Source organism: Microcaecilia unicolor, chromosome 13 (genome assembly GCF_901765095.1).
Source record: "Microcaecilia unicolor chromosome 13, aMicUni1.1, whole genome shotgun sequence".
NCBI classification, from domain to species: Eukaryota; Metazoa; Chordata; class Amphibia; order Gymnophiona; family Siphonopidae; genus Microcaecilia; species Microcaecilia unicolor.
Window position 1 is genome coordinate 66,883,032 of NC_044043.1, and position 108,772 is coordinate 66,991,803.

General features: G+C 44.8%; 2 protein-coding genes across 3 annotated transcripts; one reads left to right on the forward strand and one right to left on the reverse strand.

Annotated features, from left to right (window-relative positions):
* Window positions 1-6,489: 6,489 nt before the first annotated feature.
* Window positions 6,490-51,269, forward strand: SLC2A5 (solute carrier family 2 member 5). Its single transcript, XM_030186287.1, has 13 exons — window positions 6,490-6,576; window positions 7,343-7,441; window positions 8,772-8,932; window positions 14,679-14,803; window positions 15,190-15,342; window positions 24,838-24,963; window positions 25,478-25,665; window positions 25,844-25,954; window positions 29,201-29,302; window positions 32,674-32,749; window positions 34,649-34,776; window positions 36,699-37,706; window positions 51,260-51,269. The coding sequence occupies exons 1-12, from the start codon at window positions 6,541-6,543 to the stop codon at window positions 36,930-36,932; spliced, it is 1,539 nt and encodes a 512-aa protein (XP_030042147.1). The 5' UTR covers window positions 6,490-6,540; the 3' UTR covers window positions 36,933-37,706; window positions 51,260-51,269.
* CA6 (carbonic anhydrase 6) lies at window positions 50,011-82,454 on the reverse strand. 2 transcript variants are annotated; one of them, XM_030186285.1, is made up of 9 exons: window positions 82,326-82,454; window positions 80,199-80,381; window positions 78,273-78,421; window positions 76,113-76,208; window positions 68,824-68,890; window positions 68,239-68,396; window positions 56,313-56,436; window positions 53,227-53,337; window positions 50,011-51,006 (listed from the first exon to the last, which is right to left on the reverse strand). In XM_030186285.1, exons 1-9 carry the CDS (start codon window positions 82,420-82,422, stop codon window positions 50,399-50,401), a joined length of 1,593 nt encoding a protein of 530 aa, XP_030042145.1. In that variant the 5' UTR covers window positions 82,423-82,454; the 3' UTR covers window positions 50,011-50,398. The 2 variants fall into 2 exon arrangements, with proteins under 2 accessions (XP_030042145.1, XP_030042146.1); XM_030186286.1 differs by lacking the exons at window positions 78,273-78,421; window positions 80,199-80,381 and having other exon boundaries at window positions 76,113-76,261.
* Between the last annotated feature and the right edge of the window lie 26,318 nt (window positions 82,455-108,772).

Sequence of the window (108,772 nt, forward strand, 5' to 3'; positions counted from 1 at the left end):
ATGGCCTTTTTGGACGTCCTTCACTCAGCTGAGAGACCTGGAAGTCTCTGAGCCAATCACAGCGCGTTTAGCTCAGCTAAATGTGTTATGATTGGCTCAGAGACTTCCAGGTCGAAGGACGTCCAAAAAGGCTGTTTTTATTATTGCGGGGGGGGGGGGGGAGGACGTCCAGAAAGGGCGTCTTTTTGGACGGATGTCCTCAACTGCACTCTCCTGCTAGGATCGAGCCACATCGGAGCCTTCCTGCAGCAGGCCTTGGAGGGGGTGAGCGGCGTGGCGTCTTCCTTTCCCGGGCGGCACAGGGAGGCTCAGGGACAGCCACAGGCATAGCGAAGGTGCCATAACTTTAAAAAAAAAATTTTTTAAGTCCCTCACGAGGACTTGGGACACGCACCTTGTTCTTTTTTTTTTTTTTTTTTACATGGGTGTTAGGCACTTTTTGGACGTATTTGGCATGCGCAGAGCAGCCAGCAAAATGCTTGGCTGCTTTACACATGCTTGACCGGCTGACTGGTTACCGATGGAATAGAGAATGTAAGTGAGCTACAACTAGCAGCTCATTTGCATTCCTTTTCCTTGATACATGCCCATTCCTTACGAATTCGCTAAGGGAATCGGTAAGGGAAGGGCTTTAACGATTATTTAGTGCATCTTGGCCTGAGTCTGAGCCCACGCTACCTACTCTGCTAGTGCATATCTGTGATGGGGTATATATCCCTCCACTGTGAATCAGACCTTCCAAAAAAGTATTTTTAAGCCCTGATTATAGACTACTTAAGTGTGCTGCTGACTATGGAAAAAAGGTTGATCAGGGTCTTGCTTGAAAAAGAGAACAGAAAATGTCGGCCCTGCTGGTTCCTTGCTCCCTCTGCTGTTACTTCCTGTTCTGGGCAGAGGGAGGACGGAACCAGTGGAGCCAACGCTGCGCGGTTACTCCCTGCACCCCAGCAGGTAAGAAGAATGCACCCGAGGGAGGCAGGCTTGGAGGTAATGCACCGGGGGGAGGGGGACACTGCACCCGAGGGGGTGTCGTGCTGCACCTAGGGGGGAACAGATGACGATGCACCTGGGGGGTGCGCAGTAGCGATCCGCCCCAGGTGGCAGGCAACCAAGGAATGCCACTGGCACTCCCACTCTCACTCTTCCTACCTAGGGTGTCTTTAGCCCTCCTTGTTGTTCCCAAGTAAGGAACACTCCACAGACACTCCCTGCTCTGTAGCAGGGGCTTCAATCACCACACACTGCAAACTCCTCCTGCCTTGGTTCCCAGGACTTCCCCCTTGGTGCTCAGGGTCTCGGCTGGGGTGGGTGACCAAAGACCAGAATTTTCTCCATGCAATGCCTTTTATTACTTCTTGGCTGGCCCTTCACAAAACTACCCACCAGGCTGACAGTCCTAGCCCCTGACCTTCCTGAAAATCATCCCAACTTCTGCCTGCAGCAGAAGCAATTTTCAGGGGAGGGGGGGGGGGTCACATGTGTATCTGGATTTTCAAAAGGCATTTGACAAAATACCTTATGAACGACTCCTGAGGACATTAGAAAGTCATGAGATAGGAGGTATTGTCCTATTGTGGATTAAGAACTGGTTAAAAGATAGAAAACAGAGAGTAGGGTTATCCCCAGGGATCTGTGCTGGGACCGCTGTTTTTTAAAACATATTTATAAATAAGTTGGGAAATAATTAGTGAGGTAATTAAATTTGCTAATGATATAAAGTTATTCAAAGTTGTTAAATCGCAAGAGGATCGTGAAAAATTGCAGGAGGACCTTTCAAGACTGGGCATCCAAATGGCAGCTGACATTTAGTGTGAGCAAGTGGAAAGTGATGCATGTGGGAAAGAGGAATCCAAACTATAGCTGTGACATTCAAGGTTCCACTTTAGGAGTCTCCGCCCAGGAAAAGGATCTAGATGTAATCATTCATGATACATTGAAACCCTCTGCTCAGCGTGCAGTGACGGCTAAGGAATAAAATAGAGTGTTAGGAATTATTAGGAAAAGAATGGAAAACAAAATAACTGGTTATGGTTTAGGCACCAACCGGGCATATTTAGCTGTACATCCACAGTGAGCCCCGAACAAGCGATTTAAATGGTCAGGGTCCATTTCTGGCTGTTTAAATCGCTTTGAATATTGACCCCCATGGCTTATCACCCAGCTGGAGAAGGTGTAAGCTAGGAGAGGTCCACATATACATATGCTGGGGTTGTAGAGGCTACTCAAGAGTTCAAAATCTAAAGTGAAATAAGAACTCGCATTACTCACCTCAGGGGGCAGAGTTTTTTTATTTATTTATTTTAAGTTTTACAAATAACTTCAAGATAATACTTGAAATCAGCAAAGATGATTTACAAAAGAAAACAACTCAAATATTTTACATCCTATATTGGTTATCAATAAATCTATACTTTAACAACAAAAAAGGTCAAAAAATATATGTTCAATTTTACAATATAGAATATAAGTATTTCTAAATTAATACATCTATAGTCCACAACAGTGAAGGCATATCTCAACCCTTTTATTTATATTTGAAAACCTTTAGTTTAGGATTTTTAGGGACAGGGAAGGAAGTTCCAGGAATTCCTAATATTTACGGAGTAGATGTTACTATTTGTCTTGGCTGACTTGAGGGTAGCAAGGCTATTTTAGAGTCCAAAAAAGAATTCAGTTGTTTAGGATCAAGGAAAACATGTCTAATGGAATTCAATTTAACAACACATTTACATGGGAAGTTTAACCAATAAAGTGCCCCATGTTGGAAGGCCTTAGATTGTAACTTGAGAAATTCTTTACGCCTTCTCTGGGTTGCCTTAGAGACGTCCGGAACAGGGGGCAGAGTTTTATGAAAATGACCCATATGGAAGCATGGGAAAAGGACTTGAATCAGGATGTTTCGGAGGCAGAATGGAGGAGGGTATGCTTGGAAGTCAAGAAAGCCTCGGTGTGTGTGCTTATTAAAGAAAATGCGTATAAAGTGCTGAGCAGATGGTATTATACACCTGATAGAATTAAAAGAATGTTCCCTGAGGCTTCTGATAGCTGTTGGAGATGTAGAAGGGAGACGGGAACATTTTTTCCTATTTGGTGGGGGTGCAGTTTGATTCAACCTTATTGGAAAGATATAACGGATAGGTTGTCTAAAGTTCTAGAAGGTACTTTTCCATGCGATCCTAAATGGTGCCTCCTGGGGTGGGGGAACCAGAGGGGAAAAAGATGGCAACAGAGATTCAAGAGAATGGGGGTAGCCGCCGCAAAAACCACTATTGCAATGCATTGGAAAAAGTCCGCTGGGCCAACTGTAGGTAATTGGGCTGAGAAATTTAAAACCATTATAGAGTTGGAAAAATTGACTGATAAGCGTAAGGGGCGATATAATCCAGAGGCACCTGAATGGATTCATCTAACAGATATTGAGGGGGTTTAGGGGGGTTTGGGCTGTTGGGGGAATCAGTTGTTGAGGGGGAGGGTGGGGGGGAGGGTGGGGGGGAATAGGGGGGATAAAAGGGTTATAAGCATAATGTTCAAATAAAAATTAAATTGTTGCATTGTCATGTGCTGGAGCCAATGGCTCGTTGTTATGTTTGAGATGTTATTTCAATAAAAATTCAAAGTTAAAAAAAAAAAAAAGAAACTCGCATTACTATTACTGCAGAAGTGACTTGCCACTCACTTCCTTTCTATGTTTGTTTGAATTTTGGAGTTGTGGCAATATGAAATGCGTTAGCTAGGCTGCTTTCTGTGAGGTTCACTGACTTACTGAATATTGAAAGCAGTGGTTTCTAGATCTGGCTTGCTCTGAGAACTTAATATAGTGGAGAGAGAGAAAGTATGAAGCTGCTTCATTTCTATTCCACAGTTAAAGGCCACTAGGGAATTACAGAAACCGATTGGAACCGGCAACCAGCAGAGCAGCTGGACATGGAGTGTGATATCTCTCAAAGAACCACAGTAACTTGTTAATAATTTGAATATTTCATAGTAACATAGTAGATGACGGCAGAAAAAGACCTGCATGGTCCATCTAGTCTGCCCAACAAGATAAACTCATATGTGTATACCTTACCTTGATTTGTACCTGCCTTTTTCAGGGCACAGACCGTACAAGTCTGCCCAGCAGTATTTCCCGCCTCCCAACCACCAGTCCCGCCTCCCATCACCGGCTCTGGCACAGACCGTATAAGTCTGCCCTCCACTATCCTCGCCTCCCAACCACCAACCTCTCTTCCCCCACCTGCTCCGCCACCCAATTTTGGCTAAGCTTCTGAGGATCCATTCCTACTGCATAGGATTCCTTTATGCATATCCCAAGCATGTTTGAATTCCGTTACCGTTTTCATCTCCACCACCTCCCGCGGGAGGGCATTCCAAGCATCCACCACCCTCTCCGTGAAAAAATACTTCCTGACATCTTTTTTGAGTCTGCCCCCCCTTCAATCTCATTTCATGTCCTCTCGTTCTACCGCCTTCCCATCTCCGGAAAAGATTTGTTTGCAGATTAATACCTTTCAAGTATTTGAACGTCTGTATCATATCACCCCTGTTCCTCCTTTCCTCCAGGGTATACATGTTCAGGTCAGCAAGTCTCTGCTCATACGTCTTGGAACGCAAATCCCATACCATCCTCGTAGCTTTTCTTTGCACCGCTTCCATTTTTTTAACATCCTTCGCAAGGTACGGCCTCCAAAACTGAACACAATACTCCAGGTGGGGCCTCACCAACGACTTGTATGTTAAGTGTTACCCATTTTGTAATGATTCATATCTGTTTATTTCTATGACTTGCCATTTTCTGTTCTGTTATGCTTCGGTGAGAGCCTCTAACTTTGGCTATTCTCATCTTGAAGTTCACCATTTTCTCTGTACTTCATCTCAGCTAGAAGTTCAGGCAGTGGTGAGGATGTGGAGCACCTGCAGGACAGTGAAAACAAGTTCTTCATTCAGGTTCCCACCACATCACTCCGCCACTGCTGGTCATCCGGCTACTCACGATCGGGGCCTGTGGCTCCATATTGCCAGGAGGAAAGAGGGGGAGCAGACAGCCCAGGAGTATCTCAAAAGGTTCAGGATATTTGTTTAATAAGGAACTGCTTCATTAAGAAGTTACTACCTTTTATTTCAAAAGAAAAGGAGAGCTTGGTATAGCCGGGGGTAGGCCTGGCTGGGCAGGGGCACATCTACTATGGCTTAGGTCCACCTTGCAGTGGACCCACCCTTGCAGTAGCTGGTGAGGATCCCCAAGCCCCACCAGCTGAAGGCCTCATCTGAAGACAGCCAGAACTCCCTGCTGCCAAGCAGAAGCACATCTGGGTTTTGACATCAGGGGGAGCAGATCTTTGTAGAATAGACACCGGTGCAAGGCTGAAGGGCTGAGCTGCATAGGTGCTGTTTCATTCAACATCTGTTTGGGGGAGCAACTGCTCCCCTTGCACCCCACCCAGGGGTGGACTGACCATTCGGGCAACTGGACAGTGGCCGAGGGCAGAGAGGCTCTGCCCGGTTGCCCTTGCCCACTGCTGCCACACTACAGCTGCCCTGGCAAAGTGACGTTTCTCCCCACTGCTGCCTGTGTTCTGTGCCAACTCCACAGTTTAAAATGGTAGCCGCGAACTCTTACAAGACTACCATGAGAGGTCTCAGATGCCATTTTAAACTGTGGAGCTGCCGTGGACAGCAGCAGCGGTGGCACTATCAGCAGCAACATGGAAGAAGATGGTAAAGGCGAGTCAGAGGGACATGCTTGGGCATGAGGAGGGTAGAAGGGGAGATCGGAGGACATGCTGGACATGGAGGAAGGTAAGGGCTGCGGTGGTAGCATGTGGGGGAGGCAGGGGTGACGGCAGTGGTGGAGGGGGGCCCAGATTACTCTCAGTCCACCCCTCACCCCACCTAGCTATGACTCTGCTACCAAGCCATCAATGCTAACACCCTGTGCACGCTCAGTTTTCACCAAGGAGTTCTGGGGATCCCCACCTGCTCAAATACTTATATTTTAAGATGAGTTAGGGGGCACAGGGTAGAGGGTGGGCAGAGAGCTGGAGGAAGGGGCAGAAAGGACATTTTGTGCCCATCCATTTTTCCCATAGACTCACCCAAAATTTGCTGTCTGGCTATGCCTCTGCCTTCAAATTAGACCCAAAGGGAATGAAACTGAGCAAAGCTACAGCAAAGTTGGTATTTTGAAGCATGAGACAGATTTCCAGTTAATTTAACAAGATGCACTTGGGGTTTTGCTTCTCTTGCTATCCTCACATTGGCAGGTTTAGTGTGCAGGTGAGTGTGCAGGTTATCCAGAAAATGCCCAGCCATTTGCCAGCAGGTTTACTGAGGGTTCATGGTATAATTATTTCTTTAGAGATTAAAAAAATCCAGACTCCGAGTAAATTAAAGTGAATGTTTACCTGTGAGAACAGAGTCTGATATCTAATGTTTCTAATGTGACGATAATACGTCCAAAGTGCAGTTCAAAGGTTCTGTCTTTCCTCCAGGTCTTTTCTGCTCTGGATGGAGTGAGTGTGTGGGATAAGCTCTGAGAATATGGAAAAGGTATCAGAATCCGTGGAACAGAAAGGGGTAAGTATGGGAGAGGAGAATTCAGAAATCAGCAAGGACATCGCAAGCACAGCCGGAAAGGATGGGGCTGGAGCTTCTGAACCCCTCGCCAGAATTAGTATGGCATGATGACTGCAGAACATGAGATTGAAAGTGGATTACATGCAATGTATGTCATGTGTCAGTGACAACCCACTGCATGGACCTGTCAGAAGTGGGAGGAGCACATAGCAAAGGGGGACATGTGAAGGAAGAGAGAAGGGGTGTCGTTGAGGCAGTTTACGTTTCAAATAGTGGGAAACTGGATGTGGTACAGAAGGGGAGCAAGTGTGAGACTCAGAGAGAATATGTAGGTTAGTGGGAGAGCAGGAATGAAACTTGGGGAGCAGTCAGTGTTGGATAGAGGGGTAACAGGTGTTAGATTCTGGAAGCAGTAAATGTGGGATAGTGAGAGGGTACATTTGAGACTCTTGGAAGGCAGAGGTGAGACTTTGGGACCATTAAGTATGGGACAGGTGGGGTGCAGATGTGTAACTCAGAAAGCAGTAGATGTGGGACAGCTGAGGAGGAGGAGCAGGTACAAAACACACATCACAGAAAAATATCTGGCATTGTGGTGGCTTTTAGATGTTTCTATCAATGTCCTCCTGAGGTGACCGATGAGACCTGTGCTGCTGCCTCATTCACCCAGCAGCTACATCACCAAGGGCTTCACCTCTTCTCAGCGGTCCATACTTTTTCACTGCACTGCTCACACTTCCTTGTGGTGGCTCTCTCTGTCTTGTAGAAGCTCACGCTAGTGCTGGTCCTGGTGACTCTGATATCCACTTTTGGATCCTCTTTCCAGTATGGCTACAATGTGGCATCTATCAATTCTCCCACACCAGTAAGTACCACTGTAGGAACGCAAGTGAAATTTAGGGGTTGGGGGAGGACCATAAGTACCAGCACTGTAATACTGTTAGGAACTGCTTCATAGGGAAGAGCTTTTCAGGAATATGATGCAGGGCACACTCAGTGACTTATTCGGGTGAGAGATACAGCACATGTAAGAGAGTCTGTGGGATCATGCATTTGCCGTCAGAAGAAGGAGCTATCCTCCATCTGCTATCGCTGCCTCTTTCTTCAATGAGAAGTCGCTAAAGCCTTGCTCTTCACTCCCAGTCCATGAGGGCCACCAACAGATCAGGTTTTCAGGACCTCTAATGAATATGCATACTATTCCACTGGGTAAACTTTTATTTCAGTATAGTCACTGCTATTAATATTCCCTCATAGATAGTTACTATAATAATCAAATAATAACATTTTTATTCAATCTTCATTTAAATATTCGCAATAAAATCCATTCATAGTTTCACACTCATACTGGCATGCACATAACTATATAAAATGTACGAAACCAAACCCTTCCGTTTTCAATACTCCAACAATGTTCTCTTATGACGGAACCATAATGTTGTCCAAGTTTCACATTTTTATATAACAATTCCACTAGATCCAATGAGTCCTGCAACAAAATCACTATTCATCAATGTTCAGACTGGAGTTCTCCAATAGGTTCTCCCCAAAACCTTTTGAGGCCCTTGAGTATTCTTGACTGAAACCAGATCAATGTTGAAATTAGTAAGCGGTTTATCTCCGTTCCTCAATAACCTCTGGTTATTCAGCCATATACTGACATAGTGGAAGAGTTTTAGTTCGCTCTCAAATTTCATGAATCAGGGGGGCTGCCCTTTCAGCCTTGAGTATACATTGCAACATTAGTTTGCATCATCAGGGGCCAACATAATCCATTTAACTTCAAGTATTGGACACTAAACTAAACGGGCCACTCAGACAGAACCTGCCACTCCAAAATGGCACCAGAAGTATTGAAAACGGAAGGGTTTGGTTTTGTACATCTCATATAGTTATGTGCAGGCCAGTATGAGTGTGAAACTATGAATGGATTTTATAGTGACTATTTAAATGAAGATTTAATAAAACATTATTATTATTTGATTATTATATTTTAGTGACTATTTATGAGGGAAAAATGAATATGCATGAGAGAGATCTGTATACAAATCTCTCTCATGCATATTTATTAGAGATGTCCTGAAAATCTGACCGTAGTAGCCCTCAAGGACTAGGTGTGAAGGCATTGACTCTAAAGGATGATGAAAGTGTTGAATGCTTTGGAGTGTAATACCATTGTTTCTCTGCCTTTCTAGTTCATGAAAGAGTTTTACAACCAAACCTACTCCAGCCGGACAGGGCAGTACACCAGCGAAAGCATCCTTATCATGCTGTGGTCACTCACGGTTTCTGTCTATCCCCTTGGAGGCTTTGTTGGGTCTCTCTTGGTTGCCCCGCTGGTGAATAGCATTGGCAGGTAACTGCAAGTTGGGTTTTGAGAGCTACTGACAGGAAGAAATCAATGTTCAAGCTTCTGGCTCTTTGTGTACAAACTTTCAGTTCCCTAAGAGTTAGGGGCTGGTAGTTAAGACTAGCATAAAGAGCTGATATAAACATCTAAGCTTAGAGCTGAACTGGGTTTGGGTTACCTACTGAAAGTTAGGGGTGATGCCATGAGACAATGCCCCCTGTGGGTAGGTGAGAAACAGTCTTTTCACCAGTAGGTGCATTTAAAAGTGCACACCTTTATTCTAGTAACAAATTAGTACAAAATAGACCCATTTTCCCTGCAGAGAGGGGATGGCAGTCAAGAATTTTCTGGGGATTAATCCTTTTTCACAGTCTACACGTGTTTTTTTAACAACCTTGAATAGTTTTGTGCATTTGCAAATTTAATCACTTCACTCATTCAATTTCCAGATCATTTATAAATATGTTAAATAACACCAGTCCCAGTACAGATCCCTGCAGCACTCCAATCTTTAATCTCCTCCACCGAGAGAAATGGCTATTTAACCTTACCCTCTGTTTTCTGACCAATAACCAATTCTTAATCCACAACAGAATGTTGCCTCCTATCCTATGACTTTTTAATTTTCTCTGGAGTCTCTCATGAGAAACTTTGTCAAAACTTTCTGAAAATCTAGATACACTATAGGGCTCATATTCGAAAGAGAAGGACACCCATCTTTCTACATAAATTGGAAGATGGACGTCCTTCTCCCAGGGTCATCCAAATCGGTATAATCGAAAGCCGATTTTGGACGTCCCCAACTGCTTTCCGTCGCAAGGACGGCCAAAGTTCAAGGGGGCGTGTTGGAGGCGTAGCAAAGGTGGGACTTGGGCGTGCCTAAAACATGGACGTCCTTGACCCATAATCTAAAGAAACAAGGACGTCCCTGACAAACACTTGGATGACTTTACCTGGTTGTGCTTTTCTTACGACCAAGGCACATAAAGGTACCCGAAATGACTAGATGACCACTGGAGAGAATTGGGGATGACCTCCCCTTACTCCCCCAGTGGTCACTAACCCCCTCCCACCCTCAAAAAATATCTTTCAAAATATTGATTGCCAGCCACTATGCTAGCCTCAGATGTCATACTCAGGTCCATGACAGCAGTATGCAGGTCCCTGGAGCAGCTTTAGTGGGTGCAGTGCACTTCAGGCAGGCGGACCCAGGCCCATACCCCCCCTACTTGTTACATTTGTGGAGGAAACAGCGAGCCCTCCAAAACCCACCACAAACCCACTGTACCCACATCTAGGTGCCCCCTTCACCCGTAAGGGCTATGGTAGTGGTGTACAGTTGTGGGTAGTGGGTTTGGGGGCTCAGCACACAAGGTAAGGGAGCTATGTACCTGGGAGCAATTTATGAAGTCCACTGCAGTGCCCCCTAGGGTGCCCGGTTGGTGTCCTGGCACATCAGGGGGACCAGGGCACTACAAATGCTGGCTCCTCCCATGACCAAATGGCTTGCATTTGTTAGTTTCTGAGATGGATGTCCTTGGTTTCGATTATCGCCGAAAATCAGAAACGACCAAGTCTATGGACGACCAAATTTAAGGAATTGAACATCCCTGACAGTATTTTTGAAACGAATGATGGACATCCATCTTGTTTCAACAGTACGGGCTTAGCCCCTGGATAGGGACATTTTGCGAGGACGTCCATATCAAAACATGGACATCTCTTTCGAAAATGCCCCTCTATATCAACCAGCTCACCTTTATCCACGTGTTTATTCACGCCTTCAAAGAAATTAAGCAATTTGGTGAGGCAAGGCTTCCCTTGGCTGAACCCATGCATTGCTGACTCTGTTCCATTAAACTATGTTTATCTATGTGTTCCATAATTTTATTCTTTGTAATAGTTTCCACTATTTTGCCTGGCTTACTGGTCTGTAATTTCCTGGATCACCCTTGAAACCCTTTTTAAAAATCAGCGTTACAGTGGCCACTCTCCAATCTTCAGGTACTACAGATGATTTTAATGACAGGTTACAGATTACTAACAGCAGATCACCAATTTCATGTTTGAGTTCTTTCAGTACCCTTGGATGCATGCCATCCGGTCCAGGTGATTTACTACTCTTTAATTTGTCAATTTGGCTCAGTACATCTTCCAGGTTCACTGAGATTTCTTTCAGTTTTTCCACATCATCACTCTTGAAAATCATTTCTGGTACAGGTAGATTTCATACATCTTCTTCCTTAAAGACCAAAGCAAAGAATTCATTCACTCTCTCCACTATGGCCTTGTCCTCCCTGAGTGCCTCTTTTGCTCTTTCATGATCTAATGGTCCCATGGATTCTCTTGCAGGCTTTCTGATTCTGTTGTACCTGAAAAAGTTATTACTGTGAGTTTTTGCCTCTGTGGCAAGTTTCTCGCATCTAAGTTGCTACTGCTTATGTTGCTCCATATTTTCTACATTTGGGTCCTTTTCCATTCTTTGAAGGTTGGTCTTTTGGCTTTAATAGCCTATTTCACTTCACCTTTTAACCATGCTGGCTGTCGTTTTCTCTTCTTTCCACCGTTGTAAATGAATGGATTGCATCTGGTCTGGGCTTCCAAGATGGTATTTTTAAACAATGTCCATGCCTGATTTAATGCCCTAAACTGTGCGGCCAATCCTTTTAGCTTCTTTTTAGCCATTTTCCTCATTTTATCATAGTTGTTCCTTTGAAAATTAAATGCTACTCCAGAAGATTTTTCCCATTCGAATGTTAAGAACATATTGAACACGGCTGGACTTTCTAAGCATTTACATATTGAGATAAGTACTCTTGCCAAGCTTTAATGTATATGAAAACAGTGTCTCTTATGCATCTGCTTGTTGGGACTTGAAATTTATGAGAAATTGAGTGGAGTTTTTTTTGAGACCCATGATTGATAAGGCCTCCTCATTATACAAAAGGCTTGTCCTTTAAGAACGAGGAATAGCCGAATGACCTGAGGTCTTTTTTTCTCCACTTTTTTGTATTTTTATCAGAAGCGTCCCTTAAACACGTTGCATAACTGGTAGGATAGTGATAACATTATTGAAAATAAATCCTACTTATTCCGAATTACTACAGTGTTAATGGAAATCACCCATTATTATACTGTTGCCCAAGTTGACAGCTTTATCAATTTCTGTAAATGTTCTGCTATCTGTTTCATGTAGAATGTTTATTTTGTTTGCTCAATTCTCTCATTAACATATAGCGCAACCCTACCCCCCCCCCAATTTGATCCCCTCTATTATTATGATATAATTTGTACCCTGTTAACACAGAGTCACATTGATTGTCCTCCTTCCATCAAGTTTCTAAGATGCCTCTTATATCTACCTCATCATTTAGTGCTATATACTCTAACTTTCCCATCTTATCTTTTAGGCTTCTAGCATTTGTATACAGGCACTTCAAATTGTGTTTTTTTCCTTGGATAAGGTCAGCACAAGGGAAAGAACTTAGGACAAAGCATTAGCTGGCTTAACTTTAGGAGCCAAAAGGCTGAGCACCCTAATTCTTGGTGGCTAATTTTAGTTGCTTAGATTTAAGGTGATTTTTCAACTGGAATGGTCTGAGACACTGATTGCTTCATTCCCTGAATGTGTTTAGCTGCTAACAAGGAATTCCTTATTCTTATTTCATTGTATGACAACAACAACTTGTATCTTCTTAGAAGAGTGAGTGAATATAAGAACATAAGAGTAGCCATATAGGGTCAGACCAATGGTCCATCTAGCCCAGTATCCTGTTTTCCAAACAGTGGCCAAGCCAGGTCACAAGTACCTGGCAGAAACCCAAATCATGGCAACACTCCATACTATAAATCCCAGGGCAAGCAATTGCTTCCCATATCTGTCAAAATAGCATAATATGGACTTTTCCACCAGGAATTTGTCCAAATCTTTTTTAAATCCAGATACGCTAACCGCTGTTCCCAGCTCCTCCGGCAAAGAGTTTCAGAGCTTAACTATTCGTTGAGTGAAAAAATATTTCCTCCTATTTGTTTTAAAAGTATTTCTATGTAACTTCCTCGGGTGTCCCCTAGTCTTTGTACTTTTGGAACAAGTTAAAAAATCGATTTACTTCTACTCATTCTACACCACTCAGGATTTTGTAGACCTCAATAATATCCCCTCTTATCCGTCTCTTTTCCAAGCTGAAGAGCCCTAACCTTTTTAGCCTTTCTTCATACGAGAGGAGTTTCATCCCCTTTATACTTTTAGTCACTCTTCTTTGAAGAGGTAGGTACAGGATTAGACTTGATTGTTGATTGCTGCTCCTCACAGACTTGTTAGTCTGTGAGGAACAGCAACCCTGTGGTTCTCAGACCATGCTCTGCAGCTGCATCTTCCAGGGCACCAGATTACCATCTTGAACAGTACTGGCCTTTGTCCAGTGTTAGGCAGCGGGTCACCTGTCTGCTTTGATGTGTCTGTTCTCTTCTCAAGTAAAATCAATACATAAGAGGAGTCCATTGACCCTTTGGACTCTAGTTTCGGTACTTGGATTTCTGACAAGCCACGTTTAAAAGAAGGACATTGTAAAGTCCACATTCAAAACCCCACGAAGTGCATAATGTTAGGACAGCTGATTGACTGAGCAGAGTTATCTGGGTAACTTTGAATATCAGTGTGACTGGCTATAGGTGAACTATTTCTGGGGAACAGCTACAGTTCCATCTTTTTTTTTTCTGAATACATTTTATGCAGTCATTGGTTTGCCTAGGCAAAATTTAACTATTTAGTTTGAGGGGAGGGGAGATTTTAAAATTCAAGGTTTATACAGGTAAATCCCAAAGTTAGCTAGACTGACCTTTAAAATACCAATCTCTGAGCATCCGACACACAGCCAGAGATGACCCTATAACAAGTGGTCCATCAGCACTGCCCTGAGGCTCCAGACAGCCCTTTGTATTACAAGAAGGTGATTTACATATTGCAAAGTGTACTGATTGTAGCTATGAAATAACACATTTCTAACATTTGTGCATTTATAATTCATGTATTAAATGCTTCAGGTGGCCACAAAACGTCTTTTGCATTTGAGCCACCATCAGATGTTAAGGGTAATGGGATCTGATATACCCAGTGGTGTACCAAGGGGGGGGGGCAGTGAGGGCGGTCTGCCCTGGGTGCACGCCGCTGGGGGGGTGCCGCGCGCCTGTCGGCTCTTCGTTTTCATGCTCCCTTTGCCCCTGAACAGGTTACTTCCTGTTCCGGGGCCGAGGGAGCCTGAAAATGAAGAGCCGGCAGGCACGTGGCACCCCCCCCCCCCAACAGCATGCACCTGTGGGGGGTTCTTTCACCGGGGGGGGCGTCGTGCTGTTCCGGGGGGCGCTGCACCCGTGGGGCGGGGTGCATCGGCGATCCGTCCCGGGTGTCAGCCCTCCTAGGAACGCCACTGGATATACCACCTTTCTGCAGTATAATCAGAGTGGTTTCTATTTATTATATGCAGTTACTTTATCCCTAATGGGCTCACAATCTAAGTATTGTACCTGGGACAATGGAGGGTTTAAGTGACTTGCCCTGAGTCACACAGAGCTGCAGTTGGAATTAAACCCAGTTCCCCAGGTCTTCTCAGCTGTAACCACTAGGCTATCCCTTGGTTAGGGAATTAGGATGCTTCTCATATCTTCCTTCTCTTCTTCATGAAGCTCCCCATGAACCAGCCTCCTTCCCCTTTTGATGTGTAAGTTAAGTGTCCTCTCTCTGTCCGTCTAACAGGAAAGGGACCCTTCTCTTCAACAACATCTTCTCCATTATCCCAGCTATCATGATGGGGTTCAGTGAGCTGGCAGGTTCCTTTGAGATCATCATTGTAGCTCGATTCCTCATTGGGATATGTGCAGGTGACAGTGAGATGAGAGAATCCCTGTTAGCAAACCTTAGTATGCGACTTGCTTAACTTCACCTCTCCTCCTGTCCTTCTCTCCTTTCCTTGTTCTTCTCTTGCCTTAATCTTTCCTCTCTTATTTATCTCACATCTCCTTGTTTCTCTTCTCCTCTCCTTCCCTTGTTCGTCTTCTGCCTTCATCTTTCCTGCCTTCTTAACTGTGCCTCTCCTTTGTCTCCATGCTCGCCCTCACCTTGTTTCTGCTTTCCTTGCTGTTCTTACCTCACCTTCCTCTCTTTTTCTAGATCTTCTCCTTTCCCCTCTTTCTTTTCTCATGGTGCTTATGTATACTATTACTAATCTTACCTCAGAGTTAACCTTACCTCTTCCCTCCTTTCCTAGGCTTGTCTTCCAATGTGGTGCCCATGTATCTGGGAGAAATGTCACCTAAGAATTTGCGAGGGGCAATTGGAGTGGTGCCACAACTCTTTATCACTATTGGCATCCTGATGGCTCAGATTTTTGGAATCAGGAACATTCTGGGAAACTACAAAGGTAAGGAGAGGATGTCTGGGTAATGCTTCACTGCTCTGACAAGGAGAGGAAACTGTATATATATTACTACTACTACTTATAACTTCTATAGCGCTACAAGGCATATGCAGCGCTGTACACCATACATGAAAAGACAGTCCCTGCTCAAAGAGCTCACAATCTAAATAGGACAAACAGACAGAACAACTAAGAGGTAAGGGAATTAAAGAGGTGGGGATAAAAGGGTACAGGGCAAGTGAGTAGTGGTTAGGAGCAGGGGCGTATCTGGACTCCGGCGGTAGGGGGGGCCAGAGCCAGAGGGAGGGGGCACATTTTAGCCCCCCCCCCCGCCGCCGCCGCCCCCACCCCCACCGCCGAGCCCCCACCGCCACCAATGACTCTCTCCACCCCCCTCCCGCCGCCAACCCTCCCCCGCTGCCGTTCTTACTTTTGCTGGCAGGGGACCCCAACCCCCGCCAGCCGAGGTCTGCTTCCACCTGCCGCTGCCGTAAAAACATCTTCTTCAGCCGGCGGGGGACCCCAAACCCCCGCCAGCCGCCCCGCGGTGTTTAAAATTCATCTTCGGCCTCCGTGGCCGTGCTGCTGTGATAGGCGCTGTTGAAATCCACTTCGGAGTCTGACGTCGCAGCACGTACAACGTACAACGACGTCAGACTCCGAAGTGGATTTCAACAGCGCCTATCACAGCAGCACGGCCACGGAGGCCGAAGATGAATTTTAAACACCGCGGGGCGGCTGGCGGGGGTTTGGGGTCCCCCGCCGGCTGAAGAAGAAGTTTTTACGGCAGCGGCAGGTGGAAGCAGACCTCGGCTGGCGGGGGTTGGGGTCCCCCGCCAGCAAAAGTAAGAACGGCAGCGGGGGAGAGTTGATGGCGGTAGGGGGGTCCAGGGCAAAATCTGCGGGGGCCCAGGCCCCTGAGGCCCCACGCAGATACGCCCCTGGTTAGGAGTCAAAAGCAGTGTTAAAGAGGTGGGGATAAAAGGGTACAGGGCAAGTGAGTAGTGGTTAGGAGTCAAAAGCAGTGTTAAAGAGGTGGGGATAAAAGGGTACAGGGCAAGTGAGTAGTGGTTAGGAGTCAAAAGCAGCGTTAAAGAGGTGGGCTTTTAGCCTGGATGTGAAAACGGCCAAAGACAGGGCTAGACGTACAGGCTTGGGAAGTCTATTCCAGGCGTGAGGTGCAGCGAGATAAAAGGAACGGAGTCTGGAATTAGCAGTAGAGGAGCCTTGAAAGCCATGGGATGATATCAGAGAGCCAAGGAAAGAAGTGTAGATGGAGAACAGGAGAGGACCGAGAACAGAACCCTGAGGTACACCGATTGGTAGTGGGACAGAAGTGGAAGAGGATCCACCAGAGTGTACGTTAACTTGACTTCTTCTTTTTTTTTTTTTCCTCAAAGGCTTTTATTTGAAAACAATGAAACTACAAAACATCAAAATGTCAATTCCAGACCGCAAATATAAAAGTCAGCATTCATATCAGACAGTAAAGGGCCTTTTTTCTAAGCCTCAGCAAAAAGTGGAGTGCGTTAGTGTAGGAGCATGTTTTGGGCGCTCGCCAGGCTAGTTTTTACTGTGTCTGCAAAAAAGTTTTTTTAAAAATTGGGATGGGGAAAAGGCATGTGGTAAAACTGAAACTGGCATGCCTAAAACCAGTCTGAGCCCTTAATGCCACCCATTGATTTAGCGGTAAGGGCTCACCCGCTACATGCATGGTGACTGGTCAGCATATTCCAACTGCCGATTACTGCCGGAAAGGCCGTAATAAATAATTCATCCAGGCATTAGGATATAAACCCTTAATTGTCTATACCAGTGGTTCCTAAACCTGGTCCTGGAGGCACCCCAGCCAGTCAGATTTTCAGGATATCCACAATGAATATTCATGAGAGAGAGTTGCACACCAAGGAGGCAGTGCATGCAAATCTTTCATGAATATTCATTGTGGATATCCTGAAAACCTGACTGGCTGGGCTGCCTCCAGGATCAGGTTTGGGAACCACTGGTCAATACTGAAAATCCTGCTGGGCATGAAGCCCGTATTCAATATCAGTATCAATTTATTGTTTATATACCGCTGTCTTCCCAAAAGGGTTCACCACTGTTTACAAAAAAATGCAATAAAATAATAAGCATTGAATATCAATTACAGTACAAATAAAGCACAAGAGTTTAGTGAGATAAAAGCATAAACAAAATATTAATTATCAAATAAAAAAGTTTTCAACGTTTTCCTAAAGGTGAGGAATGAAGTTTCTAATCTAACTGTGGAAGCTAATAAATTCCATAAAGGAACTACACCAGAGGAAAGCCAAGAATGTAAAATTCTTAAAAAAAAAAGAGGACACTTTTTGAACTTGGTGAACGAAACAACAAAGATAATTGTAATCATACTGAATGGTTAAATTTAAAAAATCTTTAAAAAAACATCAATCAATAACTCTGAAGTAAATCCATATATAACCTGAAATAACAAACAGGTTGATTTAAATATTATCCACATATGTACTAGAAGCCAATGCAATGCCGATAAGCATGAAAATCAATTGATCTGTGGTGTTTTGGATCAATTGGAGTTTATCCATTAACTGAGATGAAAAGGGCAATATCTCTCCCTCCTCCCACACCTGGTCCAAGGTACAGTCCCTGTCTCTCCCAGAGTCAGTAAACTGGATCAGTCTTTCCTGGGAGAAAGCCCGGGGCATGGAGTAAAATAGCACTTGCTGAACCAGGTCTGTAGAAGATAACCAATCCCAGGTGGGACCATTTTAATCAATAGATCCCTCTTAGAGATCCAGGCCACCACCCAAATCGGCATCGGGCACACCCAGCCTTGCTCCTGTCGAACCCACACCTTAGGTGATCGAGAAACCCATTCTGCTAAAATACGAAGTTAGGCAACTTGAAAATAAAGCTTAAAAGTAGGAACCCCCTTGCCTGCCCTCACCTTAACCTGATATAAAATGGACCTCCAGACCCTTGGAAGAGGGTACCTCCTCCATATGTAAGCAAAAGCTTTCTTACACAGTTTAGTAAAAAAAATACATCAGGTACAGACAAAGAAAGTGTAACATCATGAGAATTTTAACAGCTGATGGGGAAGCGGTTTTTAAATGTTTTCAAACAAATAATACATGAAGAATTAAGTGTACTCGATTTAAAAGCCTGGTAGTAAGATAGTGGAGGGAGGGGCTGAGTACTGGCTGAAGCAGGGGAACTCCTACGCTCATTTACTTGGAATAGTAGGGAACCAAAGTGCCAAAGTGGACTAGGACTTGGGTAAGGAGTGATACCAACTTCTACAGCTGGCAGGTGGGATATATCCTGAATAATCTGGCAAGCTGGATGGGTCAATTGGTCATTATCTGCAGTCATCTCCTATGTTACTATGGGGCCCTTTTACTAAGCTGTGCAAGCGTCTCTGCGCGCCAAAATGGAGTTCCCACCTGACTACCTCGTGGCTCTTGCGGTAATTTCATTTTTGGCACGCATCTGATACGCACATCTGAAAAATATTTTTTATAGTTTTTCCTACCGCCCAGGAACTCCCGAAGCACGGCCCGCTCGTACCTTACTCTCCATTACCCTGCTCCCCGTGGCCTCAATTATAAGGCCATCTATGGCTCCTCTTTTCCTTATCTCGGCACTCAACTGTGGAACGGGCTGCCTCGTGAGATCAAATTCACTTCAGATCACCCGACCTTTAAGAAGCGTCTCAAGACCTTCCTTTTTGGCAGGAACCGCAGCCTTTTAGCCCACAGCTCACTCCGTGATACCCTATCACACACCCTCTCTTCCTTTCCCTCATCAGTCATCTCTTTCTCCCTCCTGTGGCCCTTGTCTACTGTACTTTATGTTATTGTATTATGGTTTGTTTATTAACTATTGTACGCCACATTGAGCCTGCCCATGGGAGGGAATATTGTGGGATATAAATGTTATAAATAAATAAATAAATTTTTGGTCACGTGTAACAGACATGCGCCAAGTGGCATTTGATGCGTGTAGGTCATTACCGCCCGGATTCTTTACCACTAGGTCAATGGCTGGCAGTAAGGTCTCAGACCCAAAATGGACGCCCGGCAATTTTGATTTTGCCGCACATCCATTTTCAGCAAAAAAAAAAGGCGCGCTAAAAAATGGATTGGCGCACACCTAAAACCCACGCCTACACTACCGCAAGCCATTTTTCAGTGCACCTTAGTGAAATGACCTCTATGTTAGGCTAACAATCAAACAAGTGGTTACCTAATGTGAAAAATACTTTTTAGATCACAGTGGGTATCATGATATGGAACTTCGGTAAGTAAAATCAGTGACTTAGCATTTACAACATTCCTAATAATAATCATGTATCCTTAGGGTATTTTGTTATTTTTATAATATGTTATCAAGCACCTTTTTTTTTTTGCTTATCTTTCTATATAAAAATAATGGTTGCTTCCCATTAGCTGAAACATTAGTTAAACACAGTGTAGAAGTTCTGACAGCTCATTAGGGGAAGTGGCAGGGCTTCTTTTCTGGTGGACCAGCCTGGAACGCAGTTCTGTCACTTCCTTTCTGACTCCACAGCTGCAGGGATGTTGTGCTCCAGGCCTTCCAGTTCCTGCAGTTCCTAACCCAGCTCCTCTTCTGTTATCATTTATCGTTTATTCATTTACTAGCCCGTCACTTGTTACAGAAGTAAATCAAAACGGTTTACAATATGATATAACATTAAACTATAACATTAAAAAACAGTAAATCAACATACTCTGAAATCCATTTGTGATAGGAAAGCAAAACAAAAACAGACATCCTTCATACAAATTTCATAAGCTTTGATCGTAATCTCTTTCTTCTCTTGTCTTTATATTAAATATTATTTTCAAATGAATCTCGAAAAAAATGTGTTTTTAAAATTTTGCGAAAGTGAGTATAGGAATCTTCAAGCCTAAGCTCTTTAGGAAGACAATTTATTTATTTATTTATTTGTTTGTTTGTTTGTTGCATTTGTATCCCACATTTTCCCACCTCTTTGCAGGCTCAATGTGGCTTACAATACATCATGAGTAGTGGATACAAGAAGAGAATAAACATTTGGTATCAGGGCCGTGCCAAGGGTCTGTGGTGCCCCCCTGCAGAAGATCAGTTGGCGCCGCCAGCGCCCCCCCCGCAGACGAACAGTTGGCATGCGCGCACCCCCTCCCCCCGTGAAAATAATCGCTGCCCTCTCATCCACGCTCCTCTCTCCCCTGCCCTCCCGCTCCCATGTCCCAACTGCCCGCCCTCTTCTTTCCCCACAAGATCCCTGTTAAATTTACCTCCGTCCGGCAGCGAAGGCGCAGCGTCAGTGGAGGCGGCGCTCCCGACATCTCTACTAGTCTTCCCTTCGCTCAATGTCCCGCCTTCTTCTGATGTCATTTCCTTGACATCAGAAGAAGGCGGAACACTGAGCGAAGGGAAGACTAGTAGAGACATCGGGAGCGCCGCCTCCTTCACTGACACTGTGCCTTCGCTGCCGGACGGAGGTAAATTTAAAAGGGATCTTGTTGGGGGGAAAAGAAGGCGGGCAGTTGGGACATGGGAGCGGGAGGGCGAGGTAAGCATGGTGCGGCGGGGCGCCCCCCAGAGGACGGCGCCCTCCTGCTGTGCTTACCTCGCTTACTGTGTTGGCACGGCCCTGTTTGGTATTACAGAGGATTTTGGGTTACATGTTAATGATAAAGCGTAATCATGATACAACCATAAAAATATTTTTAGGCAGTTTTGGATACATGTGAGGAATTTCACATGTGTTGATCTTTGTGATATATCTTGTTGAAGAGATGGGTCTTCAGTAGTTTGCGGAAGCTGGTTAGTTCGTAGATCATTTTTAGGTTGCGCGGCAATGCGTTCCAGAACTGTGTGCTCGTATAGGAAAAGGTTGATGCGTGCATACGTTTGTACTTTAGACCTTTACAGTTGGGGAAATGAAGATTGAGGAATGTGCGAGATGATTTTTTAGGGTTCCTGGGTGGTAAGTCTATCAGGGCTGACATGTAGTGTTAATATAAGGGCTCCTAGCCTAATGCTGGACAGTAGGCTGGGGCATTGCCCAGGATGATTTTATGAACTAGGGTAAAAATGCAGATGTTCGCGTTGATTCCCATCTAACTTTAGATGGAGATGGAATTACTCCTGCCCATGCCCCCCCCCCCCCCCCCACCTCTTTCCAGGCTCCATAGCTCCACTTCCTTTTTGTCTTCAAATTAAACCCTGGGAAGCTTCTAAATGAAACAACTGTGAATGTAACCATAACCTCAAATAATAATTTTGTTATAGAATGTGTCCCAACTTACTTTTAGAAGAGATACTTTCTTGAATTAAGTTCATTGTTGTGCACCAGAAGGTATGATGAACTCCAAACAAGATGGGAGGTCACAAGATTCAAAAATAATGATGAAGAGGCCAGTCACAGCCTGGAAAAATCTTGAAGCCAAATTGACAGACCGAACATGACATTTCCGAAACAAGGGGGTCTTTTATTAAAGTGAGCTAAAAATCAGCTGGTGCTACACGCTGAGACGTTCATAGGAATATAATGGGTGTCTCAGCATTTAGGACCAGCTGATTTTTAGCTTGAGCTAAAAACGCTACACACCTTAGTAAAAGACCCCCCCCCAAAAAAAAAAAATTGTCAGCCAATCTGGTTCAAAAGACGTTTAAACCTAAAATAGTATTAATTGCAAAAATTCACAAAAAGTCCAAAGAGAATTCAGAGCATTGGGTTCTGTCATCTTTAAATGATGTACATCTGTTGTTGCTCTTTCTGTAAGAAAGCTGACAACCTGCCCCTTTCCAGGCAATGTTTTTCCAAACTTGTATATCTCAAATGATCAGAGGAACATGTTTTGTAAGAAACATTCTACCACAGGAGCTTCTGTCATTTGACTGTTCAAACAACTTTGTGTTCTCTTGTGCAGTGGCGTACCAAGGGGGGGGCGGTGGGGGCGGTCCGCCCCGGGTGTCAGTGGGTGGGGGGTGCTCCGTTGCTGACTGCAGTCAGCCCTCGACTCCTCTCCATCCTGTGCCTTTAAAAAAAATCTGAAAAGGAGCATGGCAGGCAGCGCTTCGTGTCTGCCCTGCCTGCTTGTAAAAGAAAGCACCGGCAAACCTCCTTGTTGACATCACGATGTCGCGTCGGGTCTTCCCTCACTTGGTCCCGCCCTCACGGGGGGCGGGACCCAGTGAAGGAATACCCGACGCGAGGAGATTTGCCGCTTTCTTTTACAAGCAGGCAGGGCAGACACGAAGTGCTGCCTGCCATGCTGCTTTTCAGATTTTTGTTTTAAAGCCCTGGATGGAGGCAGGAGACGAGGGCTGTCGTCGAAGGTGGTAGGTGGGTCGAGTTGGGGGGGGGGCTTAGATGGGCGAGGAGGACTGGGGAGGAGGGTTTCAGATGGGAGAAGGGGACTGGAGAGGGGGGTCTCAGATGGGAGAAGAGGGGGGAAGGGGACTGGGCTGGGTAGAAGGGAGGTGGGGGTCTCAGATGGGAGAAGGGATGTGGGGAGGGGGGTCTCAGATGGGAGAAGAGGGGAGAAGGGGACTGAGCTGGGGAGAAGGGGGGTGGGGGTCTCAGATGGGAGAAGGGGACGTGGGGAGGGGGGTCTCAGATGGGAGAAGAGGGGAGAAGGGGACTGGGCTGGGTAGAAGGGGGGTGGGGTCTCAGGTGGGAGAAGGGGACGTGGGGAAGGGGGTCTCAGATGGGAGAAGGGGACGTGGGGAGGGGGGAGGGGGGTCTCGATGGGAGAAGGGGACTGGGGTGGGGAGGGGGTCTCAGATGGGAGAAGGGGACTGGGGTGGGGAGGGGAGGGGTATCTCAGATGGGAGAAGAGGGGAGAAGGGGACGGGTGGGGAGAAGGGGGGTGGGGAAGGGGCCATGCGAGAAAATGGGAGCCATGCCTGGGGCTGGTGGGAAAATGGGTCTGGGGCTGAAAAGGGGTCCCTAATGCAAGGCATGTGGATGAAGGGGGCTGGAACTGAGGGCTGAAAAGGAGGGTAGGTGGGATAAGGGGGCTAGTACTGGAACTGGGGGCCGAAAAGGGGCAGGGGCTGAAGCTGGGGAGACTGGGGGCTGAAAAGGGGACAGGGAGAAGTGGCTGGGGCTGAAGCTCGGGACTGGTGAGAGAAAAGGGCTGGGGCTGAAACTGCGGACTGGTGGGATAGTGGGGCTGAAAAGGGGGAGCAAGTGGGAGATGTGGGCTGGGGCTAGAACTAGGGGCAGGTGGGATAAGAGGGCTGGAACTGGGGACTGAAAAAAGGGGCAGAGAGAGAGAGAGAGAGAGAGGGGACAGACGATGGATGGATGGATGGATGGGGGGGAGAGGGAGGGCAGACCCTTAATGGATGGGGTGGTGAGGGAGGGCAGACCTTGGATGGATGGGGGGGGAGAGAGGGAGGGCAGAAAGTGAATGGAAGGGGGAGAGAGAGGGCAGACAGTGAATGGAAGGGGCAGGGAGAGAAGGCAGACATTGGATGGAGGGGACAGCAGAGAGGGCAGACACTGGATGGCAGAGAAAGAACGAAGACAGATGCTGGATGGAAGGAAGACAGTGAAAAGAAGATGAGGAAAGCAGAAACCAGAGACAACAAACTGTAAATAAAATATATATATATATATTTTTTTGCTTTAGGATAAAGTAGTATTGTAGCTGTGTTAATAAATGTTTATAATAGAACATGTAAATAAGGTAATCTTTTTATTGGACTAATTTTAATACATTTTGACTAACTTTCGGAGAACAAAACCCCCCTCCTCAGGTCAGGTTAGGACACTGTAACACACTATACTGTATTGACCTGAGGAAGAAGGTTTTGGCCTCTGACAATTAAATGTATTAGTCCAATAAAATGGTATTTTATTTTCTATATTTGTTTTATTTCTATTTGTTAATTTGTAAAGTGGTGATTGGTATTTGTTAGTTTTTTTCAAATTTACATCTGCTGTCTTTATATTTCTGTGGTGTTGCATTGTATGCAGAGTCTGGCATCGGGGGTTCAGTTTAATTTTTGTCTAAATAGAAAGTTTATGATTACTTATTCTATAGTGGATTAGGGTGTATCTGTGTTTGTGAAAAAGACATGACTTTCAGTTGGCATTGACTGTGCAGGATTGACGATCTGTACTATCTGTCTGGTTTCGTTTTACAATAGGTGAATTGATGTTCTAGTGCTCACTGTAGTGTTTAAGATTTCTTTTTCCATGTGTGACTCATAGAAATGACTGCTTATGGTATGGTAGAATTGTTCTATAGGTCCTGAGTGTTTTGTATTCTCGGTATGCCTAGTACTGGATTTTGGAGGGGGGTGTTAAAAAATGACCGGCCCCAGGTGTCAACTACCCTAGGTACGCCACTGCTCTTGTGCCCATACCTACAGTCTTTGCTTTTTCCTGATATACATGAGGGGACTAGATATCTGTCTCACAGATGATGTGTCACAATGAAGGACATGCGGTAAAATGTGATTCTTGTTTAGGTTGGCCTGTGTTGCTGGCGGTGACAGGAATTCCTGCTGTGTTGGAGCTCATCTTCCTGCCCTTCTTCCCTGAGAGCCCCAGATACTGCCTGATACAGAAAGGAGATGAAGAGAAAGCCAGAAAAGGTTAAGAACCTCTTTCCAAACCTCATCTTCCTCTCCACCATCTGGTGTCACACCCCTCTCCATCTCCTCTTACCTTTCTCTCCTCATCCATCCCCTGCTCTGCTCTCACACCCCTCTCCTCCTTCCCTCCTAATCCGTCCCCTGCTCTGCTCTCACACCCCTCTCCTCCTTCTCTCCTAATCCGTCCCCTGCTCTGCTCTCACACCCCTCTCCTCCTTCTCTCCTAATCCGTCCCCTGCTCTGCTCTCACACCCCTCTCCTCCTTCTCTCCTAATCCGTCCCCTGTTTTGCTCTCACACCCCTCTCCTCCTTCTCTCCTAATCCGTCCCCTGCTCTGCTCTCACACCCCTCTCCTCCTTCTCTCCTAATCCGTCCCCTGCTCTGCTCTCACACCCCTCTCCTCCTTCTCTCCTAATCCGTCCCCTGTTTTGCTCTCACACCCCTCTCCTCCTTCTCTCCTAATCCGTCCCCTGCTCTGTTCTCACACCCCTTTCCTCCTCCTCTCCTCTTGCAGGTTTGAAGCGTCTGAGAGGATGTGAGAATGTGGATGTGGAGATTGAAGAAATGCAGTTGGAGGACCACTCAGAAAAGGCAGAAGGTCGACTGACAGTGCTAAATCTTTGCTCCTTCCGACCTCTGCGCTGGCAGCTTCTCTCAATCATTGCAATGAACATGGGACAACAGTTGTCTGGCATTAATGCGGTAAGAGGGACCAGTTCTGTGTAAAGAGCTTTGAGGTCACGGTGTTGCATAAAGTCCTACACCTTGCAGGCCCCCCTCACCATAGCTCCATGCACAAAAGCCCCTCACACCATAGATCTAGGCATCTAAAGCTTCCCTCACTCCACTTCCTGAGTAACAAGAGTTTCTATGATTACAGGTTTATTATTATGCAGACAGTATTTACTCTTCGGCGGGTGTGGAGGACTCCTTGGTGCAGTATATCACTGTGGGAACAGGTTCAGTCAATGTTGTGATGACCTTGCTCGCGGTATGTCTCTTTCTTCACTGTACTGTGTAACAGATGTTCTGGGCAGGATTGGCAGCTCATAAAATTATTTTTTACTGAGGGTTTTCCAAATGTTTTCTGACACCTTTTCACAGGCATATGCTTTATCATTGCCATTTTGTACACACTGGACTAAACCCCTCCATGCTCTGAGACAGTGTTCCCAATTCCTACTACTAATCATATCTATAGCACTACTAGACATACACAGTGCTGTACACATTTTATGCAGGTACTTTCTCTGTCCCTAGCGGGCTCACAATCTAAGTTTTTGTACCTGGGGCAATGTAGGGTTAAGTGACTTGCCCAAGGTCACAAGGAGCTGCAGTGGGAATCAAACCCAGGTTTGCAGGATCAAAGCCCGCTGCACTAACCATTAGGCTACTCCTCCACTCCCACCTACTGCAGCCTGCAGAGTCTCTGAACCCCTAGCACCAGAGATACAGACCTGTCACTCAGGACATTTTCACTGACATGAAATTATTCTTCTAAACAGGCTATTATTTATTCCATTTTACTGACCATGAGTCCAGTTACTGACAGGTGGCAACTCTGCTCATACTGAATGCAAATTAGAGATTCCTGCCTGAGCAGTGTACTCGCACCAGGCAAACTACAGCTGCCAGGGCCAGTGCTAGGGTCTCTGGCGCCCCCCCCTGCAAGCTATCAGTTGGTGCCGTCCCCCCGTTCCAGCATCTCCTTTCTCTCTTCTCCCTCCCCCTTCTCCCACCCTACCCCCTTTTTCAGACCAGTGCCTTAAAAGGTGAAGAACAACAATTTTTTTTTTTACTCATCAGCTTTTTAATTTATTTGAAAGCTTCCCATATGTAGATATTTATATCATGAAATAAAATTGAATACCACTAAAACTACTTAAAAATTATTCTAGCTGGTGGAAACAGCACTAATAAAGGCTCTATTTTGTGCTCCTTTTTCTACACTGTTCTATACAATACAGTAATAGATGGTCAAATTTCAGTGAGGATATCCCGTTTTCTAATGGGTTCATCTTAACTGTTGTTGTAATTGGGAAGTCTGGTGTTACAAAGATTAGAAATAAAATTAAACTCTCCTTTCATTGGAGCACATGGAATCACATCTTCACCTCATCTCTTTTGTACAAATGGATTCTTCTGTTTTGAGCATGTTTCAGGGACAAGTGTTTTTCAGAAGTCAAAATAATAAAAATAAATATTTTCTTTCATGCAGCGCTCTCCTTTGCTTAAACATAACTAAATGGGCTATAAGCCGTAATGCAGTCCATTGGTTTTCTTATATTTTGTCCTTGTGATGACTTATACTGTGCCAAAACCTGCCGCAGTAATGCCACCATCCCCCTCCCACCTACTGCAGCTGCCATCCCCCCCCCACTACAACCCTCCCAAGAAGACCTACCTTGATCCTTGAAGGCCGCCCTGATGGTGTAGTGGCCTCTGCGGCTGCAGGGACAAGAAAGAATCCTACTCTTTCCTGCCCTCTCTGCCGCTCGTCTGTCTCCCTTTACTCTTCTGTGCCACAGGCGGCGCCGCAGTAATTAGAATTTATGCGCGCATCTTGTAGGCATATTCTAAAAATGTGCACATAAATTCTAGTGTGTGGATCTAAAAAGAGAGCATGGCCATGGAAGGAGACTGGGCGGATCAGGGGAGTAAATTTTGCATTTTGTTATAGAATTATGTGTGGGGAAAAGGGGAAGTGGGTTAGTCAAGTAAGGAAAAGGACTCTTGCTGATTTCATTTTGGAAATCACTGCCTGTACTTTTCAACCAGCAGTGTGTGCACCAGCGCATTTTCAAAGGGAAGTGCACATAGGTTGCAGGTGTATGGGTTCCTCAGGACCAAAGTCCACCACCCTAACCACTAGGCCACTCCTCCACTGTTGCTACTATTTGAGATTCTACATGGAATGTTGCTATTCCACTAGCAACATTCCATGTAGAGGTCGGCCCTTGCAGATCACCAATGTGGCCTCGCAGGCTTCTGCTTCTGTGAGTCTGACGTCCTGCAGGACGTCAGACTCACAGAAACAGAAGCCTGCGCAGCCTTCTACATGGAATGTTGCTAGTGGAATAGCAACATTCCATGTAGAATCTCCAATAGTATCTATTTTATTTTTGTTACATTTGTACTCTGCACTTTCCCACTTATGGCAGGCTCAATGCGGCTTACATGGGGCAATGGAGGGTTAAGTGACTTGCCCAGAGTCACAAGGAGCTGCCTGTGCCTGAAGTGGGTATTGAACTCAGTTCCTCAGGACCAAAGTCCACCACCCTAACCACTAGGCCACTCCTCCACTGTCGCTACTATTTGAGATTCTACACGGAATGTTGCTATTCCACCAATGTGGCCGCGCAGGCTTCTGCTTCTGTGAGTCTGACGTCCTGCACGTATGTGCAGGACGTCAGACTCACAGAAACAGAAGCCTGCGCAGTCTTCTACATGGAATGTTGCTAGTGGAATAGCAACATTCCATGTAGAATCTCCAATCGTATCTATTTTATTTTTGTTACATTTGTACCCTGCGCTTTCCCACTCATGGCAGGCTCAATGCGGCTTACGTGGGGCAATGGAGGGTTAAGTGACTTGCCCAGAGTCACAAGGAGCTGCCTGTGCTTGCAGTGGGAATCAAACTCATTTCCCCAGGACCAAAGTCCACCACCCTAACCACTAGGCCACTCCTCCACTTACTCACTTACTTGACTTACTTACTCACCGCTTTTTCAAAGAAATTCACCCAAGACAATGTCCCTGTGTAACTAGTTAGTCAGTTGCTTCTTCCATTAAAGGCTTGTGAGAAGAGCCAGGCTTTCACCTGCTTCCTGAAGTGGAGATAGTCTTGCATTAAGCAAAGCCTTTTGGAAAGTGCGTACCAGAGTGTTGGCCACTTGTTAGCACGTGTCACATTGCATGATTTCCTCTGGAGAGAGTATAATTAGGGATATTCCTTGGAAGGACTTTAGCGACCTCAGAGGTGCATAGAGGGAGATCATGCTCTCCTTACCTTTAAAGGCCCTGAAGATTAAACATGAAGAGGCCGATATTCAGACTGCGGGAAATAAACCGGCTAACTCCCACAGTTGGTGGGAAGTCCAGATATTCAATGCTGGCCGGCATTGAATATCTGGTTTATTTTTGGCTGGTTTAAAAGATAACCGGCTAAGCCAGACGTAGCTAGTGCTGTGTTTGTAGGTACCGTGCCTAACTCTTACTCTGGTTCTATGCTCCTCAGGCTCTCATTGTGGATGCTTTGGGTCGAAGAATCCTTCTCTTGACTGGATTTGGCATCTGCTTTATTTCCTGTGCTGTGCTCACTGTGGCCCTCAAGCTTCAAGTCTGTATATTGTACTCTTTGATTCTTCTGGAATGAGGAAGGGGGAAAGGAAAACACTCCATGTGTGGTGGAGGTCCTGGAAAGTGCAAATATTGACCCCCAGGTCCTGGACACCCTTGGTACACCATTGAACAACATACATACTTTTGGAAATGTCAAGTGCTGCTGCCTTTCTAGTCTCAACCCTGCCTCTGAGTGCCCCCTCCCTCCACCTGTAGATAAAATCAAGGTGTTTTATTTTTTGTCAGGAGGTACTGGGTTCCATTGCTTGCTAAAACTGACACATGATCCCTAAGAATTAATAAAAGGGCCCAAGTTCTGCACACCCAGTGCTGCCTTTTCATAGATTCTGTGACAGGTTGCAGAGGGCCTGGCTATTGTGGGATGGGTCCCTCAGTGGTCACCATTGAGTACCGGCATCTTTCTTGCTAGAAAAAATACACTGGTAAAAGTAAGCATATTGTTGATGCCAGACAAAGGGTGAGAAGTTCCCAGACAGCCTGTTTACCATGGGAAATGACTTTGCAGACACATTTCAAACGTCCCACATTACTGTAAAGTCTGCAGGTTATCTTCCAGGTTTGCTCCAGTTTTCTAACAATGTATGAGCACACTTTCACTTTGGACATTTCTGAAGGAGAAACTACCCATGGAGATTTACAGCTGCTTTTCAGGTGGATACTTTTTCTGACAAAAGCTATGCACGTACTCCCTCGTTCTGTAACCTGGCGCCAGGTGCGCATGTGATTTACAGAACTCTGACACTTACGCATATCAGAGGCACTGATATTTGACATTTACATGCCTAAGTGCTAGGCACTATTCTACAAAGAATGCACCAACTTTGACGGGGCATACACGTGGGTGGAGGATAGACGTGTCACTTAGCCCAAAAAGTATAGAACACTACCAGTTGCAGGCATTGTATGGCGCACTCAGGAGTGCCACCTTACCCTAACCATTGAGCTGTTGTAAGTGGGTGTGCCTAAATTTGGGCTTGCCAATGCGGGAATTTGCGCTTGGTAGTTGTGAGACTCCGAGTGGGGGTTGGGCGTGGCCAGAGGAAACAATACAGCCAGACAAAAAGGTAGAATGCAAAGATAAGTATTTTTTTACAAGAACAGAAATTCCCAGGCCTGTTTCTTCACAGAGCCCGAGGCACAGAATGGGAAAACCCGTCCTCAGCTGCAGGGTTGCCCCTCCTCAAATACAGCCTTTCAGTTATATTTTACGTGTGAGGTCTGGTTCCGGCCAGACCTCCAGCAAACTTGCAAAGTTCAAAAGCAGTAAGGGCTTACCTCAGCCCAATCACAGCATTGGAATGTCTTCAGTCAAGGCTTACGCTGGGTCCTCTCCTCTTTCTCCTCTGGGCTACTTTTACCTCTTTCGGGCCCTTCCCTTTTAAACTCCCGGGTCTCAACTCTGCCCTGCCCAGCTCACTTCCTCCCATGTCAGGACCTGTGCTCTTAAGTTGACCCTGGTTAGTTGTAGAGGGATCTTTCTTAAGAGTGAGGGATAGTAACATAGTAAATGACGGCAGATAAAGACCTGTACGGTCCATCCAGTCTGCCCAACAAGATAAACTCATTTTACATGGTATGCAATACTTTATATGTATACCCAAGTTTGATTTGTCCTTGCCATTCTCAGGGCACAGACTGTAGAAGTCTGCCCAACACTGTTCTGGTACTAAAAGTTCTGAAGATTCTGGAATCCTAAAGAGTTACAAGATTCCGGAATCCCAATTAGTAGCAACATTCCATGTAGAACCCCAAAGAGTAACATAGTAACATAGTAAATGACGGCAGATAAAGACCTGTATGGTCCATCCAGTCTGCCCAACAAGATAAACTCATTTTACATGGCATGCGATACTTTATATGTATACCCGAGTTTGATTTGTCCTTGCCTTTCTCAAGGCACAGGCCGTAGAAGTCTGCCCAGTACTGTTCTTGTGCGGCATGGAACTCCCCCCTCCCATCTATAAAGTGGGGTTAGTGTTCTATAAATCCCATCACAGTAGTCTAGAATGGCTTATGCAAGCCTCAGTGCCCATATAGAATTAGCATTCAGCACATGCTATAGTGCCACCTACATCTTGGATCTAAGTTATAGACTTGCCCCCATAGATTTTTCCCATAACTCAAGCTCTGGAATGTGTCTACCTGTACCCTATGTATGGTAGGCAGTTACCAGGCAGGCCATTCAGTTGGAGAAAACCCTTTTTAACTATGGAATTCCCCTTGAGAACTGCCCACTAGGAGCTACTTGTCGTTTTCCATGGCTTGGTGGGGGGTTTTGGCTGCAACATCAAACTGATGCAAGAATCCAGCAGCTCATACCCTGCTCCAACTGCTTCACTGAATCCAAGAGCCTTGAATTAATCAACCAAAACTCAGCACTCGGATCTTCGGGCATGCGGTGGGCTATATTCCTCAGACAAAAGCACCATGGCCTATAATTACACCTGAAATGGCAGGCACTGGTGAGCAGTCAGGCTCAGGGCATTAGGGGTAAATTCTATAAATGGCACCTAAATTTAGACACCGGGATGGACGCACGCTGAGCACAAATTCTATAATGGCAGGTCCGTGCAGAACTGCCATTCTAAAATAGTAGCATAAGTTCATGAGCCCTTACACCATGAAAGGCTGCTATAAGTGCTTGCACCTAGCAAAACCCCTACAATTCTATAACATGCATGTGTTTTTTGGATTTGGATTTTTGCTCACACCTTTTTCAGTAGCAGCTCAAGTTGAGTTACATTCAGGTACACTGGGTATTTCCCTGTCCCTGGAGGGCTCACAATCTAAGTTTGTGCCTGAGGCAATGGGAGGGTTAAGTGACTTATCCAAGATCACAAGGAGCAGCAGTGGGATTTGAACTGGCCACCTCTGGATGTCAAAATGGGAACTCTAAACACTAGGCAACACCTCTACTCTAGGCATGCCCTTGCCCATACATGCCCTTCCCACAGCTATGCCCCCTAGAAGTTGCACATGACAGAAAATGAGTGCACAGCTTCTAGAATAATGACTAAGGTCAGCTACGTATGCAACTGCAGATTGAGCCAATTAACACCAATTTAAGGCAATAATTGACCATTAATTCCAATTAACAGCCAATTATTAATTTAAGTTCCATGCACAACTGACCTTATTCTATAAATTGTGGCCCAACTTGCATGTTAAGCGTAAAGTTGGTGCCCAGGTTTATAGAATTAGGGGGATTCTATCTGCTGGAACATGGCTGCCGCCCATCAGAGCTTGGACATTCATTTGTTTGTTGTATAACGCTTTGATGTTTCGCTGAGAAAAATACTGCACTAATACGAATTCTGTAAAGTGTAACCTCTGATTTGAATTGCACAGGAATCCATCTCCTGGATGTCATACATCAGCATTGCCTGTGTCGTCATGTTTGTCATTGGACATGCGATTGGCCCCAGTAAGTACACAAATGCTCATGGACGTATCCAGCAGATTTTAGGTTGGTGGGATGAGCCATGGGAAAAAGGATTCAGAAGTGAGGGTAATTTTATAACAGGTTGAGAGGGCAAGAAAGCACCTATTTGCAGTTTATTTTAGAAAGGCAAAATGCCAGCACAAATCCTGCAGAAACAGCACCTAATGTGAAGCCATGGACATTTGTGTAAAGTGTGAATGCACACACCACCCAAATCCCACCCCTAAACACACTTATGCCCAGGTTATGTAAAAGTACTTGCATTCTAGTCATGTACTTTCATGTGTGGGGCTTTTCAGGCTCATATACTGTCATATACGTGTGAAAATGTTTTCATATAATTATCCTCCATGTGCCCATGGCTGCACTTGTGCAAACTGTTGAGGAGTGCCCTCCAGTGGTGAGTATCAGGTATATGCAGAATCAGTTTTAGCAGTGAATACTTCCGTTTCCTGGCTATATTTATTTTCTGGTTTTCATGATGTACAACTCAGAGCATTACCAAAGAATCTAGTTGGTGGCTCAGATATAATTGTGAATAGGTAGAACTAATCACAGTATATTGAATTCTTAAGAGAATGCTTGGAGTTTTGCCATTGCTTTGCCTGGGAGGGACAGCAGGCATTGAGTCCTGGCTTTTGTAGCTGGTTTCTCTTCTCCTACTTGTGTCTTGTAGGTGGATCTTTCCTTTTCACTCCTGTATCCTCTCTGGGCTCTGATCAGTCTTTAGCATTTGTCATCCTTCCACCCAGTCAGGGGTTCTCACATGAGAGGGTCAGGGACATGTTTAAAGTGCTCCCCCTATTTCCAGACATTCTGGTTGCTCAACAAAGACCCCTGCACGTCTATCTCAACAGACATTGACTGTAGGGGGGCCTAACTTTTTGGAAACAGAATAGCACATTTATAAACAGAACTATTTACAGTATAGTACTGTATTTGGAACAGTCCAACATTATATTTAAGTGACATTGCACATGAACTTTTGGGGTTCAGGGGTTTCCTGAAAATATGACCACCTGGCTGACGAATATTCTTTAGTCTGGAAGCAGTAAAGCGCAGCCAGGACATCAGACACTCCCATTTGGTCACAAGTAATGCACTGGCCCTGGAGTGGAGGAGTAGCCTAGTGGTTAGTGCAGAAACAGAAGCCTGCGCGGTCTCATTGGTGATCTGCAAGGGCAGGCTTCTACATGGAATGTTGCTAGTGGAGTAGTAGCCTAGTGGTTAGTGCAGTGGGCTTTGATCCTGGGGAACTGAGTTCAATTCCCACTGCAGCTCCTTGTGACTCTGGGCAAGTCACTTAACCCTCCATTGCCCCTGGTACAAAATAAGTACCTGAATATATGTAAACCGCTTTGAATGTAGTTGCAGAAACCTCAGAAAGGTGATATATCAAGTCCCGTTTTCCTTTCCCTATTTGAGATTCTACATGGAATGTTGCTATTCCACTAGCAACATTCCAAGTAGAAGCCTACCCTTGCAGATCAGCAACGCAGCCGCGCAGGCTTCTGTTTCTATGAGTCTGACGTCCTGCACGTATGTGCAGGACGTCAGACTCACAGAAACAGAAGCCTGCGCGGCCTCATTGGTGATCTGCAAGGGCAGGCTTCTACGTGGAATGTTGCTAGTGGAGGAGTAGCCTAGTGGTTAGTGCAGTGGGCTTTGATCCTGGGGAACTGAGTTCAATTCCCACTGCAGCTCCTTGTAACTCTGAGTAAGTCACTTAACCCTCCATTGCCCCTGGTATAAAATAAGTACCTGAATATATGTAAACCACTTTGGATGTAGTTGCAAAACACCTCAGAAAGGCAGTATATCAAGTCCCATTTCCCTTCGCTGACACAACTGTAAAGAATCTTCTCCTTCTCCCTCTCCTAGGTCCCATTCCATACGTGGTGACCACAGAAATGTTTCGACAGTCCTCACGACCTGCAGCATTCATGGTGGCAGGGTCTGTGCACTGGCTGTCCAACTTCACGGTGGGACTCATCTTTCCTTACCTGGAGGTGAGTGTGATGGGTCCTGTACAGCTCCCCGTCCTCTGTCTGCACCACTCTTTCTTGCTCTTTACTCCTCCGTGCTGAATATTGACTACTCACTTATCTCCAGTATCCTATAGAAATAGAATAAAACATAGAAAAGAAAATAAGATGATACCTTTTTATTGGACTAATACATTTAGTCCAATAAAAAAGGTATCATCTTATTTTCTTTTCTCTGTTTTATTTTATTCTATTTCTATTGATTACCTTTGGAAGTGGACTAACATGGCTACCACATCTCTCTACTCCAGTATTTTAGTTAGAGAGTGCAGTGCTCTCTGTTGTAGCTTTCAGGAAAGACCCTCTCTCCCATTTTGCACACCAGCCCAGTGGTTCACAGTCCTCTCCTGGAGGCATACTTAGGCCCTCATGATCAAAAGCAAACTCTGGCGCTAGAGGCTGTTTACGCCATACTAGCGCCAGAGTTTTCAGCAGACCCATGATCAGAGCGCTCGAGCGCCTGAAACAGCGCACTCGAGGGCTCTCAGCGCAAGTAGCATGCAAATTCATGCTAAACAGGGCTTCTAGCGCAATTAGCTTGCAAATGTATGCTAATTGGCGCTTAACGCATTCATCCCCAATGATCAGCGACCAGCGCGCCAAAGATTGGGTCGCTGGCCGCAGCAAAATCAATGCCAGCTCCGAGCTGGCGTTAGATTTTGCGGATCATTGGGGAGGAATAGTGAGCCCTGTCCAGCATGCAGTTGCATGCTGGCAGGCCCCCCTTCCCCCCCAAGACAAACGCGAACGGGGGGCTGGAGGTCCGGTGGACCTCCGGTCCCCCCGACGATCCCCCTCCATGTTCACGGAGGGCTGGAGATCCGGTGGGTCTCCAGCCCCCGACACCCCCTGAAATCGTTGATTGGCCGCCTCTGGCCAAAGGATCTTTTCCAACTGTGATCCATCGATGGGGGGGGGGGGGGGGCTGGAGGTCCGGTGGACCTCCAGCCCACCCCAAATCCTCCCCTCAGCGTTGTCCTTAGATTCCCTGGTGGTCCGTGGTGTGCTGTGGTGTCGTGCCGGCCCCCCTTCTGGCCCCTCTACCTTTTGTTGGAGGAGGGACGCAGCCTGCCTGCCTCCCTCCTCTTCCAGTCAGTCGATGCCCAAAATGGCAGCGCCCAGCACCGCCCACTGCATCCTGGGATGCACTGGGCGGGGCTACAGACCATGTAAGGGACCATGTAAGCCAGGGAATCTAAGGACAACGCTGGGGGAGGATTTGGGGGTTTTGGGGGGCTGGAGACCCACCGATCCTCCAGCCCCCCCCCCCCCCCCGTCGGCGGCCATGACGTTTTCTGGGGGTTTGGGGGGGGGGGGCCTCGTTGTTCGGGCCTCGGGGCAGGCTGTTTGACAGGTTTGGGCTTTTGACAGCCCAGACCTGTCAAACAAGTGCGGGAGGATTGTGCTGAGCGCATGCTCGGCACAATTCTCCCGCACTTTAAACATGATGATCAAAGATAATAGCGCTGCTTGGATTTGCATGCATTATCTTTGATCATCGATGCAGAAAAACCCTGCGCTGTCCCGGCGCTATTTTTAGGGCGCTGTTTGGAACAGCGCAGGGCTTTTGATCATCTGCCCACTAGACAGTCAGGCTTTCAAGATTACTGCAATGAATATGCAAGAGCTGGATTTCTATTTGATGGGTCTTCAATATATGCAAATCTAGATTATGCCTATTTTGACTGGCTAGGTGTGCCTCCAGGAGAGGGTTGAGAAGCACTGCACTAACCCTGACATCCAGAACTTTGATTCTACCACTAAGTACTGTCTTTGACAGGGCAGTCTGTTGTATGTCTTAGTGGCACACCCATCACCCTCAACATTTCCACCCAGCTCTCTGGATGTAGTGACCGCTGTGTTTCCCTGTTACTCTCCTTTTGCAGAAAGGCCTCGGACCGTACAGTTTCATCATTTTTGGAGCTGTCTGTCTGCTGACGTTAATCTACATCTACTTCATAGTTCCTGAGACAAAGAACAAAACGTTTCTGGAGGTCAGTCAGATAATGGCCAAGAGAAATGGGCTGGAAGCCTGCACGGACTCCAAGGAAATTCACAGTCTAAACCTTGGTCTCCCTGTGGTGGCAGAGAAGGAGACTGTTAATATCACCACATTTTAACCCAGGCAGCAAAAGGACCACAGCGTGCAGAGACAGGGAAAGGGGAAAAAGAGGATAGGCACACCCCCCTCCCCCTGTGACTTCGACTCACAACTTTATCTTTTTTTTGTATTTAAAACTTGTTTTGCAATTAATAAATATTATTTTTTAACTCACAATGGGAGTGGCGTATCTGGATTGCTCATTCTGTCCCTGACAGCTGTAGCATCTCTCCAGTGCAGTTACTGCTTCTGGCAATGTAAGAAATGTCAGGGAAAGTCAATATGGGACAATCATTTGGGGACAGAAAGCCATGGCAGCTACCAAGCAAGAGAGGACACTTGTTTTCCATGACCTTTGTGACAGACAATACAGTTAGAAAAGTTAACAATGTACTTGAGCATACATAGAGAGGTATCACTAGTAGAAAGAGGAAATTAACATTATGTCTCTGGAGAGGCCCCGCCTTGAAAATTGTTTTCATTCTAGAGACACTTAGAAGGGAGAAGTATTTTAAAGAAGGGCTATCAAACCAGTGCATGGATTACACTATAAGTCACAGCCAAAATCTGAAGGAGCAATAGAAGAGTAGCCTAATGGTTAGTGCAGTGGGTTTGGTCCTGGTGACCTAGGTTCAATTGCCACTGCAGCTCCTTGTGATCTTGGGCAAGTCATTTAACCCTCCATTGCCTCAGGTACAAAAACTTAGATTGTGAGCCCTCTAAGGACAGAGGAAGCACCTGTATATCATGTGTACAGCCCTGTGTACATCTAGTAGCACTATAGAAATGATTAGTAGTAGTAGTAGCCAGAGCCGTAGCGAGGGGAGCTGACACCCGGGGTGGGGTCGCTGCTGTGCACCCCCCCCCCCCCCGGGTGCAGCATGGCGCACCCTCCTCCCGCTGGAGCGCACCCCCCCAGAGCGCATACCTCCCCCCCCCCCCGGAGTGCATACCTGCGGCGAGGGACGGGCGGGAGGGCTGATCCCCCCCGACTGCACGTTGCTGGGGTGTGTCGGCTCCGTGCTGATTCACTGTTCCGGGGCAGAGAGGGCAGTGCACCAGCGCGGAGCCAACACCCCCCAGCGGCGTGCACCCGGGGCGGACCGCCCCCCCCCCCTTCCTACGCCACTGGTAGTAGCTAAAGATGTACTTCCTAAAGGAAAGTGTCTCTCCAATTTCTTTTGAGGCTTGCACTGTTAGGTTGTGTAACTGTGTATCTGAGGCAACATTTTTATGTCCTGATGAGTGGCAGATGTGGATAAAATTCCTCACACCAAGTCATAACATTAAAGAGAGGTGAAGAGAAGGGGTAAAAGATAGATAGAAAACACAGGGCCATAAGCCAGTACACCAACAGCATACTTTTGGTTTCCTTAGTGCAGAGGATCAACGTTCAATGCATTTGATAAAAGGTCGATTTGGTGGGTGGAAATATTCCATGTGCGTGCATTTCTAGAATGCACCCAGTGCTGGAGCAAGAAGGGAGATGGTCAGACATGCATAAAAGACATGAGTGTGAAAGGACTAGGAGAATAAGGATAGCTGTTCAGAACCGGACAAAAGTGGCATCAATCTGCCGAACAGATGGCAGTGCAAGCAGGATTCTGTGCTGATACTGTGGGTCCTTCTGTAATGTGTTCCTCTCTAAGTAGACAATCTCCAGAGTCTATTAATATCTATCAGGCTTCAATAAGGCCTGGAAGCAGTGGCGTAGGAAGGGGTGCACGCGCTCAGGGGGGGGGGGTGTCGGCCCCGCTGGTTCCCTGCTCCCTCTGCCCCGGAACAGGTTACTTCCTGTTTCGGGGCAGAGAGAGCAGGGAACCAGCGGGGCTGATGCAGCTCCGAGTGACGTGCACTCGGGGCGGATCGGCCCTCCCGCAGGTAATAATGTGGTCTAGGGGGGGTGCGCCGCAGAGGGGGGGTCACGCCATGCTGCACCTGGGGGGGTGCGCAGCGGCGACCCGCCCCGGGTGCCATTAGCCCTCGCTACGGCACTGCCTGGAAGGACAAGATTTTCATTGAATGAAAAGTTCAAAGACAAGGGGTCATCATATGAATATGAGAAAATGCTTTTTCACTGATATGAATGTGGCTACCTGGAATAGACTTCCAGTGGAGGGGAATTCATACATAGTAACATAGTAGATGACAGCAGATAAAGACCTGTACAGTCCATCCAGTCTGCCCAAGATAAATTCATAGAATAAGGTATGATGTGATACTACATATGTATACTTGATTTTGATTTGTCCTTGCCATTTTCAGGGCACAGACTGTAAAAGTCTGCCCAGCACTGATCTTATTCACCAAATACTGAAGCTGAATCTGTCCAGCCATGATCAGGGCACAAACCGTAAAAGGCTGCCTGAAACTGGCTTTATTTCCCAATTACTGGAGTTGCCATCTAAGCACCACTAAGTTGTTCGGTTCCATTCTCTTTCCATACAGGATTCCTTTGTGTTATGCCATGCATTTTTGAATTTCGGTACCATTTTCATTTCCACCACTTCCCACGGGAGGGCATTCCAGGTATCTACCACCCTCTCTGTGAAAAAGTACTTCCTGACATTATTCCTGAGTGGGTCCCCCTGCAACCTCAGTTCACGTATGCATGAAATAAACAGAAAGAGGCAGATAGTCATCCGGTGGTGAGCATTTTTTTTTTGTCCTCCTTCAGCATTATCCCTGGATATTCAATGCCAGGCCATTTTATACGTTTTCATGTATTTTATACACTTACGTATTTATTTTTGTTTAGACACTTGTAACAAAATGGGACCCTGAGGAAGGCATATTGCCGAAACATGGACTGTGTTGGGTCCAACTGATATATGTGACTCTGAGAATTAAACTTTTTTGGAAGATTGCTTACCTCTGTTCGTCTTTTGGAACATTCCCTGTGTGAGGACTCTGAAAGGAGTCCAGTTCCAGTCATGCTAAGACCGGGCCGGGGAAGAGGTTTTCCTTTGAAATGTAATGATTCTTCTTCACTAATCCCTTCTGGACAAAAGGTTCGCCCTCTAGTGGTCAAAGCCCCAGTGAAAACACTAGTTAGAGAGAGAAACTACCAATCCCAGAAACCACTGGGGCATCAGCAGGACTCTCAGGAACTGGAGGGAGGGGTGAATGATTGGGAAATGAGTTCTGATCCAGGGAATGAGCAGCAGCTGGGAGAACCCAGGGTGGAGGAGGAGATGGAATGGGATATTGTCGCGTACTCGAGGACCTTGGCAGACGGTCAGGCTTCTTCCCCGGGAGCACTGAGTTTGTGAGTCCGTGGGCCACTACCGTGGAGCGGCAGTGGCAGGCAAGATCACCTTCAAGGTAGAGATGAGACAAAACTGGATCGGAACCCCGGACTGGAGTTCTACACAGGAATACACAGAACTGGAACGCACCGGACGGGTGTGCACTGGCGTGGAGCCCGCTGGACTGGAACACACTGGAGTGGCCCCACTGGACTGGAACATACAGGCGTGAAACCCGCTGGACTGGAACACACTGAAGCTGAACCCACGGGACCGGAACCCATGGGACTGGAACACACTGGACCTAGGCTTCACCTACGCTTAACCACCTTTCCCCGAGGGTTGAGCCCTCAGGTTCGGGCGGCCGGCAGGGCTTACAGGAAAAACCGGAACTGGAACTTGCAAGCAGGAACAGCAGGAATGAGGATCCAGGAGTGCCCCCTGGCACCTAGGCGAAGGCAAGGCATGTCCGGGTTCCGGCAGTAGGCAGGTTTAAACACAATGACTAGTAAACTGTACCCAAGCTAATAAGAAAGCTATGCCCAGGCAAACCAGTCATACACAAGAAACATACACTAAGCAACTCAGGAGACTTAGTAAGCTATACACAAGCTAACAACCAAAGCTGTGCCCAAGCTAACAAGTCATACACTGGAAACATACACAAAGCAAACTCAGGAGACTTAGTAAAGCTATACACCAGCTAACAACCAAAGCTGTGCCCAAGCTAACAAGTCATACACGGGAAACATACACAGAGAACTAGCAAAGCTATACACAGGCTAACAAGCCAAGCAGTGCCCAAGCTAGCTAGTCAAACACTAGGAGCAAACACAGAGAACTAGCAAAGCTATACACAGGCTAACAAGCCAAGCGGTGCCCAAGCTAGCTAGTCAAACACTAAGAACAAACACAGAGAACTAGCAAGGCTATACACAGGCTAACAAGCCAAGCGGTGCCCAAGCTAGCTAGTCAAACACTAAGAACAAACACAGAGAACTAGCAAGGCTATACACAGGCTAACAAGCCAAGCGGTGCCCAAGCTAGCTAGTCAAACACTAGGGACAAACACAGAGAACTAGCAAAGCTATACACAGGCTAACAAGCCAAGCGGTGCCCAAGCTAGCTAGTCAAACACTAGGAACAAACACAGAGAACTAGCGAAGCTATACACAGGCTAACAAGCCAAGCGGTGCCCAAGCTAGCTAGTCAAACACTAGGAACAAACACAGAGAACTAGCGAAGCTATACACAGGCTAACAAGCCAAGCGGTGCCCAAGCTAGCTAGTCAAACACTAGGAACAAACACAGAGAACTAGCGAAGCTATACACAGGCTAACAAGCCAAGCGGTGCCCAAGCTAGCTAGTCAAACATAGAAACTCACACAGAGCAAACAATGTAGCAGTGTACAGAGCACTCTACACACCAGGGCCCTTAGACGAAATGCAAAGGCCCAGGGCTGTAGTCTCTAAGTGATTAATAAAGCCCTTCCACACCAGAGGCACAGCTGCAGCAATCACCTTGCATCCAAACAGAGGCTTGGCACACAGAGAAGTCAGCCCAGCGGGAGCCATCTTGGATACTGGCGTAGAGGAGTCGGCGGCAGCCATCTTGGAAGAGGCATAGCCCACACAGGTGAGGTTCAGAAGGGCAATCAGCACACAGAGCCAGAGAGAAACTAAGACAGAGACAGACACAGAGACAAGCAGAAGCCGGCACAGCCACTGACTCCCAGAAACAGGGTAAGTCTGAGGGTGGTCACGGCCACAGACGTGACAGATATAGAGGAAGGAGGAGAAGAGAAAGAGGAGGAGTGCGTGGAGGTTGGAGGGCTTGCTCAAACTTCCTCAGGAAAGGTAAAGGCTCTGGTGGCGGGAGTGTGGCCCAAGCTGTGTATACTTGGAGAGGAGAAAATAATCCAATGAGGAAGCCATTGGTGGAAGAAGTTAACCCATAAACTATCTAAGGGTAGAAGATAGTGCTGATGAGGGGAGGCTACAATTGGGAGCAAGATAAAAATTTGCTGTTTGTGATATTCTGAGTTAAGATTGGACTGTGTTAATAAACTTAATCTGGAAAACTGAACTGACTCTTGCATTGTTGATGAGGAAACTGCTTGAAGATTAAGACTGTATTAAAAGGTGCTGAGAAAATAAAGACCTGTGGTTTTCAAGAACTATAAGACTGTTGAAGTTTTGTGTGTCCCGGTCCTGAGCTGATCCTGGGCGCAGGTCAGCTGGGAAGCGGTTAAACCAGAACAAGCAGTGCAGCGAGGAGGTGGTTTGGAGCCTATACCAGGGAAACAGTCAGCCAAGCTAAGCAGGATTACAGTGGTGTTCCTAGGGGGGGGGGGGGCGGTGGGTGCCGCGCGTGCCTGTCCTCCGTTGTTCCATGTTTCTTCTCTGCCCCGGAACAGGTTACTTCCTGCTCCGGGGCAGAGAAGAAGCATGGAACAACGGAGGACAGGCGCGCGTGGCACCCCCTCGGCGGGGGGGTTCCTTCGCAGGGGTGTCCTTTCGCCGGGGGGAGGGCGCTGCACCCGGAGGGGGGGCGGGGTGATCCGCCCCTGGTGCCAGCCCCCCTAGGAACGCCACTGCAGGATTAGCTCTGGCCACCACGTGGAAGGGAAACCCAGCTCACACCTGTTAGCTGTCTGTTTGACTTCTGTGGAAGGACTCTCCTACCTTTTGTTCTTTGCTCATGTCCAGGTACCAGCATTGAATATTTGAGTTTATGCAGTTATCTTTTATGCACTTAAATGCCTAAGTAACACCAAATCCAGATAGGACTTTATGTGGCCTGATTTGGCTGCGTAATTTAGACGGTTAAGCTCTTTTATAATGAGAAAGCTAAGATGTGTCTGGAGTTATTTTAAAGTGGAGCAGTTCCAGCTCCTAGTACAAGCACTCCTGCTTTCCCAATTGGACTATTGTAATCTCATATATTTGGGTAGAAACAAAAATCTTCTTAGAAAGATTCAGACCATTGAAAACATTGCAGTGCGCCTGAGTATTGGCCTCACTAATGGACCCTTTTACAAAGGTGCGTAGGTGCCTACGTGCATCCAATGCGCATCAAATTGGCAGTACCGCCCAGCTACCATGTGCCCTGGGCAGTAATTCCATTTTTGATGCGCGCACAAAACACGCAGTAGAAAATATTTTCTATTTTCTACCGTGTGGTGCTTACCCAGCGGTAATCAGCGGTTGACGTGTGCTGGCCGCTTACCGCCCGGTTAGCACGTGAGACCTTACCGCTAAGTCAATGGGTGGCAGTAAGGTCTCAGTCCGAAAATGGATGTGCGCTGGTTTTAATTTTGCCGCATGTTCATTTTCAGGCACAAAAAAAGCGCCTTTTTTCCAGGTGCGCTGAGGAAATGGACCCGCATGCGTCTAAAACACGGGCCTACACCATCGCAGGCCAATTTTAGGCATACCTTAGTAAAAGGGCCTCTCAGTTTGATCATATTTCGTCAAGTTTTGTAAAATTACATTGGCTTCCAGTTGAGGCCAGAATTCAGTTCAAGTTGGCCTGATTTTTATTTAAGATTACGTATGGTCTGGCTGGCATCCAAATATTTATATGATCACTTTCGGTTTCCCACGGTACATAATGTAAGACAGAATGGAGAAACGTTTTTTTTTTTTCTTTCCATTGTTTAGGAGAAAAAGAAGATTGTATCTATCAGAATTTTTTTGCTGCCTGAAATGCCAGTTTTTAAAGGGTTTACTTAATTCTGCTTCATCTTATCTTGATTTTAGAAAAAAAAAGTTGAAAACTTTATTATTCCAAAAGTATGTTTTGGTTTCCAACTCCTAACCGTTCTAATGTCTCTCTATAGTTATTCCCAGAGGGTTGTCTCTGACTCTTTATGATTTTGTTACCTGCTTTGAACTGTTAAGGTGGGATATAAGTCCAGTTTTACCTTTACCTTTAAGAGCTGAACATTGACACTTAACCACATAAGTGCCGACTCCACCACCAGCCAGCTTTCAGTTTAGTGGTCTGTGGTGATATTCAGCAGCACTAACCAGTTAAGTGCTGCTAATTATCAGTGAGTAACCCTGCACGAGCCTCTCCTGGCCATTTAAATCACTTTGAATATCGGCCCAAAAGAAGATAATTGTAAAAGCTAGTTTTATGCATAAAACACAGTTTTACAGTGTAAATGAGCTCTTATGAAATTAAGTCACACCTAAGAGTACACATAGTGCAAGCCTTTGTGTTTTTTTGCACTAGGTGTGTCCAGAGACAAGAGCTACAATTTGTACACGTGTCTTACAGAATTCTGCTACACGCTAACAATTACACTTACTCTCGAGCAGGCGTAATGTCTGCACCTTGCATGCAGGCGCTATGGCTGCTGGTTTACATTAGTATTTTATAAAGGCGCTTATGTGTCTTTTTAAAAGAGCACTAAAATAGACCCTTTCCTGCTCACTTAATCTAGGCACCTTGTCATAAAATTAGCCCCAAAAGGACCTTAGTAGTAGGAAAACAGAGACTGTGTGCACCTGTGACAGTGCAGTGAGTCAACAATCCTTATCCACATACATCCACTGTCAGTGCTTCTCAACCCTGTCCTGGGGGATCACCAGCCAGTCGGGTTTTCAGGATATCACTAACAAATCAAGTACATTTCTTTATTGAAAACTCTCAACAATGAAATAATATAAAATCTTATCTAACACCTAAATAATATTAACCCAACACTCCAACACATTCTCACCATTCATTCCTCATTCAATCATGTGGGTTCAAACAACCACGGAGCTATATGAGCACCTAATATTTCTGATCTTTACTCCATATTGAGAATATCCCAACTCAAATACAGATAATTCTCTTTTTTTCAGTAATAATCCTGTATGTCATTCCTTAACAAGCGTCCATTATATCTCAATTGTTTTATAATAATGTCCACTTATCTCCATTGCTTTAGTTTCAAACATTTTTATTGAGTATACTCCAAAATAATACAACACTTAATCCAATTGTACAACATTTCCTATAATAATGCTATCAACATTGTAATAACATGGACTGAATTATCAACAATCCTTTTCCCCCCCCCCCTCCCTTCCCCCCCTTTTCCATTCCCTTAACATAACATTCTGATAGTTCGACGGTTTTATTACAACCCCTTATCATCAATCATACCTTAGTCTCAGTCTTATTGGCCAAGTCTTATGCTTCTCCCCTTCTCCCCCCCACAGCCCCCCCTGTTGCATGGCTCAACCTTATCTCAACCTATCTTCTCCATTTCCCCATGGCAACCCATTAAGCACTTGACTTCTTGCTTTCGGTGAAATCATATTTATGTATTGTCCCCACACCGTCAAAAACCGCACTTGTCGTTTTGGTGTCACTCTCGCCCCTCTCGCTTTCCATAACATCAATTGATGCATCTTATTTCGCCAGTACCAGTAAGAGGGGGGGGGGGGGGGGGTGTCCAATATCTAGTGATTCATAATACATTTTTTCCCCACTATACAAGATTTGCTCAGGAACACTCTTTCTCCCTGGGTCCCTACATCCCATTGTTCAGGCACACTCAGCAGCATTCTTTCAAACGTAATTAGAACTTGGGAGCCTGTGACCTCCCTTACAAATTGGCCTATTCTCCCCCAGAATGCCTTTATGGTCTTACATTGCCATATTCAGTGTGTTAGATTAGCACCGCCCTGCCCACATTTTAGGCACCCATCCGTTTCTGTCACCCGTGCATGAAATGCCCTTCTGGGAGAGAGGTATGCCCTATGTATTATTCTATATTGGCACTCTTGCAACTCTGCACTATGTATCACCTTCTGCATGCCCCTCAATGATTGTAGTAAATGGTGTTCAGAGATATTCCTATGAATTTCAGTTTCCCACTTCATCGCCACCTCAGTTACCCGCCTCCTTGGTAGCCCTTTCTCTAGCTCTCTAAAAACCCAAGATACAGAGACCTGTCCCAACACATCCCCTTCCAAAAACTCCCTCAACTTAGTCTCAGATCTATGAGTTAATCCTTCCTTTGGGATACTATCCTGCTTATAATCGAACGAGAATAACGCCCAAGTTCCGACCTAAATCGGGAGATGGGCGTTCTTCTCACAAAAACAAATAAAGCGGCATAATCGAAAGCCGAACTTTGGACGCTTTCAACTGCACTCCGTCGCGGATGCGGACAAAGTTGACGGGGGAGTGTCGGAGGCGTGGTGAAGGCGGAACTGGGGCGTGGTTATCACCCGAACAGAGATGGGCGCCCTTCGCCGATAATGGATGCGTTTGTAGCTAGAATTTAGGGCACTTTTCCTGGACCCTGTTTTTTGACGAATAAGGCCCCAAAAAGTGCCCTAAATGACCAGATGACCCCCAGAGGGAGTCGGGGATGACCTCCCCTGACTCCCCCAGTGGTCACTAACCCCCTCCCACCACAACAAATGATGTTTCACAACTTTTTACTTTCACCCTCAAATGTCATACCCTCCTCCCAAGCAGCAGTATGCAGGTCATAAGTACATAAGTAGTGCCATACTGGGAAAGACCAAAGGTCCATCTAGCCCAGCATCCTGTCACCGACAGTGGCCAATCCAGGTCAAGGGCACCTGGCACGCTCCCCAAACGTAAAAACATTCCAGACAAGTTGTACCTAAAAATGAGGAATTTTTCCAGTCCATTTAATAGCGGTCTATGGACTTGTCCTTTAGGAATCTATCTAACCCCTTTTTAAACTCCGTCAAGCTAACCGCCCGTACCACGTTCTCCGGCAATGAATTCCAGAGTCTAATTACACGTTGGGTGAAGAAAAATTTTCTCCGATTCGTTTTAAATTTACCACACTGTAGCTTCAACTCATGCCCTCTAGTCCTAGTATTTTTGGATAGCGTGAACAGTCGCTTCACATCCACCCGATCCATTCCACTCATTATTTTATACACTTCTATCATATCTCCCCTCAGCCGTCTCTTCTCCAAGCTGAAAAGCCCTAGCCTTCTCAGCCTCTCTTCATAGGAAAGTCGTCCCATCCCCACTATCATTTTCGTCGCCCTTCGCTGTACCTTTTCCAATTCTACTATATCTTTTTTGAGATACGGAGACCAGTACTGAACACAATACTCCAGGTGCGGTCGCACCATGGAGCGATACAACGGCATTATAACATCCGCACACCTGGACTCCATACCCTTCTTAATAACACCCAACATTCTATTCGCTTTCCTAGCCGCAGCAGCACACTGAGCAGAAGGTTTCAGCGTATCATCGACGACGACACCCAGATCCCTTTCTTGATCCGTAACTCCTAACGCGGAACCTTGCAAGACGTAGCTATAATTCGGGTTCCTCTTACCCACATGCATCACTTTGCACTTGTCAACATTGAACTTCATCTGCCACTTGCACGCCCATTCTCCCAGTCTCGCAAGGTCCTCCTGTAATCGTTCACATTCCTCCTGCGACTTGACGACCCTGAACAGTTGTTAGGGGGTGCAGTGGACGTCAGGCAGGTGGACCCAGGCCCATCCCCCCCCTACCTGTTACAATTGTGCTGCTTAATGCTACTAGTCGTCCAACCCCCCCCAAACCCCCTGTACCCACATGTAGGTGCCCCCCTTCACCGCTTAGGGCTATAGTACTGGTGTAGACTTGTGGGCAGTGGGTTTTGAGGGGGATTTGGGGGGCTCAACACCCAAGGGAAGGGTGCTATGCACCTGGGAGCTCTTTTACCTTTTTTTTTGTTTTTGTAAAAGTGCCCCCTAGGGTGCCCGGTTGGTGTCCTGGCATGTGAGGGGGACCAGTGCACTATGAATCCTGGCCCCTCCCACGAACAAATGCCTTGCATTTATTCGTTTTTGAGCTGGGCGATTTCATTTTCCATTATCGGTGAAAAGCAAAAACGCCCAGCTCACACCTTGGCGAATAAAGCATGGGCGTCTATTTTTTTTAAAAAATACGGTTCACTCCGCCCCTTCACGGACCCGTTCTCGGAGATTAACGCCCATGGAGATAGGCGTTTCTGGTCGATTATGCCCCTCTATGTATGTAGTGGGCGAGCTGGTGATAAGCCAATATCCCCAATGGCCCCCCTGAACACTTACGTTGAAAGTCAGCTATGGAAATCACAGTATTATCGTCCCTGAGAAAACTACCCAATAGCTCCACCCCTTGACCTTGAAGTGTGCGAAACACTGCATTATCGCTACCCGGTGTAAAATCTTTATTCCCAACAAGAGGTAATAGTCTGCTAGCCGTTGGATCCTGACCCCACCTTTGTACCAATTCCCGCCACATGTGCCATAGCGGCCCCAGCAACATGCTATCTTTAACTTGTTCCGGTAGTTGCCCTTTTCTCCTAACATGGATTAAGTAATTCAGGTGCCAGGGATGAAAGTATGCCCTCTCTAGATCCACATCCGTGTAGGTGTTTGTATCAAAGACCCAATCCCTCAAATGCCTCAGTAGACATGCCTGATTATATGTCCTCATGTCTGGAATGCCTAACCCTCCCTGCCTCCAATTCCCTATTAGATATTGCCACTTCATCCTAGGTTTTCTACCAGCCCAGCAATACTTCACTACTAGTCTTTGCAATGCTACCAGCTCTCGCCTTCCCAGGCGTAACGGTAATGCTTGTAGTACATAAAGCCAGCGCGGGAATATTATCATTCGAAATAGTTGTATCCGGCCCATAAGTGACACAGGTAGCCCAGACCAACGGGATAATTGTTTCTGAGTATCCTTTAGCAACTTGGCGATATTCAGGTCATAAATTTGTTTGGTATCCATAGGGAGCTGTATTCCCAGATACCTAAAGGAACCCCTTGATCTCCATTGCTTTTATTCCAGTGATTGTGATTCCCACATATATCAGATGACGTCTTGTCCAAATCTCAGATGACGTCTTGTCCAAATCTCAGGTGACGTCTTGTCCAATACAATATTCTTTATACAGCAATAACCACACCGCTGTTCTCTCGGTTCAGTTCTTCTCATATAATTACAAGTTATTCACTCCATTGTAAACACCATCAAACCCTACACAAGTCTTGTTAAGGAATGACATATGGGATTATTTCTGAAAAAAGAGAATTATTTGAGTTGGGATATACTTTATATAGAGTAAAGATCAGAAATATTAGATGCTCATAGAGCTCTGTGGTTGTTTGAACCCACATGATTGAATGAGGAATGAATGGTGAGAATGTGTTGGAGTGTTGGGTTAATATTATTTAAGCGTTAGATAAGATTTTATATCATTTTATTGTTGGGAGTTTTCAATAAAGAAATTTTTGGAATTTTCAATAAAGAGTGAGGTAGTTACTTGATAGTTGATATTTTATATTGTAACTAGATTGAAACAGTGATACTCAGATAGTGATTTGTATTTAACAAATATACATGAGAGAGATTTGCCCATAATGGAGGTAGTAGGCATGCAAATCTCTCTCATGCATATTCATTACCTATCCTAAGTAATCACTTTAAGTGTTTTGCTATATCAATTTACTTTATTAAATCTTTATTATTCAAATTACATCTTCAATCATATATAACCTTTTATATCCTGGTTTCATTCATACTTCCATTCACTCCTACGTTATTAATCATACAAGGTAATAGCACAATAAGTTCACATATAATATTTATTAAAGCTGATAACTGTTCCTCATATATATCTTTTTTACTGACAATTCTCAGTGCTTATATAAATCTCTTCAATGATCGGTCATATCAGTCCACTTTCCACCAGTTTTCTATCATCTCCGGTAGCTGCTCATGTAAGTCCTTATACTTAATCCAACACTTGGCAGCTCCTCCCCCAGTGTCTTAACATCAATAGTGAACAAGCCAAAACAGAAAAGTTAACACTGGTGGCTGCAATTTATTTGTGCTAGTCCTTCTTCCCTGGGAACATGGTGGAGACAGAGCAGGCATTTATTAACAGCAGAAAGAAGGCAGGAAGGCTGGCTGCTACCCAGCAGCTGAGAAGCAAAGTGATGACAGAGCACAGCTGCAGCTGTTTGTTCTTACTGCTCTGAAGCCTTGTTGTGAGGGAGGAGCTCTACTGTCATTCCTATACAGTGGCTCACCACAGTTTCATGAACCATGTTTTACAATTAAAGCCATAAAGGAAGATTTTTCTCAGTTATCACCTGATATGAGAGCCTATATACCTTGAGAGAAGGTTCCCTTCCTACCCTATCCCACCCCCATAATGCGAACCTCCATTTTTCAATTGATAACAGATCATCAACAGCTGCTGTCTACCTCTAGTGTCACTCCCCCAGAAAGGGTCATTGAGGTCCTTCCCCAAGCAATGACATTGCCCATGAGATCCTCATGACGACATTGAGTTAACTTTTTCATGTCCAGGGAGTTCAGCATATGGTTCCAGAGGTTGACATGGCTCATCCGCCCAGTGAACCCATTGGAGAAGACCCCGAGGAGATCATCCCGGTCTTTGCCTAGGATAAGTACCCCACCAGGCTGTATCGTATACCCTTTTTGGATGTATTTCTCCCTGCCACTGACACCATTTACCCAGAGCTCAGTGATTCCTGTCTCTGAAGCCCACCTCAGACAGTAGTGAATCCACTCTCCAGAATTATGATGCAGGTGGAAATTTGTAAATTGCCCCCCGACCCAGACACCCACATCAACTCCCATTGTCACTACCAGCTCATTGTCACTTTCCCGAGTGGAATAGGAGAAGACAATCTGGCTACCCTCGTTCTTGGTTTTGATCCAGAAGCAGAGTGTGAAGGCATTCAGCTGTAAGTCTTGCAGTGGCTGAACCTCAACATAACTGGCCATATGTTCACGGGAAAAATAAAAGGCAGGAAAAGTCAGCTTCACACCTGCAAGAAGTCAAAGATAGTTTTTAGCCTGATGACTTATCCTTCTTCCTGCCATCTGCCTTAGCAAACTTTAAATCTCACCCCAAGGAAAGGCACTAAGGGAAGATGGGGTAAAGAGACAGACACATGCTGGAAGAGAGGCAGCAATGGAGAGGTGAAGAAAATAAAAGGGAGATCGAAAGAAAGACACTGAAGAATGGGTATAAATGAATATATACAGGAAGAGAGAGTGCAACAAAAATTAGAACAAGAGGCAGTAGCTATAAAGGCGATACTCAAGGGAAGAGAATGAAAGGGGGATATATAACTACACAAGAGGGGCAGCTACCCAGGGTAGAAGAACAAATGAAATGCAAGCAGATGAAAAGCCAAGAAAAGTGCTACTATCTTCCAATCAGAGTGAGGGCAAGACAGAAGACAGGAAGGGAAGACTGGGGACCAGAGGGAAAATGGTAGAAGAAGAGAGGAGCAGGAGCAGAGGGACACAAATACACTTGTCTGCCCTGGGTGCTGAAATATTTTGGTATGGCTTCACTCAAAGGAAATTCTTACTTGAGATTGGGACCCTGAACCTTGAGGCAAGGTCTTTCTGAGGTATTAGAGAAGAATCTATGTCCCTCCTCTGACTTTCCTCTGAATGGAACTTCTATACAATCGCATAAAAATTGCCATAGTGGGACAGATTGAAGGTCCATCAAGCCCAGTATCCTGTCTCCAACAGTGGCCAATCCAGGCAAGTACCTGGCAAGATCCCAGAACAGCAAAACAGATTTTATGTTGCTTATCCTAGAATATACAATGGATTTTCCCAAGTCCATCTTAATAATGGCTCATGACCTTTTCTTTTAGGAAACTAGCCAAACTTTTTTTTAAACCCTGCTAAGCTAACTGCTTTAAAAACAAATTCTAGAGTTTAATTACTCATTGCATGAAGAAATATTTTCTCCGATTCATTTTAAATTTACTACTTAGTGGCTTCATTGAGTGCCTCCTAGTCCTAGCATTTTTGGAAAGATTCACATCTACATGTTCCACTCCACTCAGTATTTTATAAACCTCTATCATGTCTCTCCTCAGCTGTCTCATCTCCAAGTTGAACAGCCCTAGCCATTTTAGCCTTTCCTCATAGGGAAGTCATCCCATCCCCTTTATCATTTTCGTCGCCTTTCTTTATACCTTTTCTAATTCCACTATATCTTTTTTGAGATGCAGTAACCAAATCTGCACACAGTATTCGAGGTGTGGTTGCACCACGGAGCGATACAAAGGCATTATAATGTTCTCAGTTTTGTTTTCCATTCATTTCGTAATAATTCCGAACATTCTATTTGCTTTCATAGCTGCCGCTGCACATTGAGCAGAGGGTTTCAGAGTATCATCAACAATGATATCTAGATCCTTTTCCTGGGCAGTGACTCCTAATATGGAACCTTGCATCATGTAACTATGATTTGGGATCCTCTTTCCCACATGCATCACTTTGCACTTGCTCACATTAAAAGTATCTGCCATTTGGATGCCTAGTCTCCCAGTCTCGTAAGATCCTCTTGCAATTTTTCACAATCCTCTTGCGATTTAACAACGTTGAATAACTTTGTCATCAGCAAATTTAATTATCTCACTAGTTATTCCCATATCTAGATTATTTATAAATATGTTAAAAAGCAGCGATCCTAGCACAGACCCCTGCCAAACCCCACTATCTACCTTTCTCAATTGAGAATACTGACCATTTAACCTTACTCTCTCTTTCCTATCTTTTAACCAGATATTTCCTCCTATCCCAAGACTTTCTAATTTCTTCATGAGTCTTTCATGAGGTATGTTGTCAAATGCCTTTTGAAAATCCAGATACATGATATCAACTGGCTCACGTTTATTCACATGCTTATTCACCCCTTCAAAGAAACGTAATAGATTGGTGAGGCAAGATTTCCCTTGACTAAATCCATGTTGATTTTGTCTCATTAATCCATGCTTATGTATATGCTCTATAGCTTTTTTTTTTCTTTATAATAGCTGTACCATTCTTTTTAATAATCTTTTTTATTGAGCAAAGAAACCAACCAACACAGTGATCAACTATTTTGGAAAAGAAGCATAAAAAGAAAAAAAAAATAAAATGAACAAAATAGCATACTTCTGAGAACTTTAGATACATGTAAACTCTTATAGCATCACTTCTTTTTAGAAGGGACAGGGCTTCTGACCATTCCTCACCTTTCAGGTTTCTGCCTTCTCCCTCCTTGCTCAGAAAGTAATTCTTAATCTGTTGAACTTCAGACTGTACTTGTTCCAATTGTGTGCTAATGTTCTCAGCCAACCATTGTTCTACATACATAAAACACAAGAACCAGTCACAGGCTCCATTAGCATTAGCATCAATGTGCATTCGACATAGTAAATCATAACATTCTGACAAAACTGCTGGATAAACTAGGGATCGGCGGAAATATCATTAAATGGATAAATAGCTTCATCACCACAAGATCCTACCAAGTCAAGTCAACTACAACAATCTCATCCCCCTGGTCATCAGAATGTGGAGTACCCCAAGGATCTCCTCTATCCCCGATTCTCTTCAATCTTATGATGATCCCCCTAGCCAAATCCCTATCCAAACATGGCCTCAACCCCTTCATCTACGCAGACGACATTACCATATTCATCCCCTTCAAATCCAACTTATCAGAAATCTCTGACAAAATAATCACTGGCATGAATACCTTAACCTCTTGGGCCAACGCCTTTAAGATGAAAATGAACAAGGAGAAAACGCAATGCCTAATCCTATCATCTACACACTCCACTCTCTTACCAACTACTCTTAGCACCCCTGACGTCACGATCCCCATATCTGACAACCTGAAGATCCTAGGAGTAACTTTAGATAAACATTTATCTCTTGAAAACCACGCAATAGCCACCACGAAGAAAACGTTCAACATGATGTGGGTACTGAAACGTGTCAAACCATACCTCCCCATTAAAACATTCCACAGCCTGGAACAATCCACAGAACTCACTCACGCTGACTACTGCAACAGTATTTTCATTGGTTGTAAGGCACAAGTCCTGAAAAAACTCCAGACTGCCCAAAACACGGCTGCCAGACTCATTTTTGGTAAATCACGATTTGAGCACGCAACACCTCTACGTGAAAAGTTCCTCTGGCTCCCTATCAAAGAACAAATAAACTTCAAAGTACACACACTGATTCACAAGATTATCCACGGAGGATCTCCAAGCTACATGGACAAACTAATTGACCTTCCACCCACGAATGGATCAAAATCTTTGCGAACCTATCTCAACTTGCACCTTTCCAACTGCAAGGAACTCAGGTACAAAACCTACTATGCATCCAACTTCTCTGTCATTGGCAGCCAACTCTGGAATGCCCTACCAAGATCTATTCTAGCAATCAATGATCACCTAACCTTTCAGAAACTGCTGAAAACCCACCTTTTCAAACAAGCTTACCCAAATGATCCAACCTAAACTATGTACCCATCCACATAACAACCAGCCAAGTGATGACAAGGAACTAGACCCCCTCCCACACCCTCCCACCAATCCTCCTACATCTCCTCCCCCCCCTATTCTCTTACACCAAATCTCCTGACTAAAACAACTCACTCACCCCCTCCCTAACTCTCCCACCTACACTACCCCTTCTCTTGTGATAACAAATAACTACTTCTATCTTGCTACGTTAATACAACGCTGCTACAGATTGTACTTCTCTCTGCAATACACTGAAATCCTAACTACTATGTAAGCCGCATTGAACCTGCCATGAGCGGGAAAGCGCGGGGTACAAATGAAATAAATAAATAAAATAAATAATGCTTCGGAACATCACACAACCAATTTTGTGATGTCATAGGAAGAGAAAGAGCTGCAACACCAATTGAATACCCACAGCAGCTGGTCAAATCAGCTGCCCTATCAGGACTTCCTTGGAAATGGACCCTGTGGATCTAAGTACCTGTATATAATATATAGACTGCTTTGAATTTGTAACCACAGAAAGGCTAAGGTATATCAAATCCCATCCCCTTTTCCTTCCCTTTTGCAACTGATTTCAGATCCAGCTGTGCCCTTGAGCTGAACTGGTGCCTTTACAATGAGAGAGCCCCCTTGTGGTTTTTTGGCATACTACAGGAGTGGTTTGCCGTTGCCTTCTTCTGTGCAGTTTGAGGTACCACTATGTTGATGCTGCCCAATATGGGGGAGGGGGGAAGGGGGGAATGACCTGGACTAGGATTGCTGCCAAAACCTGTCTGGCATCAGACCCAAAGCATGGACGGTTTAGTAACTTGCCCAAGGCCACAAGGAGCTGCCATGGGATTTTGAATTTGGGCTTCCAGTTCCCAGCCCACTGCTCTATAACCATTAGGCTACTCCTCCACTCCTGCAACTGATTCAGTCATTTCTAAATAGGGTTGCCAACTAGATCCAGATTCGCCCAACAGGGTTGATCCAGTCCTGGCCTTACCCTATTACAGAGTCACAAAAGAGAGGGTAACAGCATACAAATATAAACAGAAACACAAGAAAAGCAAACACTGGGCCTTCGGGATTGAGAAAAATGTTAACCTTTTATTCTGACAATGACCCGACACGGGCCATGTTTCGGCGTGCAGGCACCTGCATCAGGGGTCAAGAAAATCCTAAATTCACCAGTTATATGATTTCGAATTAGGGTTATCAACTAGATCCAGATTCACCCAACAGGGTTGATCCAGTGCTGGGCTTACCCCATTGCATGCAGGGACTTATGGTTCTGATTTCCCCATTTGATTCCCTAAGAAAAGCCAGGCTACAAGTCCTTACATGCATTGGGGTAAGCCCAGGAGTGGATCAACCCTGTTGGGTGAATCTGGATCTAGATGACAACCCTAATTCTAAATCATATAAGTGGTGAATTCATGAAACATTTTTTGAACTTGCTTCCCTTTCTGCGCTGCAGTTGGAGTTGAAGATAGATGCCTGCTTCTAGCTTTGACCTGGAACTTTTCTTTTTAAGGTAATTTACACTGGGCCCCGTGGATGTCATGCAGCTGCTCTCTGATCGGAGATTATAATGGCTGATCATGATCACTGGCAGCTTCTCAATTCTGTCACAGTATTTTATTAACAAAATAAAGAGTTACGTGTAGTATTTAAAAACATGCTGAAAACAAACTCTTAAAATATGAAAAATGTAAGATATGCTGAATTGATGATATTTAATGCATGATATCACATGTTGCCTTTCAGATGAATTAGAATATTCCGGGCCTCAGGATCAATGCCCTTACCTTTGGCTAGCTTGGGTGAGAACGTCGCCTCTACAACCCTGTCATTGAGGGGTTGGGCATGCCGGTAGTCATTCCTTAGAGTTTTATTGTTCCAGTCAAATAAGCTGTTTTCCAGGAGCATAACCTACAGGAAGAGTTAGGAAGGAGGTATCAAGACTCTGCTTGACCTTGCTGATGAAGAAATAAATCTAATGGTGCAGCTGAGACCTTTTCATAGGTAACATTATAATGACTCCCCTGGGATCAGAACAAAATATCAGTACCTGATCTTGCTTTACTTAAAAATACTTGTTACTTTCTTCTTTTCAAACTCCGAGTCCAGATTAGCAGACTAATGTGGTATTTTAAGGGCCTGCTCTGGGTTTGGCACAATAATGTGAGGTATTTCAATGGGGGACAAGAAAAAGAGGGAGGGACAGCAGATGATATAAAAAATATTCCATTTTATTGAACATTCAGGACTCGACATGAGCCGTGTTTCAGCCCACAAGGGCCTTCTTCAGATGTCACTCAAATTGGATGTATATTGATGCAACTAGAAAATTGTTGTTATGTTCAATATCTGAACAAAAGGAAAGTTCTTATAACCTGTGAATTTTATGAGGGGGCTAACTGTCCCAAGGGTCCCCTCTAGTATGCTGGTCAGCTGCCCACACACCAGAGGGGTCTTCTAGAAGGCTACTCATCTGACTCCATATTTGGGTAGGAAAATATAAGCGCTCCCTATTACCCATTCCAACCCAAGAGATTAGTTACACCTTGTTGTATAAGAAAGAGAGAAGATAGGTTTCAAAGATATATGGCTTTATTGTTACCAAAGCAATACAAGGCAATCAGGTACACAGGCAGGAGTGGAGGTCTGTCTGACAGCATCTCAGTATGACAGCCTTGGAGATCTCCAAACCCACCCAAATTTTGTCAGTCTTTTATACTCTTCTACTCACATTCAAATCAATGGGCTCCCATATATTTCTATGATAAACTTGTTTACTTCTTTTCATGCCTAACTGCAAGATGCTCCTCAGGAAGCTCTCCTTCCCTTTCGGACAGATGGTCCAACTTCCCTTTTCTTGTTGCTACCTGATAATCCTAATATATTTCACAAATTTTCAAGTCAACTGCAAAAACAAGTCTCCTCTAACTCTGATACAGAGATAAAGGAAGCCATTTTACAGATGAGAGATTCCATTTTGATTTCAGATTCCTTGACCAATCTTTTCCCATTCAGGCCTCAGTCTGGGCTTTAGGTTGAGCCTTACTTTTCCAGCAGGCCTCAGACTGTACTATAATTCTACACCTGTCTGTACAAGTACCTCAAAAATCGCTGGACTCACTCCAGACTCAATTCCTTTTATCTTGCTGCACCATATGCCTGGAATAGACTCCCTGAGCCGGTACATCAAGCTCCATCTCTGGCCATCTTCAAATCTAGGCTAAAAGCCCACCTTTTTATGCTGCTTTTAACTCCTAACCTTTACTCACTTGTTCAGTATACTTTATTATTCCCGCCTTAGTAATTCCTTATCTCTTATTTGTCCTGTTTGTCTGTCCTGATTAGATTGTAAGCTCTGTCAAGCAGGGACTGTCTCTTCATGTTCAAGTGTACAGCACTGCGTATGTCTAGTAGTGCTATAGAAATGATAAGTAGTAGTAGTAGTAGTGGAAGAGCAAACCTGAGGATTATTGGGATGCTGGAGGAAAGAGAGGGGTCAGACCTAATTACCTAGGTAAACAAGTTGTTTGTGTCCTGCTTTCCTGAAACCAGTGCTAATCTCCCTTTTGAAATAGATAGAGCACATCAGGCATTACAATCAAAACTTCACTTGAACCTCCCTTCCAGAGCACTGGTGGTGAAGCTGCTTAGATATTGGGAGACAAATTTGATGCTGAGAAAGATGAATATGGTTTCCTGCCAAGCTTGTGCTAACAGTGGATGGCTGACGTAAATTTTTGTCTACACCAAAGAAGACTAAGAACTTGCATAAAGTAAGACATCGCAGAGCTCCACCATGTCTGGCCCTTCAATGGGTAGTACTAGGCCATTTAAGTCCTTGGATTGTTATAAAGCACTTGTGAGCAGGAGGGGACCTTGCCTGGCTTCCAATGAGACCTCAATTCACCCTGTTGCTTCCTCTTTTAGGCAGGGTTCTCCCAATGTGGCCAAATCCAGCTGTACCTGTAAGTCAGGTGAGGAGATTGGGGGGGGGGGGGGGGCAGGGGAACTAATCTGATGGTGTGCTATGATCCTCTCCATCCAACCTGCTACCTGAAGGAGAGGTGACTACCTCAGCTTAAGCAAGCTGTTTGACTGATGAAAGGCTCTATATTCTAACAACCAGCAGGTTAACTATATGATGTTTCTGGGCTTATATGGCTGAAATTATTCTTTCCTTATACTTCTGTATGATTCATTTAGATGCACAAAGATGTTGGGATGTTTCTTGGTTACTGTTCAAGATTTTTCACTTTTGTATTGGGATTATATTGCTTGAGAGTGGGCTTGGTTTTCACTTGGCCATTATGGGGTTAGGAGTGGGGTCTTTCCTGGGGTGGGGGAGGCAGGGGGAGGGGGGGAAGTACAATATGTAATGCTATATATGAAAAAGAGTAACATGGTGGAGGGGAGAGGGATTGGGTTTTTATTATTTTGGGGGGTAAATTTTGGTCTTTGGCTAAATATTTCTACTAATCAATCCAGAGAGCACTCAGATACGAAACTGTACTACCATTTGGAATCAAATAGTCCTTTAGTGTGCATATAGTCTCCAGTTTATGGGCTGATCTAAAAAGGTTGCTTTATTAGAGGACAACTTTCTTTCATGTGAGATACCGTGGGTAATGGGCCTGGGTGGATCTGCTATGGCCTAGATATTTGCTATGTTGGGGACCTTAAAAGGGTGGTTTTGGACATGTGTAAAGATACAGATGGTCGCTTTATCTGGGTAAAAGGGAGAATTGATGCTATGAAAATTATCCTGCTTAATGTCTATTCCCCAGTTGGCTCAAAAGACCCTTCTTTAAAGAAATCTTTCAAAAACTCATGCTGATAGGATGAGAGGTGCTGGTTGTGAGAGGGGATATAAATTGTGGCTTGGGACTCTTAGACTGGGACAAGAAGAGATCAAGAGAACAGGCAGAAGAGGCAAAAAGCTTGCAATTAGTTCTGGATAAATAGGGATTGGTTGATATTTAGTACAGAATACCACAGCTCGCCTGGTTTCTGGAGGGAAGAGAAATGATCATATAACACCAGTTCTGGCCGAATTGCACTGGTTGCCATTGTCAGCAAGAATACGTTTTAAGCTTTTGTGTACGGTATTTAAAGTTTTTCATATGGGTGCTCCAGGGTACCTTTCTGCTGTGGTCAAAAGGTATATTCCCACAAAACAATTACGCTTTTCTCAGTGTACCTTATTGGAGCTTCCTGCACTATCTCTGGTTAAATTATCTTCCTCTATGAATCAGGCCTTTTGTTATTCTGGCCCTCATATGTGGAGTTCCTTGCCAGAGAAAAAATTAGAAGCATTGATAGTTATCTGATGTTTCACGTGGCCTTGAAAATGTGACTTTATGCAAGTTCCTTCGGGGAAAGTGTGATATTCTGTGTTTTTAGTAAATTCTCTTGGGAAATTGTATAAGTGTCATAAATGTCATATTTTATTTATGACATTTATATCCCAAAGGGATTCAGGTTCTATGTGGCTTACATGACAATTATAAAAACAGTAAACATGTTCAGATAGTTAACAGAATGTAAAAATACATTGTATAATGCTATAACAATAACTTGATAGGAACAGATATAATTGGAAAGAAGGTAGTGCTTTGAAAATTAAATTGGGTATTCAAAATTATAAATGGAAAAATTAGGCAAGGACTTGATTAACCAAGACAGGATGGAATTAGTGGAAGATGGGATACGGTGAATGGGTTGTGTCGGCATTAGCGTGTGGCTTAGTAAACGGGGGGTATATGAATCCACTGGTGATAAGATTGGAAGAGTTGGGTTTGCATGTGTGTGCTGATCTCACTCTGGATGGGACGGCCTTGCCCCACCAAACATTACAAGACCTTACAGACTACAAGATTCTCTTTTTCAGTATTTTCAATTCAGAGATTTCTTGCATCAACATGATGCTAAAGTGAATTTGAATAGAAAATCAACAGAGCTTGTGAACAGACTTTATTCAAAGATGCATTGGATAACAAGATTTTGACCAGAGTATATAGGAGCTTAGCAGGGCTGCATATTGCTGACCAGAGTGCAGGCATGGGAACTCTGGCTCGAGGAATCTGTATATGACAAATTTGGGGATTTAATATACTGGTATAAACATCACTGCTCTGGAATGACCAATTATACACAACTGCAATATAAGCCGGTGCACTGTCTTTACTGGGCACCTCATAGGGAGAAACATTTGGCCGCTTCCAGTAATAAAGAGGGTCTGTGCTGGAAGGGGTGTGGGACACTGGGCATGTATGAGTATCACTGGTGGGACTGTGTTAAAAGTAAAGACTTTTGGGATCTGGTATAGGGTAGTATTTTAAAGTGGATAGATCTTTCTTGGTGAGATTTGCCAAGCATTTGCCTACTGGGGCATTTTCCAGTGGGTCTACAGAAGGATACTCAGGGCTCCCTGATTATGACTTTGCTTTTGGCGGCAAAGATGACGATAGTATAGGTCAGGAGAACCACTCAGGGCCCAACCTTTCAATCCTGGAAAAGTGTTTGTGATGAGCTTTGTAGATATGAGAACATTACAGCAGTGCTGCAGGGCAAGAAATGGTAAATATGAACAGAAATGGCTCCTAGTTAAGTGGTAAATAATGTATTCCACTTCATATACTCCTTGAGATAACATCCTGGTTTTCTTGAGCCAATAATGCCTGGTACCTGAATTGGAAAAATGCAAGATGTACTATAATCGGGTGGGGAGATATTAGTTATCCCCCTTTCTATTTACTGAGTTGCTCATGGATAGAAATGTCATAGTCCCCTTTTTTTTATTATTCTTTATTCTAAACCCCAAAGCAGCCCAGCTTGAATTCATCCATCACCACACTTTCTTCTTCACAGCCCTTTTTTTTCTGTAACTCCCTCTCACTGTCTATACATTCAGAACTATCCTTTAATAACTTTAAACCCCCCCCCCCCTTTTTTTTACAAAGCTGCACTAGCAGCTGCCGTGCGGTAATGCCTAAACAGTCCATTCACTTTGAATGGACTATGTCAGCAAGGGGGGGGGTAATATTGCTTTAAAAGCATGGCTATTTAAACAAGTATTCAATCAGGTCAGCTAAAAAGGGTTGAGAGTTGCTGTACTATTTCTCACTGTTTATTCCTTGGTCCTCGCTCCTACTCTATCCCTCTCTCCCTTCCCTTCCCTTCCCTTCCCGTTCCTTTGCTCACCTCCCTTGTAATAGATTGATTGTTCTGCTGCTGACTGATAACTCCTTTCCTATCAAATATTTTAGTTCTTTTCTGTTATTTTAGTCTGTAAACCATCCAGACCTGCAAGTTAGCTTGTGCCATATAGTAAGTTTCCAATAAACTAAGCTTTGATGTCCCCATGCATACCTCCTACCCACCCCCACCCTCCCACCCTGTCAAAGTAATGCTTGGATGTTTCACTTATATATACTATCTGCTACCACATTTGCTTATTTCCGATCTGATGAAGAAGGGCAACCTTTGAAAGCTAATCAAGAAATGTATTAAGTTATGTCCAATAAAAAAGGTATCATTTTATTTTATTTTCCATGTTTTATTTTGTTTGATTTCTATTGATAACCTTAAGAGTGGACTAACATGGCTACCACACCTCTCTACAATAAACTAAGCTAAACTACCTTTTCCTTATTCTTATATAATTATGTTATTTTATTTTATTACTGCTGTTGTTATTTTTTTTTTTCAAAGGGGGGAATTGTGGGGTAGGGGAAAGTAGGAGGTGAACTTGGAGGTCTTGGATGAGTTTGACTTTTGATTTAGTTGTTTTGTTAGAACGTTGTCAAAAATGTACATTCTGATTATTATGGCTATCTGAAGTACTATGATTATTTTTTAAGCTTCTTTCAGAATGCTGAATAAAGATTGAATTATTTATTTAAAAAAAAACCTTTTAAAACATAGCTTAAGATAACTAAATATTGTTTAATAGTAATATGTAAGTATGATGACAAAAAAAGTACGTAAAATTTCTCATTGCAATTCCAAGCCGTTGCTGAAATTCTATGGGGTTACTATTTTTTGCCTCACCCTGTATATGTGGTCCAACTTGCCCAGATTGCTACCTAGGTACTGGCACTGAATATCAGTGGTGCCTAGCTAACTCCCAAGTCCGTCCCCTGACTGCCTTGGCACTAACTGGAGTGCCACAGTAGTCAAACATGATATGCGATTTCACTCTCTGATTAAGTACTGCTGAATATCAGGAGTCCTCCTACCCAGTTAAATCATAGTAACATACAGAGGCATTTTCGACATGACATTTAAGTCCGACTTTGGACATTTTGCACAAAACGTCCAAAATCCGAATAGGAAAGAAGGTCATTTTCAAAAAAGAAAAAAGTCTTATCTTTTTTTTTCCGAAAATACTATTTTGAAAAAGGTTTTGTGCTGTGAACGTTTTGTTTTTTGGTCTATTTTCAAAAAATAAAAATGAATAAGTACGAAACGTAGAAAATCAAGCCTTTGAGATGTAGGAGGAGCCAGCATTTTTACCAGACTAGTCCCCCACACATCACAGGAGAGCAATGAGGCACCCTAGAGGGCAATTCTGTGCACTTCATAAAAATGCTTCCAGGTACACATCTCACCTTTGCTCCTTTATCATGTCTCCTGTGCCCTCCAAAACCCACTGTTCCCCACTGTACATCACTACAATAGCTCTTATAGGTGAAGGGGGCACCTATATGTGGGAACAGTAGGACTTAGGTGACTTTGGAAGGGGTCACAGTTTCCACCACAAATGTGACAGGTAGAGGGAGATAAGGACCCAAGTCCCCCACTCCATACTGCCCTGCACTGATCATGGCACTTCTCCAGGGACCTGCATGTTGTTCTAATAGACCTGGCTACATAGGCGCCCGGTATCGAAGGCTTTGGGAGGCTAAGCCTCCCCAGCCGCAGCGAGCCGGCTCCTCCCCCTCCCTCCGGATCCGGTCCCGTCCCTCACATTACCGACCTGACTCTTCGGAGCTCAGCTGTCAGCGCTAACTCTCCCCCGCTGGTGCTGCTGGCGTTCGCGCTTTAAAAATGGCCGCCGAGACTTCCAAAGGCGGCCTCGCGAGACTTCTGCTGGTCTTGGAGGCCGCCCTGTAAGTCTCGGCAGCCATTTTGAAGTGTGAACGCCGGCAGCGCCAGCGGGGGAGAGTTAGCGCTGGCAGCGGGCAGGCAAGATTGCCTGCCCCGAATAATTAGAAGAGTCAGGTCGGTGTGAGGGACCGGGACCGGATCCGGAGGGAGGGAGAAAGAATTCACCGTAGAACTCGGGAGGGGGTGGCAAGGGAGAGAAGGGAGTCTCAGGGCATTTGTGGATGGAGGGGAGAGAAGGGTCGCTGGGTATGGGTGCATGCAGGGCAGGGGAGAGGAGGGTCACTGCTGGACTTGGGTGGATGGAGGGCAAGGGAAGGAGGGTTGCTGTGTATGGGTGCTTGCAGGGGGAGACAAGGGGAGAGAGAAGAAATGCTGGACATGGATAGAGGGGAGGGAAGAGTGAGGAAGGAGATGAGAGGAGAAAAACTGCACATGGATGAAGAAAATAGGCAGAAGCTGAGGACCAGAAATGAAGAAGAAAGGAGGAAAGAAAGAAATGGAAAGGAAGCCCTGGAAACGGAGTTAAGAGGACAGATAGCAGCAGAATCGGATACTGGGCCAGCATGATCAGAAAAAAAGTCACCAGACAACAAAGGTAGAAAAAAATCATTTTATTTTCATTATAGTGTTTGGAATATGTTCACTTTGAGAATCAGGTGCTCAACATTAAAAGTTTATATTTATTTATTTACTTATGTATGGCATTTTATCCCGCATTAAATATGAATTAGGATGTTTTGTGGCTCTACATGAGAATTGTGATATTATGATCCCTTGTTTCATATTGTTGACGGTCTGCATTTTCTGTATGGGTGGTATATTGGTGTATTAGGTTCTGCCCAGTGTAATATTTATGGTACAGTAAGGTTCTGAGTGTGTTTTTGCACAAAGTTGTGCATAGTGTTTTGCAGTTGAGCGATTGTGGTTAGTATATGCTTTGAGCAACCACTTTATTCTTTGACATATGATACATATCTAATATCTATATTTAATAAAAGGTATTAATTGTGACTTATTTTTATTTATTTATTTTTTCTGTGTGTTATCAGACAATTATGGATTTAAGCTCCACCCCCTGGCTCCACCCCCTAGCCCCACCCCCTTTAGCCTCCCCAAACAGTTGGGCCACCGACCGCCTATGCCTGGCTATAACATCTGAGGCTTTCATACAGGCTAGTTAGTCCCATTTTTATTCACATTTTTGGGGGTTGGGAGGGGGCCAGTGACCACTGGGGGGTATTGGGGGGGGGTCATCCCTGATTCCCTCCAGTGGTCATTTAGGGCACATTTTTGTGCCTTATTCATTATAAAAACAGGTCTAGACCATCTTAGTTTTAGTTTAGTTTTGTTCCATTATGGTTGAAAAACATCTAAGTCTTAGGAATGGCCAAATCCCGCCTTTAACATGCCCCCAACACGCCCCCTTGAGATTTGGACGCACTGTAGATGAACAGCATAGAAAAACGTCTGAAAAATAGGTTTCAAAAATACTGATTTGGACGTTTTTCTGAGAAAATGTCCAAATGCTGCTTCTGGTGGGGATGGGGGCGGTGGCGGAGTTCGGGCATGCGTGGGATGGACGTGGAGGGGTCCTGTGCAGAGGGAATGGATCCTCAGAAGCTTGGCGGAATTTGGGAGGTGGGGCTGGTGTTTGGGTGGTGGGGCTAGTTCTGGGCAAGACTTCTACGGTCTGTGTCCTGAAAATGGCAGATACAAATCAAGGTAAGGTATACATAAAAAGTAGCACATATGAGTTTATCTTGTTAGGCAGACTAGATGGACTGTGCAGGTCTTTTTCTGCCGTCATCTACTATGTTACTATTATGCCACTGTTTAGATGTTTTTCTGTTTTGAAAATGAGCCCCATAGTAACATAGTAAGTGACGGCAGATAAAGACCTGAACGGTCCATCCAGTCTGCCCAACAGTCATACTCATTATCAATTCATGATTAAATTAACAATGAATGTGATATTATATACTTTATCAAGAGTCTTTCATTGGTGTTTCTGGGACATAGAGCGTAGAAGTCTGCTCGACTCTGTCCTTATGTTCCACCTACTGGAGTTGCCATCAAAGCCCACTCCAGCCTATCTGAATACATGCCGAATACCGACCCTATGAACAAGAGTTCTCATTCTTAAGATGAGTATCAAGTAAAAGTTAAATACAACAAGATAAATAAGTTAGTTACTTGATTTAAATGTATGAATTTGGATGTTAAAATCAATTATCAGAGGAAGGTGGCAGCCTCTGAACCGATGACGATCTGAGTGCGTAAGTCTCTGCGTAAGAGTTTGTGGACGCAGTGCAGTACTGCTGAGGTTCATTGTCCAACACTTGTGTTTGCATTCTTTGGCTGGATTAGTGTGATATTCAAGAAGTTTTATTGAATATCTGAAGGAAATTTATAATAAACATACGGGTCCTTTTACTAAGGTGCGCTGAAAAATGGCCTGCGGTAGTGTAGGAGCGCGTTTTCGGCGTACACAGAATCATTTTTTAGAGCACCTGTAAAAAAGGCCTTTTTAAATTTTTGCCGAAAATGGACGTGTGGGAAAATGAAAATTGTTGCGCGTCCATTTTGGGTCTGAGATCTTACTGCCAGCCATTGACCTAGTGGTAAAGTCTCACGCAGTAACCGGGCGGTAATGACCTACGCGCACCAAATGCCACTTGGCGCGCGTCCGATACGCGCGGCAGAAAACAAAACTGATTTTTCAGCTGCGCGTTTTGGACGCACAGCAAAAATGAAATTACCGCAAGAGCCACGCAGTAGCCGTGCAGTAACTCCATTTTGGCAGGCGTTGGATGCGCATAGACGCTTACACAGCTTAGTAAATGGGCCCCATAGTGCCATGTTCCTATGGGAATACTCTGGGTTTGGCACAATGTGGTGCAGTATTTCTAGAGAGATACTTTGGGTTTGGCACTTTATACTTTCTCTACTTCCTCATACATCTTCTGATTATTACTGATTGTATCTAAGATTCTGTCATGACTATGTCATAACAACACTCTGTAAGCCACAGTGAGCCTGCAAATAGGTGGGATAATGTGGGGTACAAATACAATAAATAAATAAATAGAAAGTATCTCCTACCAACCTTCTTACCCTCCATGCTCTTCCCAACTTCTCCTTTATCGCCCCACCGCCTTACCTATCCCTATCCTTTCTCTCACACCTCTTCTATCCCGTTTACTCCTTGTTCATTTGTCCCATCACATACCTCCTTTGTTGATTCTGATACTACAGATTGTATTTTCTTGTTACTATGTAAGCCGCATTGAGCCTGCGATGAGCGGGGTACAAATGTAATAAATAAATAATAATAGTATGGTATTTCTATGGAAATGTTCTGGGGTTTGTACACTGTGATGCAATATTCTTCTGGGAAAAGCTCTGGTTTTTGCATATTACAGTGTATTGCACTGTATAATTTTTATTTCACCTTTACCTAAATAATATAAAGCGGATTACAATCTGAAGAAGACTTCCAAATAGAAGGAATTTACAACAAAATTACCAGCTAAATTTCTGTAGCAGTCTGTGGGTTAGGTTTGCACATAATGAACTTTACTCCTAAGTCAGAGTATGTGGAGTCTGATCTCAGTCTCCCAAATGTATTGCTAAAGCTCACCACAGTACTTGCATCATACCAAAAAGAGCTTCCTTCTGGTGTTTATAACATGTAATGTGTATAGGCAGTTTACCAAAGTGGGCTTGAAAATTCCTTTTAATCAAGCCTGTAGCACCAAATTTCTCTATCTTTCTGCTACATTTTTGGGGTCTCCAATTGCATTTCTTGGTACTTGAGGATCTCCTCTGAATATGATTTACAGAGTAATCCTTTGGCACTGACACCGCTATTATCAATGCAGTTCTTGTGTTTTTCTCCTTCACCTCAATGGCTGGGTTTTTTTTGCATCCAGCTTTTTATTGGTTGGACTGGTCCTTTAGGAATGGTTTAAGCGTGGCACACTATAGCAGTGGCGTAGGAAGGGGGGTGTCAGCTCCGCTGGTTCCCTGCACCCTCTGCCCTGGAACAGGTTACTTCCTGTTCCGGGGCAGAGAGAACAGGGAACCAGCGGAGCCAACGCAACTCCCAGCGACGTGCACTTGGGGCGGACCGGCCCTCTCGCTCGCCCCCTTTCCTACGCCAGTGGTAAGAATGCACTCCGGGGGGGATGCGCCGAGGGGGGGGGGGTGCGCCGTGCTGCACTCCAGGGGGGATGCGCCGAGGGGGGGGGAATGTGCCGTGCTGCACCTGGGGGGGTGTGCGCAGCGGCAAACCGTCCAGGGTGGCAGCCGCCCTCGCTATGGCACTGCACTATAGTTCAATATTCTTACAGGAGGGCTTTGAGTTTGACACACTATAGTGCTGTATTCCTATAGGAACTCTGAGCTTTATTCCTACATGAACAGTATGGGTTTGGCACATTGTAGTGTAGTATCCTATGGGAATAATCTGGGTTAGGCACATTGTAGTACTCTGTTCCTATGGGAACATTTTGGGTTTAGCACACTCTAGTTTACTACTTCTCTGAAAATGTTCTGGTGTTGGTACTTGGACATGATGATAGAGTTCAGCACTGCAGTGTTTACCTGAGCATGAGACAGAACAATAGGAACGTCAAAGATTGTCCAAAGCACACTCTGGGTGCATGGTGGGGTCGTTAAGGAGCCCTGGTACCTATAAAACCTTTCCAGGTTTTCTGGCAGCATGGCTTCTACATCCAGGGCACTCAGTGTAGTTGACTGTCCTATGAAAAAGAGAGAGACAGACATGAGTTACAAAGTGGGAGGAAAGTTCATGTCAGATACAGAGAGAGCCAGTGACCAGTACCTGAGAGAGCATTGACCTTTGCAGGGGAAGCCAGCGGCAAGAGACACCACAGAGTCAGGACATATGAACAGGACAATTGATGACAGGTACCAAAGAGACAATGACAGGTATCGGAAAGCAGCAACAAGCCAAAGTGAAAGTTTCATTAAGAAGTAATAATTATTAAAATTTGAAAAAGTACTAATTCAGTAGGATAAAGTCAGCAAAAGGTCCTTGAGTGGGAGGATGGCAGCTGTTTTAGACACTGCTTGCTGGTGTTGAGACAGTCAGGCATACCCATCACAGCTTAAATGAGACAGACACTTTAGCTTGTCTGACCTGTGCCTGTGCTGAGGATCACTTACCCGCATTGCGGATTTTGGATAGCTTTGAGATAAAGTCACTGTAGTAAGTGTTTTCAAAGTTCCCATCCTGTAGAGGAAGAGATGGCAGAGACAGTGATTGTAATCTGGACTGCACAGAACCTCACATGCAAGCTTGTGTGAGACACAGACAGACCTGGCCTCTTAGGTGACACTAGGTACAGACAGCAAGTGTCTCAAGCACTTTCCAAGTGAGACATCAGAGTAATAGCGCATGTGTGGCTAGAAAGTGTAAAGTCTTGCTAGTAATTAGGGGGGATGCCAGGACTCTGCAAAGTAAGGCATTACTGACTGAAAAGAAATCCTCTAAGGAGGTCTGCTGGGTCTGTAAAGCCTTATGTGTGTCTGAAGTGACTGGGGCCTGTTTCCTATCACAAACCTTTGAAAGATTTTTCCTTCAGGGAAGGATTATTGTGTACTGTGCTAAACTGAGTCTTATTGTGCCATACTGTCCTCTACCAACCTATGCTGTGCTTTCTTAGTAACATACTGGCCAATATTCAAAACAATTTAACTGCTAGAAACAGTCGCTGACCGGTTAATTGTTCGTGGCTATCTGGTCATTTTCAATGGCACTTAACCAGTTATCGTCACCAAAAATGACTGGTTAGTACCGAACTCAAAGGCAGATTAACTTGTGGGCGTTCCAGGGGTGGAGTCACATTAAATGCTGATATTCAGCCTCTCACTGCATAAGTAAACCACTTACTTTGGGCCGCATAAATAGCAGTCCTATCTTTAAATGGTTCGACTTATATGGTCAAGGGCTGAATACTGCCTTAACTGGCTATTTGTTAGCCGGCTCAAAAAAAAAAAAAGGATATTCAGTGCCGAACCTTGGACAGGGCTCACTGGCTGAATATCGGGAGGATAATAACATAGTAGATGATGGCAGATAACAACTTGAATGGTCCATCCAGTCTGCCCAGCAGTCACACTCATTATTAATTCATAGTTAAACAAACATTGAATGTGGTGTAAGGTACTTGAACCTGGCATTTATTTACCATTTCTGGGACATAGACCGTAGAAGTCTGTCCAACACTGTCCTCACGTTCCCACTACTGAACATAAGAGTAGCCATACTGGGTCAGACCAAGGGTACATCTAACCCAGTATCCGGTTTCCAACGGTGGCCAAGCCAGGTCACAAGGACCTGGCAAAAACCCAAATAGTGGCAACATTCCATGCTACCAATCCCAGGGCAAGCAGTAGCTTCCCTGTGTCTGTCTCAATAGCACTTTTCCTCCAGGAACTTGTCCAAACCTTTTTTTAAACCCAGATACTCTAACTGCTATTACTACATCCTCCAGCAAAGAGTTCCAGAGCTTAACTATTCATTGAGTGAAAAAAAATATTTCCTCCTATTTGTTTTAAAAGTATTTCCACGCAACTTCCTTAAGTGTCCCCTAGTCTTTGTGTGGAATGAGTACAAAAAACAGATTAACTTCTACTCATTCTACTCCACTCAGGATTCTGTAGTTCCTGGAATTCCCGTTGAAGTGGAGGAGTGGCCTAGTGGTTAGGGTGGTGGACTTTGGTCCTGAGGAAGTGAGTTCGATTCCCGGCACAGGCAGCTCCTTGTGACTCTGGGCAAGTCACTTAACCCTCCATTGCTCCATGTAAGCTGCAGTGAGCCTGCCATGAGTGGGAAAGTGCGGGGTACAAATGTAACAAAAATAAAATAAAGCCCATTCCAGCCTATCCCGATCTATCTTGTCATATACATGACACAGACCGTAGAAGTCCACCCAGCACTGTCCTCACATTCCAGTTACTGTTGAAGCCCTCTCCAGCCCCTCCTAAACTGTCTTGACATTTCAGGGACACAGACCATAGAAGTCTGCCTGGTACTGGCCTTAGTTCTTCACAGCTGGAGTCACCATCTCTCAACACATTATATATGTGCAGTCATTTAAGTTATTTTTTTATACAATCCATTTTCTAATTAGGCATCCTCTGTGTTCATCCCACTCCTTTTGAATTCCATCATTGTTTTTGTCTCCACCACCTCTCTCGAATACTGTGTTGTACCTATGCAGTACATGTGCTATGCTAGACTATCAAACAACCAATCACACCAGGATGGACTGGGTTTACTTACATAATGTTAAATAACAGTACCACCATGTAAACCAGCAAATAAAAATACTTTCACCACTTAATCTGTATCTTGTGGGGAGAGAAGACTTCAGAGAAATGTCACTTTGTTAATTGGAATAAACCAAACAAAGTGAACATGGCACACAACCATCACAAGTCAGATAAACCTCCACAATCAACTTATCACTGTGCACTCCCAATAAGTGCAATCTTTTGCAAAAAGTGCAAATAATAAATAAATATAGCAGCAAACAATCATATAAAATAAACAGCGGTGCCTAACTGAAATGGCAAAATGCTCAACGGAGCCCTCCATTTCACTGTGATGCTTCCTCAGGAGCCACCGCTCAGACTTTGCTGTAAAATGATGCTTTTAATGCTGCCACTGCTAAAGTTTGAGTCGTAAGAACAAGAGACACCGCTCTTGTTCTTACTACTCGAAGTACAGTGATGGCCTTATTTGGAGTACAAGCCAAGGTGGTTCACATAGCAAAAAATATACCAAATAAAAGGAAAGGAACTCCAACAAAACATGGAAAAGACATAGAGGGGCATTTTCGAAAAAAAACCCCGTCTAAGTCAGAATTTGGACGTTTTACAAAGATGTCCAAATTCCGAAGTGGAGAGAAGGTAATTTTCGAAAAAGATGGACATCCGTCTTTTGTGTTCGAAAATATCATGGACCTCCTATGATTTGGACATCTTTGATTTTCGGCCATTTTCGAAAAAAAACCACAAACCATCCAAGTCTAAAACGTCCAAAGTCAAGCCATTGGGACGTAGGAGGAGCCAGCATTTTTAGTAGACTGGTCCCCCTGACATGCCAGGACAGCAGTCGGGCACCCTAGGGGGCACTGCAGTGGACTTCATAAAATGCTCCCAGGTACACAGCTCCCTTGCCTTGTGTGCTGAGCCCCTCAACCCCCCCCAAAAAAAACCCACTACCCCCAAATGTACACCACTACCATAGTCCTTATGGGTGAAGGGGGGCAGCTATTTGTGGGTACAGTGGGTTTCTGGTGGGTTTTAGAGGGCTCACAGTTTCCTGCACAAGTGTAACAGGTAGTGGGGGTATGGGCCTGGGCCCATCTGTCTGAAGCCCACTAAACTACTCCAGGGACCTGCATGCTGCTGTCATGGACCTGATAATGATATCTGAGGCTGGCATAGAGGCTTGCAAGTAATGTTCTTCAACACACGTTTTGGGGCTGGGAGGGGGTTAGTGACCACTGGGGGAGTAAGGGGAGGTCATCTCTGATTCCCTTCAGTGTTCATCTGGGGCACTTTTTGTGCCTTATTCATAATAAAAACAGGTCTAAGTTTTAGTGCTGGGCGTCTTTGCTTTGTTACATTATGGCTCAAAGATGTCCAAGTCTTAGGAACGTCCAAAATGAGGTTTCAATTATACCGATTTGGACGTTTCTGTGAGATGGATGTCCAAATGCTGATTTGTGTCAATTTTTGGATGTCCATCTCTTTCGAAAATGAGCCTGATAGTCATACCAAGGAACCATTCAATAAAAACAATAAAATCACAGCACTCTTTCGAGGCTTATTCAGATGTAATAAAAGCATCATATAAGAACATAAGAATAGCCACCCTGAGTCAGACCAATGGTCCATCTAGCCCAGTATCCTGTGTCCAACATTCCATGCTACCAATCCCAGGGCAAGCAGAGGTTTCCCCTATCCTGCTTATAATCAAAAGAGAAAAACGCCTATATTGCGACCCAAATCGGGAGATGGGAGTCTTTCTCCCGTGGGCGCCCAAATCGATATAATCGAAAGCCGATTTTGGGCGTTTCCAACTGCAATCCGTCGCAGAAACGGGTAAAGTTGACGGGGGCGTGTCGAAGGCGGAACTGGGGCGTGGTTATCAGCCGAGGAGAGATGAGCGTCTTTAGCTGATAATCGAAAAAAAAAGCGTTTTGACCGCGATTTTGGGTCACTTTTTTTGGACCCTTTTTTTTCACGAACAAGTCCCAAAAAAGTGCTCCAACTGCCCAGATGACCACTGGAGGGAATTGGGGATGACCTCCCCGGACTACCCCAGCGGTCACTAACCCCCTCCCACCAAAAAAACCCCACTTTAAAAACTTTTTTTCCAGCCTTTATGCCAGCCTCAAATGCCGTACCCACCTCCATGACAGCAGAATGTGTTCTATCCTCTGACAGCCTTTCCCTGGTTCTGATGTGGCTCTCGGGTGAGTGTGACACCTTTTCTGTTAAGGGCACTGCAGAGTCACATCAGCAATGCATTGTGGTGGGTGTAGGGTATTAGGCTCCGTGATTCCACTAGCTTGTGTTACATGCTCTTGATGTTGGTAGTTGGTAGGCTCTACTCCCATGGTGCTTTTCCCTCTGCTTACTGGGTCAGAGTGTGCCCTGTTTTGTTTCCGGTAGTCCATGAGGTAGTGGCCATTTTTGTAAGCCAGTTTTAGATCCCTTTCACGTGTTAGCCACGTTACAGAACTTAGTTCTTACCTTGAATGTGGCTGAAAGAGGGCATTGTACAGCATTCTGCCAGCTCTGACCTACTGCTAATCTCAGTACCAGGGACACTCGTTGCCAGTGGGGCACAACCTCTGATCTGCAGTTAACTGTGAGTAAATGCGGTTATTCCAATAAAGGACGTTTTCGGAGAGATTAGTCTTCAGGTGTCAACTGGTGTGCCAATGTTATATAGCAACAACAAGTCCTAGAGGCGTGCGTGTATGCAGGTCCCTGGAGCACTTTTAGTGGGTACCGCAGTGCACTTCAGCCAGGTGGACCCAGGCCCATCCCCCCCTACCTGTAACACTTGTGCTGGTAAATGGGAGGTCTTCAAAACCCACTGTACCCACATGTAGGTGCCCCCTTCACCCCTAAGAGCTATGGTAGTGTTGTACATTTGTGGGTAGTGGGTTTTGGGGGAGGGGGTTGGGGGCTCAGCACCCGTGGTAAGGGAGCTATGCATGTGGGAGCTTTTTCTGAAGTCCACCGCACTGACCTCTAGGGTGCCCAGTTGGTGTCCTAGCATATCAGGGGGGCCAGTGTACTACGAATCCTGGCCCCTCCCATGACCAAATGGCTCGGATTAAGACGTTTTTGAGCTGGGCGTTTTTAGTTTCCATTATCGCTAAAAAAAACAAACGCCCAGCTCAAAAACGTCCATTTTTTCGATAATACGGTCTGTCCCGCCACTTCACGTACCCATTTTCAGACATAGACACCCATGGAGATAGGCGTTCGCGTTCGATTATGCTCCTCCACGTCTATCTCAATAGCAGACTATGAACTTTTTCTCCAGGATCTTTTCCAAACCTTTATTAAACCCAGCTACGCTAACCATCAGTCGGGCCTATCTCCCATCTGAAGCTCTGGTAGGTTTCCGAAAGCAGTGATAAAAAAAGCGTGTCTTCAGTGTCACTTTGAATTTGGACAAAGACCATAAGGGCATTGGAAGGTCATTCTGGAGACAGGGAGCCAAAAAGAAAAAGGCACTATTTCCTGTGCTTTCCCAACCAGCTCTAGAAGGCCCAGGGAGGAGTAATCTATGATTAATAATAGATCGTACAAAACGAGGTGAGACATAGGGGACAATGTGTGAAGACAAATAACCACAATGCAGTAGGTAGTGCTTTATGAGCTAGGATCAATATCTTATAACTTATTCCAGTGTAGGCACTGGAATAAAGGAGAGACATGATCATGTCTTTTGGATGTGCAAAGTAGGCGTGCCGCCGTATTCTGAAACTACTGTAAGCACTTCAGGCTCGATTGTGTGATAGTCACAAAAACAGAAATGACTACTCAGATAGATCGAAACCAAGCAAAGAGTTGTCCCTGTTATGCCTCTATCTAACAATGTCTGCAGTAGAATGGTATGATCCAAAGACCAAATGGTGCAGAAAAGTCCAGGGGAAAACATTTTAATCGAAGTCATTTTGAATGAAAGTAGATAAACTTATCAGTGCTGTCTCTGTACTATGATATTATATAAGTCCAGTTCGATATGGGTGCAGTACTCTGGTCTTATTGAGAAAACCTGTTAACTACAGTCATTATCTGCTTCATTATTTTTGAACCAAACCTAGAGGCCCTTTTAGAAAGCGGTGGAAGGCTACCATGCAGAATCAGTGCTACTGTGGGGTGTCCTGACACACCCCATGGTATTTCTCAGATCAGCGTGGGCCGTTTCCCACGCTAGAAAATCATTTTTATTTTCTAGCATTGGGGGCAGGGAGTAGGCATTCTCGGTGGTAATCAGGCAGGGTGAGCACATTCCTGCACTTTGCCCAATTACCACACCAATAGTGAGTAAGCCCTTACCGCCTGCTAAATAGGAGGTGGTAAGGGCTAAGGTGCTAATGCCCATACACTAATTTGGAAATCAGCGCATGGCCATTAGTGGCAGAAATAAACAATTCGGTCATTTTAGTGGCCAGAGCACATGAGAAACCCACACGCTAAAACTACTGCCTGTCACTTTTTAGCACGGCTTAGTAAAAGCACCCCCTAGATTTGAAATAGGACGGCACTTTGAGGCATCCAGTCTATTGTCAGTGATATTCTTTAAACAAGGAAGAAATTATGATCTCCAATACAATAGGCCTGTACCAGAATCTAAGGTAACGGTTATCATTATCCTTAAAAATGAAGTACGCATTCATGAACACAGGATTGGGTCTTATAGACTTTAGCATTTTTTTTCTATAGTAGAAAGTAATGGCAAATTCAACTGAGAGAATGGAATAATATTGGTGATACAGTCCCCCATCTGTATTACCGGACCGGGTATAAGTAAAGACTTTGAAATGCTGCTATGTAGTGGAGTCAGAAAATTACACAACAAAGAAACTTTTTTGAGTGAAAGAACTAGCCAGCTTTTCACTGTCCTGTGCCTCTGCTATTGTTGTGTTATACATCTGCTTGCCTGTGTCTGTGCTGCCCTGTGCCTCTACTATTGTAATGCTATGCAGCAGTGTGCCTGTGTCTATGCTGTGCTCTGCTCTGTGCTTGTTGTTTTATACAGCAATGTGCCTGTGTCTATGCTGCCCTGCGCCTCTGCTATTGTTCTGTTATGTAGCAGCGTGCCTGTGTCTATGCTGCATTGTGTCTGTGCCTGTACAAGGCAGCATGATGCCTCGCTGATACTCATCCAGCCCATCACTGAGGATCTTACGTACTGTGTAGAGGAATGCCAGCACAGCCAATCCATCTGGCTTATCCTTGGCTTCTTGGACGTTTTTATATCGATCCGAGTTATAGTGAACAATGTGGAGCTGTGGAGACAGTAAAGACCAGTCATAGGTCATGGGTCCAGGGTAAACAGCACCTAGGGATCAGAGAAAGGCAGGTGGTGTCTGTCATGGACTGCTCAGGGGTAGCCTGCCAGATAGACAGCACTACAGGTTACAGATCTGTGCCAATTAATTACTAACCACTCTCCTCATCCAAACAAGAGCTATTTATCCACAACTGGTTTTAGAAATAGAAACCTTGTCATATAACAGGAAACTGCACTTAGAAACCATCTATCACCTGAGCAGTGTCTGCAGTGCCCTGGCCTGAACAAGCCTGTGCAGCAATCTCTGAGCATGATGCACGCCCAGGAAACAGGATAACAGGAACAATTTGTGAATTTCTATTCCAAATGCAGGGGCCCTTTAACTAAAATGCGTTAAAAAAGGAGCTCAGCACATTTAAATCAGGACTTTCCTGCACACTAAGCCCAGATTTAACACAGCGCTTTTTAAAAAAAGTGATTCATCAAATATTTAATAAACATAAACATAATGTCGCCATTAGCATGTGGTCCCTGAAAACATTAATGAGGGAGTGAGTACTTACCACCTCTCATTTAGGGGACACTAAGTGCTCCTTTGTTAAGTCTGAGTTATCCAGTTAGCACACACTCATCAGAACCTGCTAATTGAATAACGCTTCCATGCCCATTCACTGCCCATGACACCCCCCCCCTCCAAAATATATATATATATAGTAAAGTCTCGATTATCTGACCTAAATGGGACAGACCCGTTGTCAGATAAATGAAAAGTCAGATAATATGGAAAACAACGGTAATCCCTCAAATAATGCAGAAACAAAGACAGTAAAAGCAGGGTCCCGGCTCACAACAGTGCTGTTTTGCTGTAAAAGTAGGGTTCCGGGTTTGGAAAATGGAAATAGAAGCTGTGTGTTGTGTTGTCACCAAGGGATGGTGTACAGCGCTGCGTATGCCTTGTAGCGCTATGGAAATGATAAATAGTAGTAGTAGTAGATCTGTCGGATATGTTGGATGGTCGCATTGGCATGCAGTTATTGTGCAGAAAAGGGATATTACTGCAAAATGCTTTAATGAGTTTTGCAGTCAGCATGTGTCAGGGCTTAGCATCCTTTAGTAAAAGTGTCCCAAATTTGGGTCTAAGACTCAGGCAGAAGATACAGTGACGAGATTGAAGTCCCACTGATGGCCGACGTAGTAAGTTTGCGTTAGAGTTGTGCACTAACCGTAGAGCACAGCTTCCCAACACAATCATAATGCAAACATTTTGCTCCCAATGCGGGAACCAAATAGTATGCAAATAAGCCAAGCACAAAAACGTGTGCTACCACATATACACTGGTCTGCGCTAGCTGCAAATATGCCTTGTGCGCAGGTCTGAACACAAAAAATGGTATCAGCATGTGCTGGAATACTACTCTGTGCATAACATTTTTGTAACACCAATAATTATGTGCAGAATATCATCCCAGCACATGCGCAGATCTGAGCACATCCAACTCCACGTGTCCATTCAGTTTTTTTGTACATGCAGCTCTCAGCACTTTGCTCTCTGTTCCAGCACGCCTCCCCCTCAGTTCTGTCCTTTTCTGGTTTTGTTTTTGATTTGTTTGCCCATGCACTTAATTGAACCCGTAAAAAAAAGTTGTGGGTTTTGTACGGTCATAGTAAAGAGAGTAAAGAAGCATGACGTCCCCACTAAAGCTGACCGCAGAAGAACATTAACCTTTTACGCCTCTCAGACCTGGCATTAAAGCTCTGGTATTGTTCTCAGCATTTTGGTCTTCTGTGCAGTTCTCTGAATCGGCACTAAATAGCTAATGCCTCATTACCATGGGATTTAAATGCGCCATATGCCAGTTAACTTATGCATAAAACCCTTTTTACTTAGGTTTCCCCAAAATTGTGTACTAAAGTAGCGTTAACTGGTGCACAAAGCCTAGTGCACTTTACTGCATCAGTCCCAGAGCGAGTGGCACAGCCAGAGCTTGAATTTAGGCACAAAGAGGGAGATAGGATGACTTATCAAGAATCAGTGGTACAGCTCTCTTCCTATGCTTACCTCTGCCAGGTATCGCATGCCATCTATTGTGTGTTCAGAGCCACTGAACTCCTGGTCCAGCCCACCCCAGTGCAAGTGCATCTGTACAGCTGTGTAACAGTATGGTAGACCTCGAGTGATGTTCATAGTGGACGGCAACTCAATCTCAACTGAAAAGAGACTGCCAGAGTTTCAGGGAAAGGAAAAGTGCCAGCCCCAGCCCCCCCTCCCCCAACTCCACCCCCTTTCTAAACAGACATTCTATTACTGACACCCCCAACAATATTCACAGTGACCTGCTCTACAGAGACTCTGACATGCTCAGACACATGATCAAGGAAGACAATCTGACACCACTACAGACATTCACAGAGTGATATTCTGATCCTGGCACTCTCAAGAGACCTCATTCAGACACACATTGATACTAGCACTGACTCCCTTCATGAGACATTCTGAGAGAGTACTTATTCTGACACCACCCAGAGATACATGACATACCCAGAGATATTCATACAGAGACACTCAAAGACACACCTTGAAACTTCAACAGACATGCAGAGAGACATTGACAATACCCAGAGACACCATGGATATCGACATGCTCAGAGGCACTCACCTGACATCACCCAAAGATATGTATAGGGTAGGAAGTACATTCTGTACTTTAAGAAAACTGAGAAGCATTAGGGAATGTCTACAGGAGCACCAATTTAGGTTGGTAGTCGTCTAATCACTGATTTTAAGTAAACTTGATTACTGTAATATTGCCTATTGGGGGCTTTTGAAACATCTGTTAAAGAGAATTCAAACCATTCCGAATGTGGCAGTGTGGCTGATATTTTATTTTTACAAATCAGATAGGGTTATTCCTATTTTTGTGAGCTTACATTGGCTCCCAATAGAAGCTAGAACATTGTTTACATTTTATATGGTTCAGTACCTGAGTACATGATTCCTCTTGTTTGTAGACCAGTGGTTGGTCAATTTTATAATGTATGGAATGCAATGGCTTTGTCTTTTCCAAGTCCCTGAGGGATTATGTCCAAAAAAATGTTTACATCATTGTTTTCATATCAAGCAGCTAGTTTATGGTCCACCCTTCCACATGATTTTCAGAATGTGTTTAACATTAATATTTGTTTAAAAAGGGTTAAAAACAATGTTATTTCAAAAGTATTGCCTGATGAAGTAATAAGTTGTTAATTATGTTATTATTGTTACATCCTCGGAGCCCTGTTTAATAAGCTGCACTGTAGGCGCCAATGGCGTAGCTAGGTGGGGTGCCAGAGGAGTGGCCACTCCCCCAAACAGAGTTCTGCCGGCACTGGTGCCTATTTTTTTCTCGTCGTGTTTCATTGAAAATGTGTGCCGGTGCAAGTCCGCTCTCGCTCCCCCTGCGCCATCAACTTGGCTCCGCTACTGGTAGGCGCACTAACTTTTTAGCATGCACTAATCCTAGAGACACCCATATATTCCTATGGGTGTCTCTAATGTTAGCACACGCTAAAAAGTTAGCGTGTCTACAGCGCGTGGCTTAGTAAACAGTGCCCTAGTTCTTTAATCTAGTATTTTAATTTGAACTGCTTTGTCAGCTTTACTGGGCTATAAATAACTGTAACAGTAACACCCATAAAGCCACTCAGAAAGGCAACCTGACACTCTATTTGAATGTCACACTCAGAAAGAGAGACATCCTAACACCGCCACCCATACTACCAGAGATGCAGAGACACAGCCTAACACTGACAACCCTCAGACAAGCATACACAAAGACATCATAATACTGACACTCCTGGATACACTCACAGGGACATCCTGAGCCTCCTGAGATGCACTAGATGTGTGGAAGATGCGGTGCTTGATCTAATGTGTGACATGCATAGATAAATACAGTTTGATTGATATGAACTCTGTATGTATAGCTATGGACCTCCTGCCAGTTACCTGAGTGGCCATTATTAGTCATCTTGAAGTGACCTTGCTGAGGCCCACCATAGCCATTCAGTTCCATCTGCAAGAGGTGGGGATTGTGCTTCACTTTCCTCTTCTGAATGTCGATGGGAGACTGTAGGTTCCCGGCACAGTCAGGGTAATGCTTTCCCCAGCTGGTTTCATCCAACTCTCCATCTGGCAGACGGAGAAGAGGTGAGAATGAAGGGGAAGCGATGGTGTAGGAGGTTTCCTCTCTTCCCCATGCACTTCTTGGACAAATCCAGTAAAAGACTCTCTTCTTTTGTCTTTTCCCAGGTGAATTCATTCATTTAATAAATGCCTCTGCATTTGAAAAGGGAAACCATACACAGACAGCCTGCAAACTAGAGAGCTGCACGGCTTCCGTCCCCGCGGGAATCCCGCGGAACCCGCGGGATTCCCGCAGGGAAGGAGGCAGTTCCTGCGGGGTTCCCGCGGGGACGGAAGCTGTTCTGCGGGGTTCCCGCGGGGACGGAGTCAGTTCCTGCGGGGATGGAACCAATTCTGTGGGCTTCCCATGGAATTGTAAGCTCCACCTGCACCAGCCTCTCATCTACCGAATACCAATTTCTTTGAGTGCTGTCTCCTCCTCCTCCTCCTCTTCCTCCTTGCTTTAACAGCATAAATGTGGAAAGTCTTCCATTAAGGAGGTGGTAGAGTCACAAATGATGACGGAATTCAAAAAGGCATGGGATGAACACAGAGGATCTCTAATTAGAAAATGGAAGTTATAAAAAACCTAACCTTAAATGGCTGCATGTGTGTGGATGTGTCAAGTGACGCTTAGATGGCGACTCTGGCAGTGATGAACTAGGGCTGATACCTGGCAGACTTGTATGGTCTGTTTCTCATACATGGCAATCTGGTGTAGGATGGGCTGGAAAGGGATTAGACAGCAACTTCAGTGGCTGGAACATGAGGACAGTGCTGGACAGACTTTTATGGTCTGTGTCCCACAAATGAGAACATGAATAGGCTGGAGTGGGCTTCGATGGCAACTCCAGCAGTTGGAACATAAGGATGGGGCCAGATAGACTTCTGTGGTCTTTGTTCCAGAAACACGAAAGAAAGACCATAATCAAGTATATAATATCACACTTGTTGATTTAATGATGAATTGATCATGAGTGTGACTATTGGGCAGAGTGGATGGACCGTTCAGGTCTATTTGCTGTCACTTACTATGTTACTATTAATCCTCTTTGCTCCCAGGATGGTGCACAGACCTCAGCTCTGACACAGGCACGAGAATCAGATGTCACCTGACCTACTGGTGCGTGCATGTGGTGACCTCTCAGCACACACTGCCAGTGAATCAGAGACAAATCTTACATGTGCGCACCAGAGTGTTCCAAGTTCCAACTTCCGTTCCTTCCTTGCCTACAGTGCTGTGGCTCAAATCCAGAGAAAGACTGAGGGAGCTGACTGGAACTTTCTTTTATGTACTATTAAATTCTTACGGGGATGGGTTAAATTCTTACGGGGATGGGTGGGGATGGGTTAAATTCTTGCGGGGACGGGTGGGGACGGGTTGGGATGGTTTAAATTTTTGCGGGGATGGGTGGGGACGGGTAAGATTCCAGCGGGGACGGGTGGGGATGGGTAAGATTTCTGTCCCCGTGCAACTCTCTACTGCAAACCCCACAATCAGTGCTGTGGTGGAAGCTGAGAACCAGTTTTACAAAAACATTCCTTGTCCCAGTAAGTAAGGAATGGGGCAGCAATGGAGGATCTAATATTTATCAGGGTAACAAGGTAGAGGGTAAAGATCCAGGAACAGCATAGCAATAGGGATAAGGAGCAGCAGGGCACTAGGGAACATATGGTAAACTGAGATCCTTCACATGGAGCACCAGGTGCTGAAATGTTCCTCTACTGATGTCAAGTTCTCACCCTCCAACCTACCCTGCTCTGGCAGAAAGGCTGAACCCGGAGGGATAGGGACATACCCCAGGGCATCACAGATCATCACCCACATATCTCACCAGCGTTCTCTCCTCTCCACCTTTATAAAGCAGGCGATGCAGACAAGTGCAGAAAACTCAGACAGTGTTTCGCCTCCTGTGGCTACTTCCCACCTTTCATCTGTTTTGCTCTTACCTGTATATGTCCACCCTGGCAGATGAGAGGAGCTCAGGTGCACAGCTGACAGCAGAAGCAGCAGAAGCTGGTGCAGGCGGAGAGACCTTACCCCCATGACCACACTGAGCAGCAGGCTCTGCAGCAGGACACAAGTTAAAGCCCAGAAAGCATTAATATCCATTTAAATAGCCCCTCCCCTGTAACGTCAGCCTCCCTTCCCCCTTCTCAACAACAGGAAAACACATCCCAGTTTGGACTATGAATTATTCTAGAGAGCTCTTATTGATCTGTGGTTAGGTCTTATCACAGTCAGTTACCGAGTTACTGCATCCCTTTCCATTTTGGAGACATTTTAGAGCAGATGAAAAGGGTTGAAAGTCATATCTTGTATCTGGCTCCTCACCAAGGCCTATAAGAGAGGGGGGCCAACAAGGCCTATAAGAGAGGGGGGCCAACAAGGCCTTAAACTGACAAGGGTCCTCCATTTGGAAAAAAAATGCTTGTCTCACTGTTTTTTTTTCTAGGAAAAAAGTGCCAGTACTCACATAAAAGCATAGGAGCCAACAGTGAGACAAGCATATCAGGTTTTTTTAAATATATTTTTTGTATTTATCTTCATATTTCCCATTGAAATTTGAAATTATCCACATCATTTATTTCCACTTAGCATGATGGTATTGTATTGACTCATTTGGCATTAATATCGTTGACCGCAGTTAGGCATGCCTGCCATAAACCTTGACGTAAGTGGATGCACCTACATTTAGGTGCACTGATGCGGGTTTATGCCTGTATTCTATTACAGGATCTGGGTGCCCAGATGCAATTATAGAACAGGTACTTTCTACACTGAATCAGGTTGTCTATATCCAAGCACCTCTTTACAAAATGCCCAGTCAAAGGTAGCAAATGTATTTTATTTTACATTTCACATTTTATGCATTGGAGCCGACTCTGTGGGTGCTGTGGGTGCTTGAGCACCCCCAATATTGAGAAAATTCCTTGTATTTGTCCAGGGAGGGGTTATTTAAGGATTGGGTGACTGTCCATAGCTTTACCCCCATAGTAGCCATGGTCCCTGCAACCTTAATTGGACATCATGTGATGTATTTAATATTACACTTTTAATACATATTTTTTGGAGTCAATGCTACACAAACTTCCTTTCAGCGCCAATTGCCAAGTACATCATGAAGCAATACAAAACCCTGTGAAGAGCACATTCTGAGACTATAGCAAACCTGCCAGGACTCAAACAGCACCAACCGTACCTGCTCCTTGTGATCCTGGGCAAGTCACATAACCCTCCATTGCCTCAGGTACAAACTTAGATTGTGAGCCCTTCTGGGACACAGAAATATCCAGAGTACCTGAATGTAACTCACCTGGAGCTACTACTGAAAAAGGTGTGAGCAAAATCCAAATAAATAAAAAATATAAAAAGGCAGCACTGCAAATATTACATTAGGATCTAGAACACTAATACATCTTCTACTAAGAAAACAGGACAAGCAGAACCTGCCACAGATCCCTACACAGAAATTACAAATTAGCAGAATCAAGAACCTTGGTCACAAAGCAGAGCACAGACAGACCTTCATCAAACAGAACAAGGGACCATAAATTTAGAATTAACTTCTTCACAAAATACAAATCATCAGCATTACCCATTTTTCAAAGCTTACATATATATATATATATATTTAAAAATGTAAAATAAAATACATTTGCTACCTTTGACTGGGCATTTTGTAAAGAGGTGCTTGGATATAGACAACCTGATTCAGTGTAGAAAGTACCTGTTCTATAATTGCATCTGGGCACCCAGATCCTGTAATAGAATACAGGCATAAACCCGCATCAGTGCACCTAAATGTAGGTGCATCCACTTACGTCAAGGTTTATGGCAGGCATGCCTAACTGCGGTCAACGATATTAATGCCAAATGAGTCAATACAATACCATCATGCTAAGTGGAAATAAATGATGTGGATAATTTCAAATTTCAATGGGAAATATGAAGATAAATACAAAAAATATATTTAAAAAAACCTGATAAGACTGGATCAATGAGGAATCTGGACAGTGTTGAGTTAAAAAGAAATTGTTACTCATGCACCGTTTGAGGATCCATTCAATAATCATATAAAATAGTATAATAGTATTGTATTGAATTGAATTGTTTGGCATTAATATAATTTAAACCATTATACCAGAATTTATGGCATGGGTATAATTTGGCTTGAAGCAAAATGTAAATGTGGTAAACAGCATGTGCAATTTACAGTATTCTAAATATTAGCCTAGCCTAGCATATAACTAGCAATTTTAGGAGACTTTAGTTTACATATTCCTACTCTATTAGCAACTTAATTAAGAAATCACCAATAATAAGATGCAGGCAGTAGTACAGCAATGAGATAGAGACTAGCCAGCCTTTTGCACTGTGGTCACTGTTTGATATCTCCCAGTTGGTGAGAAGTCGTATGTGTATACTTGGTGCAAAGAGTTCCTAGCACTTAGGGAACAGGTCCGATCTCTGGAGGCTAAAATAGCAAACTTGGAGGAGCTGAGACAGACAGAGAGGTTTGTAGAGGAGGCCTATGGAACATAGTAGAGAAGTCCCACCTCCAGTATGGAAACCTTTGTGCTGCCATGGAAGAGAAAGGTCTCCTGAAGAGAAAGCATCACTGTGGAGAGGCAGGAAGTGATCCTGTAGCCAGGACCTGCCCTCCAGAGGGCAACCAGAGAGGAGGAGATTGACCATTCAGGATATCCATGGACTCTTCATTCATGTTTATTAGATTCTTGATATACCACCTTTCTGTGGTACAACCAAAATGGTTTACATCTTACATTCAGGCATTTTCTCTGTCCCTACTGGGCTCACAATCTAAGTTTTGTACCTGAGGCAATGGATGGTTAAGTGACTTGCCAAGGGTAACAATGAGCTGCAATGGGAACTGAACCCAGTTCTCCTCCAGTTTTCAGCCCACTGCACTCGCCATTCAGCTACAAATCCACCCAGGACCCAGAACTGTAGCTTTAGATAAGACCTGTGGTCTTAGCAACTTACAAGTTGAATAAGATCTGTACTCATGGCAACTTAGAGATTGGAGGTGATGTTAAAGATGCAACATGTTTACTAAACCTTTGGGAGTAGCGGTGAGTACCATTAATCAGTCAAAGTTTCTGTTTCCTGCAGTGGTCAGAGATTCCCCAGCCCCCCCAACCACCACCACCACCACCATACACACAATGTTTACTATTTATATCAATGCCTCTCTAGCACAGTGATTTTCAATCTTTTCCATCTCACAGCACACTTACAAGGCACAAAAATTTTCAAGGCACATCACTGGAATCTAACCCATACTCGCCCGTTCCCGCTAAGATCCATTCCATCCCCACCCATCCCTGCAAGTAATCTCCTCCATCCCCATCAGTACCTGTAACCTTCTGAAGTAGTAATTTCATGTAATTATACTACTGAAATACATTAGAGCACAAATATACCTGCTACTGGGAAACTGGAACAAGATGGAGATTCCTACATAGACACCACATGCCAGCAGAATTGTTCACTTCAGCTACAGATGCAGAACATAACTCTCACCCAATACAAAATAGAGAACCGCAACAAAAAAAAAACAAAACATGCAGACAAAAACTGAAAGCATTGTTACCAGACTCTGCATGTAGTGCAATACCAGAGAAATAGAAAGAAATGCATATCTTCCTCTATAGTGCAAAATAAAACCAACAGATATAAAATCTCAACACTGACATAATTCAATCACTAAACTAAAAATAAAATCATTTTCCTACCTTTGTAGTCTGGTGATTATTCCAATCCAGTGGCGTTCCTAGGGGGGAGGCGGTGGGTACGGTCCACCCCGGGTGCATGCCGCCGGGGGGGGGGGGGGGGTGCCGCGCGTGCCTGTCCCAATGGCGTAGCCAGAAGTCAATTTTTGGGTGGGCCAACAGGTTGGATGGGTGGGCACTAGACAGTGGTGTGCTGGTAAATGTTTAACAACAGGCTCTCTCCCCGGTCCACCTCTGCGCCCGTCCACCTCTCCCCCCCCCCCTCGTCCACCTCCCCTCAAAATTGCAGAGCTGGCTATAGCCGGGGAGAGAGCCTGGGGGGGGGGGGGCAATGCATTACTGTCTCCAGGGAAAAAAAATTAAATGATCCCAGGTTCCAATTTAATTCATGTTTAATGTGGGATAAAATGCCATAAATAAGTAAATAAATATAAACTTTTAATGTTGAGCACCTGATTCTCAAAGTGGACATATTCCAAACACTATAATGAAAATAAAATTATTTTTTTCTACCTTTGTTGTCTGGTGACTGTTTTTCTGATCATGCTGGCCCAGTATCCGATTCTGCTGCTATCTGTCCTCTTAACTCCGTTTCCAGGGCTTCCTTTCCATTTATTTCTTTACTTTCCTCCTTTCTTCTTCATTTCTTGCTCTATATCCATAAGTAAAAGCTGGGTCCTCTGCAGACTTGACTGTCTAGTGGATCCAGCTTCTGCCTATTTTCTTCATCCATGTGCAGTTTTTCTCCTCTCTTCCTTTTCCCTCATCTCATCTCCTTCCTCATTCTTCCATCCCCTCCATCCATGTCCAGCATTTCTTCTCTCTCCCTTCCCTCTCTTCCATCCATGTCCAGCAACCCTCCTCTCCCCTTCCCTCCTGTTATGATTCTGCTGGTTTGGCTGAGGGGGAGGGGGGACGTCTCTTCTGATTGGCTGCCAGGGGTTGTGCTGACGTCAGGGGATAGTACTTTAGCCTGCAGCTGAAGAGTTTCTCTGCTTTTGCGTTACTTATCTGGTGGTAACAGGAAAGCCTGATAGGTTTCTCTCAGAACGTGCTCTAGGTTCTGACAGGGATCTGTGTTGATTTAGAGTATTCTTTTCCTTCCCTCTGGGTTAGCTGCTGCTGTGTGTGTGTGTGTGTGTGCGTAGCTCTGTAATCAGGGTCAGCTGCTCGTTTGTTTAGTGGGGGCTGGGCATTGCTCAGCCTCCGGGGCTCTGGGCTGAGTGAGAGCCTTCTCCTTTGTTTGTTTGTTTTAAGGATTTCTCTTCCCAGTGTCCTGGCCTGCTGGCTCAGTGAGTTTAACCCTTTGTGTACTGTGTGTATTGTATTCCTGCCTCTGCCAGTGTGTTTGTTTGGATGGGCCCCACTCCCTCTCGGGAGGGGAAGCATTCTCTCTGATTGTTTGTTGATTTATGGCACTCTCTCTCTGCTGGCTCTACAAGCTTAACCCTTTATGTTCTGTGTGCCTCTGTCTACAGTGGGTTTGAGGCAAAGGCTTTCTGCCTTCCTTTGTGTTTGGTTCCTCTGGCTTCTGCCTGGGGCTCCTACCCTGGTGGGGAGGGGGTTGCTGTGTTAGTTCCCCTGTCCTGCGCTAGTCCCCTGCGGGGGCGTGGCCCGCTCTGGTCCTTTGTTTCCCCCTCTGCCCTATTGCTGGTGTTCAGCGCGTGTCTGGCATCTTGGGGCCCTCTGGGTTCTTTCACCCCTCCCTGTGTGTGATTGGGTTCCAGTTCAGCCGTGAGGCTCGCACGAGTGGCTCTGTCTGCGTGGGTTCCGGTTCGGCCGCAAGGCCCGCCTGTATGCCTATTTCCCTTCTTCCTGAGGGACTGGGGGGAGGGGTAGCTTAGGGGGTATTGTGTAGCTGGGGTGTGCGGTGGTGGGTCGGTCTCCCCTTGGCCTGGGTCGGCGCCCTGCTGGCCTCGGCCAGGGCCCAAGGGCTCACGACCAACCCAACGGATTACACCTCCATCCAGCAACCCTCCTCTCCCCTTCTTCCACCATGTCCAGCAACCCTCCTCTCCCCTTCCCTTCATCCAGCAACCCTCCTCTCCCCTGCCCTCTCCTCTCCCCTTCTTCCACCATGTCCAGCAACCCTCCTCTCCCCTTCCCTTCATCCAGCAACCCTCCTCTCCCCTGCCCTCTCCTCTCCCCTTCTTCCACCATGTCCAGCAACCCTCCTCTCCCCTTTCCTCCATCCAGCAACCCTCCTCTCTCCTTATTCCACCATGTCCAGCAACCCTCCTCTCCCCTTCCCTTCATCCAGCAACCCTCCTCTCCCCTGCCCTCTCCTCTCCCCTTCTTCCACCATGTCCAGCAACCCTCCTCTCCCCTTCCCTCCATCCCGCAACCCTCCTCTCCCCTTCTTTCACCATGTCCAGCAACCCTCCTCTCCCCTTCCCTCCATCCAGCAACCCTCCTCTCCCCTTCTTCCACCATATCCAGCAACCCTCCTCTCCCCTTCCCTTCATCCGGCAACCCTCCTCTCCCCTGCCCTCTCCTCTCCCCTTCTTCCACCATGTCCAGCAACCCTCCTCTCCCCTTCCCTCCATCCAGCAACCCTCCTCTCCCCTTCTTCCACCATGTCCAGCAACCCTCCTCTCCCCTTCTTCCACCATGTCCAGCAACCCTCCTCTCCCCTTCCCTCCATCCAGCAACCCTCCTCTCCCCTTCTTCCACCATGTGCAGCAACCCTCCTCTCCCCTTCTTCCACCATGTCCAGCAACCCTCCTCTCCCCTTCTTCCACCATGTGCAGCAACCCTCCTCTCCCCTTCTTCCACCATGTCCAGCAACCCTCCTCTCCTCTCCCCTTCCCTCCATCCAGCAACCCTCCTTTCCCCTTCCCTTCATCCAGCAACCCTCCTCTCCCCTGCCCTCTCCTCTTCTTCCACCATGTGCAGCAACCCTCCTCTCCTGTCTGCCCTGTTTCCTTCCGCCCCCCCCCCCCCGCCGTACCTTTAAATATTATAGTTTTGCTGGAGTCGCGGGCAGCCGGCATTGAAGACATCGGCAGGCTTACGCCGGTTCCAGCAGCCTTCCCTTCCCTCGTTGCAAGTCGGATGATGGCTCCGCCCTCGTAGAAACAGGAAATACGTCAGAAGAGGGCGGAGCCATCATCCGACTTGCAACGAGGGAAGGGAAGGCTGCTGGAACCGGCGTAAGCCTGCCGATGTCTTCAATGCCGGCTGCCCGCGACTCCAGCAAAACTGTAATATTTTAAGGTACGGTGGGCGGCGGCGGGGGAGTGGCGGGCTGGGGAGGCAGATGCAGGATCGGAGCTCAGCCTGCTCCCTCCGCTCCGCTGCCTCCACTGCTGGGTGGGCCTGAACCAAAACTGGGTGGGCCTGGGCCCACCCAGGCCCACCCGTGGCTACGCCCCTGGCCTGTCCTCCGTTGTTCCATGCTTCTTCTCTGCCCCGGAACAGGTTACTTCCTATTCCGGGGCAGAGAAGAAGCATCGAACAACAGAGGACAGATGCGCGCGGCACCCCCCCCCACCCCCCAGCGGCGTGCACCCAGCGGGGGGGGGGGTCCTTCGCGGGGGTGTCCTTTCGCCGGGGGGCGGGGCGCATCGGCGATCCGCCCCGGGTGCCAGCCCCCCAAGGAACGCCACTGTTCCAATCATCTTGTTCTCAATCTTTGGTTTTGCTTTCCTCTGGCTGTGCTCTTTACTTTTTTTCCAAGGCCTCCTTTCCATTTGCTATTTCTTTTCTCACCAACTGCCCTATGTCTGTTTGGCACTGATTTAGCTTTCTTCAATTTCTATGTCTCCTTCTCAAATCCCTCTTCCCTTCATGTGCAGCCTGTCTCCCCTCTTCCCTTCCCTATATGTGCAACATCTCACTCACTCATTTTCCCCTGTGGTTTTGTCTCTCCTCCTCCCCACCCCCATTCCCTCCCACGGGTCCAATATCTTTTCCTACCTTCCTCCTTCCACCCCTCAGGCCTCTTTCTCCTCTCCACCATGATTCTACAAACTTTGTGGTTGCCAAAAGATCATCCCGCAAATTTCTGAACCTACACTTCCCCAGCTGTAAAGGACTAAAATACAAGCTGATACACTCCACCACCTTCTCTTACATGAGCACGCAGCTGTGGAATGCATTACCAACTGCCTTGAAAACTACTGCCAAAATAACGAACTTTCGCAAATCTCTGAAGACACATCTCTTCAACAAGGCATACACCAGCTTTGACAGTCCACCTTCTATACTATCCTTCCTAAAACCTTCCTTATCTTTTCCCTTACTTAACCGTGACTTAACCTTTGTATACTATCGATTGTATCTGGTATCCTATAATGAATATGCCATAACAAAACTCTGTAAGCCACATTGAGCCTGCAAATAGGTGGGAAAATGTGGGATACAAATGCAAAAAATAATAATAATATTAGAACAGGCCTTCCTCTGGCCATCCAGAAGCTTTCCCTCTGCTGTGTCTCTACCATACGGCAAAAGGAAGTTGCATCAGAAGGAAGGACCCCGGAGCTGGCCAGAGGAAGGTCAGTTCTAATAGCTACTGGCAACTTCAAAGTTTGTAGAATTGTGGCGGAGAGGAAAACAACCCAAGGGATAGGAGGAGGAAAATAGCGAGGCGAATCCAGACCTGAGGGGGAAGTGTGCTGATTCTGTTTGGGGGTGGCACTTGCCACCCTGTAGCGATGCCTATGACCTGGAGGGGATTCATGCAGGATTGCTGCAGATTCTGTGGCACACTTGGGAAGCAGATGCAGCACACTGGTTGAAAAACTCTGCTCATGGCCCCCAGGCCTAGTGGTTGTTTTGTAGACCTTTGGATTCTTTCCTTCTGATAGCTTCACTGCACTGTGCAAGGTCTGCTCAGATCAAACACTTTCTCTTCACATCCCAAACTGTGTGTATCCAGTTAGATAAACAGTCCTTGAGGGCAGGTCAGAGGGTTTTGTGTATGAGGTGGAACAAAAATTAAATCAAACTTTCCACCCAATCCCTGTAAGATCCTTCTTATCCTCCCTGCTATCTGCTCCTCTCTCTGTTACCCTGCACCCCTGACGGCAGGCTAACATTTTACTAGTACATACAGTAGGTTTCACTGTATAAAATGTGTCCTGCAGTAATTAATGCAGTAGTGCACCTTAGTCATTCTAGACCAGAGAGATCATTCCCTAGAGAGACTCTCCATAAGAACCCACACCTCACAGTGAGACTCCCTTCGAGACCCACTGACACTGGGAGACCAATATAAAATAAAAATGTGTAAAGCCATCAATTTAACAAGATACATTCGTGATACAGTAAGTTAAGAGTATTCATAGTGTAACCCTTAGGGTTAATATATATATATATATATATATATATATATATATATATATCTACTATAATAAAACGCACCCTCAACGTTCTGAGGACACTGACATCACTGCAGGCACTCAGACACCGGTTCGTAAGTTCATGGTGGTGAAGCCAGAACACTCACCATGTCTCCATGCTCCGCCCTCGCGTCACACGTGATGACGTTGAGGGCGGAACATGTACACAACCATGCAAATGAACGAACGGGGAGGAGTAGGGAAACAACGAATCGCAGCCGCCGAGGATGTGCCCATTACCCCGCCCCTTTTACGCCATCGCCCCTCTTCCCCCATCACCTTCCCTCCCCTCTGTTACCTCTCCTCCCCTTATGCTACTATCCCTGGTGGTCTAGAGGTATCTGTTCGCTCGGGGCAGGAAAGAAAGAGCCTCCACTTTCCTGCCCGGAGCACTGCTGCTAGCTGCCCTGATGCATCCTCTGTGAGTTGGGCTCTCGGCGTTTCAAAATGGCCACCGAGAGTTGAAGCAGCCTCGCGAGACTTCAACTCTCGGTGGCCATTTTGAAACGCCGAGAGTCGGACTCGCACAGGATGCAGCAGGGCAGCTAGCAGCAGCGCTTACGGCTCTTTCTTTCCTGCCCCGAGCGAACAGGTACCTCTACACTACCAGGGATACTAGCGTAAGGGGAGGGGAAGGGAGTTCCGTGCCCGCTAGCGCCCGTTTCATCACAGACAGAAATGGGCCTTTTTTACTTATATATATATATATATATATAATATAATATAATTTTTAAGCTGAATGTTCCTGGGGAGAGCTGGGCACTTCTTTGGCCAGGAGACATCAGGGGGGGTCAAGCTGAGTCTCTGTTGCCTTAGCAACAGTTTCTCTGTCAGTTGCTGAGAAGGGCAGAAGCAGCTGAGGAGGACTTGTTTTGAGTGTCTGTGGCAGAGAGAGAGAAGAAGCAGTTTTAAAGTGTTTAAAGGGAAATTATAGTGTCAGGCAGGGAAACTGTGACACTGTGATAAGTGTGAATATTCACACAGGAGGGTATAAGTAGTTTTGGTAAGAGATTGTGCAGGATTGAGTGCTGTGTATTGCAGGGTAAGAAAAGCTAGTTTAACATAGCTTTAAAAGAAGTTTTAAATTTTGGGAAGTGAAACTGGGTCACTGTGCTGAGTGTGACATGCTTGGTGAGATCAGAATTGTCATAGGTGAATTAAAAAAATAGAATCAGCATAGTTGCTTAACAGTAGTGCTGAATAGATTTTAAAAGGGGAAAGGCCTAGTATAAATTAAAAGAAGTGAGTAAAGCCAATTCTACTTAATTTTCTAAAAATAAAAAGGGGTGTAGTTTAATTGTAATACCAAAGGGAATTAATGGGGTATGAATGAAATGGTGTTTGTGTGTTTAGAATGTTGTAGGAAGTGCTGATAGAATCCTAGAGTGACAGCATTTGCCCTTTCATTGGCCCTTCCTAGTTTAGGGAAATAAAAGTAGAGTGAAGGCCTGGAAGTAAGGGAATATTTTAATTAATTTTATTTTTATTAGATTAACTGGACACAGTGTTTTAAGAATCGTTTAATGTCTCTTATGAACAGTGTCAGAAAGTTAGGGGTTTCTTTCCCAAATTTAATTTGAGTAAGAGAGGTTTAGGAAGAAGCTTTGCAAGAAAAGGAAGGAGAAAGCTGTGAACCACAACCTGGAAATTCTTTGGGCCCCCACACAAGAAAGAATTCTGCACTTCAGATTTCATTTGGAGAATAATATTTTCAGCTACATCTAAGTAACTGCATAAAAAAGAAAGATAAGCTGATATACTCACCTGAATATTTGCTGGGTTTTTCTAAAGTGAATCCTGTGAACACACAAAAATACCCACAAAGAATCAAATTCTTACTAAATGCAAGAAATTTAAAAGTTTATAAAGAAATTGATGCATTTTAATGTTGGAAAATGTATACTTATCCGATGTTGTTCTTGTCCTGGGGTATTTGAGGTAACTCTGTTAAGAGAATAAAAATAAATATAAGTAAATAATTATAACCACATATAGAATACTGTTTGAAGAAAGGAAATATTGTTGAATTTAAGAGAAAAAGGTTAAATACTTACCAAGTTGTGTTGAAGGAAAATAAAAAGAATAATTTGTGAACATTTGTGACTGGTTCCTATAAAATAAAAAAAACCTGAAATTGGTTTTACTTTCTCCCTCATACCTTGTGTGTGAGAGACAAAGTAAAGTTTATTGTGCTCCCCCCTGCTCTCGGCGGTGTGACCCTGGACACTCGGCTCAACTACAAACAGCAACAACAGGTATCCTGGGGCACACTCCTTACGCCAAGGGTCACAAGGGTGTGGGTTTACAATAGTGAGTTTTAAAAATTAACTAAATAAAAAAAATATTCATAGTGAGTTTAAAAAATGCACTAATTAAAAAAAATGTGTTCAAAGACAAAAGTAAAAAAAAAAAAAGGTGTACAAAACTTAAAGCACATTTTTTTCTTACATTGGAAGGTTAGCTAAAAATGTTAGCAAAGTCCCTAGCTTTACTACTGTTTTCAACTTCAATAGGCACAGGTAGAAGTTAAGTGTGCCTCACACCTTTAACCACAATTCAATCAGGGGAGGGCAACAGTTATACGCAGAGAGCCACATGAATGTCAGGCCACAATATTATGTAATGTCAGAACTGGACATTCACAGAGTTCCATAGGCCCTTCTGTCTGAAATAAACAAACAAGTTCAAATGTAACTAAGAATGATGGAAGCAAACTGCTAGACTGGCTATTACTACTATAAATCACTTCTATAGCGCTACCAGTCGTACGCAGCGCTTTACAATTGAACATGAAGAAGACAGTCCCTGCTCAAAAGAGCTTACAATCAGTATTTGCAAAATACAGTATTTAAATTTGCCAAAACTCTGGTTAATGACATTTTTTATGTATACTTCTTGCAGGTTGCATGACATTCAATGGCAGGCCTGTGAATTTGGCCTGTGGACCGCAGGTTGCCACCCCTGAATTAAAGGTTCTCTGGTGCAATCCAGAACCCCAATGCCAGAAGGATTCCGTCTCTTGCCTCTCCCATCAACCTATCCATTAACATCTTTAACTATACAGCTGCCACTAACCCACCTCCCAGGTGGGTAGGTAGAGGGGTAGTTAGGTGACTCACACAATGACAGGAAGGGGGATATTTAAAAAACAAGAATGCACTGGTAGTCTTCATAGGCCCCATCTCTGTTAGTCTAACAGTCTGGCATGACATGACACGACCCCATGCTCACAAACATTTTCAAAAATCCCGTATCCCCTATCATGACATATTCCCCAAGGCCCCTTAAGAAGCACCCTGATCCCCCCATCTCCTCACCCAAGATGACTCCCTTACCCAGTATCCCCATTGGCATCCCAATCCAATTTGACATCCCCCAAATGGAATATCCCACTTACCCCATTCCCCCCATAAAACACCCCTGGTGTCTAGGGCACCCCCCATCCTTTATCCCACAAAAATATCCCTAGTGTCTAGGGCACCCCTCCCTTTCTCCCTCCCACTATCCTGACCCCCCCCCCCCCAGCCTCCCCACCACCACGTATCTTCAAAGAGGCAGGAGCAATGCCCACCAACTTCTACCTCTGCACCATCACCTAGATAAATGGCAATGCCTGAACCCCATTTAGTGCATCCTGGGATGTACTGAGCAGGGTCAGTCTGCCAAATAAGGGAATTTTTCTCTTATTTGATAGTCTCTACCCATTCTACCATAGGGATAGCGCACACACAGCCAAAAATTACTGCGGGACACGTCATTGTGCCCCATGGTAAGACATTTTTTGCTGCGGTAAGCATACATTAGTGCTTACCACAGCTTGGTAAAAAGGGCCCTTTAGTAGTTTATAGACCTCTATCATATCGCCCCTCCAGAGGGCAGTCAAAATACAGCATGCATAATAAGCAGAGGTGTCAAGTTACCCATTCCAAGAGGGAGATTTTTTTTGGCCTGTCTTGGTTTTAAACTTACATCCTAAGTAGAGGAGTGTGGTAGCCGTGTTAGTCCACTCTTAAGGTCCTTGTTAAGTCCTTTCTGTTGGGTGTTAAAATATTCAATCATTCTGACTTCAAAGGTCTTACGTTCTTGTATGGTTTTAAAGTTACCTTTGAGGATTCTCACTGTGAAGTCACTGGTCCTAGACCATTATAAACCATAAAGCTGTATGTCTCTTTGGATCACCCTCCCCTCACCTATCCACACCCACCCTGTTAGAATATCAATGATATGCTTTGATGTCCCCATGCATACCTCCTACCCACCCCCATCCTCCCACCCTGTCAGACTGTCATAGTAATGCTTGAATGTTTTCACTTATATACACTGTCAGCTAGCACATTTGCTTATTTCCGATCTGAGGAAGAAGGGCAACCTTCGAAAGCTAATCAAGAAATGTATTAAGTTATGTCCAATAAAAAAGGTATCATCTTATTTTCTTTTCCATGTTTTATTTTGTTTGATTTCTATTGATAAACTTACATCCGAAAGCATTGTAGTATTTGTAGTCCATGATTCTATCGATTGAGATCAGTGCTGCAGGTCCCATAATGCACCAGGATGAGGCTGGCAGAAATGCAGGACAGGCCAAAATATCTCCCTCCAGGAATAGGTAACTTGGCAGCTCTGACTAAGAAAGCAGTGGCAGCCTTAGGGGGTGGCAAACCAAGCTACCATCTAGGGCCAGGGCCAGATTTAAAATTTTAGTTCCCACAAGGAGGACTGGAGGGCAAAGGCAGGGATCCTCCCTTGGAGCTTGAAGAGCCGGGGGGGGGGGGGGGGGGGCCTTGGAAAAGCAGATGTAGGGAGTTGGGCCAGAGTGCCATGGTAGTTCCTCTTTGAAATGGTACTGAAGGATGTCCCTAAGGTAAGTGGGAGACTGCTTATTTTTGGCCTGGGTACTTGGTACCGTAGCATTAGTACCGTAACATTTCACATAAGTACATAAGTATTGCCATACTGGGACAGACTGAAGGTCCATCAAGCCCAACATTCTGTTTGTGGCCAATCCAGGTTACAAGCATAGCCGCCGAGAGGGGGGGGGGGGACGGGGAGCAAAATTCCACAGGCTTGGGCCTCCAGGTGGGGCCCAGCGCACGGGCCTCAGTCTCTCTCTCCTGCTCCTGACGGGACCCGGGTGATCACGTCCTGACAGGAGCAGGAGAGAGAACTCCGGTGCTGGGTCCCCCTTGCATTGCCTGCCTAGCAGCTGCTGGGCCCTCTGGAGTCTTTCATGAGATACTTTATCAAATGCCTTTTGAAAATCCAGATACACAATATCGACTGTCTTACCTTTATCTACATGTTTGTTCACCTCTTCAAAGAAATGTTATAGATTGGTGAGGCAAGATTGCCCTTCACTAAATCCATGTTGGCTTTTTCTCATTAATCCTTGCTTTTGAATATGCTCTATAATTTTGTTCTTTATACGGGTGTCTACCATTTTGCCCGGCACCGACATCAGGCTCACCGGTCTATAATTTCCTGGATTACCTCTGGAACCTCCAATCTTCCAGTACCATGCTTGGTTTTAAAGATAATTTACATATTACTAACAATAGTTCTGCAAGTTCATTTTTCAATTCTATCAATACTCTGGGATGATTTGCTACGCTTCAATTTGTCAAATTACGCCGTTACATCTTGCAGGTTTATAGACACTTCATTCAGTTTCTCTGACTCGTCAGCTTTTGAATACCATTTCTGGCAACGGTATCTCTCCCAAATCTTCCTTGGTGAAGACAGAAGCAAAGAATTCATTTAATCTCTCCACTATGGCATTGTCTTCCCTGAGTGTCCCTTTTACCCCTCGGTCATCTAGCGGTCCAACTGATTCTTTTACTGGCTTCTTGCTTTTAATATATCTTTAAAAAAAATGTTACTATGTGTTTTTGCCTCCAATGCAATCTTTTTTTCATAGGTGCCCCGTATAAGAGGCTAAGCCTCCCCAGCCCAACCATGACCTCCTCCTGCCCTCCTTGACTTCGGGGCAGGAGCAAAAAGAAAATGTATCTTCCTCTCCTCGCCGGTGCCCCCCCCCCCCCCCACTTATTTTCTTACCTGGCTGCCTGCCTGATTTGCTACCTCCCTAAGGCTCCTTCCCCAGCAGTTCTGAGCACAGAAGAAAAAAAAAGAGCTGCCAATATCATTGGAACCAACTCTGTGGGTGCTTGATCACCCCCAATATTGAGAACATTCCTTGTATATGTCCAGGGAGGGGTTATTTCCACTGAGCTTGTATATGTCCAGGGAGGGGTTATTTTCATCTACCCCAATAATTTTGAAAAGTTGGCTCCTATGGCTGGTATAGAGCCACGTGCTACAACACTTACTCACAGACTCATAGACAGCTCTGCCCGGAACACTTCCTGCTGCCGTTCCAGCAGAGAGCATAGCTGTGAGCCTTGAGTGAGTGTCGCAGCACATGGGGCTGTGTACCAGTAGCTTTTTTTTTTTTTTGCAGTGCTCAGAACCGCTGGGGAAGGAGCCTTAGGGAGGTATTGAGTCAAGCAGGCCACCGGGTAAGAAAAGAAGTGAGCAGGGGGTGGGCGCCGGCAGGGAGAGGAAAGATACAAGTTTTCTTTTTTTTTTCAGTGGTCAGAACCGCTGGGGAAGGAGCCTTAGGGAGGTATTGAGTCAAGCAGGCCACCGGGTAAGAAAAGAAGTGAGCAGGGGGTAGGCGCCAGCGGGGAGAGGAAAGATACAAGTTTTCTTTTTTTTTTCAGTGGTCAGAACCGCTGGGGAAGGAGCAGTGGCTTTGAATGGGGGAGGGGGGGCAGTCTGGCTGGCTGGCTGCGGTTTTGAAACGGGGGTGGCCACGGGAGGTGGGGAGCCCAAGAAGGTTTGATTGAGAACAGACCTGTGAAGATGTGATTTCATGTGCCCTAATGAAAGGTGAGTTTAATTTTACTTCCATTTAATTTCAATATAGTCCATCTTATTTTATAACACCAGGGTTCCTAAGGCACAATACAACTGCTAAGGTGAACCCATCAGGAAAAAAGGATATCCTCACTGAATCTGGCCATCTCTATTATAAAGAACAGTGTAGAAAAATGAGCACAAAATAGAGAGTTTATAACTGCTGTCTCTACCAGCTACGATATTTTTTAAGCTGTTTTAGTGGTATTCAATTATTATTTCATGATATTTCTATCTATATATGGAAACTTTCAAATACGTACAAATATATATATATATAGTCCTCCATCTTTTAAGGCACATCCTATCCAACTGGAACAGCTTTTGACTTTTTACACATGGATCAGCATAGGCAGTTCCTCATTTCTAATAATATTTTGCTATTGTTTTGGGTGAGTGAAAATGGTGGCAAGCTCTGCCTACTGGCTTCAGCCCATATAATGGGCTAGAGTAGATAGGTTTCCTATGATAGAATTGTGCTTATTTGAATTAGTTTTCCTCTACAAGTTTTGCTTGGATTTTAAAACACGTCAACAAGGGCAGGGCTAGGTGGGGGAGGAGCTAAGTGTTTTGTCAGACAATTATGGATGTAAGCCCCACCGCTGGTACCACCCCTAACCCCGCCCCCTTTAGCCTCCCCAAACAGTTGGGCCACAGACCGCCTATGCTTTTTTTCAAAGTCCCTCTTTACTGTCATTATCAGCGCTTTGCATTTGACTTGCCCATTCCTTGTGCTGTTTCTTATTATTTTCAGTTCGATTCTTTTAGCTCTAATAGCTTCCTTCACCTCACTTTGTAACCATGCCGGCTGTCATTTGGTCTTCTTCCTTCCTCCTTTTTTAATACACAAAATATATTTGGCCTGGGCTTCCAGGATGGTATTTTTAAACAGCATCCACACCTGATGCAAATTTTTGACCTTCGCAGCTGCTCCTCTAAGTTTTTTTTCACTGTTCTTCTCATTTTATCACAGCCTCCTTTTTGAAAATTAAATGCTAATGTATTGGGTTTCCTGTGTGTACTTACTCCAAAGCCAATATCAAATTTGGTCATATTATGATCATGTTATCATGCGGCCCTGGCACCATTGCCTCCTCTACCAGATCAAGTGCTGCACTAAGGACTAAGTCTATAATTTTTCCTCCTCTTGTTGGCTCCTGTACCAGCTGCTCCTTAAACCAGTCCTTGATTTTGTCAAGGAATCCCCCCCCCCCAACATGCCCTGATGTCACATTTACCGTCAATATCAGGGTAATTGAAATCACCTGTTATTTTTGTGTTCCATAGTTTGTGGAGTGGAAGAGTGGTTAGAGCACCAGTTCTAACATCCAGAGATGTCTGGTTCAAATCCCACCACTGTGCCTTGTGATTTTGGGCAAGTCACTTAACCCTCCATTGCCTAAATTACAAAATTAGATTGTAAGCCCTCCAGAGACAGAGAAATACTCAGTGTACCTGAATGTAACTCACCTTGAGCTACAACTGAAAACAGTGTGAGGAAAATCCAAATAAATAGTTAGCCTTCCTAATTTCTGACCTCATGGGCAGTTGTCTATGCCTATATCCAGGTCTGTTTGGAGCCCTATGCTTTAGGATTTCACAAAAGTTTGCAATAGTTTTTTTGGGGGTGAACATTTGCACTCACCAATCTGCATAATAAAACCAGCCCTTAAACTGTCAAGAGACAAATTTATGGAATCTCCTATCATCAGCCTGTGATAGTCTCACTGTCCACCAGAGGTCATCATGTGTCTTTGTAATACAGCAGCAATGATTATATCATCAAGAAAGCTCCCGGCCTAAGAGAGGGATTGTGTCTGGAAGGGCCCCATGACTCTAGAAGGAAATATGATATTACAAAGCATCAGACAATTGAGTCAGTGACATGCCCAGACCCCTGTTCAGTGTACTGTCTTCCATCTGCCAGTGCTATATGCATGCAGTATTCCAGGTCTCTATGGCTGGCCAAGCCTGTCCCTCACTCTTTCCACAACTCATTATGTTTACCTGTTTGCCCACTATAAATTAAAAATTCACATTACTTCCAGCTCAAGTTTGTTTCATAGAGTTTCATATGGCATTCTTAGAGGCTGTGATACCTGCTGAAGGAGCAACGAAAAACCTGAGCTGTTGAGATCTGTCCTCTCACAAGCCTTATCTTCAGCTGTCATGCCTGAGAGCCTGAAAACTCAGGCACTGATGATGTTTCTTTTATTTTGTATTTATTTATTATTTATTTATTTCAAAAGAGGTATAAAGGAAGACACAACATACAAGCTGACAACATAGTTAAGAAACAATATGGACCCTTCATCAGGCATAAATACCAATGTCGGTGTATTACAAATGTCAATGCTAAAGACACCTCTTTCTATTTAATTCTTTTTTATAACAACACAAGGAAAATAAAAAAGAAAGTTAAAGAAAAAAAAACTAAAACAATTGTAAATAGAAAAGGGGGGTAGGTTGTCCTTATCTGAACATGTTGTCTTTATATCTGGAAAGGAATATGACTGTACATGAAAAAAAAAAAAGAGGTGTCCTACGTCTCAAGAAAGCAATCAACTTGAAACAATAGTCCAGTGCTATAGATAGTTAAAGTTTGCCCTTTAAAGGCCCCCATAGCTTGGTCCTCTTTCGTAATGATTTCCATCAGTACGGTACATAAGTACATATGTAATGCCACACTGGGAAAAGACCAAGGGTCCATCGAGCCCAGCATCCTGTCCACGACAGCGGCAATCCAGGCCAAGGGCACCTGGCAAGCTTCCCAAATGTACAAACATTCTATACATGTTATTCCTGGAATTGTGTTTTTTTCCCAAGTCCATTTAGTAGTGGTTTATGGACTTCTCCTTTAGGAAACTGTCTAGCCCCTTTTTAAACTCTGCTAAGCTAACCGCCTTCATCACGTTCTCCGGCAACGAATTCCAAAGTTTAATTATGCATTGGGTGAAGAAACATTTTCTCCAATTTGTTTTAAATTTACTACACTGTAGTTTCATCGCATGCCCCCTAGTCCTAGTATTTTTGGAAAGCGTGAACAGACGCTTCACATCCACCTGTTCCACTCCACTCCACTCAATATTTTATATACCTCTATCATGTCTCCCCTCAGCCGTCTCTTCTCCAAGCTGAATAGCCCTAGCCTCCTTAGTCTTTCTTCATAGGGAAGTCGTCCCATCCCACTATCATTTTAGTCGCCCTTCGCTGCACTTTTTCCAATTCTACTATATCATAAATGTATCTCGATTTGTACAGCCATTTACATACTGAAGGGATACCAGGGTCTTTCAATTAAGCCACAAGGATCAATCTAGCAGCACTAAAACAAAGGTGCATTAATGTAGATACTGATAAAGTTTCTTTAAAAGGTTTTGATTTTCCTCAGGACTAGAGCTTGTCATCAATATTATGTTAATAAACAGCAATGCACATTAGCATTTATAGCATCCCCCCCCCCTCCAAACACACACACACACGGTGATTGGTGTTGTTTAACAGTGTAATTTAAGCAAGTTTGGATTATTTGTACCAAAATAAATGTCAAGCATAACTGACTGACAGAACTTGCTGCTTACTTTTCCTGTCATGCAAAAGCTACATCAATGTGATGTAATTGTTTAACACTGAAAATGGTTAATATTGAAGAAAATAAAGTTGTTGGCAAATTTTTGTGACAAAACAAGTTTCCAAGTTTATTAGGGACTTTCTATCCCGCCCATCAAAGAATGTCTGAGCAGCTTACAACCTAAGTATATAAGAAAGCAAACAAATAAAGTGCATAGACAACAGGGTAGAAGGGAGGGTGTGGAACTACAAATTCAATTGAAAAGAAGGGGAAACAATAGGGTCAATTTCTGTGTTCCACTTTTCTCTCTAGTAGAGCAACAAGATTAAGTACAGTCATCAGTAAATAGGAATGTTTTCAGGTCTGATTTTAAATTGAGGAAGGGATGTCCGAAGTCTGAGATGGGAAGGAAGCATGCTCCACAATTTGGGCCCTTGAACTGAAAATATCGCATGGTGTCCAGAACTATCTTTCTAAATGAGGGAACAAGTCTATTTTGATGAGTATATCTGAGTGTTCTAGAAGGGCAATTGGGGATTAAGAGCCTGGAGAGATATCCCAGGGGTTCTCCGGCTGAGTGGATCTTAAATACTTATAAAAGAATTTTATAGGTAATACAGTGTGTGAGTGAAAGCCAATGAGCAACTTTAAGGAGGGGGTTTACATGGTCATATTTACGATGCCCAGTGAACAATCTGTAACCTTTTTCAGTCCTTGACTCTAAGGCCAGTGTATAAAGCATTGCAGTAGTCCAACTGACTTATTACAAGTGAATGGGCAAGAGTATTTAGTGCAGGGGGATGTATCAGAGAACGAATTGATTGAATCATGTGAAGCTTGTAAAAAGAGCATTTAACCACTGCTGATATCTGTGGAGAAAATGTGAGTGTTGTGTCTATGAGCACTCCCAACACACAGGTAGTAGTAACAAGAGGAACGGGGATAGAGTAGAGGAGAATGGGAGCTACGAAGGAGGCTGTATGGCTCCTTACTTTAGATTTATTCCTGAATTTCCAACAAAGAACTGGTTATTGGGGTGGAAAGATCCAAGATGGTGCTGTCGTGGGACGTACCGTTCAGAGACCTTGCTCCCTCACTGGTCTTGCCATCCTTGCAATTTCTGCTTGCCGTTATAGGCAAGAGAAAAGGTGCAGTCTGGGCAGGTCCCGGTAAGCATGGATCAGAATTGCCACTCTGTTAGATGACCCATGTGGGTTTTTGAGCATCTACCGGTCCCAATACTGCTGCTTCTTTTGACCTGCCTGAGCCCATGAGGTCAGGAAGCAGTGAAGAAAGGATGTTGTTGAACCCCAATTCATGGACCATGCCCCTTCAACCAGGAAGTGTAGCTGCAGAGATAGAGCAGTGTTCCAAGTTTGCAGCAGTGAACCAGAATTCAGAATATCTGATGGGAACCTGCCTTTGGCAGTATTCACCCCACGAGAACGAGAAGGGGCTATACTGGATAAGCTGTCTCTTTTGATGCCACCTTGGTGAGAATAACAAATAGAGTTGGGGAGAAGGATCCTTTCTGTGAGATTTTGAAGGTTTTGCTGTTTCATTTGGTTTACCAAGGAATCATCATTACGTCTTGCTTCCACTTTTTTTTTTTCAATTTTTATTTACAAATGTTCAAATGTTTAATAACAACATGGAAACAAAAAGAGTAATAAAGATATACAGAGCAACGGACCAAAAGCTGTAGTGCAAGTCTTTATACCTTACAGTTAAGGTGAATGTTAAGCAGTGTGACAAGGCAAGCCCCAGAGATTCCCCAGTGAAGCAGTTGAGCCCAGAACTATGGGTCCCAGAAGTCCTTGCAAGAATGAGAGAAGACAGTAGTCCTAAAAAAATGGCATGGATTCCCAGCCCCAGCAGGGGGAGCAATGGCTCAAGGCAGGATGAGCCTGTTACTCCCTTCCCCACTAGAGGGAGAGGGAAGGATAAAGCTCAGTTTCCCTAGCTTCGCCATCAGTATATAATTCCCCCCAGCTGTGAGAAAGGGCGAGCAGATTTCTTGGAGGCTCTCAGTCACCAGGAGAGATTCCATGGAGTTTGTGGAGGAAGGAAGTAGCCTGCCACTAGAGCTGCCTAAGGGAGAGGAGCTAGCTACCATGGAGTGGGAGAATTCAAAGGTTGCCCTGCCTAGCACTTGAAGGCTGTGGAGGAGGCCACACTGGGTGTCGTGCTGAGAAGTGGGAGAAACTGCCAACCCTGCTCCTTACAGGGTTCCCTCTGTGCTGTGAAAAGGCAGGTGATTTGTGGTATTGGTTTGATGTACAAAGACTGCCTATGAAGATTTGTTCTGAACTGTTGTGCTGTATTGGAAGTGTGCTGAACTCTTACTAAACCCTTCTGAAGGAGGGGGAAGGGAAAGCTAATGCTCTAATAGAAGACCGCACCTGGAGTATTGTGTTCAGTACTGGTCTCCGTATCTCAAAAAAGATATAGTAGAATTGGAAAAGGTACAGCGAAGGGCGACGAAAATGATAGTGGGGATGGGACGACTTTCCTATGAAGAGAGGCTGAGAAGGCTAGGGCTTTTCAGCTTGGAGAAGAGACGGCTGAGGGGAGATATGATAGAAGTGTATAAAATAATGAGTGGAATGGATCGGGTGGATGTGAAGCGACTGTTCACGCTATCCAAAAATACTAGGACTAGAGGGCATGAGTTGAAGCTACAGTGTGGTAAATTTAAAACGAATCGGAGAAAATTTTTCTTCACCCAACGTGTAATTAGACTCTGGAATTCATTGCCGGAGAACGTGGTACGGGCGGTTAGCTTGACGGAGTTTAAAAAGGGGTTAGATAGATTCCTAAAGGACAAGTCCATAGACCGCTATTAAATGGACTGGAAAAATTCCTCATTTTTAGGTATAACTTGTCTGGAATGTTTTTACGTTTGGGGAGCGTGCCAGGTGCCCTTGACCTGGATTGGCCACTGTCGGTGACAGGATGCTGGGCTAGATGGACCTTTGGTCTTTCCCAGTATGGCACTACTTATGTACTTATGTACTTATGTACTTATGACCTGAGCGTTTGCTGAGGGATTTTGGGACCTGGACTGTACCTTTTTTTCTTTTGAAGACTATATTATGATTTTTGGTATGAAAGTGCCTTGATAATAAAATACTTTGACCCTGAGTCCCAGTATCAGCAGCATTCTGTCCTGGAACCCTGAGAGCCCCGCAGGCTTGCTGGTTCCACCCAAGCGGAGGAAGCGGACCCCCCCCCCCCCCCCCTTTACAGCAGATAACATGCATGAGGAAAGCAGTTTGGATTAAGAATGGAAAATGGAGATACAGCCTCACATATGCGCACACAGAGAAGGAAGATTGCCTAAATACCCCTCCTGAGAGCTGCAGCCTCTTGGTATTTGCTATTAGCACAAAGAGTATGCCATCATTCATGATAAAATATATTACTCTTCCAGTGCAGAACAATTATGTGAAGTGTCAGTGATGATTGATAATCTAGGTGTAGAAGATCATAGAATGATCTTATATGTAATGGGATCTATAATAGAGAAAATGGAGGAAACTGTAGTCCATAGGTTGCTACAATAAAATAAAAGATGTGATAACATTGGCTTTTGCTTTTAACTGCAAGCATCAGATGTAACTGAGTAAAAGTAGTAAAAACTGGTGAAATTATTACTTCAGTAAAAGTTACAAAGGTTTTCTGTAAACCGCTTTGACCAACCTTGTTGCATTAGTGGTATATCAAGTGTCTAAGGGACCCTTTTACAAAGGCGTGGTAGGCTCTATGCACGTGCAGTGCACGCCAAAATGAGACTACCACCAGGCTAGTGCACCCCGCTGGCAGTAATTTTGGATTTGGCGTGTGCCCATACTGCCAGGACAAATTTTTATTTCCTACCACACACGGCATTTCCAGCGTTAATCAGCAGTTGGCGTGTGCCAACCAGTCACCGCAAGTGTAGTGTGTGATCCCTTACTACTTGATCAATGGGTGGCGTTAAGGGCTCAGGCTGGTTTCAATTTTACCGCAGACCCTTTTCCTGGCCCATTGAAAAGAAGCCCTTTTTTCCAGTCATGGTAAAACAAAGTTGCGGTCTTTTGTTATTCCAAGTTGGTGCTGTGTCATGATTAAGGCATTACAGGGAGCAAACGTAGAGTTGGGGTGGGGACATCATGAAGGGGTTTGGACTAGGGTGCAGTGAGCCCAGCTCTGAGTGTTATATAAATACATTTTAAAGCTTCTACAAGTGGAGACCTAGTCTGACTGCAGAGAATGATGCAACAGGTAAGAAGCATTGCTCGCTGACTCCTTATGTTGACTGAGGATAAACCACAGGGAATGGAGAGGACAAACAGGTCTCTGTGGGCAGTGGTGGTTGTGGTCCCCCTACCAATCTTCTTTCCAAGTCAACTGACAAACCGATGAAGATGCCTAGTTTGCTTATGCCTAGGCTAAGTATTCTGAAACGCAATGCTACTATAACCTTCATGCCCTCGTCAGTGCAGAATCGATTAACCCAGTGCACATCAATTACAAAACATTTGTAGTGGGATGTTTGTTAGAATACACCTCATAGCATGAGTCTCGTACAAAAAAAACCAAAACAACCAATTAAAATGGCATTTCAGCATCCATCCATAGTAAAATCATTTGCACTTGCCATACCATTTAATGCAGGTTCGTGGATCTCTAGGGGCGGCACGGAACCCCAACAATGGGCCATAAGGTGGTGGCTCAAGATCTGAGGGGTCATCAGAGAGTATGGGTTTCTCGGACAGGGTAGGGGCGGAAGCCACCGATTGGGTGGTAGGCTTCCTAGGGCTCTTTCCCTCTTCTAGTTTAGATTTTCTAATCTTTCTTTGAACACGGCCTAACATGAATTTTACTGGGGAACCCATATAAGTTTTCAACCACGAGGGAGGGTCAGTCACAAGGCTGTCCCAGGAATCTATATAAGGGAGTTGTTCAGAATATTCTGGTTCTCCTACAACTATGCTGTAGACCTTCCGGATTACTTCAATATCTAAGCTGCCACTAGGGGGCCACCCCACTCCCATAGATGGCCACTCAACTTCACACAAGGTTCTTAGAGTACTTGAGCTTAAAGTCTGTCCATAGTCATTAATTAAAAATCCTTTCTTGAAGTTCTTAAGCATACAATCTAGGGGGGTATCAATTTGTCTAGATGATGTCCCACCCATAATGCTTACAGTTACAACACACAAAAAGGGAGGGAATTTTTGAAAGTGCAGTAAGGGGTCCGCACTCTCGAAACACTAGGTAGACAGACAGCAATCGCTTCCTTCCGTTGCTGACCAATTGAACTCGCGTTAATTGGAAATGCAGCTATAAGAAGTCCGCACTCAATAATCATTCACGCATCACACATTCCATACAGAAAATCCCACCCAACAATTTCAGATTTCTCAGATACAGATAAGCTCAAGCGTTTTCGCTTCTAATCTCCTCTAGATTAGAAGGTACTAGGGCCTTCGCTGAGAGTTGATCAGGCTCTCCTTCCTCAATTTGTTTGAGGGGCTGATTTACAATTTTCTAGCTAGAATTACAATACAGAATACAAAATACATACCCGGCGAATGTTCTCCAGTCAGTTGGGTGCTGGGATTAATGCAGGATTCATCCCACCGCTGCCACCAAGAATTGTTGCAGGAATGGATGCATGAATTTGTGATGCTTCAGGAGTCAGACAGCACACACCAGTATGAGAAAGTAATCTTCTTTATTTGCCAGCAAACAAAGCAAGACATCAGTTCTAGCTCTCTTCTCTTTCTCTCAGCTCTTTTTGTGTCATGTGGCTTCTGTCTCAGCTGCTTCTCTTCTGCTGTCTCTCCTGTTGTCTTCCAGCTTTCTTCCTTTCTTCTGAGCTCCTTCTGACGTAAACTGCTTCTGCTCCTACTTAAATACTGTTCTATCCAGCCTAGCCTAGCCCAGCCCCCTTACTCTCCAATTGGTTAAGGAATAGATTGGTCACTTTGCCTCAACCAATCATTACTTTAAAAATATCAGTTACATAGGTTCCAGACATCCTAAACTGACCTGTGACCTGGGGCCCCTCAAGCCAGACATTTGGTCTCCAGAACTCCTGCATGTTATTATGATTGATTTCTCATATTCCTAGTACTAACTGCTAACTAAACTCTGGTATTCATTAAAGGGGTCAAAAGTCAATCTTACTTAATAGCATACAGATATACTTTCAAGACTATTCCTACAGTTACCTATAATTAATCAAGGAGAAGAGAGCTGACTAGCCCTGACCTTTTCACCTATCAGCTTATACATTGAACCAGCCAGAACTATGGCTAAGTCAAACCACATGTTGGCCTCTTCACTACAGTCTTTACTTTAGAAACATCAGACAAAGAATTGATACAGAATTTAAAAAGGTTTTCTACATTTAACTACACAGAATCAGTATTTCTTATAAGACATATTCTAAATATCAAAAACTTGTAAATACTAATCTATTGCCTCTCTCTCTAAATAGTATTTTCTATCTAAGCATTTTAAACTACAATATATCTGGCTCATGCCAGAGCTTACAAAGGCTACTCAGCATGCCTAATAATATACAAATGTTGAGCTAGCATTCATTATTCACAAGGGTGAAAGAAATTCCTGTCTCTGACCTTTTTAACCCAGCCCGGCAAACGCTAGAGTTCAATATAATCTGAACCATCTGGCATACCTTCACTTCACTTACAAAGTAAAAGTTGAAATTTGAAATAAGAATTCAATTCAAATACCAAGCTTTTAACAGAATTAACCCTTCATATGATTTCTTATATATATAATTATGCCATGGC

What these genes read in the sequence shown, in the direction of transcription:
- SLC2A5 (XM_030186287.1), top strand. Translation starts at nt 6,541, where the DNA reads ATGGAAAAGGTATCAGAATCCGTGGAACAGAAAGGG. An exon ending in CATTCTGGGAAACTACAAAG is followed by an intron (nt 15,343 to 24,837) that starts GTAAGGAGAGGA and finishes ATTCTTGTTTAG; the next exon opens with GTTGGCCTGTGTTGCTGGCG. An exon ending in TTGTGATGACCTTGCTCGCG is followed by an intron (nt 25,955 to 29,200) that starts GTATGTCTCTTT and finishes TATGCTCCTCAG; the next exon opens with GCTCTCATTGTGGATGCTTT.
- CA6 (XM_030186285.1), bottom strand. Translation starts at nt 82,422, where the DNA reads ATGGGGGTAAGGTCTCTCCGCCTGCACCAGCTTCTGCTGCTTCTGCTG. An exon ending in GCATGCGATACCTGGCAGAG is followed by an intron (nt 76,209 to 78,272) that starts GTAAGCATAGGA and finishes CTGTCTCCACAG; the next exon opens with CTCCACATTGTTCACTATAA. An exon ending in AGAAGGCAGAAACCTGAAAG is followed by an intron (nt 51,007 to 53,226) that starts GTGAGGAATGGT and finishes GACTTCTTGCAG; the next exon opens with GTGTGAAGCTGACTTTTCCT.